Below are 144,179 nucleotides of genomic sequence, written 5' to 3' on the forward strand. Positions count from 1 at the left end.
CCCTAGACTGAGAAATTTATGGTCCAAGCTGGAGTATTGGCTCAAGAATAAACTTAAAATTCACAGAATAGCTCTTTCACTGTTCCAGATCATATTTTGTCTAAAACCTGAAGATGGGCAACAGCCTAATGAGAAACTAGTTAATTTATCTATCCTAGCTACCAGATACTTGATATGTAAGAAATGGAAAATGAGGTTGATACCAACTATTCCTGAAATCAGGGATCATATAAAGAAACAATGTGTCTTAGAACAGAAAAATACCAATATAGATAATGAAATTGATGAAAAGAAATTTTTCGATAAATGGGCGCCATTCATTAAGATTTTTCCTGAAAGAGAAATCGATTATTTGATTTCCCCATTTAAGAATTCGGAGATAATACTATTGGGTATCTGGTGATTTAGAGGAATTTTTAGAGAACCGGGCTCTTCCTTCTCCCTCCATCCTATCCTTTATCCCTTCCTTTTTTTTTTTTTTTTTTTTCTTCCCTTCCCCTCCCCCCTTTCCCCCCCCCCCTTTTTTTTTTTTTCTTTTCTTTCTCTTTTCCCTTTCCTTAAAATATAAATAAAACAATCCAACAATGAGGTAAGAGAAGTTAGACAGATGGTTTAGGATCAACCGCTTGATATATGATGGGTAATATGCAGTTCTTTTTTTTTTTTCATTTTTTTTTTTTTCCTCTCCTGTCTGGGGTTTTTGAATGTTAATGATTAATTATTTCTCTTGATTGTTGTCTATGAATCATAATATTTTGATCCTCTGTTTTCATGGAATTTGTACTCATTGTTGGTAACAAAATAAATGATAAAAAAAATAAAAAAAAATAAAAGTTCTATCTGAATAATGAAAGTTTAATTTATACTAGACTGTCCCTTTAAGTACTACTGAGAGAGAAGTAGGTGGGATATATGTAAAGCTCTGGTAGGGTGTCTTTCCCTCCTGGTGGCCAGGTGATGTAATTCCCAAGTGTGAGGATCGTGGACTCTCTTGCTTGCATTTATCATGTAAGAGTAAATTATGTTTTTTCACCAGTATAAGGTGTTTTTAAGGAAAAGTTGACTTTATACCAAAGGTAGTCTCTTCTGATAACATCAGTCACAAATAGTTTTTCCTTCTGTTTATCCCAATCCTCATAATTCTATAGAAAGGCTTCTACATAATTTAATTGTAGTGCCAGTTTTAAAGTTCAATTTACAGGCTACCAAGGATTTTAAACAATCTAATTTGTTTGTTATTTTCATAGGTCCAGGCTCAGGCGAGAAGGCCACAACAGTTACTTTACAGCTATATTACGAGTTTTACGTTATGAGTCAAATAGCATTGTTATGGCTCATAATGCTTAATTTTCCCTAATGCTGCTATTACAAGTCTTGTCGGTATAGGTGTACCGCACACCTTTTAGCCAGTCACGCAACATCAGTACCGCACTTTTAAAGAAGTCCTTAGTTGCCCACATGGCTACGGTTTCGTGTTGAATCCAGCTATTATAGTAGGTTCTCCATTATATGGAGTCCTGTCCCTGGTAAACTCCGGAGTCCCTGGACTTGGAGTGTTGCACTCTAACCTCTAGGAGCTCTTGGTTTCTGGGGTTGCAAGCGGAGGGTCCAGGGTTCAGATCCACCTACGGGTGCGGATTGCCATCTCGGAGGCCTGTCTAGATGTCTTTCTAGGATCTTGGTCTGAGTCTCTTGCGAGCATCCAATGTCCAAGGACATTAGGGTGTGATATGTACTACCTAGAATGCCCTTCTCCGTGTGAGGCAACTTGGCGTTCCTCAGGATGTACGACCTGTCCCGGGTTTTGGGGGGTCATGTCTCTTGTCTGAGATTTTGGGGTCCGGGTCGCTTCACTCGGCCCTGGGTGGTTCAGTTTCAAACTTTAGGGTTTAGAACGTTCTCTTGTCCCTTCAAGGAGTTGGTTTTTATCTCTCATGAGAGATTTGGTATCTGCCTGAGGGTTAGTTTGCTACCTCTCAGGTGGACCTTCGGTTGTCGCCAGTGGCAACTTTTGCATTTAAGGTGGGCTTGAGGTTGTTTGTCTCAACTGAGCTGGTAGTAATGACCATTGGGTTATTGCTCATGGTATTGTTTTTCCATTCTATTTGGTCTCTTCACCTTGCCTACGGGTGGGGAAGTGGTCTCCTTGGCTTTTGTCCTTTTGGGAGGATTTGGAAGTATACAGTTTCCATGGAGACCCTGTGGGTCCTTATCTTCTCGTTCAAGGATTCTTTCTTCCCTCCTTGCGTGGGGGATGTTAGGGGGGCTGGCTAGTACTAGGGTATCGTGGTAGCTCTGTGCCCTAGCTTCCTTTTTGGGAGTGTTACTTCTTAGAGACGGGAACTGTGTATGGGTTTCGTAACCCGAGCACGTAGAGCCAGCTGTAGTAGCTTGATGTTTAGCTTCGCTACCTAACAGAAGGTTTGCAGTTTGAAACCAGCTGCAGCTAATTGCACTTCGAATGTGTGCTCGCAAGCTTTATATTTTTGTCATGGATTCGTGGTAGCATGCCAGCTGCTAGTAATTGGTCAGAGTGGTCTCCAATGGGTTAGTTTCCTCTTAGGACCTCCGCTCTCTCTTGAGGCGGACGTTACCAGCCCTTTTTTGGGTTGGGTCCGTTTCTTGGAGGGGAGGTCGGGGATCTGTAGATAGTGAAAGAAGAAGAGAAGAAGGCGCCACAATAGTGCTCTATCAATGAGGATAAAACAATCACGCGCAAGATAAATGCACACTTACAGGATCCAGAGCACTTGAGAAGTGCCACAGGTACGATCTGAACTATTTCTATCGGGGATCTGTCTGCTCTCTTGGGTTTGACCGTGTACCTTTTGTTGACCCTGTTATCCTCCCTGGTAGGTGGTTCACGGGTGTTCTTTCCTCTGCTGGTTTCATTGCTGCGGGTGTTGGATGTCTTCTGGGTTCCGGATTTCCTGGTCGGGAGTTAGCTTCAATAATTCGGCACTCTCTGTGGGATGGGGTCCCTTGATGACCTGGGGTCAGCTTTGCTGCCCTGGAGCTGGATCTCGCGAGTTCTGTCAGTTATAGTTCTGTGTTTCACAAAGAGCCTTCTTTTTCTGCTGGGGCAGTTAGTTTTTCCTTCCTGTCAGTGGGCTCTGTGTTTCCTTCGGCTCTGGTATGGTTCCTTACCTATATGTGGCTAGTTTTAGCTGTTGTGTCTGCTAGACTAGGGTTCAGTGGGGAGCTTGTGGCTTCCTTGGAACACCATTAGTTATATAGTGTTGTGTCAGAGGATCTGAGGATGGATTTTGTTCTTCCTCGAGATAGCTCTCTCATAGGTTGGGAGTGTCTCTTTGGGAGCTGGACTTTATAGAGAGTTCTTTTCCCTGGGTGGTTGTCCTGTAACAACCTTCGTTTTGTTTTGTCTTGGGGTTTCTTACCCTATTCTGACGGTCCTTTGGATCTCCTTTTGGGTACTCCGTTCTCCCCTTTGGGGGTAGGTGGAGGTGCTTTTCCTTGGGGTAAGTGCGTGCGATTTGGGAGCCTGCTGGCCTTGGCATTGAGCATTGTGCTCAGTGGAATCTAAGGATTTTGAGTGGTTTTGGTTGTTTAACTTATGGGCAGTTACTTTCGAAGGGGCCACCTTCTGTACCCGCCCTTTTGTTTGCATTCAGTGTCCTCTATAGCTTGGGTATTGTTTTCCCAAAAGTAATGAATGCAGCTGTGGACTCTTCCTGTTTAAGAAGAAAAACTTTTTTTTTTTTTATAATATTTTTTATTGAGGTTGAAAACAGGTTACGACATACATGCCACATTACAAGAAGTATATCAACACAGAGAAAGAACAAAAAGCAAAATAGTATCTGATATACTTTCAGGGATATAGTCATAGCCATTGTATCACATACAAATTTAACCATATAGAATAAATACCTCACATTTTCGGATTTAGGTTTGCTGTAAAACATGCTACGTATATACATGACTAATTTTATAACATAGAGAATTAAGGGGTCCCCCTACCTCTTGAAACATTCTATAAACATATATATAATGAAATAGAGAAGGCGCCACGTAGCATAATTCCGTGTATTAAATCAGATTTTAAGATTGTAGTTTAGAACCACTCACGTGTATAAAAGCACCAAGATGTGGTGCTGGCTAGGCAAACCGGAACCTCAGAGTTGTCCGGTAAACTCTCCTCTTGGGCAAAGACTCCCAAAAGCCAAGAAAGGCATTCACCAAACAGGCTATCAGTCAGGAAGGCACCGTCCCGCTTCCAGCAGAGGTATAAAATGACTCCAAAAGAGTGTCCAAAGAGAAACAAGGTAGCAAGTTGTATATATTAAAAGTGTTTATTACAACACATTAAAAACACAGCAACGCGTTTCTCAGTATCATGTACTGTTTCATCAGGCTGAATAAAACTATACAACATTTGCTACTTAATATACTCTATACTAACCAATAAAGAGCTGTTTAGCATACACGCCCTAATCTCTCTTAATTAGTCATATGACTCACAGGTGTTTGCAAACACATTCATGTCAAAACAGCATATCTTAACATATAACCTATAACAAGACTTTTCTTATAAGCAGTGTCAAACTTGGTTACATCTTGCAACACTCTCTAAGAACATTTATCTGCTAACAATATATGCAGTAAAAGCTAATACAGATTTTAAATCTTGTGGATGGCCTTATACATCGAGGAGGGCTGCCTCACATCTCTATAACTTTAAAGGGATTTTTTTGGACTTTATTTTGGACATTTTCTAATCTTTTGTCTACTTGGACATTCTGTATTACAGTTTGTATGTTATGAGCTAAGTTGTTCTTGTATGTTTATGCACAAGTACTACTATTTCTGGGAATATATGTATTGTGAATATTGAATATATGTGTTTTGAACCTTGTTAATCACATATAATTTTTCCAGCACCACTATATCTAGATAGCGCCCCTATTTTATATAATATTGTGTTATCCTCTATAGGATATACACATATATATATATATACTATAAACATATATAACTTGTGATACAGCATTAATGTATTTAAGGAATACAGCATTAATACTTGTAAAACTTAGGGGAAACAATCTGTAGCCATGCATAACCAGCTTTGCAATAGAAGAAAAAAAATCTAATAGAATCCCTCACATCTACAGAAGAATTTGAGTATAAATAGAAGGAATTTCACATCTTCAAACTGTGTTATACTTTGGACCATTCTTTAGACATATATTACTGGTGTTACAGCATAAATGAAATAGAGGGATGTCACATTAATACTTTCAAATTTAAGGTTGCGGTACAAGTAAGATAGACCGCTTAAGTGGCCCTTCCATACAGGAAGGTACATTATATGAAAAATGGTTCTGGGGGGTGGTCAATCAGGCGTGGAAGATAGTATAAACTAAAAGCTATGGCAATGAAATAATGGGAATGTTAGCACTTAATGCAGCATTGTGTATAATAACATGCAGGTTATTTCAAAAGTCTAAAGGTTAAATAGTCAACTTATAAATAGTAACATTTAAGGAGAGTAGTGTTGTTGATCACAAAAACCCTAAAACCATAAGTGTTATCATTTGGAACATATAAACTAATAAAATCTACTCTAACTGGCTCTCCAAACCAACATAAATAACCTGGGACCATGTGCACACTGATATTAAAATTTAACAGCATTAATATTTAGTGAATGGAGTCTTCAGGGCAGTCTTAAACAAAAGAAAACAAGTACTCTTTTACAGCTACACTGTCCGATTAAGTGAGCCTCCTGTAGCTGCGTATTTCAGTGTCTTTATCCCACTCCGGAAGGCCAGAATATGGAGAGTCTGTCCCCAGGCTCATGGACTTATCTCAAACTTGATCTTAAATGCAATCTAGATATTTGGCCAGGAGAAGAGCGACATGTAGCCCCCATCCGTTGGTATGTTAGGTACAAAGCATAAGCGCTGATCGAGATCAGCCCATATGTAGAACTTTCCCAAACCTTCTGGGCATTGGCTTGGTCAAGGATGTGAACTGGTTGAGGCACTTTTGTGTTGTTTGCTGAAAGCTGCACAGCTGAAGCACCAAGCTCAAACACAATTGTATTCACACGTTCCCCAGTAGCTATCACTGTACTTGTTGCAATGGCACACTCCGATTCCCATTCCTTCCTGGTAGTCATAACATCATTGCCATAGACAGAACCAAGGCTTTCTTTTTTATGCAGCACCAGGTTATACAGTCTATGTGGAATATCGCCCTCATCAAGAGCTGCCACGTGGTTAGTAGCCATCATCACTGGAGGCGCCGCTTCTATACCTGAGGTTGCACAAGGCTTACCGGACTCCCCTATCAAGGGAGCAGTCCCAAAGACCTCTGATAGCGAGTGCTGCAATTTCAAAAAATGAGCCTGCAATAGCTGGGCAACTTCCTCTACCCACATAGCCGGCAGCATGGTGATCGCCCCTTCACAGGGTTAATTTCTATAGCAAACTAGAAATTGTGGATAAAGGAAATCCACAGAAAAGTATGCATATAGCACTCTAATGCCCAGACTTGAAGATTGTGCGGTATTCCATTGATTAAAACATAACTTTTAATTAGTTCTCTAAAAAATATACATACTACAACAAAACATTCATTCGTTTAAAATATTTAAACTCTGTTGTTCAAATAATTTTATTAGAAGAAGAGGGAGTCGGTTAAGTAGTAGTGGCCGTATCCACAGTTAAGGTCTCCACTCTTGTTGGCTTCAATATGTGTTTATTTCTTTCATATTAGCTTAACGTTTGTGTATGTGTATTATGGGGTAGTCTGAAATATGGCCTCTATTAATTCACTTTATCACCAAAAGGCATAATATATGTATGTCCTTATGGTATGATCTAGGTATCCAAACTTCTATATTGTGGTCAAATATCATAGGTATAGAAAAATTCACCTATATATAACACAATATTGGGATATGACACACATGAAGGAGGAAATAGGAGAGGGGGGGTTATTAACCTGTGTTCATAATGTGTGGATAACTAGTATGTCAGATATATCACAAAATCTTAGGTTTAAGGGGACGTGGCTTGATATGTATGCGTTGAAATTTCTAGACACTCCCTATGTTTAGTTCATTAAGGTCCCCCATTAATATTGTTCCATAACCTCAAAGGTGATCATGGACGACCACTAACGTCAATCCAAAAATATTATAGGCTACTGACCACGGTCTATGATCAATATGTTTGATCTATTGATACTACAGGGAGTGCAGAATTATTAGGCAAATTAGTATTTTGACCACATCATCCTCTTTATGCATGTTGTCTTACTCCAAGCTGTATAGGCTCGAAAGCCTACTACCAATTAAGCATATTAGGTGATGTGCATCTCTGTAATGAGAAGGGTTGTGGTCTAATGACATCAACACCCTATATCAGGTGTGCATAATTATTAGGCAACTTCCTTTCCTTTGGCAAAATGGGTCAAAAGAAGGACTTGACAGGCTCAGAAAAGTCAAAAATAGTGAGATATCTTGCAGAGGGATGCAGCACTCTTAAAATTGCAAAGCTTCTGAAGCGTGATCATCGAACAATCAAGCGTTTCATTCAAAATAGTCAACAGGGTCGCAAGAAGCGTGTGGAAAAACCAAGGCGCAAAATAACTGCCCATGAACTGAGAAAAGTCAAGCGTGCAGCTGCCAAGATGCCACTTGCCACCAGTTTGGCCATATTTCAGAGCTGCAACATCACTGGAGTGCCCAAAAGCACAAGGTGTGCAATACTCAGAGACATGGCCAAGGTAAGAAAGGCTGAAAGACGACCACCACTGAACAAGACACACAAGCTGAAATGTCAAGACTGGGCCAAGAAATATCTCAAGACTGATTTTTCTAAGGTTTTATGGACTGATGAAATGAGAGTGAGTCTTGATGGGCCAGATGGATGGGCCCGTGGCTGGATTGGTAAAGGGCAGAGAGCTTCAGTCCGACTCAGACGCCAGCAAGGTGGAGGTGGAGTACTGGTTTGGGCTGGTATCATCAAAGATGAGCTTGTGGGGCCTTTTCGGGTTGAGGATGGAGTCAAGCTCAACTCCCAGTCCTACTGCCAGTTTCTGGAAGACACCTTCTTCAAGCAGTGGTACAGGAAGAAGTCTGCATCCTTCAAGAAAAACATGATTTTCATGCAGGACAATGCTCCATCACACGCGTCCAAGTACTCCACAGCGTGGCTGGCAAGAAAGGGTATAAAAGAAGAAAATCTAATGACATGGCCTCCTTGTTCACCTGATTTGAACCCCATTGAGAACCTGTGGTCCATCATCAAATGTGAGATTTACAAGGAGGGAAAACAGTACACCTCTCTGAACAGTGTCTGGGAGGCTGTGGTTGCTGCTGCACGCAATGTTGATGGTGAACAGATCAAAACACTGACAGAATCCATGGATGGCAGGCTTTTGAGTGTCCTTGCAAAGAAAGGTGGCTATATTGGTCACTGATTTGTTTTTGTTTTGTTTTTGAATGTCAGAAATGTATATTTGTGAATGTTGAGATGTTATATTGGTTTCACTGGTAAAAATAAATAATTGAAATGGGTATATATTTGTTTTTTGTTAAGTTGCCTAATAATTATGCACAGTAATAGTCACCTGCACACACAGATATCCCCCTAAAATAGCTATAACTAAAAACAAACTAAAAACTACTTCCAAAACTATTCAGCTTTGATATTAATGAGTTTTTTGGGTTCATTGAGAACATGGTTGTTGTTCAATAATAAAATTAATCCTCAAAAATACAACTTGCCTAATAATTCTGCACTCCCTGTATTGTGTCAAAGCAAAATATGAATAACAGTACTCAAATTTTATAGACCAGATCAGCATCTGATTAAATTGGGGTATTATCTCTGTGTAAATGCATGGATTGGTTAGATTCTCATAGTATCGTCATGGGTGACCTGATATGGATTAAATAAGAGATTCATTGTGTTGCCTTGGATCAACGGTATGTGTGTAATGTGTTATGCTTATACACATGTTATAGTTCTCGCTGTGTTTCCTCACTAGTACCAAAGCACACTGTATTCATCACCGGTGCTTATCAGATTGTTTGTTATCTGCTAGTTGCATTCATATTACTATTTTTGTATGAATTCTCAATTATGGTATCGTCAGGGTCTGTAGCTCTTGTTTCTTATTACATGACCACTTGTAGATAAGAATCCGTTAGGAGTGAGCTCATATTAATGTAAGGCTATAACTGTTAATTATGATTTCATCAGAGTCTACAGCTATTGATTGCTATTGCATAGCTTTTTATATAAATAAGACTCCATTGAGAGTGAGTTTGAGTTATTGTAAGGCTATGCCCTATGGTGTCTCACACCTTAATAAATAATTGTTCTGTTAGGTATTTACGTTATAGTGGTAAATCAGTTATACCTAGCTCCTATTTGTGTGTTCTCATTAATGCCTCTCATGCTCAGGTGATCATACATGGATTTAATTCTACCGGTTACGTTGTATAATGTAATGCCGTATATACGGGATCAACACAGTTAGTAGTACTTCCCCCAGTATCACATTAAGGTAACCGTGAGCATTACTCGATTACAATTGTAGCCGTTTGCCGTATACATAATAGACCCTTATAAGAACTAGTGCTACTATTGGTTATAGGTCCCCTGATTATCCTAATATACAAGCCATAATTACGGATACATTATCACGTGAACAATTCTAAATTAGTTATGTGAATGGAGTTAGGATAAAGAGCGTCCATACTGTTTCTTAATACTATATCTTTATTGCTAGCTCTTACTCTCACGAGTATGATTGTTGCAGTAACGTTATATATAGTAACAGCATGTGTGCGAGATCACTGCAGTTAGCCTGTATGCCCCCTAACTTCTCTCATATAGTAGCGGTGAGTGATACTAAGTAAGCTCAATGATTAGTTACACTTAAGATCGCTATATAGTTGTCTCATGACTATTATAAATTCGCTGATTCTGGGATGTTAACCCGTTAGATATTCACTTGTATTTGTGTATTGCTCATGCTGTAATTATGTTAATACACATGTTATCTGTTTGCGATACACTAGTGTCGGTTTCGCTATACACAATAAAAGTTTAAATCAGCTAATGCTCCTATTGGCCATAGGCCTTCTGATTCCCCAATCTATGAGCCGTAAACACGGCTAGGTTAACAATTAATTATTATTAAGCTAATATGACAACAGAGTTTTTAAACTAAAAAGCGTCCGTGCTGCTGACGCGTTTCGCCCGTGAGGGCTTTATCAAAGGCAGCGAGCCGCCAAACATCACTCTATTTAAAGCTTCATTGTGCCGGAAGTCCCGCCCTTTCTAAGTTTCTATTGGAATCATTGATGTCACTCATTGTGACATCACTTTTAAGTAGGTATATACCTAATCAAAGTATATTTGTACCATTTAATTAGTTTATTCTGTCCAATGTGGCCCTGTTTAAGAAATATTCAGTGCAATGGCGAGTTATCCTAGTGCGTCACTTCTTGATTCTCTGCGTTGCCACCGAGTACTTGCTGTTTATAGTTTTATATGCATATCGTGGCAGTTCCCCCTGCTTTGTTACTTCATTTTGTGCCGAATAAATACATTGCATCAGCGCTGTGTCCTGATATTGTCAAAAAGCCTGTAGAGCCTCAGGAACCTGCGACCATCTTGCTCTGTTGTTGGCTCCGCCCCCCCCTAAGAAGAAAAACTTAAATTATGCTTACCTAATAATTTTATTTTCTTCTGATGGGAAGAGTTCACAGCTCCCCGCCCGTTTTTATTGATGAGGCTACTGTAATTTAGTTTCTTCTTCTGGCACCTTTTTCTCCTACTGTTCCTTGTTCCCTTGGCAGAATGACTGGGGGATGAGGGAAGTGGTGGAGGTATTTAAGCCTTTGGCTGGGGTGCCTTTACCTCCTCCTGGTGGTCAGGTTCTGAATTTCCAAAAGTAATGAATGAAGGACTCTTCCTGTCAGAAGAAAAGAAAATTATCAGTTAAGCATAATTTAAGTTTTTGGGTGGGGCACCAAGCGGTTGTTCAGTCCTCTTGGTCCTGTTCCTGTTTGTTGGGCTTGGACGAATCTTTGACCTCAGAGCTATTTCCATTTGGACTAGAGGTTTAATTGTCTCCTTACTTGGAGTACCAGGTTGGGGGGGTTATCCCTCGTATGGTATTCCTTTTGGATCTACTCTTTTTTTTGAGATTCTTGACCTCGGTACCACTTCCATAAGGGGTGATGTGTCTTAGACTTCCCTTTTTCCCTTGTCTGAGGATGGTTGGTTGGTCATCGGTTTTGGAAGATCGGCACTTTTGTCCGCCTTTCTTCCTCATACTGCTTCTCGTCTGCTCCGATGTTTTTGGGGACTATAGAGAATGTGTTGATCTCTTTTGTAGTCCTGGAGCTACCGTGTCTTACATCATATCAGTTGATATGTTGTTCTTTGGGATATCGATGTTCATCATCCTGTTGTCCCTTGTTCCTAAGGGTTACCGGGAGGTGGATCCGGATGGACGTTTCTGATTTTTGCAACCTCTGTTGCAGAGGTGTGCTTTTTATTGGCAGCTTCTTAGCTGTTGGTGTGGAGGGTATTGTCCCTCGATTTTTGGAGAAGTATCTTTTCTGTCTCTGGGATGCTTAGTGTACATCCAGTGCCCTAGGGTCTTTGAATGTGCTGTGCTTGCATCTTCTAGGGTTCTCCGTATGAGGTATTCCTGTGGTTCCTCAGGGGTTCCTAGTCTGTGGCCGGCTCCAGTTTCCGGGTGCCCGGTTGTTTGGTCTTAGGCTAGGATATCCGGCTGGACCTCCTAGTTGGATCCTGCGTGATTCAGCCCTTAAGGTTTTGAGTCATCTGCTTGCTCCTTCGGGCAGATATTTGAGAAGGGCTTGATGGCTTGTTATCTGTCTAGCAAGCGGGAGATTGATATCTTATTACAGCCGTTCTACTTTATAGGTGGGCTCGCTGGCTGGCTGGCTGTTTGGCTCCTGGACCGGCTGTTACAGCCGGAGGGTGCCCTTTCATTTGGTTCTGTTTTTGCCGTCTGTTCGAGGACATATGCTCCATACCTGTGGGTGGGTGAGTAGGTGTCTTTTCATTTCCCTCCCCTTAGAGGGAGCGGGACATACCATTATGTACGCCTAATGCTCGGAAAGAGGGGTCCCTCTACCTTGTGGTACAGTCATGTTGGGGCGGATTCTGGTATTGTGTTAGGTTGTGTCAGTGTGTAGTCTACCTTTGTCTGGGAGTTTACCTTCCTGTAGGGACGAAATCTGGGTCTGGATTCTGGAACCCGAGATCGTACTACGTTTTGTTCCGGCTTGGTGGTTTAGCATACCAAGCTTGTTACATATGGTCAGGGTTTGACTACCCTTTGTTACCGTTTAGTCCTCTTTTGAGTTCTGGGTAGTACAGTGCTTTATTTATTCTATCTTCGGACATGCCAGGCATTTTGGTGCTGGGCCTTTGTCTCAATGAAGTATCTCTTGTAACCTAATGGTGGGTTTTTGGGGCTTTGCAACTTGAGTTATTGGTTATAATCCAGCTGTGGTGCTGGTTTTAAATTTTATGACCTGAAGCCTAGGGATCGGTTGAGCTTTGACCGTGTTCTTCTCCAGGACTTGTGTTCTCTCCATAGGTGATGATTAGTGGAGTTTTTTTACTCAGCATGTTTTATCCTGCTTCCCTAATTTTGTAAGGGTGTGAGTTATTGCACTTCCAGAGGGTTCCCTCTGTGGGAATCTCCTGGTGCAGTTTCTAACTTGATAGGTTAGTGTTCGTGATTGATGTCTCCTAGTCTTGTGTGGCAGAGTGGGAGCCGGGAGCTCCATCTGGAACATGATAAGTGCTTATGCTGCTAATTGTTGGCAGTTCTAGGGAATATCTGTTTATTCCGCAATCGCGCTTTCATGAGTGCAGACTGCACTCTGTGTGAGTTATGGGTTCGGCTTTGTCTTCAGGGTTGTCTTTGGATCGATTCTTGGTCTTTTAGACTTTATCCAGATTGGGGTAGGGTTTTTTGCCCTATCTTAATTCTGGTAGGTTGTTGGAGTTTATCTCTAATCTTTTTTTCTTTGTCTTGGTTGCGCTCGATTTTGCTGGGGTCCCCTTTTTTACCCTAATTGCTGAGATTTTGGATCTCTTGTTGAATATTTCTCTTTCCTTTTCCCTTCTGGGAATATGTGGAATTGGTATGGGCTTGGAGCCGGCGGGACTTTTCTCTTCGGGGGCTTTGTGCTCGGTGGAATCTAGTGCCTTTGTGCGTCTCTATCTGGGCCTTGCTGGATTTAACTGTTGGGCAGTTACTTAGTCCTTTCAGTCCTTTTTGTTCTGCTCGGTACAGCAGTTTTTGTTTTTGTTTGGGTATTTTCAGGCAGTGGTGCCCTTCGAATGGGCCGCCTTGTTTCCTTGCTCTTTTTTTGCATTCAGTGTCCTCTATAGCTTGGGTATTGTTATCCCAAAAGTAATGAATGCAGCTGTGGACTCTCCTCGTTTAAGAAGAAAAACATAAATTATGTTGATCTGATCATTTTCTTTTCTTCTGACGGGGAGAGTCCACAGCTCCCCTCCCACGTTCTTTTATGGGGGGCAGCCATGTTTTTTGTTTATTCTTCTGGCACCTTTTTTCACCTGATATTTCTCCTACTATTCCTTGTTCCTATGGCAGAATGACTGGGGGATGAGAGAAGTGGGGGAGGTATTTAAGCCTTTGGCTGGAGTGCCTTTGCCTCCTCTTGGCGGCCAAGTTCTTAATTCCCAAAAGTAATGAATGCAGCTGTGGACTCTCCCCATCAGAAGAAAATTATCAGGTTAGCATCATTTATGTTTCTGCCCAGTGTGCTGTGTTGACATAGTACCCACATTCAACACCGTGGCACATGCTGCAGTCCCCATGTCATGATACAATCATGTGGAGTAGTTGATACCTGGAATGGCTACCCCGCAGATGTGGTATTGTATTCTCAGCCTGGAAAAGGTTAATGTTAATTGCCTTTTTCTGTGTGTGAAACTGCTTTCAGAAAAGCTGTAAGCTGAGACCCCCTCCTCCCCCCCTCCTTAGTAGTGTAACTGTGTGTAGGAATGCAGAACGCTCCTCCCCTTGGAGACTGATAGTGGGAGCTAAGACTTGTTTGCATTGGTTGGACTCGTTGTAAATTATAACCAGGGCGTTGTCTTTGACAAGTCAAAGAAAGTTTGGTTTAAGTATACAACAGAAAGACTTTTTAGTCAGAACTGCCCTGGGGACCAAAGCCATCAACATGATCAGCAGCTCTCCACATATCTAAAGGAATTTGATAATAAGTAAGATATTGTGTTTCTATTATTTTTATGTCCCCTTTTCTTTTTAAAGAATTGTAACTTTGCATTTGTATGTTATTTTGAATGTCTTTATAATTTTGCACTGTGTAACCTGTATTGATATTTTGTTATTAAACACGTAGAAAATCTAATTCTGTCTTTTGGGCTCTAATATCCAAATTCACACTCCTGTTGAGACAAGGTTAAAGGCACGTTACCTAATTGTTAAATAGTGTGAGTTTTTAGGGGTTCCCCAAAACTCCCCTTTAATTTAAAAGTTTTGGTGGTGGCAGCAGGGAAATTGTTAATTAGAGCAGTGTGGACAAAATTTGAGGACTAATGAGGTGTCCGTTTTAAGGTCCTTTTGCAGAGTTGCAAGGTTAAGGGAACCAGAGCTGTGTGCCATTAGCCCCTTCATGCCCACACCCCTCTATTGTGACGTTGAGAAGGTTTGATTCGTCACAAACTGGCTGGCAGCGGTGGGGATATTTAGAGTTTTTTAGTGCTATTTGGATAGTACTAAAAGAAATTGCCTGTTTTTGTGTAATTCCCCAAAGACAGAACTCAGTGCCTAATTAGAGAGACATACAGTGCAAAGAAGCAGTTCTTTTTCCCTTCCTCTTGTTGTTTGTTGCTACGCTCAGTATGGAAGAATATAGGAGAATGCCTGAATGGTCTCTGGAGTTTCTTTGCAAAAAAAAAGAGGAATTACTATTCTTGGCAAAGGGAAAGAACAGCTGATACTGAAATTGCTGGAGGCAGAGGGCCTCGCAACAGAGTTTGAAACATTCACAGAAAGGGTTACTGTGGAAGCTGTAACTCAAGACCTGGTACCCAACACTGTTGACCCTCCTGTAGCCCAAGGACTGTTACCTGGTGCTGTTAACCCTGTAAGTGTCATGGAGTCTGAGCTACAGACAGCACTCAGATACTTGGGGGATGTTGAACCCAAACTAAGAATGGAACTGATCCTCCAGTATCAAGAGGAGAGGAGGAGGAGGAGGAGGAGAAGAAAAGAAGAGAGAGAGGCTGCTGAGAGAAAAAGAGAGAGAGAAACTGCTGAGAGAAAAAGAGAGAGAGAAGCTGCTGAGAGAAAAAGAGATCACGAAATGGCTATAAGGGATACCCAGTGGAGACATGCGCTAGAGGTTTTTAAGTTTACCATAACCGAGGCACCTCTCCTGTACCCAGATTTTTTTAAATATATTTGCCAGACAGTGAGCCCAATGGCCAGAATAGTGCTCCTAGGAATGGAACCTGATTCAGCAGCAGGGGCTACAGGCAGCACTAACAACGAAGCCCCAGTAGCCAAGTGTTCCACTGTGCAAGCTGAATCACCTCACTGGAGGGAGGGAATGTGCCAGCAACTGACAACCGATTCTACAGAAGTACCTTCCCCTGGAACATCTCCCATCAAGGGGGCAGAAGTTTCATTAGGCAAGGGGGATACCCGCCCATGCATTTGGTGCCATGAGTTTTGGCACCTGTAATGGATGTCTTTCTTTTCAGAACTCATGTTTCAGCTACTGTACCTTTAATTCAACTTCACCTTGTGAGCAAGGTTATTTAAACCTGACATGCCTTGTTTTCCCTGCTTTAGTATTTTGTATTTGGTAATCCTAGAAGCTGCATCTCCTGGAATTGTCTACAGTCTCTTCCAACTCTGGAATTGTTTCTACAGTATTTCATTTCAGCTTTAACCCTGAAGAACTTTTCTTGAAGTGTATCATATTTTTCCACAAACATTTCATTGTGAGGATTCAGCTGTGCTGCGAAGCTCCGGTCAGTGTGTAACTGCCTGACTCACAGTGAGTGGTTCCCTGTGTGATCAATCTGCTTTGTCTGCAGTCTGCTGTGCTGTGAATCTCCTAACAGCATGTTCACTCTAACCTCCATGCTGCTCCTGTCATCCTTACTGTGAGTAGTTGCTGAATTACTTCCTTCATCCAGGATTTACTTTCTAAGTCTTGTTAAGGAAATCTCTCACTGTATATATTACTGCACTGAATACCAGTTGTTATCTAAACAAACGCAACTCATCTTTTCTTAAAAAGTCATTTTCCTAACATTCCCAAATGTTATTTCCTATATGAAGCATGGACATTAACTAACTTTGGGAATTCTCAACAGAATATTGCCTACACCCAAGATTTGAGCTATTTCTGTGTCACTGGGAGCTAGCTGGGCTAAGCCTAATATACCTAAATCAGAATTGCAAGTTATGAAGCATGGACATTAACTAACTTTGGGAACTCCTATCAGAACAGAATATTGCCTACACCCAAGATTTGTGTTATTTCTGTGTCACTGGGAGCTAGCTGGGCAAAGCCTAATATACCTAAATCAGAATTGCAAGTTCTGTTCACTTTTTAACCTTTACATTCTTGTTAAGGTGATCTTTGTATATATTATATTATAGCCTAAGTATCAGTTGCTTTGAGTTCAGTCTCTTAGCTTCTCAGTGCTACTACTGGCTAACAAAACCTAATTTACTGAATTTCTGCAGTTGAGTTCCATCTCTCCTATTAATTCATAACAGCACCTGAGTTTTGCCTGCCCCACCAAGGAGAAACCTCAACATGCAGTCTGGGGTGGGAATACAGCAGGGAAACCTGTAGCAGCTTTGTTTGTGGGTGGGTTGGCAGGTAATCTGCAGAGTGTCACAGAGGGAGACTGTGTGACCATGAGACTTCAGGACACTGGGGCTGGATATCGCTTGGTGCGCCCTGAAGTGGCAGAGGATATTATCCCAGGAGAGACTGTGGATAATGAGGAAGTTTGTGAGGAGTGCCCTGTGGCATGTGTGCCGCTGAATTGGGGTGTGGGAAAAGGTTTGCAGGAGGTGGTTATTTCTTCGCATATCCCTGTTGTTTTGCTGGGGAATGATGTGGGCCGGATGCTTTGTCAGTACGCCCCAGAAGACAACACCTGCAACCTGGAAGGGCCAGTAGAGGGCCCTGCAACAACTGAGGTACTGTGTGAAACTTTGGGGGACCCAGAGGGGAGGCTGGTGCTGGAGGTATCCCACCAAGGAATGAAGAATGATTCCCTTGAACATGATTGCTGGGAGGGGGGCTGAGGGTTAATGCAGCTCTGCCTTTGTGTACATCAGTAACGTCTTGCTCTGATGAAGAGGGATGTATTGAAAATGTTTGTGACAATGTTGCTTCTATTGAACCTGGGCACTGGGAGGGAGAGCTTAGGGGGGGGTATGTATTGAAAATGTTTGTAACAATGTTGCTTCTATTGAACCTGGGTGCTGGGAGGGAGAGCCTAGGGTTAATGATGATTTACCTGAACCTGTACCAGTACTGTATTGTGCCAGTGAAAAGGGTTATACTGCCATTGATTGTAACAATGGGATGCCTAATGCAGTGTGTGGGAATGTGAGAGAGCAGAAGGGCAGACTGAGTTTGTATACCCTTCTGTGCTAGAACCAGCATTGCATATGCAAGGAGGAGTGAATGGCATGGCTGGTATAGGGGCCAGAGTACATCCTGCCCTGTTACAGAGAGTAAAACAGGATGGGACGCTGGGTGTGGCTGTGGACCTCCCCTACAGGGATGGCAGATGTGAAGAAGAGGAGGAGGGAGATGTAGCTGCAGTGACTAATGAACCTGATACTCCTACAGAGCATACTGGGGTAGGTGTGAACAGTGGAGTATCTGGCCTAAGCATAGCAAGAATTTCTCTTAGTCCCCTAGTGAGTTACCATGAGGGGGTGCTAGATCCCTTTATGAGTGAGAGCAAGTGTGTGATATCCTGATAGGAAATGTCCTCCACGAGGGAAATTGTCTCAGCTGATACTAACTGTTACAGTGGGCAAATGAATGCAGAGAGTGTGCAGAAAGGGCAGATCTGGTCTTATGAACGAGGAAATGTGAATTGCCTTTTTCTGTGTGTGAAACTGCTTTCAGAAAAGCTTTAAGCTGAGACCCCCCTCCTCCCCCCCTCCTTAGTAGTGTAACTGTGTGTAGGAATGCAGAACGCTCCTCCCCTTGGAGACTGATAGTGGGAGCTAAGACTTGTTTGCATTGGTTGGACTCATTGTAAATTATAACCAGGGCGTTGTCTTTGACAAGACAAAGAAAGTTTGGTTTAAGTATGCACCAGAAAGACTTTTTAGTCAGAACTGCCCTGGGGACCAAAGCCATCAACATGATCAGCAGCTCTCCACATATCTAAAGGAATTTGATAATAAGTAAGATATTGTGTTTCTATTATTTTTATGTCCCCTATTCTTTTTAAAGAATTGTAACTTTGCATTTGTATGTTATTTTGAATGTCTTTATAATTTTGCACTGTGTAACCTGTATTAATATTTTGTTATTAAACACGTAGAAAATCTAATTCTGTCTTTTGGGCTCTAATATCCAAATTCACACTCCTGTTGAGACAAGGTTAAAGGCACGTTACCTAATTGTTAAATAGTGTGAGTTTTTAGGGGTTCCCCAAAACTCTCCTTTAATTTAAAAGTGGTGGCAGCAGGGAAATTGTTAATTAGAGCAGTGTGGACAAGATTTGGGGACTAATGAGGTGTCCCTTTTAAGGTCCTTCTGCAGAGTTACAATCATACAATAGTAATAAAGATATTACTATAATAACCCCTGGCGCTAACGTGTAGCTTAAATTGGTAGTGCAAAAGGTTCTAATTAGTGTATACTATAAACAATAAATCTCCTTAGTGAGGTAGTTCTAATTTGTTCGAAATTCCCTTACATATATGTATAAAACTGGGTAAATTAGTTATAAGTAACAAACCCAATTAGGGATGCACCGAAGGATGAATCAGAGTAGTAGTGCAAGTAAAAAATGAACACATTTTATTACAATCTTAATCATGCAAAAAATACTTTCTAAAACCAAATTTATCAAATAACACTCTGATCAGGCGTTTGACAATGTAGTATCAATAAAATCCCTAAAATCTCAAAATAGATAAAAATAAAATTACATAAAAATAAAATACATATATAATATGATAACAATGAAAATGAAATAATCACTATCACAAATGGTTATTTCAAAGTAAAGAGCAAAGATCCCAATAGGAACCAAGGAAGATCCACGTCAGCTGGAAGTTAGTGATGTTTAACCGGAGCTGTAACGAGATTTGAAATCCAAATGAACAGACAGGACAGGCCCAGACCGGGCTGAAACGCGTTGCCCCGCCCACTCTTCTAACACACAGGTGACTGGAACTAATTGCCAGCGTCTAGACCGCACGGAGACCCAGAGCACTGTTTGGTCTGTCTGGCACGAGTGCTGATACGGATCGTGAAAGACAAGGGATTCCCTTTTCGGTGATCCATCCAGCAGTGATCTAATCCAGGACCGCTATAGAGAGACAGCTGGGACTTCAGAGAGCATTTTCGGTGTAAGTAATAAGTGAACACCTTAAATTTGGCTCTCTTCCTGTCTGTTCATTTGGATTTCAAATCTCGTTACAGCTCCGGTTAAACATCACTAACTTCCAGCTGACGTGGATCTTCCTTGGTTCCTATTGGGATCTTTGCTCTTTACTTTGAAATAACCATTTGTGATAGTGATTATTTAATTTTCATTGTTATCATATTATATATGTATTTTATTTTTATGTAATTTTATTTTTATCTATTTTGAGATTTTAGGGATTTTATTGATACTACATTGTCAAACGCCTGATCAGAGTGTTATTTGATAAATTTGGTTTTAGAAAGTATTTTTTGCATGATTAAGATTGTAATAAAATTTGTTCATTTTTTACTTGCACTACTACTCTGATTCATCCTTAGGTGCATCCCTAATTGGGTTTGTTACTTATAACTAATTTACCCAGTTTTATACATATATGTAAGGGAATTTCGAACAAATTAGAACTACCTCACTAAGGAGATTTATTGTTTATAGTATACACTAATTAGAACCTTTTGCACTACCAATTTAAGCTACACGTTAGCGCCAGGGGTTATTATAGTAATATCTTTATTACTATTGTATGATTGTATTTGTCTTTGTGGAGTTTGAGGATACTCCATTTACCCAGTGGTTTATTGGTAACTTTCCCAGCGCAGATTGAGCACACCCTTTTTTCAGTACCTTCTGCAGAGTTGCAAGATTAAGGGAACCAGAGCTGTGTGTCATTAATCCCTTCATGCCCACACTCCTCTATTGTGACGTTGATAAGGCTTGATTCATCACACCCCACTGTCAGCTTAGACAGTGGAGACAGTACGCCGGGGGGGGGGGGGGGCAGAAGGCTTCTGCCTTCATATAGTAAGAGAACGGTGATTGTGCTTCCCTTACTATATGAAGGCAGGTTGCGGATTGTTAGGATCATCTTTGATGCCAAGTGGGAGGGAAGGAGGGAGGTAGGGGGAATGTTCCAATGGAGGATGGGAATGTAGGTGCGGAGTTCACTAAGCTACAGGGGGAAAAAATTACAGGAGAGAGAGGGGTGGGGCCCTATGCTATGGAGCATACTTGACTGGAGAGGGAACCTATGATACAGAAAAAGGAGATCTGGGAGGGGGCCGCTACACTACAGAAAAAAAAAAATATTTATAGTTAATTTGTTAGTGACAGACAGGAGGGTTACCTACACTACAGAAATAAAAAATGTATATATTTAAAAATAATAATTTAATAACATTTAAACTGCATACTTACAGACTGCCAGTACCTAAAATGGTGTTGACCAGTGTGGGGTAAGGGAAGGGAGACAGCTGTATGGGAGGGATCAGGCTGTGGGAAATGTCAGGTGGGAGGGTAATCTCCACACTTTAGCTAAAACTAACCTTCCAAGCTACCTGATTAGCCCCTTTACTGCAGGGAATTTCAGAATTGTGGTCCACAGCTGCAATAAGCTGCCTTCTAATTGTCAAAAACAATGGCAAAGCCACACATGTCTGCTGTTTCTAAACAAAGGGGACCCCAGAGAAGCTTTAACAACAATTTGTCTTATGACTGTAGTAGTTGTTTGTAAATAATTTCTGTGAAAAACCCAAAAGTTTGCCAAAAAGTTAACAATTTTTTAAATAAAAAATATATATACGTTTAGTCATAGCTGAATCAGAGTATGCCATTGAACAAATGTTATGATTTTTTTTTCTATAGTTAGAAAGCTACACGTTTCTAACTGTAGAAAAAGCCTGTCCTCACGGCATCCAGATTGTTGACCGCCACGTGATCGAGACCTCAGAGTGTATTCCCGGAGACCCTGGGGGTGTTATTGATTATTTGGACTTACCAACTGGTTCCTTTGCGGCTGTCTTGGGGTTTCACCATCCTTTACATCTGGAGGCTTGTTTTTAACTTACACTGAGTACAACAATGTGTGTTGCGTGTCTACTTGTTAAATAAATTACACTTGAGTCGTGCCTTGTGTGCTCTTTTCTTTTTTTCTGTTTGCATATTCTACATATTAAGCCAAGGAAAGGATTACCTGGCTGAAAAAAAGCAGCACCGGAAGAGATACTACTGTCTCCAGGGGACATACACTGGATCCTTAATTTCTCCTGATTTCGGAGATTATAAAGGGAACTGTCCCATTGGTCCAAAGAGAAAGACTAAAGTACTCTGTAACCCTCTCAGTAGGGTCACTATATCCTGCACCTAATTTGAAGGAACTGAATATTGGGACTGAGCTCCATAGTGAGGTGGTTAAAATGTTGTGTTTCACCAGACTTAGCGCAAATATCATCTGTCGTTGCATTGTGAATGTTCTTTTTCAGTTTACTTTGTTTAACCATTTTTTTGACACTAAAGGAGCACAATTTCATATCCCTTTAATTCTAACTCCAATCACCTCCTGCCTCAAATCCAATGCCATTCAGCAACTTTTTCCACAACCCTGATCATGTTAATCAATAAGGATTGTTACTTGTCAGGCTAACTCTCAACATTGACCTTCTGTTTGGAGGAGAGATTAAGGGGATTTGCTGGGGGAGGGGCTATTTGAGGATTTTTTTTAATTTTGCTATAGGAGTAGTAGGGTTAATTCTGGTTGGTAGATCTGGACAGGATCTAGGTGGAACTGGGTAGGTGTGGTTAGAGTTGATACTGGTGAGAGAAGACAGGCAGTTGGGGTTCAGGACAGTAGCAGTAGTGGTTACTGCATTGAGCTTTAAAGGGACATGAAACCCATTTTTTTCTTTTCTTTTATGATTCAGATAGAGCATGGGATTTTAAAGAACTTTCTAATGAACTTCTATTTTCAATTTTTTTAGTTCTCTGTGTATCTTTTGTTAAAAAGCAAGGGTGTATGCTTAGGAGCCAGCCCATTTCTGAAGAACTATATGGCAGCCATTTTGCAAGAATGTTAACTATTTGTAAGGGCACTAGGTATCAGCCCTATTTCCTACCATGTAGTGTTCCAGATGCATACCTATGTATCTCTACAACACGGAATATCACGAGAACAAAGCAAATTTGATAATAGAATTAAATTGAAAACTTGTTTTAAAATGGTATGCTCTGTCTGAATCACGAAAGAACATTTTTGGCTTTCATATCCCTTTAATCACCTACAGGCTTTTAGGTTTTATAAAACAAAAATAGCCTGCAGGAGCAATGAATTGCTGAGCACAATAGTGAGCATCAAAGGAGATATTATGTCATATTTGTTCCCTTTTAAAGTAATAGCTGTCATTATTGAGAGCTGTCATACTGCTTCAGCACCTAATTGAGTGGTTTAAGACCTGCTACTGGCAGTACAATTTCTGCCACAATGTAGTACAACTGTTGCTATAAAATCTAGAATAATTCTGTTCAACCTCAACTGATTATGCACATTAAAAATAAATAAAATTACATAAATGTGCTAAGCCAAGATATGCTACTTCAAAGATGCCAACATAGTGTTTCAAAAGCTCAAGGCTATTGAAACAGAAAAGTTAAAGGGATAATAAAGTCCAAATTAAATTTTCATGATTCAGATATGGCATCTCATTTTAAACATTTCTAATTTACTTTTATCATCAAATTTGCTTTATTCTCTTGGTATTCTTAGTTGAAAGTTAAACCTAGGTAGACTCATATGCTAATTTCTAAGCCCTTAAAGGCCACCTCTTATCTGAATGCATTTGACAGTTTTTCACAGCTAGAGGGCGTTAGCTCATGTGTTTCATCTAAATAACATTGTGCTCACGCAAATGGAGTTATTTAAGAGTCAGCACTAATTGCCTAAAATGCAAGTCTGTCAAAAGATCTTTGATAATGAGGCAGTCTCCAGAAGCTTAGATACAAGGTAATTACAGAGGTAAAAAGTATATTTCTATAACAGTGATGGTTATGCAAAACTGGGGAATGGTAAATAAAGGGATTATCTATCTTTTCAAACAATAACATTTTTGGTGTTTACTATCCCCTTAAATGTTTTATGATGATATTGAATATTGCTAAAGAATTCTCTCAAACCAAGTATGGGGAGAAATTATGCAGCAAGAAATCACCTAACCTCGTTTTCTATTGGATCACAGTGGTTTTAAAATTGACTACAACATAGTATAAAGTTTTAGACAGTACAACATTATAGTGGTTGTGCCAGTATGATGATATACTGTATGTTACGTAGTAGTTGCTCATGATTGCATGGTATTGCTTTATACATAGTGACCAAGCCATGTGATGCAATCTGTCTGAAGCATCAACAACACTAGATACCATTCTAAGTATGTGTATGATCAGTTGAAAAACTTTCCCATGTGAACATTCCTCTCCCAAAGGAATATGTATTAGGAAAGATTGATGGAACTCATGGGACAGTCATTTCTATTACTTTAAGTCAGTGGATAAGGTAGGATTCAACATTCTGGCATTTTCATTTTTGTATTAAAGAGAAATAAAATGCTACAATATGTTAGAACATGATATTATATAATTTGACTATTGCTTGCATATGACCCCTGCAAATAGATTAAACACAAAGTTAAAGTCATCTCATGAGCAGCAATGCACTATTACCAGCTAGCTGTACACATCTTAGTGAACCAATGACAAGAGAGAAATACATGCAACCACTAATCACAAGGTAGATACTTACATACTGAGGATATGTAAGAGAACAAATACAATATGATAATTGAAGTGAATTTATAAGTATCAGTAAATACAGTAGATTTGCATAATCAAAAAATGAATGATAACAAGACAATGTAATAGCACTTAGCCTGAACTTCAAATGAGTAGTAGATTTTTTTTTATGCCAAGTTTCAGATATGTCTATTTCCACTCATACTGTGTCATGTGACAGCTATCAGCCAATCACAAATGCATATACTTACAAAAAAAAAATAGTACAGGACCGCAAAAAAATGTACAACAGGAAGCACTCTTATTCCCTATTGAATTACTAGACCTAGTGAGCAGCAAGTGGCAGATATTCAAAGGAAAAAATATATATTAAAATATAACTTTTATTAGGGCAAATTAATATAATGGACAAAAATATTAAAAACACAAGAATGATGTCTAGACCTAAAAAAGGTTGGAATAAGATGACGTGGTAAAACGGAAGAATCAATTATTTGCAACTTACTAGGGACTCTGGCTTCTACAGTATATATAAAAGTATATCAGTGATTAAAGCTTAAACCACCTAGGATGTCGGTGTTAATCCATAGTCTTTAAAGTGAAGGTCAATTTTAAATAAATGCACAGCACCTATGTAAACCTTATAATCTATCTATTAAAGTCGCTAACATTATTTTTTTTAAAAAGTCCATTATTTATAATAAAATTTGATATATAATACCGCGGTTTCGTATGTTTACTCCTCCCCCGCTCCACTTCCTTCTTTAGGAACTAGTGACGTAGCGAGTGTTTCAACAAGCCCGCGGCGTCACTTCCAAGCTCGTGCACAACACCATTGTCAAAATGCGCATGCGTAGTTTAGCCGCATTCGCGCATGCGTAGCAATTTCAATCAATGTAAAAACATATACATATACATAATATTTACCCATTTCGATGAGTACAACAGGCAATGTTATTTTACTTGCTTTCTTCTCTTCCACACAATAGTACTGACTGAGTCAATGTATGGAATGCAATCATACAGCGGAATACGCATGCGCATATCATGCACGAGCATGAAGTCGGTGACGAGAGCCGCAATTACACGCATGCGGAATAGTTAAAGATGACGTGGATAAAAAGGGGCAGGACGCCCCGGGGGAAGAAAAGGAATTGGCTATCAAAACTGTCAATCAAATGTGGAAAGATATTGGGCGGACAATTGCGGTAAAACGGAGGGTAATTTTAAATTAAAAATTAAAATGACACAAATATTTGTAACGTTTTTGATGAATGAACATCATGCTGATTTTACATGTACTTGATAAAAGTGTAAACGAGTGAGCCGGACTTGACCTTCACTTTAATTGTAAAAATCACCCAATAATATCATATTTAAGGCCAAAGAGTGTTAGTTGCTTGTGTTGGATATAGATTTATTAAGTGTTAGAGTCTCTGGGTGTTTATTGCACGTTGAAACATTCCATACCTAAAAATGATATACAGGTATACCCCGCTCATACAGCGGGTTAGGGACCGGAGCCCCGCTGTAAAGTGAAAACCGCCTTAAAGTGAAACAAGGCAGTTTTAGCTTTCTTTTCACTTGTCAGTGTGTTTAAAGACTTGAAAACATGTTTGAACTAACATATATTAGGGGTGCAATAGTGCTATATTTAGTTTAACACTAGCACAGCACAGTATTCAATTAGTATTCAATAAATACTGTACCTGTAAAATAGGGACAATTACTGTAGTACAATTTTCCAGACTATAAAACTGAGACACAGATTGCACTGTAATGCTGTTATCAGAGTGAACTGCGCATTACAAAATGGTTCCAGTCACTTTTCACGCAATCTCACAATGATTACAGCACTGTTTTAAAATCCTTGGAGGTTGAACTTCAGCTCCACAAAGCGCTGTATTAGCGAAGCACTTTAAAGTGAAGTGCTGTAAAGTGAAGCGCTGTAAAGTGAGGTATACCCTATTATATCTAGATTTCTTCTAATATTGGGCTAGAGTTGAATAGTCCTGGATATTATAATAAGTATCTATACAGCAATAGCTAATATATGTCAACGTTTTTCAATTGGAGATACTTATTGTGTATAGTGAGTTGGCCCAGTTCCTAAGGGAGGTCAATTATAAAGGAACACTTTCTTTCTATGTATCAATAGTGCTAGGCGTTTGTAGAGTACATTGTTGCTATAATAACTGTAACATTAGAGGTAACTTATTATATGTATGTATATATATATATATATATATATTACAATAAAGGATCCAAAGAGAGCACTTACCATAAATTAAAGAATATATTTAATCCAAAGTGATTAAATATATTCTTTAATTTATGACGAGTGCTCTCTTTGGATCCTTTATTTGTATATAATGTGGGATGCACCCCAGCTTTACGGTTTATAGCGAGTGCTGGACTTGCTGGACTTTTTGTACTTATATATAATTCATTCAATTATAGACCAGCACTCTCCAAAAAAATAAGGCAATTATCCAGGGTGCTCCTGAACATTCGTATCCACACTTCAAAAATAGACAGGCACTCTCCGGTATTAAATCCAAAGTTTTTTCTTTTTATTGTGATGTTTCGGGGTATTTAGCCCCTTCCTCAGACAGAAAAATACATATACAACACACATCAAACTTACCCTCCTATATACCCCACAAAGTGCAAATGAGTGAACACAGGTGTGTCGGATCTGCATCCCATTAGCGCTACTGAGCATGTGCAAATGGCCAATTATGGCAACACACCTGGATCAAAACATAAAAGCAAATGCGAAATGCACAAGTCTAATTGTAAAAATTGGCAACATCTAAGCTGTAAGTAATTCTTCAATCAATCTTAGATTAGCAGCTGGCAAACAATCAGAAGACATTCAGAGATAGACATAATTAACTGCGGATGTCAATGACGATATAGAACACCTGGGCTAACATAGATAGTATGGTTATGTGCAGGGGCAAAAAGTAACATGAGTTGTCATTCCTTTAAATACATCATAACATAGTATGCGATTAGGCTCATGATATTATATACGCGGCAAACCACACTATACCCACAGTTAAAACAAAAATATAAAAAATATAACAACCCAAATACAGTAGATAGTAAACGGGGCCAACCTAAAAGGTCATATGTGTGATAAATTAATGACCCATATACATTAATCAGGGTTCAGTTGATACATACACAACAAGTGGGAAGTAATACTCAACGTCAGTGCGCAAATTTCGTAACCTACATATGTTAGGCGCAATGTCTTTGACTATGTGTTTAACCTGAAGTGGCTACCGTATCAAAGTATCAGGCCGCCCAAGCCCATAGATGTATAATTGTTTACACGTGTCACCAATGGAAAGCTAATGGTTTTGTGATATAGAGCGCTGCAATGTCTTTAACTATGTGTTTAACCTGACGTGGCTACCGTATCGAAATACCAGGCCGCCCAAGTCCATTGATGTATAATTGTTTACACGTGTCCCCACTGGAAAACTACTGGTTTTGTGATATAGATCGCTGTAGAGTCACAAGGATTACAGACTGGACACCTAATCCCGCAAATACATATTCCCATATATCAGTATTAGTTATAAATAATTAATAATGTGTTTGTTCAGTCTAACTCACAAATTCATACTCTAATGTGGTAAGGCAATCAGTATCAGACCATTAATATCATACCGGTACGTTTCTGTCTCCCCAAATATGTGGTGGGTATTTACATATGTGCTTAACCTATTCACTGTGGCTGTTTTAGCACGTTACTTTGGTTAAACCCATCAATGACTCACAGCGACCTTATGTTGCAACATAGCTATTAGAATACACATAATGTATAAACAACAGTTTAGAACAAATCTCAGCAGTAATAACTGTGGCTAGGCATCGCATATAGGTGAGCCAGACACCCCGTCAATATGGATAGGTACATAATTATTGAATGTTACACTATTCAGCAAAACAGACAAGTGGAAAACATTATGCAGTGTGTATGCACACTAACAGACTCATATAATAAGTCAGAGGAAACAATGCATATCCATGTTGGTATTAAGTCCTCTCGGCACTAAAGTTTGTAAGTTAAGAATCCATCTGCTCTCTTTCTGTAGCAACAGTTTCGCTCTGTCACCACCCCTATTCAGAGGTGGGACATGATCAATGATCATGTATTTTGACACAACCCTATACTGCAAAGAAACTGACAGGAACTCCCTGCTCAAAGCTGACAGTTGTCACCCCCGGCCCTCAAACGGTCTCAATTGAAAAGGGTGATTAGGAACAACTATGTGATATGAATAAGAAATTCCAGAGCAGGGGATACTACAAGAAGAATCTCCAAACAACATTGAATGAACTTTGAGGTCTTACCCAAGACAAAGCACTGGTAAAGAAAGTAGGTGAGGTTGGGACTGAGAAGAGGCTCACGTTTGTCACTACTTTCACTCCTGACAAATGGGAAACACCTGGGATACTGAGGAAGAATTGGGAAACTATCAAGAGTGATAAATGTCTCCCACTGCATGATTACGAGGCCCCAAGAATTGGATACAAGAGGGGAAAGTCACTACGCGATATTCTGATGCGACCTGACTTTAAAGCAAGTTACAATCCATGTACCTGGTTGGGAACACCAAGAAACGGATGCTACATATGTAGTGGATGCGCTACTTGTAACGGCCTCACCCAAGGTAAATTTCGCCTGACCTGTACCACCACTTTTGTTGTTTACCTGCTACATTGTAGCTGTGGTAAATACTATGTTGGGAAAACGAACGATGACTTGAGGACCTGCATGGCTAATCATCGGTGTGCCATCAGAAGCGCTTTAGCAACAGGTAAGGCAGACCAACCGGTCGCCAAGCATTTTTTATCTGCCAAGCACTCAGTCTCTGAGCTAAAATACATGATCATTGATCATGTCCCACCTCTGAATAGGGGTGGTGACAGAGCGAAACTGCTGCTACAGAAAGAGAGCAGATGGATTCTTAACTTACAAACTTTAGTGCCGAGAGGACTTAATACCAACATGGATATGCATTGTTTCCTCTGACTTATTATATGAGTCTGTTAGTGTGCATACACACTGCATAATGTTTTCCACTTGGCTGTTTTGCTGAATAGTGTAACATTCAATAATTATGTACCTATCCATATTGACGGGTGTCTGGCCCACTGGCTCACCTATATGCGATGCCTAGCCACAGTTATTACTGCTGAGATTTGTTCTAAACTGTTGTTTATACATTATGTGTTCTCGACTAGCTATGAGTCATTGATGGGTTTAACCAAAGTAAAGTGCTAAAACAGGTTAAGCACATAGGTAAATACCCACCACATATTTGGGGAGGCAGAAACGTACCGGTATGATATTAATGGTCTGATACTGATCGCCTTACCACATTAGAGTATGAATTTGTGAGTTAGACTGAACAAACACATTATTAATTATTTATAACTAATACTGATATATGGGAATATGTATTTGCGGGTATTAGGTGTCCAGTCTGTAACTGGAGTCCTTGTGACTCTACAGCGATCTATATCACAAAACCAGTAGTTTTCCAGTGGGGACACGTGTAAACAATTATACATCTATGGGCTTGGGCGGCCTGGTATTTCGATACGGTAGCCACGTCAGGTTAAACACATAGTTAAAGACATTGCAGCGATCTATATCACAAAACCATTAGCTTTCCATTGGTGACACGTGTAAACAATTATACATCTATGGGCTTGGGCGGCCTGATACTTCGATACGGTAGCCACTTCAGGTTAAACACATAGTCAAAGACATTGCGCCAAACATGTGTAGGTTACGAAATTTGCGCACTGACATTGAGTATTACTTCCCACTTGTGTATGTATCAACTGAACCCTGATTAATGTATATGGGTCATTAATTTATCACACATATGACCTTTTAGGTTGGCCCCGTTTACTAGCTACTGTATTTGGGTTGTTATATTTTTTATATTTTTGTTTTAACTGTGGGTATAGTGTGGTTTGCCGCGTATATAATATCATGAGCCTAATCGCATACTATGTTATGCTGTATTTAAAGGAATGACAACTCATGTTACTTTTTGCCCCTGCACATAACCTTACTATCTATATTAGCCCAGGTGTTCTATATCGTCATTGACATCTGCAGTTAATTATGTCTATCTCTGAATGTCTTCTGATTGTTTGCCAGCTGCTAATCTAAGATTGATTGAAGAATTACTTACAGCTTAGATGTTGCCAATTTTTACAATTAGAATTGTGCATTTCGCATTTGCTTTTTTGTTTTGATCCAGGTGTGTTGCCATAATTGGCCATTTGCACATGCTCAGTAGTGCTAATGGGATGCAGATCCGACACACCTGTGTTCACTCATTTGCACTTTGTGGGGTATATAGGAGGGTAAGTTTGATGTGTGTTGTATATGAATTTTTATGTCTGAGGAAGGGGCTAAATACCCCGAAACGTCACAATAAAAAGAAAAAACTAGCATGCCTGTCTATTTTTGAAGTGTGCATATATATATATATATATATATATATATATATATATATATATATATATATATATATATATATACAGTTTACTGGGCTTGATTTTATCTAGACAATTTGCTAGGCTTGTTAATGCAATCCTATTAATATAAATCCCAATAAATTCTATTTCCACTGATACATATTTGTTATGTTTAATAACTTGATTATTGCAGCGGAAAGAATGTATATTATGCTGTATGTTAAATGACGATTTAAATAAACCTATTAGTGATTGGCTGTGTTATCTGCCCTCCTGGACTTACTTCATGTATAGATTTTATATATATGTGATCATATTGATATCGTGCCCTGTAAACGTTATTCCCACTGATATATTTATTATAGCAACAGAAAAAGTATATCTTTCTATATGCCTATAGTGGTTTGAATAAACCCAATAAATATATGTTGCTTTATCTGCACTACTGATATTAATCAAATAAGTAGATACATCGTTCTGTAACCAACAAATATAACTATTGTGCAAACCATGTTAGATTCAACTATATTACTTGGAGATGTATGTAAAAATAATGCTGTACAGACTCTGCTCCAAATATCACTTCTCAATATCTCCCTTTATTCCGGCTAGGGGCATATGTTAATAAGGAGATGTTTCAGGTGCGTAACCACGTTACCTAACGGATGTATATAAAAATAAAAAAGGTTTTCTAATAGTTCTTCTGTCAACCTACAATTACTAACTTAGAAGTAAATGATCCACCATTAGATAAACGATCTTGCTTAAATAATTTTGGCCTGAATGAACGCCATTTAACTAGAATACGCTGGTGATTTTAAGTAAAGTTTTCAAGCTAGATTCCTGCTGCATTAAAATAGAGAGTGAGAGCCCATTAAGTCCCCAACCTCCCCTGACATGTTTCGCCGAATAACTCGGCTTTTTGAAAGGGTTACGGCAATGCCGTTGTGGCGGGTATTTATCCCCTTGTGACTCTGCCTACTGTTGTGACATCATCATTTGACCTCCAATCAAATTAATTGATGTCATTGTTCATCCATTTATAGTAGCCTGAATGAATATGAATATTTTCCTTAAGTATTGTACATATATTTTTTAGTTATTGGCTAGATAAATTATTTTGACTGGTACTTGTACTTACAGTATAGTAAGTTTGCGAGAGTTGAGAATAATTCCCTTACAATATCTGACAAATAAGGGTTACTGCTATAGGGTACAGACGAATTTAAAGACATATGCCTGAATAGCATTTTAGGATATATGTATCTATAACATGTATAAGATATATTAGTGAACCTGAGTTATAAACATTATACTAAATACTTTTTGACAAATTATATTGTAGTTATGATATTTCCACATAAAAGAGTCATAATATTAATCTTGTAATACAAACAAAGGGGGCGCTAAAAAGAAACTGAAATGTTAATGATTAGCAATTAACAATATATCAAGTCTGTTATACAATGTGATATATAATCATAACTATAGTAGTTTTGTACATACAAAATGAAAGTCCAGAAAATAGTCCCAGATTTAGCAATATGCACTTCTAAGGTGTAGGAGAATCCTCTTTGGATATAGGTAAATATAAATGGCTGCCCCCTCCTCACCGACTTATCCGGGTTACAACTGCAGAATATGAAGAAAAATAGAGGGGTGCCTCATGTGCAGGATCATCAAATATATATATGAGTATAATACAAAATGAGCCAAATGGGTACTCGCATATTAGTAGAGCACACCAATGTGCTAGTAGGTGCAGGCTGTAGAATTATCGGGTGTAACAGCTCACCCCCAGCTAGGATTTCCTATCTGCTGCAGTGAATATATAAAGCATAGAGAGAATGCACTATATGTGTAGATCAATCAAAATATGACTATATCAATTTAGAAGATGCCAAATGGGTACTCACATACTGTCCAAGCACACCAATGTGCTGGTAGAAGCAGACTGGCAGCTTTCAAATGGGTGCGTCAGCTCACCTCCAAGAATTTTCCCAAGGAACAGGATCCAGGTGTAGGGGAGGATTGGTAAGTGTTTTCCAAAATCAATGAACACAGGTAGGCAGGTAAGGTATTTCCACTCAAAGTTGTTTTGTATATAATATATATATAATATAATATTAATCTTATATAGATAATCCAATGATCTCAAATGAGAATATAGTTAGATACAAGTCTTAAGTAATATAAAATATCTGTATCAAGGGAAGTATTGGCTGATTCTTTAATCAGATAATTGTTAAACTTATAATTTAAGGGGGGTCATGGAAAACAAGAGAGAGACAAGTGAATCAAACGTAAACTAATAAAAACACGTGATTATAGTGCACATAGTGTTAAGTCACATTCCAAATGGAGTGAAAGTGGAAATATTGAATAAAAGAATTATTGTGTTAAAAATAAATGAAGTTGTGAATACCACTACGGAATGTGTGTAGTGTGAGTGGTTATATAATATGCTTACTGTGGGCATCTAATTGTTTTTTAAGGTGAAATGAATATTGCCTATGACCATCTAAAGGCAATATATAATAATGGTGTTTGATAAAAAAAAACTATATTAAATTAATCATAAACTGTTAATATTCTTTGTAAAAATAAACTAAAGTGCCTGAGAACTAAAACTTGATTGTGAATAGAAAATTACAGTTTACATTTTTTTTTTGGAAAATCCCTAGAACTTATAATCATGCCAATATATATTTCTCTCCTCTCAATTTGCAATTAATAATCTATGTCAAAATAAGTATGTTGTACATAGTATCAATAAATCCTATCAAAGATTATCTCTAGAGAATCCAATTTAACAAGTAATACTGATATTAGTGATATATACTAAAGGTCGCTTCAAAGTAACTTAAAAAGACCTATATTTGTTTGAGTGGGTATATCCTATTGCATTGGTTATAACGGATGATATTTCTACTCTTTATTGAAGAAGTCTTGTCTTATTCATAGGGCCAGTATATCCTAATAATCATGTAGTTAAATATACTCTTGTCTAATTCTTACGATGATATCTCCTTTGCTATTCCTAAACAGTCAGATAGTTTACAGTATATAAATATCATAACTACAATATACTTTGTCAAAAAGTATTTAGTATAATGTCTATAACTCAGGTTCACTAATATATCTTATACATGTTATAGATACATATATCTCAAAATGCTATTCAGGCATATGTCTTTAAATTCGTCTGTACCCTATAGCAGTAACCCTTATTTGTCAGATATTGTAAGAGAATTGCATTAACAAGCCTGGCAAATTGTCTAGATAAAATCAAGCCCAGTGAACCGGAAATATATATATACATATATTAAGTTACCTCTAATGTTACAGTTATTATAGCAACAATGTACTCTACAAATGCCAAGCACTATTGATACATAGAGACAAAGTGTTCCTTTATAATTTACCTCTCTTAGGGACTGGACCAACTCACTATACACAATTTGTATCTCCAATTGAAAAACGTTGACATACTGTATATTAGCTATTTCTGTATAGATACTTATTATAATATCCAGGACTATTCAACTTAGGCCAATATTAGAAGACATCTAGATATAATAGGGATAATACTATATATCCGTTTCAGGTATGGAATGTTTCAACGTGCAATAAACACCCACAGACTCTAACCCTTAATAAATCTATATCCAACAGAAGCAACTAACACTCTTTGGCCTCAAATATACATATGATATTATTGGGATGATCAGGTGATTTTTACAATTAAAGACTATGGATTAACACAGACATCCTAGGTCGTTTAAGCTTTAATCACTGATATACTTTTATATATACTGTAGAAGCCAGAGTCCCTAGTAAGTTGCAAATCATTGATTCTTCCGTTTAACCACATTATCTTATTCCAACCTTTTTTAGGTCTAGACATCATTCCTGTGTTTTTAATATTTTTGTCCATTATTTTAATTTGCCCTAATAAAAGTTATATTTTAATATATATTTTTTCCTTTAAATACCTGCCACTTGCTGCTCACTAGGTCTAGTAATTCATTAGGGAATTAGAATGCTTCCAGTCATACATTTTTTTGTGGTCCTGTACTGCTTTTTTTGTAAATTGTGCCTAGTACACAGCACCTATTGTGATATATTACATAACAGGTTGGAAGGGTAGAATATTATGCTACCTCCTATTGTTAATTGACCGTCACATTCAGTTCCCTTTTACTTTAATAGTAGTGCCATTGGGTTATTTTTGTAAATTTTTCTCAACTGCCTAGCTGATAGTTGTTGTTTTTTTAAAAAAAAACCCTAACTGGAAATTAAACCAGTAAAATGTCTACTAAATTCGAACTAGACAGAGCAACAAGACAACAAAAATGGTTAACAGACCTCCAAGAAGTATTCAATCAATCTCCTTCTCAAGTAAATGAAGTGAATGCTGATACATTAGATAAGTTACTGAGAGATTTACATAAACATCTATATAAACAGGATAATGTATGGTGGAATCACCATTTTTTCGATAAATATCTAGAGAAAAAGCCAATACCATGAGGTCTTAGAATTCAACTGTTTCCTGCATTTGAATTTAGAGACAAGAATCTCAGTAAAGAATGGGAAGAAGCCTTATCAGAATGTTCGAATAAGCTTATGAACATCTTAATAAGACATGATAAGTCTGAATATGATAGATTAGAAGAGATTATTGTTAACCAAAATGAACATTTAAAACAATTTGAAAATCTCAAAGAATTTGAAGCAGCTTACAAAAAATACCAAAAAGAACTAGACAAATACGAAGCTGATATTAAACAAACAAAAATGGGAAAATTCAAGAGAGATTTGGAAGATTTCCAAAGTAAAAGAGTATATAAATGGAAAAGGAGATTTATTCGTAATGGTGAAAAATCTGATTCAGCTAGTGAGGATCCCTCTGGATCCCTTAAGGTAGCAACTGATTCCACCATTGTAGGTACTCGCAAAAGGAAGGTTTTTTTTAGAAGCGGATTGCACAACTAGAGCTACAATTCCCATGTTTTTTGTCTTCAACAACAGATACTATCTTCAAACAAGGGGTACTGCCATGGGCACAGCGTGCGCACCAACCTATGCGGATTTATTCCTAGGTTGGTGGGAACAAAAAATTGTCTTCTCTGATATACATGATGAATATTCTCAGCATATACCTATATGACTGAGATACATTGATGACATCATTCATATGGGAAGGTCCCAAGAATAAGTTGGAAGATTTCTTGAAGGAACTCAATAATAATGAGTGTAACATTAAACTCGTGTATCATACCAGTCAGACAGAGGTACCTTTTTTAGACCTGAGAATCTTCAAAAAGCAGAATGGACAGATTGGAACGTATTTATTTAGAAATACCACAACACATAGCTATACAGCACAAGTGCCCATGCACCAAGTACCATTAAGTCCCTGCCAATAGGGGAATTCTTAAGAACTAAACGCAACTGTTCGGAAGACAATTAATTTAATGTAAGAGCTCAAGAACTGGAGAAAAGATTATTAAAACAGGGATACAGTAAGACATAAAGCCAAAACAAGAACTCGATCAACCCCAAGACAGAAGCTACTGAAACCCAAGTGTCGAAAATCTGATGGTAAAACCAGATTAATATTGACCTACAACTCCTATAGCCAAAAAGTAATTAATGTGATTAATAAGCACTGGAATATCTTACAATCAGATGTGACATTAAAACAGATATTGGGCAACAAAGTAGACATGAGCTACAGAAGATGTAGGAACTTGAAAGATATTGTAAGCCCTAGCCATTTTTCTAACAAGAAAAACAACAACACAAAGTCGGTACAGGGCTCTTATCCATGTAGCACTTATAGCAGCTGCAGACACATGCATAAAACTACAAAAATCCAGGATAGATTTGGGAAAGTACATAATATTAAATCATATATAATTTGCAACACAACCGGTTTGATTTACATGATTCAATGCAGCTGTCCTAAGATCTACATTGGCATGACAACACGTAAATTATGCACACGTTTACAGGAACATCTTCGTAATATCAAGAATGCTGCAAATGATTTACAAAGACAGAAAAATATCACCTCGGTAGCTTACCACTTTCATAAATACCATCAAGGTAAAGTTGGTAATTTATCATGCACTGGTATTCAAAAGATCAATTAAGGCATAAGAGATGGAGATATAACTAAAAATGTTGTTGCAATGTGAAAGCAGATGGATTTTTCTGATGAATTCTGTTCAACCCAATGGATTGAACGAACATAATAATTATTTTTCATATTTATAAGATCATTAAAAATATTATATGAAAAAAAAAATTGTGATAATAGAGGAGAAAATCATACCATCCTGCTGAGAAATAAAAATAACAGGGTTTAAAGGGACACTGAACCCAATTTTTTTCTTTCGTGATTCAGATAGAGCATGACATTTTAAGCAACTTTTTTATTTACTCCTATTATCACATTTTCTTCATTCTCTTGGTATCTTTATTTGAAATGCAAGAGTGTAAGTTTAGATGCCGGCCTATTTTTGGTGGACAACCTGGGTTGTTCTTGCTGATTGGTGGATAAATTCATCCACCAATAAAAAAGTCCTGTCCAGAGTCCTGAACAAAAAAAAAAAAGCTTAGATGCCTTCTTTATCAAATAAAGATAGCAAGAGAACGAAGAAAAATTGATAATAGGAGTAAATTAGAAAGTTGCTTAAAATTTCATGCTCTATCGGAATCACAAAAGAAAAAAAATTGGGTTCAGTGTCCCTTTAACATACTATAAACTATCTGACTGTAGGAATAGCATAGGAGATATCGTAAGAATTTGACAAGAGTATATTTAACTACATGATTATTAGGATATACTGGCCCTATGAATAAGACAAGACTTCTTCAAATACCTAGTATCACTATAAGATTAAGCACAACTCTATAAAGAGTAGAAATATCATCTGTTATAACCAATGTAATAGGATATACCCACTCAAACAAATATAGGTCTCTTTTAAGTTTCTTTGAAGCGACCTTTAGTATGTATCACTAATATCAGTATTACTTGTTAAATCGTATTCTCTAGATATAATCTTTGATAGGATTTATTGATACTATGTACAACATACTTAATTATTTTAACATAGATTATAATCGCAAATTGAGATGAGAGAAATATATATTGTCATGATACAAGCCATTAGGATGATTATAAGTTCTAGGGACTTTCCAAAAAAAAAAAAAAAACTGTAATTTTCTATTTGCAATCAAGTTTTAGTTCTCAGGAACTTTAGTTTATTTTCACAAAGAATATTAACAGCTTATGATTAATTTAATATAGTTTTTTTTTATCAAACACCATTATTAGATATTGCCTTTAGATAGTCGTAGGCAATAGTCATTTCACCTTAAAAAACAATTAGATGCCCACGGTAAGCATATTATATAACCACTCACACTACACACATTCCGTAGTGGTACTCACAAATTTATTTTTAACACAATAATTCTTTTATTCAATAGTTTCACTTTCACTCCATTTGGAATGTGACTTAAAGGGCTACTAAACCCAAAATCTTTCTTTCATGATTCAGATAGAGAATAGAAATTTAAACAACATTACAATTTACTTCCATTATTTATTTTGCTTCATTTTTAAAATAGCCTTAGTTGAAGAAAAAGCAATGCACATGGTGAGCCAATCACACGAGGCTTCTATGTGCAGCAACCAATCAGCAGCTAGTGAGCATATCTAGATATGCTTTTCATCAAAAAATATCAAGAGAATAAAACAAATGAGATAATATAAGTAAATTAGAAAGATGTTTAAAATTGCATTCTCTTTCTAAATCATAAAAGAAAAAATGTGGGTGGCATGTCCCTTTAACACCATGTGCACTATAATCACATGTTTTTATTAGTTTACTTTTGATTCACTTGTCTCTCTCTTGTTTTCCATGACCCCCCTTAAATTATAAGATTAAAAACTCTCTGATTAAAGAATCAGCCAATACTCCCCTTGATACAGATATTTTATATTACTTAAGACTTGTATCTAACTATATTCTCCTTTGAGATTATTGGATTATCTATATAAGATTAATATTATGACCCTTTTATGTGGAAATATCATAACTACAATATACTTTGTCAAAAAGTATTTAGTATAATGTTTATAACTCAGGTTCACTAATAAATCTTATACATGTTATAGATACATATATCTCAAAATGCTATTCAGGCATATGTCTTTAAATTCGTCTGTACCCTATAGCAGTAACCCTTATTCGTCAGATATTGTAAGGGAATTATTCTCATTTCTCGCAAACTTATTATACTGTAAGTACAAGACCAGTCAAAATAATGTATCTAGCCAATAACTAAACAATATATGCACAATACTTAAGGAAAATCTTCATATTCATTCAGGCTACTATAAACAGATGAACAATGACATCAATGAATTTGATTGGAGGTCAAATGATGATGTCACGATAGTAGGCGGAGTCACTTTGAAAAAGCCGAGTTGTTCAGCGAAACATGTCAGGGGAGGTTGGGGAGTTAATGGGCTCTCACTCTCTATTTTAATGCAGCAGGAATCTAGCTTGAAAACTTTTCTTAAAATCACCAGTGTATTCTAGTTAAATGGCGTTCATTCAGGCCAAAATTATTTCAGCAAGATTGTTTATCTAATTGTGGTTCATTTACTTAAAGTTGGTAATTATAGGTTGACGGAAGAACCATTAGAAAACCTAATTCTAATATACATCAGTTAGGTAATGTGGTTACGAGGGAGGGCACCTGAAACATCTCCTCATTAACATATGCCCCTAGACGGAATATAGGGAGATATTGAGAAGTGATATTTGGAGCAGAGTCTGTACAGCATTATTTTTACATACATCTCCAGGTTATATAGTTGAATCTAACATGGTTTGCACAATAAGTAGATACAGAACAATGTATCTACTTATTTGATTAATATCAGGGGTGCAGATAACGTAACGTATATTTATTGGGATTATTCAAACCACTACAGGCATATAGAAAAATATACTTTTTCCGTTGCTATAATCAATATATCAGTGTGAATAACGTTTACAGGGCACATCAATATGATCACATATATATATAAAATCTATACATGAAGTAAGTCCAGGAGGGCAGATAACACAGCCAATCACTAATAGGTTTTTTAAATCGTCATTTAACATACAGCATAATATACATTCTTTCCGCTGCAATAATCAAGTTATTAAATATAACAAATATGTATCAGTGGAAATAGAATTTATTGGGATTTATGTTAATAGGATTGCATTAACAAGCCTGGCAAATTGTCTAGATAAAATCAAGCCCAGTGAACTGGAAATATATATATGTATCTAATGTTACAGTTATTATAGCAACGATGTACTCTACAAATGCCAAGCACTATTGATACATAGAAACAAAGTGTTCCTTTATAATTTACCTCTCTTAGGAACTGGGCCAACTCACTATACACAATATGTATCTCCAATTGAAAAATGTTGACATATATTAGCTATTTCTGTATAGATACTTATTATAATATCCAGGACTATTCAACTCTAGTCCAATATTAGAAGACATCTAGATATAGTAGGGATAATACTATATATCCTTTTCAGGTATAGAATGTTTCAACGTGCAATAAACACCCACAGCCTGTAGCCCTTAATAAATCTATATCCAACAGAAGCAACTAACACTCTTTGGCCTCAAATATACATATGATATTTGTGATGAATCAAACCTTCTCAGCGTCACAATAGAGGGGTGTGGGCATGAAGCGTTAATGACACACAGCTCTGGTTCCCTTATCCTTGCAACTCTGCAAAAGGACCTTAAAAGGGATACCACATTAGACCCCAGATCTTGTCCACACTGCTCTAATTAACAATTTCCCTGCTGCCACCACCAAAACCTTTGAAAGGGGAGTTTTGGGGAACCCCTAAAAACTCACACTATTTAACAATTAGGTAACGTGCCTTTAACCTTGTCTCAACAGGAGTGTGAATTTGGATATTAGAGCCCAAAAGACAGAATTAGATTAGAACTGGTATTCAGAGCAGTAATATATACAGTGAGAGATTTCCTTAACAAGACTTAGAAAGTAAATCCTGGATGAAGTAAGGATGACAGGAGCAGCATGGAGGTTAGAGTGAACACGCTGTTAGGAGATTCACAGCACAGCAGACTGCAGACAAAGCAGATTGATCACACAGGGAACCACTCACTGTGAGTCAGGCAGTTACACACTGACCGGAGCTTCGCAGCACAGCTGAATCCTCACAATGAAATGTTTGTGGAAAGATATGATACACTTCAATAAAAGTTCTTCAGTGTTAAAGCTGAAATGAAATACTGTAGTAACAATTCCAGAGTTGGAAGAGACTGTAGACAATTCCAGGAGATGCAGCTTTTAGGATTACCAAATACAAAATACTAAAGCAGGGAAAACAAGGCATGTCAGGTTTAAATAACCTTGCTCACAAGGTGAAGTTGAATTAAAGGTACAGTAGCTGAAACATGAGTTATGAAAAGAAAGACATCCATTACAGGTGCCAAAACTCATGGCACCAAATGCATGGGCAGGTATCCCCCTTGCCTAATGAAACTTCTGCCCCCTTGATGGGAGATGTTCCAGGGGAAGGTACTTCTGTAGAAGTGTGAATTCGGATATTAGAGCCCAAAAGACAGAATGAGATTTTCTATGGCCTAGATTTAGAGTTTTGTCGGTAACGACCCATGTAGCTAACGCTGGCTTTTTTCTGGCCGCACCTTTTAAATACCTCTGGTATTGAGAGTTCACAGAATGGCTGCGTTAGGCTACAAAAAGGGAGCGTACAGGCATATTTACCGCCACTGAAACTCTCGATACCAGAGTTGCTTACGGACGCGGCCAGCTTCAAAAACGTGCTCGTGCACGATTCCCCCATAGAAAACAATGGGGCTGTTTGAGCTGAAAAAAAACCTAACACCTGCAAAAAAGCCGCGTTCAGCTCCTAACGCAGCCCCATTGTTTTCTATGGGGAAACACTTCCTACGTCTGCACCTAACACCCTAACATGTACCCCGAGTCTAAACACCCCTAGCATTACACTTATTAACCCCTAATCTGCCGCCCCCGCTATCGCTGACCCCTGCATATTATTACTAACCCCGTAAACCGCCGCTACTTACATTATCCCTATGTACCCCTAATCTGCTGCCCCTAACACCGCTGACCCCTATATTATATTAATTAACCCCTAATCTGCCCCCCACAACGTCGCCTCCACCTGCCTACACTTATTAACCCCTAATCTGCCGAGCGGACCGCACCGCTACTATAATAAAGTTATTAACCCCTAATCCGCCTCACTAACCCTATAATAAATAGTATTAACCCCTAATCTGCCCTCCCTAACATCGCTGACACCTAACTTCAAGTATTAACCCCTAATCTGCCGACTGGAGCTCACCGCTATTCTAATAAATGTATTAACCCCTAAAGCTAAGTCTGACCCTAACACTAACACCCCCCTAAGTTAAATATAATTTAAATCTAACGAAATAAATTAACTCTTATTAAATAAATTATTCCTATTTAAATCTAAATACTTACCTGTAACATAAATCCTAATATAGCTACAATATAAATTTTACAGGTAACTTTGTATTTATTTTAACCAGGTACAATAGCTATTAAACAGTTAAGAACTATTTAATAGCTAAAATAGTTAAAATAATTACAAAATTACCTGTAAAATAAATCCTAACCTAAGTTACAATTAAACCTAACACTACACTATCAATAAATTAATTAAATAAAATACCTACAATTACCTAAAATTAAACCTAACACTACACTATCAATACATTAATTAAATACAATATATACAAATAAATACAATGAAATAAACTAACTAAAGTACAAAAAATAAAAAAGAACTAAGTTACAAAAAATAAAAAATATTTACAAACATCAGAAAAATATTACAACAATTTTAAACTAATTACACCTACTCTAAGCCCCCTAATAAAATAACAAAGACCCCCAAAATAAAAAAATGCCCTACCCTATTCTAAATTACAAAAGTTCAAAGCTCTTTTACCTTACCAGCTCTGAACAGGGCCCTTTGCAGGGCATGCCCCAAAGAATTCAGCTCTTTTGCCTGTAAAAAAAAACACATACAATACCCCCCCCAACATTACAACCCACCACCCACATACCCCTAATCTAACCCAAACCCCCCTTAAATAAACCTAACACTAAGCCCCTGAAGATCTTCCTACCTTATCTTCACCATACCAGGTTCACCGATCGATCCAGAAGAGCTCCTCCGATGTCTTGATCCAAGCCCAAGCGGGGGGCTGAAGAGGTCCATGATCCGGCTGAAGTCTTCATCCAAGCGGGAGCTGAAGAGGTCCATGATCCGGCTGAAGTCTTCTATCAACGGCATCTTCAATCTTCTTTCTTCCGGATACCATGTTCATCCCGCCGACGCGGAACATCCATTTTCACCGACGACTTCCCGACGAATGACGGTTCCTTTAAAGGACGTCATCCAAGATGGCGTCCCTCGAATTCCGATTGGCTGATAGGATTCTATCAGCCAATCGGAATTAAGGTAGGAAAATTCTGATTGGCTGATGGAATCAGCCAATCAGAATCAAGTTCAATCCGATTGGCTGATCCGAACAGCCAATAGAATGCGAGCTCAATCTGATTGGCTGATCGAATCAGCCAATAGCATTGAACTTGAATCTGATTGGCTGATTCCATCAGCCAATCAGAATTTTCCTACCTTAATTCCGATTGGCTGATAGAATCCTATCAGCCAATCGGAATTCGAGGGACGCCATCTTGGATGACGTCCCTTAAAGGAACCGTCATTCTTCAGTTGGACGTCGTCGGAAGAAGATTGATCCGCGCTGGAGGTCTTCACGATGGAGCCGGTCCTCATCGGATGAAGATAGAAGATGCCGCTTGGATCAAGATGGTTGCCGGTCTGGATCGCCTCTTCTTCCCGGATAGGATGAAGATTTTGGAGCCTCTTCTGGACCTCTTCAGCCACCGGATGATGGATGTCTAGCCCCGCTTGGGTTGGATGAAGATTTTGGAGCCAGGATCGATCGGTGATACCCGGTGAGGTGAAGATAAGGTAGGAAGATCTTCAGGGGCTTAGTGTTAGGTTTATTTAAGGGGGGTTTGGGTTAGATTAGGGGTATGTGGGTGGTGGGTTGTAATGTTGGGGGGGGTATTGTATGTGTTTGTTTACAGGCAAAAGAGCTGAATTTCTTGGGGCATGCCCCGCAAAGGGCCCTGTTCAGGGCTGGTAAGGTAAAAGAGCTTTGAACTTTTGTAATTTAGAATAGGGTAGGGCATTTTTTTATTTTGGGGGTCTTTGTTATTTTATTAGGGGGCTTAGAGTAGGTGTAATTAGTTTAAAATTGTTGTAATTTTTTTCTAATGTTTGTAAATATTTTTTTATTTTTTGTAACTTAGTTCTTTTTTATTTTTTGTACTTTAGTTAGTTTATTTAATTGTATTTATTTGTAGGAATTGTATTTAATTCATTTATTGATAGTGTAGTGTTAGGTTTAATTGTAGATAATTGTAGGTATTTTATTTAATTCATTTATTGATAGTGTAGTGTTAGGTTTAATTGTAACTTAGGTTAGGATTTATTTTACAGGTAATTTTGTAATTATTTTAACTATTTTAGCTATTAAATAGTTCTTAACTATTTAATAGCTATTGTACCTGGTTAAAATAAATACAAAGTTACCTGTAAAATAAATATAAATCCTAAAATAACTATAATATAATTATAATTTATATTGTAGCTATATTAGGGTTTATTTTACAGGTAAGTATTTAGATTTAAATAGGAATAATTTATTTAATAAGAGTTAATTTATTTCATTAGAATAAAATTATATTTAACTTAGGGGGGTGTTAGGGTTAGGGTTAAAATTAGCTTTAGGGGTTAAAAAATTTATTAGAGTAGCGGTGAGCTCCGATCGGCAGATTAGGGGTTAATACTTGAAGTTAGGTGTCGGCGATGTTAGTGAGGGCAGATTAGGGGTTAATACTATTTATTATAGGGTTATTGAGGCGGGAGTGAGGCGGATTAGGGGTTAATAACTTTATTATAGTAGCGGTGCAGTCCGCTCGGCAGATTAGGGGTTAATAAGTGTAGGCAGGTGGAGGCGACGTTGAGGGGGGCAGATTGGGGTTAATAAATATAATATAGGGGTCGGCGGTGTTAGGGGCAGCAGATTAGGGGTACATAAGGATAACGTAAGTAGCGGCGCTTTGCGGTCGGCAGATTAGGGGTTAATTATTGTAGGTAGCTGGCGGCGACGTTGTGGGGGGCAGGTTAGGGGTTAATTAATATAATATAGGGGTCGGCGGTGTTAGGGGCAGCAGATTAGGGGTACATAAGGATAACGTAGGTGGCGGTCGGCAGATTAGGGGTTAAAAGATGTGGGGGGACCTCGGTTTAGGGGTACATAGGTAGTTTATGGGTGTTAGTGTACTTTAGAGCACAGTAGTTAAGAGCTTTATAAACCGGCGTTAGCCCAGAAAGCTCTACTGACTTTTTTCTGCCGCTGGAGTCTTGTCGTTAGATTTCTAACGCTCACTTCAGACACGACTCTAAATACTGGAGTTAGAAAGATCCCATTGAAAAGATAGGATACGCAAATGACGTAAGGGGATCTGCGGTATGGAAAAGTCGCGGCTGAAAAGTGAGCGTTAGACCCTTTCCTGACTGACTCCAAATACCGATCAGCCAATCAGATTGAGCTTGCATTCTATTGGCTGTTCCGATCAGCCAATAGAATGCAAGCTCAATCTGATTGGCTGATCGGATCAGCCAATCGGATTGAACTTGATTCTGATTGGCTGATTCCATCAGCCAATCAGAATTTTCCTACCTTAATTCCGATTGGCTGATAGAATCCTATTGTACCTGGTTAAAATAAATACAAAGTTACCTGTAAAATAAATATTAATCCTAAAATAGCTACAATATAATTATAATTTATATTGTAGCTATATTAGGGTTTATTTTACAGGTAAGTATTTAGCTTTAAATAGGAATAATTTATTTAATAAGAGTTAATTTATTTAGTTAGATTTAAATTATATTTAATTTAGGGGGGTTTTAGGGTTAGGGTTAGACTTAGCTTTAGGGGTTAATCCATTTATTACAGTAGTGGCGAGATTCGGTCGGCAGATTAGGGGTTAATAATTGAAGTTAGGTGTCGGCGATATTAGGGAGGGCAGATTAGGGGTTAATACTATTTATTATAGGGTTATTGAGGCGGGAGTGAGGCGGATTAGGGGTTAATAACTTTATTATAGTAGCGGTGCGGTCCGCTCGGCAGATTAGGGGTTAATAAGTGTAGGCAGGTGGAGGCGACGTTGAGGGGGGCAGATTAGGGGTTAATAAATATAATATAGGGGTCGGCGGTGTTAGGGGCAGCAGATTAGGGGTACATAAGTATAACGTAGGTGGCGGTCGGCAGATTAGGGGTTAATTATTGTAGGTAGCTGGCGGCGACGTTGTGGGGGGCAGGTTAGGGGTTAATAAATATAATATAGGGGTCGGCGTGTTAGGGGCAGCAGATTAGGGGTACATAAGGATAACGTAGGTGGCGGTCGGCAGATTAGGGGTTAAAAAATTTTAATCGAGTGGCGGCGATGTGGGGGGACCTTGGTTTAGGGGTACATAGGTAGTTTATGGCTGTTAGTGTACTTTAGAGCACAGTAGTTAAGAGCTTTATGAACCGGCGTTAGCCCAGAAAGCTCTTAACTACTGACTTTTTTCTGCGGCTGGAGTTTTGTCGTTAGATTTCTAACGCTCACTTCAGCCACGACTCTAAATACCGGAGTTAGAAAGATCCCATTGAAAAGATAGGATACGCAATTGACGTAAGGGGATCTGCGGTATGGAAAAGAGCCGGCTGAAAAGTGAGCGTTAGACCCTTTCCTGACTGACTCCAAATACCGGCGGTAGCCTAAAGCCAGCGTTAGGAGCCTCTAACGCTGGTTTTCACAGCTACCGCCAAACTCTAAATCTAGGCCTAAATCTAGGCCTATGTGTTTAATACCAAAAATATCAATACAGGTTACACAGTGCAAAATTATAAAGACATTTAAAATAGCATACAATTGCAAAGCTACAGTTCTTTAAAAAGAATAGGGGACATAAAAAATAGAAACACAATATCTTACTTTAGATATGTGGAGAGCTGCCATTCCAGATGTTTAGTGGCTTGAGTCCCAGGCAGTTCTGCCCGCCAAGTCTTTCTGTTCCATATTTAAACCAAATTTTCTTTGTCTTGTCAAAGACAATGCCCGGGTTATAATTTATAATGAGTCCAGCCAATACAAAGAAGTCTTAGCTCCCACTATCAGTCTCCAAAGGGAGGAGTGTTCTGCATTCATACATACAGTTACACTACTAAAGAGGGGGGGGGGGAGTCTCAGCTTACAGCTTTTCTCAAAGCAGTTTTCACACACAGAAAAAGGCAATTCACATTAACATTTTCCAGGCTGAGAACACAATACCACCTCTGCGGGGTACCCAATCCAGGTATCAACTACTCCACATGATTGTATCATGACAGTATTATTGGGATGATCAGGTGATTTTTACAATTAAAGACTATGGAGGATATTTATCAAGCCGTCAACCGCATATATGCCGGAATTCCGCAGTTTAATTGTTGCGAGCTTGATCCAACCTATTTATCAAAGCCTATAGACCAGCAAAAGTTGATGTTTGTGACGTAACGTACGATCCGTCGGTCTCAATCCGACGCAGATCAATGTTTACATCATTACAGATGTTCTTAATACACATTCGGCTCTATTTGACACCTTTTCTCATTTATCAAATTTCTAACAGGTACGCTCGTGGCTATTCCGGCCCATCGTACCTGGTTTTCAATCCGCCACCCTGGAGGCGCGGATGTCATAGAAATCAATGAGAGTCTGAAAGCACCGAAATCTTATGTTCGATGCTGCCAGATATCCCATTGATTTATATGGTTGAAAACAAGTAACGTTTACACCTAACACCCTAACATAAGCCCTGAGTCTAAACACCCCTTATCTGCTGCCCCCGACATCGCCGCCACCTACATAATGTTATTAAACCCTATTCCGCCGCTCCCGGACCACGCCGCAACCTACATAAACTTTATTAACCCCTATCTCGCCGCTCCCGGACCCCGCTGCCATTAAATAAATGTATTAACCCCTAATTCTCTGGCCTCCCACATCACTACCACTAACTAAACCTATTAACTCCTAAACCACCAGCCCTTCACATCGCCATAAACTAAATTAAGATATTAACCCCTAAACCTAACAAGCCGCTAACTTTAAATTAAAATTCCAACATCCCTATCTTAAAATAAATTTAAACTTAGCTGTAGAATTAAAATAAACTATTTTTAAACTGTTAATTAACCTACCCTAACTATTATACTACAATTAAATTAAACTACCAATTAAATTAACTCAATTACATATTAAAAAACCCTAACCCTACTCAAATTATTGAAATCTACTATTAAACATTATTAAAAATGACTAATTTACCAAAAAATTAAAAAAATGCTGTTACAACCTGCCCTAACTATTATACTACAATTAAATTAAACTACCAATTAAATTAACTAAATTACATATTAAAAAACCCTTACCCTACTCAAATTATTGAAATCTACTATTAAACATTATTAAAAAACACTAACGGCTAGATTTGGAGTTTTGTCGGTAACGACCCGAAAAACTAACGCCGGCTTTTTTCTGGCCGCACCATAAAAATAACTCTGGTATTGAGAGTCCACATAAAGGCTGCGTTAGGCTCCAAAAAAGGAGCGTAGAGCATTTTTAACGCAGCTTCAACTCTCAATACCAGAGTTGCTTACGCAAGCGGCCAGCCTCAAAAACGTGCTCGTGCACGATTCCCCCATAGGAAACAATGGGGCTGTTTGAGCTGAAAAAAAAACTAACACCTGCAAAAAAGCCGCGTTCAGCTCTTAACGCAGCCCCATTGTTTGCTATGGGGAAACACTTCCTACGTCTGCACCTAACACTCTAACATGTACCCCGAGTCTAAACACCCCTAACCTTACACTTATTAACCCCTATTCTGCCGCCCCCGCTATCGCTGACCCCTGTATATTATTATTAACCCCTAATCTGCCGCTCCGTAAACCGCCGCTACTTACATTATCCTTATGTATCCCTAATCTGCTGCCCCTAACACCGCCGACCCCTATATTATATTTATTAACCCCTAATCTGCCCCCCTCAACGTCGCCTCCACCTGCCTACACTTATTAACCCCTAATCTGCCGAGCGGACCGCACCGCTATTATAATAAAGTTATTAACCCCTAATCCGCCTCACTAACCCTATAATAAATAGTATTAACCCCTAATCTGCCCTCCCTAACATCGCCGACACCTAACTTCAATTATTAACCCCTAATCTGCCGACCGGAGCTCACTGCTATTCTAATAAATGGATTAACCCCTAAAGCTAAGTCTAACCCTAACACTAACACCCCCCTAAATTAAATATAATTTTAATCTAACGAAATTAATTAACTCTTATTAAATAAATTATTCCTATTTAAAGCTAAATACTTACCTGTAAAATAAACCCTAATATAGCTACAATATAAATTATAATTACATTGTAGCTATTTTAGGATTAATATTTATTTTACAGGCAACTTTGTAATTATTTTAACCAGGTACAATAGCTATTAAATAGTTAAGAACTATTTAATAGTTACCTAGTTAAATTAATTACAAAATTACCTGTAAAATAAATCCTAACCTAAGTTACAATTAAACCTAACACTATACTATCAATAAATTAATTAAATAAACTACCTACAATTACCTACAATTAACCTAACACTACACTATCAATAAATTAATTAAATACAATTCCTACAAATAAATACAATTAAATAAACTAGCTAAAGTACAAAAAATAAAAAAGAACTAAGTTACAAAAAATAAAAAAATATTTACAAACATAAGAAAAATATTACAACAATTTTAAACTAATTACACCTACTCTAAGCCCCCTAATAAAACAACAAAGCCCCCCAAAATAAAAAATGCCCTACCCTATTCTAAATTAATAAAGTTAAAAGCTCATTTACCTTACCAGCCCTGAACAGGGCCCTTTGCGGGGCATGCCCCAAGAAGTTCAGCTCTTTTGCCTGTAAAAAAAAACCCATACAATACCCCCCCCCCAACATTACAACCCACCACCCACATACCCCTAATCTAACCCAAACCCCCCTTAAATAAACCTAACACTAAGCCCCTGAAGATCATCCTACCTTGTCTTCACCTCACCAGGTATCACCGATCCGTCCTGGCTCCAAAATCTTCATCCAACCCAAGCGGGGGTTGGCGATCCATCATCCGGTGGCTGAAGAGGTCCAGAAGAGGCTCCAAAGTCTTCATCCTATCCGGGAAGAAGAGGCGATCCGGACCGGCAACCATCTTGATCCAAGCGGCATCTTCTATCTTCATCCGATGACGACCGGCTCCATCCTGAAGACCTCCACCGTGGACCCATCTTCTTCCGGCGACGTCCAACTGAAGAATGACGGTTCCTTTAAGGGACGTCATCCAAGATGGCGTCCCTCGAATTCCGATTGGCTGATAGGATTCTATCAGCCAATCGGAATTAAGGTAGGAATATTCTGATTGGCTGATGGAATCAGCCAATCAGAATCAAGTTCAATCCGATTGGCTGATCCAATCAGCCAATCAGATTGAGCTCGCATTCTATTGGCTGTTCCGATCAGCCAATAGAATGCGAGCTCAATCTGATTGGCTGATTGGATCCTATCAGCCAATCGGAATTCGAGGGATGCCATCTTGGATGACGTCCCTTAAAGGAACCGTCATTCTTCAGTTGGACGTCGCCGGAAGAAGATGGGTCCGCGGTGGAGGTCTTCAGGATGGAGCCGGTCGTCATCGGATGAAGATAGACGATGCCGCTTGGATCAAGATGGTTGCCGGTCCGGATCGCCTCTTCTTCCCGGATAGGATGAAGACTTTGGAGCCTCTTCTGGACCTCTTCAGCCACCGGATGATGGATCGCCAACCCCCGCTTGGGTTGGATGAAGATTTTGGAGCCAGGACGGATCAGTGATACCTGGTGAGGTGAAGACAAGGTAGGATGATCTTCAGGGGCTTAGTGTTAGGTTTATTTAAGGGGGGTTTGGGTTAGATTAGGGGTATGTGGGTGGTGGGTTGTAATGTTGGGGGGGGGTATTGTATGTTTTTTTTTACAGGCAAAAGAGCTGAGCTTCTTGGGGCATGCCCCGCAAAGGGCCCTGTTCAGGGCTGGTAAGGTAAATGAGCTTTTAACTTTATTAATTTAGAATAGGGTAGGGCATTTTTTATTTTGGGGGGCTTTGTTGTTTTATTAGGGGGCTTAGAGTAGGTGTAATTAGTTTAAAATTGTTGTAATATTTTTCTTATGTTTGTAAATATTTTTTTATTTTTTGTAACTTAGTTCTTTTTTATTTTTTGTACTTTAGCTAGTTTATTTAATTGTATTTATTTGTAGGAATTGTATTTAATTAATTTATTGATAGTGTAGTGTTAGGTTAATTGTAGGTAATTGTAGGTAGTTTATTTAATTAATTTATTGATAGTGTAGTATTAGGTTTAATTGTAACTTAGGTTAGGATTTATTTTACAGGTAATTTTGTAATTATTTTAACTATTTTAGCTATTAAATAGTTCTTAACTATTTAATAGCTATTGTACCTGGTTAAAATAAATACAAAGTTACCTGTAAAATAAATATAAATCCTAAAATAGCTATAATATAATTATAATTTATATTGTAGCTATATTAGGATTTATTTTACAGGTAAGTATTTATCTTTAAATAGGAATAATTTATTTAATAAGAGTTAATTAATTTCGTTAGATGTAAATTATATTTAATTTAGGGGGGTGTTAGTGTTAGGGTTAGACTTAGCTTTAGGGGTTAATACATTTATTAGAGTAGCGGTGAGCTCCAGTCGGCAGATTAGGGGTTAATAATTGAAGTTAGGTGTCGGCGATGTTAGGGAGGGCAGATTAGGGGTTAATACTATTTATTATAGGGTTAGTGAGGTGGATTAGGGGTTAATAACTTTATTATAGTAGCGGTGCGGTCCGCTCGGCAGATTAGGGGTTAATAAGTGTAGGCAGATGGAGGCGACGTTGAGGGGGGCAGATTAGGGGTTAATAAATATAATACAGGGGTCGGCGGTGTTAGGGGGAGCAGATTAGGTGTACATAAGGATAACGTAGGTGGCGGTCGGCAGATTAGGGGTTAAAAAAATTTAATTGAGTGTCGGCGATGTGGGGGGACCTCGGTTTAGGGGTACATAGGTAGTTTATGGGTGTTAGTGTACTTTAGAGTACAGTAGTTAAGAGCTTTATGAACCGGCGTTAGCCCAGAAAGCTCTTAACTACTGACTTTTTTCCTGCGGCTGGAGTTTTGTCGTTAGATGTCTAACGCTCACTTCAGAAACGACTCTAAATACCGGAGTTAGAAAAATCCCATTGAAAAGATAGGATACGCAATTGACGTAAGGGGATCTGCGGTATGGAAAAGTCGCGGCTGAAAAGTGAGCGTTAGACCCTATTTTGAGTGACTCCAAATACCGGCGGTAGCCTAAAACCAGCGTTAGGAGCCTCTAACGCTGGTTTTCACGGCTAACGCCAAACTCCAAATCTAGGTCTAAATTACCACACAAAAAAAACACATTATCAAAAATAAAAAAGAATTACACCTGATCTAGTAGCCCTATCAAAATAAAAAAGCCCCCCCCAAATTGAAAAAACCTAGCCTACAATAAACAATAAAAAATAAAAAAGCCCCCCCCCCCCCAAATTAAAAAAACCTAGCCTACAATAAACTACCAATGGCCATTAAAAGGGCCTTTTGTGGTGCATTGCCCCCAAGAAATCAGCTCTTTTACCTTTAAAAAAAAATACAAACACCCTCCCAACAGTAAAACCCACCACCCAACCAACCAACCCCCCCCAAATAAAAAAACCTATCTGAAAAGGGCAATTTTATGGGCATTGTGTCAGGTTTCAATTCTTGCCCGGGACGTCTTCCGTTTACATGGGTTACCCAAAGAGATAGTGTCGGACCGGGGTAGCCAGTTTGTCTCCAGATTTTGGCATTCCTTTTGTGCTCAAATGGGGATCCAGCTTTCCTTCTCCTCGGCATATCACCCTCAATCCAATGGGGCTGCGGAACGGTCTAATCAAGCTCTGGAACAGTTCCTCCGTTGCTATGTCTCAGATTACCACAATAATTGGTCTGAACTGTTACCTTGGGCAGAGTTTGCTCATAATAGTGCTATCAATGCTTCCTCCAAGTTATCCCCGTTCATGGCGAATTATGGGTTTCAACCATCCTTGTTGCCCAATTCATTCAAGTCTCAGGGTATTCCGGCTTTGGAGGAGCATCTCCGGCAACGCCGTTCCACGTGGGTGCAGATTGAGGATTGCCTTCATCATCCTATGCAGCGCCAAAAGTTCCAGGCTGCTCATAGGCGTCTGCTGGCGCCTTCCTACCAGGTTGGTGAGAGAGTTTGGCTGTCCTCCCGCAACTTGAACCTTTGTGTGCCTTCCAATAAACTGGCTTCCTGTTATGTTGGTCCTTTTCGAATACTCCGACGGGTCAATTCTGTGGCCTACGCTCTTGACCTTCCTCCTGCAATGCGCAACCATTGGTCTGTAATCGGTTTACCACTGTGTTGCCTCGTCCCCATCCTATCTTTGTTGACAACCATGAGGAGTGTGAGGTCAGCAGCATTATTGACTTGGGGCCGTGTACAGTATTTGGTTCACTGGAGGGGCTATGGTCCTTGGGTTTCCTCCTCTGATGTTCATGCTCCCGCCCTCCTCCGTGCCTTCCATGCCCGTTTCCCCAATAAGCCTTTTGTCCTCTCGCGGGGGAGGGGTCGTTGAGGGAGAGAGCATGACTAAGGGGTTCACCCCGAAACGTCGCTTATTTTAATGGGTCTATAATAAAATTTACATTTATTTAAGTATTGCTGTGTACTGTGATATAGAGGGGAGGGTACTGTCAGGGTTTTTTCCCTGTTTTGTTTGCCATTTGCTGCTGGCAGCCATTTTACTCACCTCTCTTGCTGACTAAGGTGCATTGTGGGGGATGCTGCTCATTTCCTGCACTTCCTTTTATGGCCAGACTGGTGTGCATCATCTGTGTGAGACAGGATGCAGTCTCAGAATTGTGATGTCATCACTTATTATTTAAAGGGCCTCTGTTCAGTATGCTTTGCCTTTGCGTTGTCTCAGACCTGTTTGTGAGAGTTCCTGTGTATTTACCTGGCTGTCTGACGTCCTTCCTGGTTCCTGATCCCTGGCTTGTTCCTGACTCTGCTGTTTTCCTTGTTCCTGATTCTGGCTCGTCTGACTATTCGCTTTGGCTCCTGACTCGGCTCGTCTGACTACCAGCTCTGGTTTTGACTTCTGGCTTGTTATTTGACTTGTGGACTTTTTATTATTTGTTTGTTATTAATAAAGGTGTGATTATTTTTGCACTTCTCGTCTCAGTCTGATTCCTGGCACCCTGACACATTGCCCTTAAAAGGGCATTTAGCTCTTTTACATGCCTAGACCCTAATCTAAAAATAAAACCCACCCTAAAAAACCTTAAATGAACCTTAATACTAACCCCCGACGATCAACTTACAGTTATTGAAGTCCCGCTTGAAGGATCCATCCAGCCGGCAAGAAGTCTTCATCCGGGCAGCCTCTTCCATCTTCATCCAGGCGGCGAAGTCCTCATCCAGGCGGCAAGAAGTCTTCATCCAGATGGCATCTTCTATCTTCATCCATCCGGCACTGAGCGGGTCCATCCTGAAGACATCCGGCGCGGAGCTCCTCTTCATACGGTCGCCGCCGTAAACTGGAACTTCAATGCAAGTGACGTCAACCAAGATGGCATCATTTACATTCCTATTGGCTGAAAGGTTCCAATCAGCCAATAGGATTAGAGCTGCTAAAATCCTATTGGCTGTTCCAATCAGCCAATAGGATTTGAGCAGCTCTCATCCTAGTGGCTGTTCCAATCAGCCAAAATGATGAGGGCTCAATCCTATTGGCTGATTAGAAAAGCCAATAGGATTTTAGCAGCTCTAATCCTATTGGCTGATTGGAACCTTTCAGCCAATAGGAATGCAAGGGACGCCATCTTGGATGATGTCACTTGCATTGAAGTTCCAGTTTACAGCGGCGACCATATGAAGAGGAGCTCTGCGCTGGATGTCTTCAGGGTGGACCCGCTCCGAGCCGGATGGATGAAGATAGAAGATGCCGTCTGGATGAAGACTTCTTGCTGCCTGGATGAGGACTTCGCCGGCTGGATAAAGATGGAAGAGGCCGCCCGGATGAAGACTTCTTGCTGGCTGGATAGATCCATCAAGCGGAACTTCAATAACTGTAAGTGGATCGTCAGGGGTTAGTGTTAGGTTTATTTAAGGTTTTTTTTGGTGGGTTTTATTTTTAGATTTGGGTCTGGGCATGTAAAAGAGCTAAATGCCCTTTTAAGAGCAATGCCCATACAAATGCCCTTTTCAGAGCAATGGGGAGCTTAGGTTTTTTTATTTGGGGGGGTTGGTTGGTTAGGTGATGGGTTTTACTGTTGGGGGGTGTTTGCATTTTTTTTACAGGTAAAAAAGCTGGTTTCTTTGGGGCAATGCCCCATAAAAGGCCTTTTTAAGGGCCATTGATAGTTTATTGTAGGCTAGGGTTTTTTATTATGGGGGGCTTTTTTATTTTGATAATGTGTTTTTTTTTCTTTCGCAATTTAGTGTTTTTTATTTTTTTGTAACTTAGCGTTTATTTTTTTTTGGTAATTTAGTCATTTTTAATAATGTTTAATAGTAGATTTAAATAATTTGAGTAGGGTTAGGGTTTTTTAATATGTAATTTAGTTAATTTAATTGGTAGTTTAATTTAATTGTAGTATAATAGTTAGGGTAGGTTAATTAATAGTTTAAAAATAGTTTATTTTAATTCTACAGGTAAGTTTAAATTTTATGTTGTAATTTAAATTTAAAGTTAGCGGCTTGTTAGGTTTAGGGGTTAATAGCTTAATTTAGTTTATGGCGATGTGGGGGGGCTGGCGGTTTAGGGGTTAATAGGTTTAGTTAGTGGTAGTGATGTGGGAGGCCAGAGGTTTAGGGATTTATACATTTATTTAGGTTGGGATGGGGTCCTGGAGCGGCGGGATAGGGGTTAATAACTTTATTTAGGTTGAGGCGGGGTCCGGGAGCGGCGGGATAGGGGTTAATAACTTTATTTCGGTTGCGGTGGGGTCCGGGTGCGGCAGGATAGGGGTTAAACATTTTAGTATAGTGGTGGCGTTTAGTGACGGTATAAATAAAGTTGGTAAAAAGCCTAATAGAAGCGAGATCGATGACTGTTAGTTAACAACAGTCCGATGCTCATCGCCCCGCACTTGGTGCGCGTCTTTTTGCCGGCTTTTTTTTATAAATATGGAGATCGTATTCAGGTCCGCAGCCGCGATGTTAGGCGATGTTTGGCGAGCGTATTGGTTCCCGGCAAATGCAGCATAGTTGAGGCTTTGATAAATATTCCCCTATGGATTAACACTGACATCCTAGGTCGTTTAAGCTTTAATCACTGATATACTTTTATATATACTGTAGAAGCCAGAGTCCCTAGTTAATTGCAAATCATTGATTCTTCCGTTTTACCACGTCATCTTATTCCAACCTTTTTTAAGTCTAGACATCATTCCTGTGTTTTTAATATTTTTGTCCATTATTTTAATTTGTCCTAATAAAAGTTATATTTTAATATATATTTTTTACCTTTGAATATCTGCCACTTTCTGCTCACTAGGTCTAGTAATTAATTAGGGAATTAGAGTGCTTCCTGTTGTAAAAATTTTTGCGGTCCTGTACTGCTTTTTTTGTAACTTGTGCCTAGTACACAGCACCTATTGTGATATATTACATAACAGGTTGGAGGGGTAGAATATTGTGCTACTTCCTATTGTTATTTGACCGTCACATTCAGTTCCCTTTTACTATAATAGTAGTGCCATTGGGTTATTTTTGTAAATTTTTTTACAAATGCATATACGTTTATTCTGTGACTTCTTGCACATTTTTAGTAGGAGCTGATGACTCAAAAAGTGTACATATAAAAATACTGTGCACATTTTGTTAATGGAAGTAAATTGGAAAGTTGTTTAAAATAGCATGTTCTATCTGAATCATGAAAGTTTAATTTTGACTTTCTGATCCCTGTACTTAGTACCACGGAAAAAAATTACATTTTTATTATCTCGCTGTCACACCCCTCCATCTGGGAGCTTGAGGTTTTTTTTTTCTAAATGTTGTTTACACAGATCTTATATAACCAGTAATTAAAGGGACAATGTATAACAGAATTTTTTTTTTTTTTAAAAGATAGATAATCCCTTTATTACCCATTCCCCAGTTTTGCATGACCAACACTGTTATTTTAATATACTTTTTACCTCTGTAATAACCTTATATCTAAGCCGCTGCACACTGCCCCCTAATATAAGTTCTTTTGACAGACTTGCATTTAAGCCAATCCGTGCTGACTCCTAGGTATCTCCACCGGCATGAGCACAATGTTAGCATGTACACGTGAACTAACGCCCTCTAGCTGTGCAAAACTGTCAAATGTATTGAAATAAGATTATTATTTTTTTGGAGATGGTTTTAAGGTGGAGGCGGCAAGAATTGTCCAAAGACCCCCTTGAGGGGGTTAAAGAAAAGTTAAACCTAGGTAGGCTTATATGCTAAGAATACCCAAATAACAAAGCAAATTTGATGATAAAAGGGAATTAAAAAGTTCTTTTAAATAACATGCCCTATCTAAATCATGAAAGTTTAATTTTGACTAGACTTTCCCTTTAAGTATTGAAAAGTACAACAGACAAATCTGCTATTTCAAACAACAAAATAAATGTAAAGTAAGTATTTAAAAACAATTTAATATACTCCAGCAGGTAAAATGAACCACTAAGACAGGGATAACAAATATCATTGTTTAATCCATTTGAACAGAGACATTATGGGTCTTGGGGTCACACTTGACTCAGATCTCTTTCACTCCCCACATTGTCTTTGGCCAGTTCTTGCCGTTTCCACCTTAAAAATTTTTTTTCAAAATTCGCTACTTCCTCACACAAGACACAACTAAGGGGCCGATTAATCAAAGCTTCAACTGTGAATGCGCTGGAAGTTCACGTCAAATTAGACGCAAAGTTTATCCGCCATAGTTAACTCAGTGTCAATGTTAAAATGTTCTACATAATATATGCTCCTGCGAGATCAATTCGACACATATCGTTGCTTGCATTATTCGAGCGTAATACAGATCATCCGCCTTCACATTCGACTCTATTCAAACATATTACTGATGATCCGCCTTCACATTCAACTCTATTTGACCCTCTCACCAATTTATCAAACATTCAACAGGTATGCTTGCGTCTATTCCAAAGGTTTTGTTCTATGCTTTTTGTCAACGCAGACAGTTAACAATGAACATGCAGATTTTTTTTAAATGTGTGATACTTTTATGACGCGGAAGGAGGATATTAATGAACCATCTGAATCATGAAGTATAATAAAAATGTTTCATGTCCCTTTAACCTTTTGTGATAACAAAATATATTAAGATCTGCCCTTATTACTAAATAAAATCAAGTAGGGAGATGTTACCCTACTTATGGGTTATGTTTCATCTCTCTGTGGTAGAGATCATTACAAAGCAAGGGGAAAAATATTTATACAGGAATGAAAGAAAGGAACACAGTGACTGACCTTACAGACGCAGAAGGAGGAGATTAATAAACCAGCAACAGGCTTCACAAGTAGATGTGCGTCAACAAATGCATTGATAATGACAGGTAATGCCTGTCTGGCAGCAGCACTAGTAGATATAGGGATAAAAATGAAATAAATACATTACATAATATAGCTAACTACTTTTTTTGATAAATCTATTTGCACCATGTTTAACACATGTAATACAAGTCCCACTCTCCACTTCGCACCAAATTTGACGTAATACTTCACACCAAATTGGAAGCAATACTTTGCACCAAATTTGACGCAATACTCAAACTCCTAAACAACCCACAAACTAGTCAAATTTTCCACCACTTTTTATTGGGAAATGCATAATAACGTGATTCATGAAATCAGCCAATCTGATTTAAATATACATTTTATACTATCACTAATGAATCAAATTGCTCTATACTTGTGTCATTCATCACTCATCAGAACTTGTAAGTGCCATTTGTTATATTGTGTATTATACTTTGAAAGTATGTATATGTGAAATTAGTATTAAAGATTAACATTGTTGATGACATTAGGCCACACAGTGTATTATTTTTGACAATGATTTTAAGAATCAAATGATGTTTGATTCAATATAATCTTAAGCTGATAGCTCAAAGAGATAGTCTACCTAACAATGAACAGTCATCCTATTTTCTTCCTTCTCATGAATTTCATTTTCATTAAGAAACGTCATCTTAAATGACAGCCCATTTTTTAACACATGTGTAGAAGTGGTGTTTAAAACTAGAACTTCAATTAGGAAGTAATACACAGGTGCAGAAAGAAAACTGTACCAGCTCTTAAAATATCCATTGTTTGCAAATAAATACATATGATACCCTGATTACATGTTGTATTCACATTTATTCTTGCTCATAATAATAATATGTTTACAATATATACATATAGTGATATAAATGAACACAGATATGAAAGACAACATTGTTTAGAACAAAAAAATTGGGGACATGTAAATATGTTTGCTAAAGATTTCTGACATAACACACACACACATATATATATATATATATATATATATATATATACACAAGTATGTGCAAATGTATATGTACAAATTCTAACAATAATCATATAAAAAAAGGAAAAAAAAGAACATGAGATAAGCATATCATGATTTCTAGAAATACAAATACACATTAATTTATGTGAAAATATCATATATCAGATTTTTTGTATAAAAAATAAATGGAAAAGTAACTTTTTTATGAGATATTATTGTTTGTTCAGGTATAAATCTAGCTATTTCTTGGACATTAACAGATGAAAAATAAAAGATTAGCTTTAGAAAAATGTGCTTGTTCATTGACAGTAATGAAATGGTATAAAGTTGTAAAAAACAGAAAAAACTGTCTTCATTTGATGGACATTCAAGGTAGATCATTTGAAAAATAAGGATTTCCGCTACATCGATGACTCTTATTTAACAACAGTCCGATGCTAATCGCGCTGGAATTGACGTGCCTGTTTTTGACAGACTTGTTGATAAATAAGGCCGTTGAATGTAGATTCACACGATGTATGGCGAGCGTATAGCCCATCACAAATGCGTCTGCTCATGACCTCCTCTTCTCTTGTTACATTCTCACATTCCCGTCCAGACTGGCCCCTATTTTGTGAAACTCTCTGCCTTGCTCTACACAACTCTCCCCTAGTTTTCCAACATTCAAGCGCTCCTTATAGACTCTACTGTTCAGGGATGTATATAATATACACTAACATTTTCCTACCTTAGTTACTCTCCTTCTTTAGCTATTGCCTTGAACCCCCTTAGCATGTAAGCGGGGAACCTGTTGGCGCTCTACAAAGCAGAATTACCCAAGCAGAATTTAAAAGGGGTTAACTGTAAATAATAAAATCCACTTGCTTAAAGGGACACTATACCCAAACATTTTCTTTCATGATTAAGGTAGAGAATATAATTTTAAACAACATTCCAATTTACTTCTATTACCTAATTTGCTTCATTCTTTAGATATACTTTAATGAAGAAATAGCAATGCACACGGTGAACCAATCACAGGAGGCATCTATGTGCAGCTACCAATCAGCAGCTACTAAGCATATCTAGATATGCTTTTCAGCAAAGAATATCAAGAGAATGAAGCAAATTAGATAATAGAAGTAAATTAGAAAGTTGTTTATAATTGTATGCTCTTTCTAAATCATGAAAGAAAAAAAAAAAATTGTTTTCATGTCCCTTTAACTGGAAACTGCTCTGTACAGTTTGAAAGCACTGAAGGATCTTTCTAATGTCTTCCAAATTTATGACTGAATTGGAACCAAACAGGTTACAAGTATACATAATAAGCAATGAAGAAGTTTGCAGGCATGATTTTTTTTTCTGTTTTTGAGCATAACCTTTTAAATTATGCTTAGGTAATATATGTACCTTAACCCCTTAATGACAACTGACGTACCAGATACGTCATGCATTAACAAGCAGTTAATAACAATGGACATACCTGGTACGTCAGTTGTCTAACAGAGTGCTGGAAGCGATTGCGATCGCTTCCAGCAGCTCTGAGGGTATTGCAGTGATGCCTTGATATGGAGGCATCCTGCAATACCCCTTTACAAGCCTCCGATGCAGAGAAAGACCACTCTGTGGCCCTCTCTGCACCGGAGCGTCGTTGGTGGGTGGGAGCGAAGCAGAGAGGTGGGTGGGCAGCCTGCAATGGGCCTGTGATCATGTGGAGGGGGGCAGGATCAAAGGCGGCAGTGCCAGGGGGCACGCACGGACGCGTGCACGGGGGGGGCGGGAGCGGGTGGGAACCGCTACACTACAGAGACATTAAATAATAAATTGGGAGAAAAGGGGGGGATTTTAATTTATGAAGCAATCGAAGGGTTCTGGGAGGGGGTGTGGGGTGTGTGGGGGGGTAGCTACACTACAGAAAAGGCAAAAAATTAAAGCATCATTTTTTTTTACTAAACTGGGTACTGGCAGACAGCTGCCAGTACCCAAGATGGCGCCCATTAGGCTAGAGGGGGAGGGTTAGAGAACTGTTTGATGGGGGATCCGTGAGATTGGGGGCTAAGAGGGGATTCTACACAGCAACATATGTAAATATGCTAAAAAAAACAAACAAAAAAACAAATATACCTTTTATTTTAGTACTGGCAGACTTTCTGCCAGTACTTAAGATGGCGGGAACAATTGTGGGGTGGGGGAGGGAAGAGAGCTGTTTGGGAGGGATCAGGGGTCTGATGTTTCAGGTGGGAGGCTGATCTCTACACTAAAGCTAAAATTAACCCTGCAAACTCCCTACAAGCTACCTAATTAACCCCTTTACTGCTAGCCATAATACACGTGTGATGCGCAGCAGGCAGCATTTCGTGTGATGCGCAGCAGGCAGTATTTAGTGGCCTTCTAATTATCAAAAAGCAACACCAAAGCCATATATGTCTGCTATTTCTGAACAAAGGGGATCCTAGAGAGGCATTTACAACCATTTGTGCCATAATTGCACAAGCTGTTTGTAAATAATTTCAGTGAGAAACCTAAAGTTTGTGAAAAAGGAAACAATTTATTTTTATTTGATCGCATTTGGCGGTGAAATGGTGGCATGAAATATACCAAAATGTGCCTAGATCAATACTTTGGGATGTCTTCTAAAAAAAATATATACATGTCAATGGATATTCAGGGATTCCTGAAAGATATCAGTGTCCCAATGTAACTAGCGCTAATTTTGAAAAAAAGTGGTTTGGAAATAGCAAAGTGCTACTTGTATTTATTTCCCTATAACTTGCACAAAATGCAAAGAACATGTAAACATTGGGTATTTCTAAACTCAGGACAAAATTTAGAAACTATTTAGCATGGGAGTTTTTTGGTGGTTGCAGATGTGTAACAGATTTTGGGGCTAAAAGTTAGAAAAAGTTTTTTTTTTCATTTTTTCCTCATATTTTATAAAAAAAATTTTTTAGTAGATTATAAGATATGATGAAAATAATGGTATCTTTAGAAAGTCCATTTAATGGCGAGAAAAAATGGTATATAATATGTGTGGGTACAGTAAATGAGTAAGAGGAAAATTACAGCTAAACCCAAACACTGCAAAAATGTAAAAATAGCTTTTGTCCCAAACGGACAGAAAATGGAAAAGTACTGTTGTTATTAAGGGGTTAAAGGGACATGAAAGCCACATTTTTTATTTCATGATTTAGAAAGAGCCTGCGATTTTAAACAACTTTTCAATTTACTTCTATTATCTAATGTGCTTCATTCTCTTGATATCCTTTGTTGAAAAGCATATCTAAATAGGTATGGTAGCTGCTGATTGGTGGCTGCACTTAGATGCCTTGTGTGATTGGCTTATCCATGTGCATTGCTATTTCTTTAACAAAGGATATCAGAAGAATGAAGCAGATTACATAAAGAAGTAAATTGTATTTGCTATCTGAATCATAAAATAAATAATTTTGGTTTCATGTCCCTTTAATGTAATGTTTTTTGGCTGCCAGGTGCACATTCCCCAGTTTTCATTGGTTTCTAGGGGGACCTATCCCCAGGAGGTGTCAATCAACCAGATCATATGGGATCGGGCGGATTGCTTCTTAGCTCCTGTTTCCGGTGAGCCTGAAGGCTCGGGCGGAAACATATATATTTACCCCGATTCGGGCCATGGTAAATCGACCCCATAGTCTGAGGCATATTTATCAAAGTGCGAGCGGACATGATACGATGTAGCGTATCATGTCCGTTGCACATCGATAAATGCCGACAACATACGCTGTCTGCATTTATCATTGCACCAGCAGTTTACCAGAACTGCTTTTGCAATACCACCCCCCTACAGATTCACAGCCACTAGCAGGGGGTATCAATCAACCCAATCGTATCCGATCGGGTTGATTTCTGTCAGCTGCCTCAGAGCAGACGGACAAGTTATGGAGCAGCAGTTATGTAAAAGGATCACCGGAAACAAGGGGCATCAAGCTCCATTCGGAGCTTGATAATTCGGCCCCTTTATTTTTAAGTGTTTTCAATTAACTTAAAAAGGCACATAAGTAGTGTCCTCAATAGTGTTTTACCATTGCATGTTATGTTACCATATAATGGGAAATATTACGAGTGGATAGTAATTTAGCACTCCAGCTCGAGTGTAAACTTTGCTAGATGGAGGATTTTTGTGTGCTAAGGGTAGTGCGAGTATTATAAGTTGAAAGTAAAAAGTTTTTGCACTAGCGAAACTCGACGTGTGCTTATTGTGACCGCGTCAACGTCTTCTCCCCATAGAGTGCAAACTGTTAAAAACCTAACACCTTTACTCAAGCGCTAACCAGACAGGAGTTATGAAAATGCCACATTCTAATGTTCTTCACATGCAGAACAATGTACTATGTATTGTAAAATATATATTTAATAATAAAAATTACATTATTTATATGTAAAAAACATAGGAATGTAAAATATTGATAACACGCATCAGGGTTTGCAACTTAGGAGTAACACTGTTGGGTTAGTGCAAATTAAGAATTGCTATCTTCAATGTGTGTTATTGAGATATATGTATTTAATAATAATCCTATAAGTGAAGAACATTGAAATGTGAAATATGTACAGTAAAACACATATATACTTAAATATATATGTACACACATATAAACATATATATATATATATATATATATAGACACTCACCCACCACTTTATTAGGTACACCTTGCTAGTAGCGGGTTGGAACCCCTTTTGCCTTCAGAACTGCCTTAATTCTTCGTGACATAGAGTCAATAAGATGTTGGAAACATTCCTCAGAGATTTTGGTCCATATTGAGATGATAGCATCACGCAGTTGCTGCAGATTTGTCGGTTGCGCATCCATGATGCAAATCTCCCATCCAACCACATCCCAAAGGTGCTCTTTTAGATTGAGATCTGGTTACTGTGGAGGCCATTGGAGTACAATGAACTCATTGGCCTCTAGTTATCAAGCCGTCAACCTCAAATACGCTATAATTCCGCAGCGTATTTGTGGCGAGGCTGACTCGCCTAAGTTATCAAGCCCTGCTGCCCGGCAAAAGTAGAATATAGTGACGTAAGCTTCGATCCGCCGGACTCAGTCCGACACAGATCGATTCTTACGTCACTCCAGATGTTCTGAACGCAAGTTCGGCACAATCTGACTACTTTTGGTAGTTATCAAATGACTAGCAGGTACGCTCGGCACTTTTCCGGCCCAGCGTACCTGGTTTTCAATCCGCCGCCCTGGAGGCGGCGGATCCCATAGGAATCAATGGGAGTCTGACCATAGCGAAAGCTCATGTTCACTGCTGCCCGACATCCCATTGATTCCTATGGGAAGTGTGTACACCTAACACCCTAACATGTACCCGAGTCTAAACACCCCTAATCTGCCCCCCCTACACCGCCGCAACTAAATAAATGTATTACCCCCTAAACTGCCGCTCCCGGAGCCCACCGCCACTCTAACAAACATATTAACCCCTAAACCGCCGCTCCCGGAGCCCACCGCCACTCTAATAGACTTATTAACCCCTAAACCGCCACTCAAGGACCCCGCCGCCACCTACATAATACCTATTTACCCCTATCCTGCCCCCCCTATACCACCGCCACCTATAATAAATTTATTAACCCCTATCCTGCCGATCCCGTACCCCGCCGCAACTAAATAAATTGTTTAACCCATAAACCGCCACTCCCGGACCCCGCCGCAACCTATATTAAACTTATTAACCCCTAATCTGCCCCCCCTACACAGTCGCCACCTACAATAAATTTATTAACCCCTATCCTGCCCTCCCTATACCGCCGCCATCTATATTAAACTAATTAACCTTCAAACTCTTCAAAGCAGCCGACGCGGAGCCATCTTCATCCATCGACGCCTACTCGCCGAATGAATATTCCTTTAAGTGACGTCATCCAAGATGGCGTCCCTCGAATTCCGATTGGCTGATAGGATTCTATCAGCCAATCTGAATTAAGGTAGGAAAAATCTGATTGGCTGATCCAATCAGATTGGGCTCACATTCTATTGGCTGATCGGAACAGCCAATAGAATGCAAGCTCATTCTGATTGGCTGATTGGATCAGCCAATCGGATTGAACTTGAATCTGATTGGCTGATCCAATCAGCCAATCAGATTTTTCCTACCTTAATTCCGATTGGCTGATAGAATCCTATCAGCCAATCGGAATTCGAGGGACGCCATCTTGGATGACGTCACTTAAAGGAATATTCATTCGGCGAGTAGGCGTTGGTGGATGAAGATGGATCCGCTCTGCTCCGGATGGATGAAGATTGAAGACGCCGCCTGGATGAAGACTTCTATCGGATGGAAGATCTCTTCAGCGCCCCTTGGATGAAGACTTCGGCCGCTGTAACTTAGTTTTTTTTATTTGTTGTACTTTAGTTAGTTTATTTAATTGTATTTAATTGTAGGTATTTGTAGATAATTAATTTAATTTATTTAATGATAGTGTAGTGTTAGGTTTAATTGTAACTTAGGTTAGGATTTATTTTACAGGTAATTTTGTATTTATTTTAGCTAGGTGGTTATTAAATAGTTAATAACTATTTAATAACTATTCTACCTAGTTAAAATAAATACAAAGTTACCTGTAAAATATATATAAATCCTAAAATAGCTACAATGTAATTATTAATTACATTGTAGCTATCTTAGGGTTTATTTTACAGGTAAGTATTTAGTTTTAAATAGAAATAATTTATTTCATGATAGTGTTGTGTTAGGTGTAATTGTAACGTAGGTTAGTTTTTATTTTACAGGTAAATGTGTCTTTATTTTAGCGGCGGTTTAGGGGTTAATAAATTTAGTTGCCGGGGGCTCCGGGGGCGCCAGTATAGGGGGTAGAACAGTGTAGTTTAGTGTGGATGCTTAGTGACAGCTTATCAATAAAGCTGGGAAAAAGCCGCAGAGCAGCGAGATCGGATGAGTGATAACTATCACAGTCCGCTGCTCATCGCCCCGTACTTGGTGCGCAGCTTTTTGACAGCTTTTTTGATAACTTTGGCGAGCTTATTCAGGTCCGCGGCGGCGATGGTAGGCGAGCTTAGGCGGACGTATTGGGGCCGGCGAAGGCAGGTAAGTAGACACGTTGATAACTAGAGGCCATTGTCATGTTCAAGAAACCAGTTTGAGATGATTTGAGCTTTGTGACATGGTGCATTATCCTGCTGGAAGTAGCCATCAGAAGATGGGTACACTGTAGTCATAAAGGGATGGACATGATCAGCAACAATACTCAGGTAGGCCGTGGCATTTAAACAATGCTCAATTGGTACTAAGTGTGCCAAGAAAATATCCCCCACACCATTACACCACCAGCCTGAACCGTTGATACAAGGCAGGATGGATCCTTGCTTTCATGTTGTTTACGCCAAATTCTGACCCTAGCATCTGAATGTCGCAGCTGAAATCGAGACTCATTAGACCAGGCAACATTTTTCAATCTTCTATTGTCCAATTTTGGTGAGCCTGTGCAAATTGTAGCATCAGTTTCCTGTCTTTAACTGACAGGAGTGGCACCCGGTGTGGCCTTCTGCTGCTTTAGCCCATCTGCTTCAAGGTTCAACGTGTATTGCGTTCTGAGATGTATTCTGCATACCTTGGTTGTAATGAGTGTAGAAAAGTCAGAAATTGCCCAAGCACCAAGGGTGTATCAAAACTTGTTTGCAGGTGTGCCAACTATTGGACCTGCACCAAGGTCCCAAGAAAACAGTCCAAAAATAATAGTATAGCTGCACCACCAATTGTATTAAAACATCATGTTTTTATTTAGCCACTTAAAACAGACAACGTTTCGGACCCATGTCCTTATTCATATCTAACATTCAACTCTAAAAAACATAATTTATGCTTACCTGATAAATTCCTTTCTCCTGTAGTGTAGTCAGTCCACGGGTCATCCATTACTTATGGAATATATCTCTTCCTAACAGGAAACTGCAAGAGAATTACCCAGCAGAGCTGCTATATAGCTCCTCCCCTCACATATCATACTCAGTCATTTGACCAAAGCAGACGAGAAAGGAGGAACCATAGGGTACAGTGGTGACTGGAGTTTAATTAAAATTTAGACCTGACGTAAAAACAGGCCGGGCCGTGGACTGACTACACTACAGGAGAAAGGAATTTATCAGGTAAGCATAAATTATGTTTTCTCCTGTTAAGTGTAGTCAGTCCACGGGTCATCCATTACTTATGGAATACCAATACCAAAGCTAAAGTACACGGATGAAGGGAGGGACAAGGCAGGAACATTAAACAGAAGGAACCACTGCCTGAAGTACCTTTCTCCCAAAAATAGCCTCCGACGAAGCAAAAGTGTCAAATTTGTAAAATTTTGAAAAAGTGTGAAGCGAAGACCAAGTTGCAGCCTTGCAAATCTGTTCAACAGAGGCCTCATTCTTAAAGGCCCAGGTGGAAGCCACAGCTCTAGTAGAATGAGCTGTAATCCTTTCAGGAGGCTGCTGTCCAGCAGTCTCATAGGCTAAGCGTATTATGCTACGAAGCCAAAAAGAGAGAGAGGTAGCCGAAGCCTTTTGACCTCTCCTCTGTCCAGAGTAAACGACAAACAGGGAAGAAGTTTGACGAAAATCCTTAGTTGCCTGCAAATAGAATTTCAGGGCACGGACTACGTCCAGATTATGCAAAAGTCGTTCCTTCTTTGAAGAAGGGTTAGGACACAGAGATGGAACAACAATCTCTTGATTGATATTCCTGTTAGTAACTACCTTAGGTAAGAACCCAGGTTTAGTACGCAGGACTACCTTGTCTGAATGAAAAATCAGATAAGGAGAATCACAATGTAAGGCAGATAACTCAGAGACTCTTCGAGCCGAGGAAATAGCCATCAAAAACAGAACTTTCCAAGATAACAGCTTGATATCAATGGAATGAAGGGGTTCAAATGGAACGCCTTGAAGAACATTAAGAACTAAGTTTAAGCTCCACGGCGGAGCAACAGACTTAAACACAGGCTTAATCCTAGTTAAAGCCTGACAGAAAGCCTGAACGTCTGGAACTTCAGCCAGACGTTTGTGTAGAAGAATAGACAGAGCAGAAATCTGTCCCTTTAACGAACTAGTAGATAAGCCCTTTTCTAAACCCTCTTGTAGAAAGGACAATATCCTAGGAATCCTAACCTTACTCCATGAGTAACTCTTGGATTCGCACCAATGTAAATATTTACGCCATATCTTATGGTAAATTTTTCTGGTAACAGGCTTCCTATCCTGTATTAAGGTATCAATAACCGACTCCAAGAAGCCACGCTTTGATAGAATCAAGCGTTCAATCTCCATGCAGTCAGCCTCAGAGAAATTAGATTTGGATGTTTGAAAGGACCCTGAATTAGAAGGTCCTGTCTCAGAGGCAGAGACCACGGTGGACAGGACGACATGTCCACTAGGTCTGCATACCAGGTCCTGCGTGGCCACGCAGGCGCTATCAGAATCACCGAATCTCTTTCCTGTTTGATCTTGGCAATCAAACGAGGAAGCACAGGGAATGGTGGAAACACATAAGCCATGTTGAAGACCCAAGAGGCTGTCAGAGCATCTATCAGCACCGCTCCCGGGTCCCTGGACCTGGATCCGTAACAAGGAAGCTTGGCGTTCTGACGAGACGCCATGAGATCCAGATCTGGTTTGCCCCAACGACGAATCAGTTGAGCAAAGACCTCCGGATGAAGCTCCCACTCCCCCGGATGAAAAGTCTGGCGACTTAGAAAATCCGCCTCCCAGTTCTCCACGCCTGGGATGTAGATCGCTGACAGGTGGCAAGAGTGAGACTCTGCCCAGCGAATTATCTTTGAGACTTCCAACATCGCTAGGGAACTTCTGGTTCCCCCTTGATGGTTGATGTAAGCCACAGTCGTGATGTTGTCCGACTGAAATCTGATGAACCTCAGAGTTGCTAACTGAGGCCAAGCTAGGAGAGCATTGAATATTGCTCTTAATTCCAGAATATTTATTGGGAGGAGTTTCTCCTCCTGAGTCCATAATCCCTGAGCTTTCAGGGAATTCCAGACTGCTCCCCAGCCTAGAAGGCTGGCGTCTGTTGTTACAATCGTCCAATCTGGCCTGCGAAAGGTCATCCCCTTGGACAGATGTGGCCGAGAAAGCCACCATAGAAGAGAATCTCTGGTCTCTTGATCCAGATTTAGTAGGGGGGACAAATCTGAGTAATCCCCGTTCCACTGATTTAGCATGCACAATTGCAGCGGTCTGAGATGCAGGCGCGCAAATGGTACTATGTCCATTGCCGCTACCATTAAGCCGATTACTTCCATGCACTGAGCTACTGACGGGTGTGGAATGGAGTGAAGGACACGGCAAGCATTTAGAAGTTTTAATAACCTGGCCTCTGTCAGGTAAATTTTCATCTCTACAGAATCTATAAGAGTCCCTAGAAAGGGAACTCTTGTAAGTGGTAATAGAGAACTCTTTTCCACGTTCACCTTCCACCCATGCGACCTCAGAAATGCCAGAACTATCTCTGTATGAGACTTGGCAGTTTGAAAACTTGACGCTTGTATCAGAATGTCGTCTAGGTACGGAGTCACCGCTATGCCTCGCGGTCTTAGTACCGCTAGAAGTGATCCTAGAATTTTTGTAAAGATTCTTGGAGCCGTAGCTAAACCGAAGGGAAGAGCTACAAACTGGTAATGCCTGTCTAGGAAGGCAAATCTCAGATACCGGTAATGGTCCTTGTGAATCGGTATGTGAAGGTAGGCATCCTTTAGATCCACTGTGGTCATGTACTGACCCTCTTGGATCATGGGAAGGATGGTTCGAATAGTTTCCATTTTGAATGATGGAACTCTTAGAAATTTGTTTAGGATTTTTAAGTCCAAGATTGGCCTGAAGGTTCCCTCTTTCTTGGGAACCACAAATAGGTTTGAATAGAATCCCTGCCCGTGTTCCGTCCGCGGAACTGGGTGGATTACCCCCATTAGTAAGAGGTCTTGTACACAGCGTAGAAACGCCTCTTTCTTTATTTGGTTTGCTGATAACCTTGAAAGATGAAATCTCCCCCGTGGAGGAGAAGTTTTGAAGTCCAGGAGATATCCCTGAGATATGATCTCCAATGCCCAGGGATCCTGGACATCTCTTGCCCAAGCCTGGGCGAAGAGAGAAAGTCTGCCCCCCACTAGATCCGTTTCCGGATAGGGGGCCCTCTCTTCATGCTGTTTTAGGGGCAGCAGCAGGCTTCTTGGCCTGCTTGCCCCTGTTCCAGGACTGGTTAACTTTCCAGCCCTGTCTGTAACGAGCAACAGCTCCTTCCTGTTTTGGAGCGGAGGAAGTTGATGCTGCTCCTGCCTTGAAATTACGAAAGGCACGAAAATTAGACTGTTTGGCCTTTGATTTGGCCCTGTCCTGAGGTAGAGCATGGCCCTTACCTCCCGTAATGTCAGCAATAATTTCTTTCAAGCCGGGCCCGAATAAGGTCTGCCCTTTGAAAGGAATATTAAGCAATTTAGATTTAGAAGTCACGTCAGCTGACCAGGATTTAAGCCATAGCGCTCTGCGCGCTTGGATGGCGAATCCGGAGTTCTTAGCCGTAAGTTTGGTTAAATGCACAACGGCATCAGAAACAAATGCGTTAGCTAGCTTAAGTGTCTTAAGCTTGTTGATTATTTCATCCAATGGAGCTGAGCGAATGGCCTCTTCCAGAGACTCAAACCAGAATGCTGCCGCAGCAGTGACAGGCGCAATGCATGCGAAGGGCTGTAAAATAAAACCTTGTTGAACAAACATTTTCTTAAGGTAACCCTCTAATTTTTTATCCATTGGATCTGAAAAGGCACAACTATCCTCCACCGGGATAGTGGTACGCTTAGCTAAAGTAGAAACTGCTCCCTCCATCTTAGGGACCGTCTGCCATAAGTCTCGTGTGGTGGCGTCAATAGGAAACATTTTCCTAAATATGGGAGGAGGGGTAAAAGGCACACCCGGTCTATCCCACTCCTTGCTAATAATCTCTGTAAGCCTTTTTGGTATAGGAAATACGTCAGTACACACCGGTACCGCATAGTATCTATCCAACCTACATAATTTCTCTGGAATTGCAACCGCGTTACAATCATTCAGAGCCGCTAATACCTCCCCTAGCAATGTGCGGAGGTTCTCTAGCTTAAATTTAAAATTGGAAATCTCTGAATCCAGTCTCCCTGGATCAGATCCGTCACCCACAGAATGAAGCTCTCCGTCCTCACGTTCTGCAAACTGTGACGCAGTATCTGACATGGCTCTCATCTCATCCGCGCGCTCTATCCTTAACCCAGAGCTATCGCGCTTGCCTCTTAATTCTGGCAACTTAGATAATACTTCTGTCATAACAGTAGCCATGTCTTGCAAAGTGATTTGTAAGGGCCTCCCTGATGTACTTGGCGCCACAAAATCACGCACCTCCTGAGCGGGAGGCGAAGGTACTGACACGTGAGGAGAGTTAGTCGGCATAACTTCCCCCTCGTCGTCTGGTGATAATTTCTTTACATGTAAAGATTGACTTTTATTTAAAGTAGCATCAATGCAATTAGTACACAAATTTCTATTGGGCTCCACATTGGCCTTTAAACATAGTGAACAAAGAGATTCATCTGAGTCAGACATGTTTAAACAAACTAGCAATGAGACTAGCAAACTTGGAAATACTTTTCAAAATTAATTTACAAGCAATATAAAAAACGTTACTGTGCCTTTAAGAAGCACAGAAAAACTGACACAGTTGAAATAACAATGACCAAAATAGTTATAGCAACCAAATTTTCACAGTAAATGTATTAAGTTAGCAAAGGATTGCACCCACCAGCAAATGGATGATTAACCCCTTAGTACCCAAAAACGGATAACAATTATATAATTAACGTTTTTCTCACAGTCAAATACACTGTCACAGGACTGCTGTGCCTGATTACCTCCCTCAAAATGGATTTTGAAGACCCCTGAGCTCTCTAGAGACGATCTGGATCATGGAGGATGAAGTAGACAGATTGGCCCCTCCCACTCATATTACAACAGTGGTGAAGCTCAGAAACTGTTTCTATGCAGAAAACAAAAATGGCCATGTGGTAAAAATCATGCCCTAATAAGTTTTATCACCAAGTACCTCACAAAAACGATTAACAAGCCAGTAAACGTTTTAAACATACATTTGAAAGTTATGTATTATTATTAATAAGCCTGCTACCAGTCGTTTTTACTGCAGTTAAGGCTCATACATTATTTCAGTATTAACAGTATTTTCAGAGTCAATTCCATTCCTTAGAAAAATACATTCAGTGTACACACACTCATCAGCCTAATACCAGTCGCTATCACTGCATTTAAGGCTGAACTTACTTTACAATGGTATCAGCAGTATTTTCTCAGTCAATTCCATTCCTCAGAAAATAAATTACTGCACATACCTCATTTGCAGGGGGGCCCTGCATGCTATTCCCCTTCTCTGAAGTTACCTCACTCCTCAGATGAGAAACAGCCACTGGATCTTAGTTACGTCTGCTAAGATCATAGAAAAAAACCCAGGCAGATTCTTCTTCTAATGCTGCCTGAGAATAAACAGCACACTCCGGTGCCATTTAAAATAACAAACTTTTGATTGTAGAAATAAACTAAGTTAAAAAACACCACAGATCTCTCACAGCTTCCTTTTTAGTTAGGCTGCAAGAGAATGACTGAGTATGATATGTGAGGGGAGGAGCTATATAGCAGCTCTGCTGGGTAATTCTCTTGCAGTTTCCTGTTAGGAAGAGATATATTCCATAAGTAATGGATGACCCGTGGACTGACTACACTTAACAGGAGAAACAAACCTTATAAAGGCTGTAGCACCACCCACCACACCTATTTTCACCTGTGTTCACTTAATACAAAATACATTTTACTTTTGTGTTACTTAATGCCATCTAGTGGCCATCATTAACATCTCTTGTTGCATTATCATACTTTTTTCAACAAAGGACATAAAGAGACCAAAAACTTTTTCCATCATTGTTAATTATACATCAGGTTAATATACTCAGTATAGAAAAAGAATAAATATAAACTTATTATCTTTATTCATTGTATTGCAATGTATCTTTTTCATAAAAAAACATAAAAAAGAGATTTTTGCTTTTTCTTAACTCCCTTTGGACATTGCTAATTCAAATATCTTTTGACAAAAGGCCAATCTTCATTATTTCCCTTCCAATTAGATCATATTAAATGATCATCTTAAAAAGAGAATAATTCTTGGAGTTGATAAACAATTCTCAAACACGTCCTTCAACAAAGGATATAAAAACAAAAAGGTCAACCCAAAAATAATTCTCGCCTTTATAAAAATTCAAGTTTCCAAAACCCTCCACATAATCAGCATTGGATTAGGGAAAATATTGACTATATGAATTAAAATTCAAAAATATGAAAAAAACGAAAAAAAACCTTTCAACAAAAGATACCCAAAGAACAGAGTAAATACAACCATCCGTATCCCTGAAGTTTTAAACCCAAGGCATTTTATGAAAAAACTTGTCAGTAAAACTGCTATCAAGAACCTAATCATCCATACTTACTGACACACACTCCAATCCATTTCCCTATTCATTCCATTGGGTGTCATAGTCCCCAGTTCATGAATCCAGTACAATTCTCTATACTTTAACAGATTAACCCTATTACCACCCCTCCTAGGAAGCTCTATATGTTGCAATATCTGGAATCTCAACTGATTGATCTGATGCCCAGCAGTAATGAAGTGGTGAGATACAGGGGCATCCAATTTACCTGTTCTAATATTACTTTTGTGTTGGTTAATGCGCTCCCGAACCTTCTTGGTGGTCTCGCCAACATACCCCAGACCACATGGGCATTTAATCAGATACACCACAAACCTAGAGTTACAAGTATAGTAATCTCTAAGTTTATACTTCTTACCCGACGAGGGGTGTGTAAAAAAGGGGCCCCTAATGATACTATTGCAATTTTGACAATTAAGGCATGGGAAACATCCCAAGTTTTTATGCCCAATGTGCCCCTGGGTAATCCTACTCCTTGGGCCCACATCAGCTTTGACCAATGTATCTTTAAGGTTCTTACCCCTTTTGAAGGCAAGCCATAGGGGGACTAGAGAATTCTTCAACATTGGGATTAGAAATTTGTAAAATGTGCCAATGTTTTTTTAGTACTTTTTGTATTTGGTTACTCCAAGGCGAATAATCATTAACAAAGATCATTCTTTTATCTTTCTTATTTCTCATCCTGTCCTTAAGTAATTCTGTCCTAGGGATCTGCAATACATCTTCAATCCCCTGTTCAATTAGGTTGCTTGGGTATCCCCTCTGTTTAAAATAAATGAGAATTATTCTCTTTTTAAGAGGATCATTTAATATGATCTAATTGGAAGGGAAATAATGGAGATTGGCCATTTGTCAAAAGATATTTCAATTAGCAATGTCCAAAGGGAGTTAAGAAAAAGCAAAAATCTCTTTTTTATGTTTTTTTATGAAAAAGATACATTGCAATACAATGAATAAAGATAATAAGTTTATATTTATTCTTTTTCTATACTGAGTATATTAACCTGATGTATAATTAACAATGATGGAAAAAGTTTTTGTTCTCTTTATGTCCTTTGTTGAAAAAAGTATGATAATGCAACAAGAGATGTTAATGATGGCCACTAGATGGCATTAAGTAACACAAAAGTAAAATGTATTTTGTATTAAGTGAACACAGGTGAAAATAGGTGTGGTGGGTGGTGCTACAGCCTTTATAAGGTTTGTTTTTAGAGTTGAATGTTTTGTTGTAATGAGTGGTTATTTGAGTTACTGTGGCCTTTCTATCATCTCGTACCAGTCTGCCCATTCTCCTCTGACATTAACAAGGCATTTTCATCCACACAACTACCACTCACTGGATATTTTCTCTTTTTCGGGCCATTCTCTGTAAACCCTAGAGATGGTTGTGCGTGAAAAGCCTAGTAAATCAGCAGTTTTTGAAATACTCAGACCAGCCCGTCTGGCACCAATACTTAAATCCCCTTTCTTCCACATTCTGATGCCCGGTTTTAACTTCAGCAAGTAGTCTTCACCAGGTCTAGATGCCTAAATGCATTGGGTTGCTGCCATGTGAATGACTGATTAGCAATTTGTGTTACCAAGCATTTGAACAGGTGTACCTAATAAAGTGGCCGGTGAATGTATATATACATAATATACATATTTACACACGTATATGTATGTATCTCTATGTTAAAGCCCTTTGCAGTGTATTTTTTCTAACACCTGAGACCTCATATCTTTCAGCCCTTGTAACTTTTTATGCCATTTTTAAAAAATTTTTTTTATCAGAAAGTGTTATTATAAGTGTAACTGTACTGTTAAATTTATTGTATTTTTAAACTTTATTTTTCAATGGCATTCAGACATCCACATATCTGCCTTCTTTGACAAAAACATAATGTTGTGATAAAGACACCAAGTACAGTCATTACTTACAAGGCTAATTTGTGTTACAAAATTTAGGCCTATGTGATCCCTGAATTCCAGTTTTCTAAACAAAATATCAATACAATTAACTAAATATAACTAAACATTAGTGCAATAACAATAGTAGCAGCTGTTACGATTAAGCCACTTAAGTTAAGGTGAGGACCAGTCTTGACAATATATTAATCCGAGTGGTAAGTCCATAAACATCATGTGTGGTTGTGAGGTCCTTATAAGAGATAGATTAAGCTGCTTCGTTTGGTTCAGGTTCACAGTATACCAGTGGTTGACATTGTGAACCATATAGTGAGAGAAGAAGCAAGATAAAGTTACCTTTTTCCAGACTTTGTTGGGTGTCCGCTTCCATCTGCGCCCCATAAGCGGTTTCCCGTTAGAGGTTGTGTTGTGCAAATTATTGGGAGGTAGTACACTATCTACCCTGTAGGTTTCCTGTGAGCATGAACATTTAATTTTTAAATGGTTGTAGGATTATGTTTCTTAGGTTTGTCAGTATATAGAGTAAGAAAGGTTCCCATTTGTTTATAAACAACTCTATCCTTGCGTTTAGATATGAGGTAAAAAGGCCGGGAGATAGGGGGCCAGAAGTTCCCTTTCCACAGCTGGGCAAAAATAATTTGAGTCTATTAACCAGCCTATGACTAGCTTGATCAGTGATGCCCAAAAGTACCACTGTATGTTAGGCAGTTTTAAACCTCCCAAAGAAGTTGGCATAGCTAAACATGTTTTGTTGATTCTATGTTTCTTTTTCTGCCAGATGAAGACACCAAACAGTTTTGAAATGTGTTTCAAGTCCTTTGCCATCAGCAGTATGGGGAGCATCTGGAGAGGATATAATAGTTTTGGGAGTATGATCATTTTGAGGAGCTGGATTCTCCCTGAAAGGGATAGGGTGAGTTTTTGCCAATTATGGTGGTATTTTGTATGTTAACAATAGTAGTACTAATGTTCAATGAGTATAACTGTCTGGGGTCAATGTGCAAATAAATCCCTAAATATTTGAATGATTTAAAGGTTGTTGTAAGACTGGTATCATGGAGTGAGGCGTTGCTTTTGTTTTGGAGCCATATGACCTCTGATTTGTCCGAATTTATTTGTAACCTGTAAAATTGCAGAATTGTGTCAGGATGTTGAGAAGTTTCGGGAATGGTCTGAGCCGTGTCATTTATTTATACGAGCAAGTCATCTGCATATAATGATAAGTGTGCAGTGTGCGTGTTTATTTTTAGGCCTTCAGTATATTGCCTAATGTAGCAGGCTAAGGGTTCGATTGCTAAATTGAATAGCAGGGGGGACAAAGGGCAACTCTGTCTGGTACTGCATTCTAGAGTAAAGCTGGGTGACACTCCGCCATTAATGAGAAGAGATGCCAAAGGGGTTTTGTATATTTAATTGCATTTAGGAAGTTACCGGTTTTCAAGAAATTAATTAATGACGTGTAAAGGTGGTCCCATTCTTTGCGGTCAAACTCTTAGCATCAACTAAGAGCAAGCAGGCTTCTGGGAGTGGGGGGCTTGCATTATTGTGTCTGTTCTGCCAATAATGAGAGATTACTGCAAGGGTTTTTCTAATATTTATTACCGAAGAGCGATTTTTAACAAATCCGGTTTGGTCTGGGTGAATTAGGGATGAAAGAACTAGGGCCAGTCTATCTGCTAGAATTTTAGTGAATATTTTATAATCGCTATTGAGGAGCAATATCGGTCTGTAGGAAGAGGCTAATGTCGGGTCTCTGTCTGGCTTAGGTAACACACAAATTAGGGCATCTGAGAAATGGGGGTCTGGTTCTAGTCGCCCCAATAGGTATTGTGTAAAAAGAGAGGTTAAAGTAGACGCTATCTTGACGCTGAGGATTTTGTAATACTCTATAGGAAGAGAGTCAGGGCCTGCTGACTTACCTCCTTTGGAGTTCTTAATTACTTTGACTACCTCCTCAATCTGAACTGGGGCATTTAGGGTGGCTTGCTGTTCAATTGAAAGTTGTGGGAGTTGGACTTTGTCCCAGAAGTGCATTTTTTCATGGATGTTTATATCTTCCTTGGCATAGAGTGTTTTGTAGTATGCTGCAAATGATTTAATAATCTCTGGGGTGCTGGTTTGAAGCTGTGTGCCTGTTTTAATTGCCGTTATGAAGGATTTTGGGGTGGTGATGTGCACCATATTTGCTAGCAGTTTCCCCGCCTTATTACCATGTCGGTAAAATTTACCCTGTCTATGTCGGGCAAATGCTTGATCTTGTAGTTGGAGGAAGGGATCCCTTTCTGCCTTTAGGTTATAGTATGATTGTCTGTTTTGAGGTATCGAAACAGCTAGATATTGGTTATACATGCTGGTGAGACTAGTCAATATTTGTGCTGTTGCTTTCTTCTGTGACAGATGATAGTGAGCTGTGTATGCAGTGATTCTGCCTCTTAGCACTGCCTTAGATGCGTGCCAGTATAAGTCAGTGCTATCATTGTGTTGCGCATTATCATTTGTGAATTCTATCCAGTATGATTTAAGTTTTTGCTGAAAGTCAGTTTTTTCTTAGAGGTAAGTGGGGAATCTCCATGGTTTGTGGTGCGGATCGGTAGGGTGTGTATAGCCCTGAAGGTTAGGGTGTCTTGCCCTCCATAAATCAAGAAGGCATAGTCCATTTTTTAACCTTTTTATGGTTTGTACTTCTCTTTTATAGAAAGAGGGGCGTAGTGTAGTTGTGTTGGATTGTGTCTGGTCTACAAATCTATCTAGCGGGCAATTTTGGGCTAGGTTAAAATCTCCGCCCCCTATTAGGGGCAAGTCACTGTGAAGTGTGAGGAGCGCTTGTAGCGATGTCCAGAAGTCCAGGTCAGGGTGGTTTGGCCCGTACACATTACAAAGGCAGTATGCTTTCTGTGATGATTAATCTCCCTTTCGGGTCTATTTGTGAATTTACAAAACTTATTGAAAGGCCTTTTTGTGTTAAGATTGCCACTCCTCTCTTCTTGCCCTCTGTTGGGGTATATAAAATGTTTCCCACCCATCTTATCTTTAGCTTTTCATGCTCCTCTTTGGTGAGGTGTGTCTCTTGAAATAGGGCTATGTCAGTGCGGATTGTTTGTAGGTAGTAAAGGATTTTGCTTCTCGTAGTTGGTGAGGTGAAACCCCCTACGTTCTATGAAATTATGTTTAGTCCTGTGAACATATCGGAAGTGTGAATGCTATGCCTAAGAGGTTAAGTGGACACTCTTCCCCAGTGATTCTGACAGTCTTAGTGTGAGTAAATACTGGTGTGTAAGGACGGATTGCCTGTGGGCGATGTAGGATTTGAGTGCAACTTGCAGCAAGTGTGGTGCATGAGGTTGGGTAAAGCGTATGGTAGTTGTACTTACATAACAGCTGGGGAGAGGTTGGAGCATGTTGTACGGGTACTAGTGAGGCGCAGACGGGGTTGAGAGCATGACACCCATGATGCTGAGTCTGGTATATATCCTGAAACAATTAATAACAAAAAAATATATCAACTGTTGAACATAACAATACTTGGATATACATTTAGAGTCAAGACATCGAAGAGTGGATAAGCAACCAAAGTGCAGAGTGTAAAAATGGAATGCTTCTAAATAGGAAACAAGGTTGTTCCGGGTAACCTGGTTACCTGGACCAGTGATGCTAATTAAAACTAAAACAATACATGAAACTGTTTGTGCCCTCTGCAGGGCAAAAGCAATGTGTAATTCTTGGCTACTTGCCACGTTGCATGGTCCGTCAGTTCTTATTATACACCATACATTGAGTCCAATTGACAGTAGCAATACACAGGACGGAAGAAGAATGAAAGTTAGCAAAAATAAGGAATACAAAATTATGAACACAAAAAAATAATAATAACATTCTAATAAAAAATAACATTAAAGCATGCAATAATTTCATTACTGATTCTAGTTTATTCTCCAGAAAGAGATTAAACATACAGGTAAAGTCCTGCAAGAATTGCAGCTCCCAAACAGAACACAGCAGGTGAGCCAATCAGGAATAGCAGTTACATGGAGTCACCAATCACCAGTGGCATTAAGCTTAAGAGCTGCAATGCTTGATGTTTCTGAGCAGGACTATACGTGTCTGTTTAAGCAAAAATAATTCACTTATAGGTCATGTTTACATATTTGTCATTAATAAATTATCATCCACTGTAAATTGATAATTTTTCCGCTTAATGACCCTCAGCAGTTTATATTGACCCGATTTTCTCGATTTTTGCTTCCTAACATTTACATCTCCCATTGGAATCAATAGGAATTGCTAAATTAGAATTAGAAACGCGTTTACAGTATACAAAGTATTGTTTTACCCCTGCTGAACATTGACCAAATCTTATGGCTCACAAAAGGAGACGTTAAGACACAAAGTGCAGGCAATACAGTGTAAAAGTATACCTGTCATGAAAACCTCAAGATTTAGATGCTAAGGGGTTAACTTCTCTTTGTGCTAGTGCTATTCTGAGACGTTGTATGTCCCTGTGTATTTTCCTTAAAGGGATAGTAAACCCAAATATTTTCTTTCATGGTTCTGATAGAGCATGCAATTTTTAGCAACCTTCTAATTTACACCTATTATCAATTTTTCTTTGTTCTCTTGATATCTTTATTTGAAACAGCAGGAATGAAAGCTTTGGAGTCGGACTATTTTTGGTTCAGTACCCTGGATAGGGCTTGCTGATTGGTGGCTATATTTAGCCATCCAATCAGCAAGAGCAACCTAGGTTCTTAACCTAAAATGGGCCGGCTCCAAAGCTTTTATTCCTGCTTTTTCAAATAAAGATACCAAGAGAACGAAGAAAAATTTATAATAGGAGTAAATTAGAAAGTTGCTTAAAATTACATGCTCTATCAGAATCGTGAAAGAAAAACTTTGGGTTTAGTATCCCTTTAACTAAACAGGCCTTCCTGTCATAAATCGCTTCTAAGTTCCACTTGACCAAATGTTTTTTCTTATGTATTGATGCATCAAGTAAGTAAAAATGTCAGCACAAGAGACAAAAAGCAGTGGCCTCTACCCAAAGCTAGATAAGGTCAATCAGAGGACATTAGTACAACTTGAGACATCCTTTTAACCATATTATGACACTAGATAATGATAATATGACAACCATGTCATATTTGGAACCAAACTTATTCTCATGATGTCACTGTGAAATTGCTGATATGGGCGTATGCACTGAATATGTAAAACAGAAGTTATAAGATGTTATATCATTTCAGCCAAAGATTCTGAGCTTTATGACATGTCAAAAAAAGAGAGGGGTGGATATTTTCCAAGGGCCCTCTAGAAAGAGGTTTGGTCAAGCAATTTGATATCAGAGGAACAGGTATAACATTTTGTGCCTAACAATACAAGCTGTTCATTCTACATGGGAGGCTATTACAGCGTGAGTGACATCTAAAGCTAGTAAATTATTAGGTCTGTTATTTCTCCTTTTTATTTTTAAAACTGTTTGCTTGTGTATAATTCTATTTGTTAACATATTTTTTATTAATTATGCACTGTGCCTCGTTGTTTGCATTATAAATAATTCCTTTATTAAGTCTTTGCCTTTGTCTAATATGTGAACCACATTACTGAAAGAGACTGGTAGTATTATTACTATGATTTTAGATTATTTTTTGTATTCTGGGATTTAATTTGTTAGTCTGGGTTTTCTTTAAGAATTCCAATATAATAAATCTTAAGTGGTGGCAGCTTAGAGATAGTTTAGTGTGGGTGGCATTAAAGAGGAGTTTGGGCATTTTTTGTAAAGGACAGACTAGAGAGTGTTGTTAACCCTTGTACCCACTGAACTAAGTCATAGGCCCCTAGTTATGAAGGTCTGTCGGACCTGGTCCGATAGCAATACGCTCGCCGTTTTCAGCATTGCACAAGAGCTGCTGGTGCAACGCCGCCCCCTGCAGACTCGCGGCCAATAGGCCGCCAGCAAGGGGGTGTCAATCAACCCGATCGTACTCGATTGGGTAAATTTCCAGCGATGTGTGTCCGCCTGCTCAGAGCAGGCGGACAGGTTATGGAGCAGCGGTCTTTGTGACCGCTGTTTCATAACTGCTGTTTCATTAACATTAATTTGAGTTAGTTTGTTACCACTCCCATTTGGGGAGTGGTTAACAGGTATATAAGGTGTACTCCTTGTACACCTGACACAGTCTATGACTACGGCCACACTGGGCCGAAACCGGTCAGACTTTTCTACTTGTCTCTCTTGCTGAGAGTTTTATCTGCATGTTTTATCCTTGAATTACTTCAATAAAGTTTTGCCTTTTACATATGGAACTGGAACTCAATTGACTTTTTCTCCCACACTTGGATGTACTTTGGATACTGCTTTGTTTTTTATTTACTGTGGAGTACAGGGACTCCACTTCCGCCTGCACATCCATACCGACACGGATCACAGCTGATTTGGATGATTCCAGCTGACCAGAGAGGGCGTGCTGCATAGAGAGAGGCTGAGTAGTGTTGTAAGTGTGTTTGAACTGAACTGCCGAAAACTGAACTGCTGCAGGGAACCAGATGACAACGGAGCACCTTACTGTGAGTATGCCTTTTTGGGCTTATTTGTGATTTATGGACTGATCTATTAAGACCCGGTTCTTAACTACGGAGGTATACAGTCCATAGGTGAGCACAGCACAGAGGTTTGGGTGCACAGGAGACCAAGGGCACTGCCACAGCCCTCTAACAATCTGCAAATAGCACACACAAAGTAGAACTCCAGCACTCCAAAAGTAGAAAAGGCAATTTATTTATTCAATAAGCAACGTTTCGGGGTCACAGCCCCTTCCTCATGCTTTATGATAAAGCATGAGGAAGGGGCTGTGACCCCGAAACGTTGCTTATTGAATAAATAAATTGCCTTTTCTACTTTTGGAGTGCTGGAGTTCTACTTTGTGTGTGCTAACTACGGAGGTATGATAGTGTGTTGAACGTAAGCCTGATTAACGCTACTGATGTACTCGAGCTGACAGGCTACTACCATTATTACCACATCATTCTCTCCTATAACTTAATAACGGGCCATTTGGTGAGCGTATTGTTTGCCTGTGCTGAGCCCCCCCTCTTCTGGAATATCGGCCGGCATTTAAAAGTAACTGCTCAGAGACATTACGATTATACAGCCCTATCAATACTCTCAGGAAAGTCACATGACCTGCTTGCTCTGATTGAGATTTGTTGTAAGCTAAGTGAACAAGTTGTACCGCTACCTGGTTTACCCGCACACTTAACACTACATGTCGCGAGGGTGACAGCCTCTCTCAGCATACAATATTATCCTGAACTTTGCTTGGAGCAACATGGTTGCTCTTTCTGTTTGATTTTCACCCTGTCTAAATGCTCAGGACTTTATTTACTTTCTAAGGCAGCGAATTTCTACCTATACAGTTATTATATATACACTGTTGAATACCGTGCTGTGTTTGTGTGGGATTTCATTTGGTTTCTAGAAATAAAAAAGGACTTATGATATATTAGTACTGCGGTATAAACAGGCAAAGTAGCTGCATAGCACTTTTGGATAAAGATATATATTTTGAATATGGATAACATGTCACAGCCAGACTCTTTTTTCTCTCTTAATGAGATGGATGAAGAAAATTGGGATGCATTGGAATTAACAGATGTGTTTGAAAGTGATACACCTAACACATTATTAGGAGATTATTTTTATGATCTGGAGAATTTAAAGAAGAAGGAGCAAAAGCTAAAATATATTAGTATGAAGATGATTCCCTGGGGTCTAAGGATTAATAAATTTCCCACCTATGATGTAAAGGACCCTGGGTTCATTGAAAGATGGAATCAGGCTCTAACGGATTGCTCACTTAAGCTTATAGCCCTTTTAATTGAATATAAGGACATACTGTTGATAGAAGTTAAAGATAAGATAACCACTTTACAGAGTGATATGAATAAGTATAAATTGTGTAATGTCTATCCTGAATATGACGCCATACTTAAGAACGTTATTGAGGAGTCTAAGAAATTAATCATCCAAATTAAACACTCTAAATATATACGTGACCAGAAAGATTATAGCAACGGTACAGTGTATATTTGGCGAAAGAAACAAAGGGGTAGAGTATGGTCTCAGACACATAATAACAGATCTAGAGTTCAACATACAGGTCAGGATATTGCACCAGGTAAATCTGGAAAAGAAGAAAGAAATAAGCCAATCAGAGTGTCTGGAGTGAAACAGGTAGCTTTCTCTGACTCTGAGCCTGAGCAGACAGATGAGGACAGATTTGCCTCTAGTTTTGAGGATGAGGGCTGCTCTGGCTCAGAGGGAGAGATAACTGAATTATTGGAGAATACAGAATTTAATTCTATGCCAAGAAGTATTCTAAAGGATCCCAAGGGAGTAGCGATGGGAGCTGTACCAAAGAGGGGTGGAAGGGGTCGTCGCAGAAGGGGACGGTCCCTCTATTCCCAGTCTGGCATTAATAGAGAAACAGCTACTAATGATGTGGGATCCAATATGCAGGTTTTTCAGTGGGCTCCAAAACAACCGAGAGGGGGAGGGAGGGGCTACACACAAAGGAAAGAGGATACATCCAACCAGTCTCAGAGGTACCCAGTGAGGGAAAGCAGGAGCACCACGGGGCACAGATACCAGTAGGTGATTTCTCAGTGGTTAACTTATCCACCCACCAACTTACTGATGTTGAGAGAAAAGTCCTGGGGTATGGTCTGAATTTTGTCCCATCTAGGGATTTTGATTTATTCCAGACCATACTGGATGTAAACAAGATGATAAGGGATCTTACCTTAAGGAAATTTTTCTCCACATCTCCTGATAGTAGGCCCAATGAAGTACATACCCAGGGGAGGGGGAGGGATTTTCCTGACATGCCATTTAATGATGCCTGTGCCTTAACAGATCTAGAAGACCTGAGTGGTACACAGGAGGCTAGCTCAGAAGTCTCACTAATGAGCCCAAAACAACACAATTTGAAATCGCGGTCTAAGTTTTACCCACTACAAGTTAGGGGTAAAAGTCTTGAGGTTTTTCATAAGAGAGTAATTGAAGACCTTACTAGGTTAGATGAATCCAGAAAACATGACTATTACTCCAATCTGTCTAGGTTGGAAAAAGAGGCCATTGCCACACTACAAAACAACAAGGAAGTGGTAATACGCCAATCAGATAAAGGGGGAAGTGTTGTCCTACTTGATACAGATGCCTATATCCAAGAGGCACTAAGGCAACTAGAGGACCCTGAAGCATACATGGAATTGTCTTGGGATCCTACACCAGAGTACAAGGCTACCCTAAGGGACCTTTTGGATGATGGGGTGGAGATTGGCATTATTGATGAACAGACATATGATTGTCTACTTGTAGATAGTCCGGTAATGCCCATCTTTCACCACCTCCCTAAGGTCCATAAGAGCCTGGTGGATGTACAGGGTAGGCCAATAGTGGCGGGAATTGGTTCCCTCTTGGAACCTTTGTCCAGGTGGGTGGACCAATTCCTACAACCACTAGTTCGTAAATTACCCAGCTTCGTGAAGGACACCACCCATGTGCTCTACAGACTTGAGGATGTCGTCTGGGAGGAGGAGTACAGTTGGGCAACCATTGATGTTGTGTCCCTGTACTCCTCCATACCACACGAACATGGTTTGCAGGCTGTTTCTTTCTTTTTGAAAAGAGAAACTGACCTTTCTCCTGAACATGGAGAGTATGTGCTGAGAGTGGTTAATTTTCTACTCCGGCATAATTTCTTCATGTTTAGGAAAAGATTTTACCTCCAGAGGCGTGGAACTGCTATGGGGGCAAAGTTTGCCCCCTCCTACGCCAATCTGTTTATGGGATGGTGGGAGCGGTTCCACGTCCTTAGGGGTAACAGAAACTACACTCAATATATCATTAAATACCTACGCTATATTGATGACCTGCTGGTCATCTGGTCAGGCAGTAAAGACCAACTAGATACTTTGGTTGATACGCTCAATCTCAATAGTGTTGGTCTACGTTTCACCTTTGAGTGGAATCAGACTAGCATAAACTACCTGGATGTTACCCTCAGATTTGATGGTGATACTGGGGGGGTATCCTCGTCTCTCTACAGGAAACCTATCTCCGGGAATACGCTGTTACATGCCAGGAGTAGTCATCCTAGGCATGTTTTCAAAGGAATAGCTAAAGGCCAATTTATGCGGATAAAAAGGAATTGTTCCCGGAGAGAGGATTTCCTGAGAGAGAGCGAGGATTTGAAAGTGAGATTGAGAGAAAGAGGTTATTCCAAATATTTGGTTAATAAGACCTTTATGGAAGTATCTGCAATGGACATGAGATGTAACCAAGGGAGGACAAGAGATAACAGATTGGGGAATGACATTCCAAATGGAATTAAACCCACCCTGGTCACAGCTTTCTCCAACCAATTTGATAAGGTCTGTAAAGTTATTGAAAGGAACTTGCCTATACTTCGAGGCGACACAGTACTGAGACAGATTATGGAGGATGGATGTAATTTCATCTATAAACGTAACTTGACCCTGGGTAACATTTTGTCTCCCAGTATGTTGCCCCAACAGGATAGTGGCAGTTCATGGTTAAAAGTCAAGGGAACATACAAATGTGGTAAAAAAACATGTAAGTCATGTGACCACATGGTTGTTTCAAAGACCTCTTCGACCAAAACGCTGGAGGTTTTTGACACTAGGGGTTGCATCAAATGTGGCAGTAGATATGTCATTTACTTGATTGAATGCACCCTGTGTAAAAAAATAGTATGTAGGCAGAACCACCAGGCCTGTGGGTAAGAGGATCAGGGAGCATCTCTCCTATGTCTCCCAAGAAAGGGCTGTTTCTGCCCTATCCAACCATTTCTTGGAGGTACACATGGGAGATGTTGGAACCCTCAGATGGCGGGTCAGTATCCAAACCACAAAGGGGAGGTGATTTATTTTATATCCTCTCCAGGCAAGAGATTTACTGGATACATAGGCTCGGTAGCCTGATACCTGAGGGTTTCAATTCGGAATTTGACATTATAAATTACTGGCACAGATAGTTTCATTCTGGAATTGGCTAAGATATACTAACATAGTCTTTTCGATATCCACCACTCTATGGGCTTTATGGCATCCCTTTAGGTAAATAAACTATTTAACTATTTAACTATTTGTTCATTTATTCTATTAACATATATTTCCATTTTTATATTATGTATTTCAGGCTAGTGTATGAAATAATAAGAGTAATATTTGACTTCATGGTTCTTTAGATCTTACTCCACTACTAATAATAATAAATATTTTAAATGGTTCTTTGGTATGTTGGTATTTATGAACATGAGTTTGTATCTTATTAATTAGGAATTTACTATTTATCATTGATGCTTTTTGCTGTCTGTTTTTTACATTTGTTGATACTTTTACTTATAAATTGGTCACATATACCTGGAAGTCTAAAGTTTATGCCCAGAGTTATCTTATCTATGTACTTTCCTTACGCTATTATATCATATTATGTATTCTCTCCATCTGCATATTATATATTTTGTATATATGTATATATATTTACTGCTTTCCCAATACAGTCAAGAGTTACAAGGTGTTTTTAATCTAATTAATTTGAGTTAGTTTGTTACCACTCCCATTTGGGGAGTGGTTGACAGGTATATAAGGTGTACTCCTTGTACACCTGACACAGTCTATGACTACGGCCACACTGGGCCGAAACCGGTCAGACTTTTCTACTTGTCTCTCTTGCTGAGAGTTTTATCTGCATGTTTTATCCTTGAATTACTTCAATAAAGTTTTGCCTTTTACATATGGAACTGGAACTCAATTGACTTTTTCTCCCACACTTGGATGTACTTTGGATACTGCTTTGTTTTTTAAATACAAAAGTACCTGTAAAATAAACCCTAACCTAAGTTACAATTACACCTAACACTACTCTATAATTAAATTAATTACCTAAACTACCTACAATTAAATTCAATTAAATTAAATAAACTAAATTACGGAAAAAAACAACACTAAATTACAGAAAAAAAAGAAGAAATTACAATATTTTAAACTAATTAAACCTAATCTAATCCCCCTAATAAAATAAAAAAGCCCCCCAAAATAATAAAATTCCCTACCCTACACTAAATTACAAATAGCCCTTAAAAGGGCCTTTTGCGGGGCATTGCCCCAAAGTAATCGGCTCTTTTACCAGCCTTTAAAAGGGCTTTTTGCGGGGCATTGCCCCAAAGTAATCAGCTCTTTTACCAGCCCTTAAAAGGGCCTTTTGCGGGGCATTGCCCCAAAGTAATCAGCTCTTTTACCAGCCCTTAAAAGGGCTTTTTGCGGGGCATTGCCCCAAAGTAATCAGATCATTTACCTGTAAAAAAAGAAATACAATCCCCCCCAACATTACAACCCACCACCCACACACCCCTACTCTAAACCCCCCCCCCCGATCCCCCCTTACAAAAACCTAACACTACCCCATTGAAGATCACCCTACCTTGAGCCGTCTTCACCCAGCCGGGTGAAGAGCTCTTGAAGTAAGGGAAAAAAAAAAAACTTACCCCCTACAAAAGTAGCTCTTTCAAGGCCAAAGCATGCTAATCCAACACTCAAAAAAGAAAATAACGCACCAGGAGACCCGACATCCAGATGCACTAAGTAAAGAGAGTGTGTGTGCAACCCAAACAAGATAAGGGGAAAGAAGCACCAAAACTAACTGGCTTGCAAAAAAAACAACACAAAAAGCCTACGTACGATATAACGACATGCTGACGTGCGTTATGCATGCAAAAACCCAATTTAAATAAAAAAAATAAAAATTAAATATATCTATCCCTAGGCCAAAACCAGTGCTAAAATATAACTGCAGACAACACCTGTTGAAGGCTTGTGACTAATTCCCAACAAGTAAAAAATATGTCACTACCCATACTCCAAATATATTCCTACAACAAACACTGCACTCTATCTATCTATCTATCTATCTATCTATCTATCTATCTATTGGGTACTTATAGAGCGCAAACTAATCACCCGTGAGGGTCTCAAGACGCTATACTCTGAGAGGAAATTGACCTCAACTCAGTCAGAGGACCCCTTTAATTGAAGAATAACTTCACATCTTTATTATTCACCTTCCACTTGAGGAGGCAAAGACAAAACTAGTTTCCATTAAGGTGGGAGGGGTTTAATAGAGCTCTTGGGGTTTTGGAATCTTTTTCAGTCCTAGAGGTAGCGCATAAAGCACGGACTGCTTATATGTTATAATTGTAACAATAGATAGAATATTGACAAAAATGTTTTTATTTTATAGCAAAAATAAAACAGATATATTCATTAATAAGGGACGTCTCCCTGTAGCAATTTAAAAAAAATGATATAGACAACTTTTGAGTGTATACTTTGTCTAAAAACAAATATTTTCACATGTGTGTGTAAAAAAACATATCAGCAGCCTAAATTATGGGTGAACCAACTGGCAAGTGTCCACCGAACAACAAAGCACCATCAATGAGCAGGGATTTTAATAGGTAGTCAATGCGTCTCAGATATTTCATGGTTATATTAACCGTTGATACAATGTACCTTGCACCTCAGACAGAGGCGTATATGTGGATGTTGCAGTTTAGCTGCTCTTGGCGGTCCTGTCCGAGTCTAGAAGGAGAAGTGAGCTGCGGCCCGTGTCGGTCCGGTCACTTGACTCCTAATATGTCACAGTATCGTAGTGTCGTAATTCATTGCTCTAAACTTTGCGAGCAATAGTAGAGTAGATCACTGTAGCGCTACAGATATAGGAATAATTGGGGTAACATTTTCTATTCAGGGAGCGAGTGTGACTTTATGTTATCTCAAAGCACTTGTAATCACCTTCCCTCTTTCTCGGTGGGTATTTCCGCAGATATTTCGGCAGGTCTTTATCTTGATTTGAGCTGTGTCAAATGGGTTCTTGGTCAGTGTAAAAGGTCAGAAAGTCTACGCGTTTCGCCCCAGACTGGGCTTTATCAAGCTTGATCTTTGCCAAGGCAGAAAAAAGTAATTCCCAGGAGTAAGGGATTGTGGACTCTCACCACCTGTGTAAAAGAAATATATTTAAAAAGCACTAAACAATAATATAAAGCAATGCAGCCACAGCAAAAATGTAACACTTTGCTCTGTTAAGAGTATGTGAGAATACCTGTGCCCCAGTACAAAGAGGCGGAGCTTCAACATTGGGCAACTTTTCAGGGGTTACAATAAGAAAATGGATTTAAAGAGAGCTGCATAGTGAATAGTAAAATTCTAGAGTAGTTGTGCCCAGCAGTTTAATGTCCCTTTAAACAAGCAAGACTTAGCACCCTAAAAATAAAACAGATATATTCATTAATAAGGGACGTCTCCCTGTAGCAATTTAAAAAAAATGATATAGACAACATTTGAGTGTATACTTTGTCTAAAAACAAATATTTTCACATGTGTGTGTAAAAAAACATATCAGCAGCCTAAATTATGGGTGAAACAACTGGCAAGTGTCCACCGAACAACAAAGCACCATCAATGAGCAGGGATTTTAATAGGTAGTCAATGCGTCTCAGATATTTCATGGTTATATTAACCGTTGATACAATGTACCTTGCACCTCAGACAGAGGCGTATATGTGGATGTTGCAGTTTAGCTGCTCTTGGCGGTCCTGTCCGAGTCTAGAAGGAGAAGTGAGCTGCGGCCCGTGTCGGTCCGGTCACTTGACTCCTAATATGTCACAGTATCGTAGTGTCGTAATTCATCGCTCTAAACTTTGCGAGCAATAGTAGAGTAGATCACTGTAGAGCTACAGATATAGTAATAATTGGGGTAACATTTTCTATTCAGGGAGCGAGTGTGACTTTATGTTATCTCAAAGCACTTGTAATCACCTTCCCTCTTTCTCGGTGGGTATTTCCGCAGATATTTCGGCAGGTCTTTATCTTGATTTGAGCTGTGTCAAATGGGTTCTTGGTCAGTGTAAAAGGTCAGAAAGGCTACGCGTTTCGCCCCAGACTGGGCTTTATCAAGCTTGATCTTTGCCAAGGCAGAAAAAAGTAATTCCCAGGAGTAAGGGATTGTGGACTCTCACCACCTGTGTAAAAGAAATATATTTAAAAAGCACTAAACAATAATATAAAGCAATGCAGCCACAGCAAAAATGTAACACTTTGCTCTGTTAAGAGTATGTGAGAATACCTGTGCCCCAGTACAAAGAGGCGGAGCTTCAACATTGGGCAACTTTTCAGGGGTTACAATAAGAAAATGGATTTAAAGAGAGCTGCATAGTGAATAGTAAAATTCTAGAGTAGTTGTGCCCAGCAGTTTAATGTCCCTTTAAACAAGCAAGACTTAGCACCCTAAAATTGGGGAATCAATGTACCATGAAAACTTATCCCCAACCAGCATTCAGGGTCGCAAAAGAAAAATGCTATAAAAGATATCTATTGAAATAGCACATTAATCTAACTAATCGTCCAAAGGACTATAAGGAAAATATATATAAATACTACAAAATCCATTTTAACATTTCTATAAAAATCACCATATTGAAACATCACTAATCACTGTATATGCATTGCATTGGACAGACTTTCCCTACAAGTGTTTACTTTATGATGGCATAAATTCCCAAACAATAGGGACAAAAAAGTGGGCTTAACAGTATTGATGTGTCATGGAGTTATATTCAAATTAATCTAAACCCTAATTACAAATAATATAAATGGATTAGGCCTAATGCGTGTTTCGCCACCAGAAGCTTTCAAAAGCCTGTTCCTGCCGGTGCTACTGCCTGACCTTTATTTTAAATGATTCTTCTAGATTCTGATTTGGTGCCTCTGCAGACTGATTGTATGTTTAATTGAACTGTTTATTTTCTGCAGGGCTAGATATGGATTAAATAATAATATTATATATGACAATATAGGGTGATTAATAATAATAATAATATATAATTAAACTTGCATTATTCAGATAGATCATGTAATTTTAAGTCACTCTTAAATTCACTTCTATTTTTCAAATAGGCATCCATTGCTTGAAAACGAATATGTACATATCCTACACCAGGGTTCTTCAAACTTTTTTTTCCCAGGGCCCAGTGTCATGACATATCTTTATGATCCTATTTTTATGCTTGGTCTGAAAATTTTTGAAGTAATATACAAGATAGCTGCAATTTTTGGCAAAGTGACTAAAATGTGTGCGTACTTTAACACTTTTGGAGTGTTGTAAAAGGTAATAGCACACACTCATACAGCACAAACACACCACAGTCTCATACAACACACAAACCACACACTCTCATACAACAGACACTCTCCTAAAACACACACACAAGTCGTGACCCAGTTAACATGGTGTTGCGACCCAGTAATGGGTCCTGACCTGTGGTTTGAAGAACACTACTGGAAGCTAGCTGGTAATTGATGGCTACACATATTTTTCTCTAGTCATTTGCTCACCATATCGGCTTAGCTAGCTAGAGTAGTGGAGACAGCTTTAACTATGGGCTGGATTACAAGTGGTGCAGTAATTTTTTATTTCTTTCATGTAATTAGCAAGAGTCCATGAGCTAGTGACGTATGGGATATACATTCCTACCAAGAGGGGCAAAGTTTCCCAAACCTCAAAATGCCTATAAATACACCCCTCACCACACCCACAAATCAGTTTTACAAACTTTGCCTCCTATGGAGGTGGTGAAGTAAGTTTGTGCTAGATTCTACGTTGATATGCTCTCCGCAGCAGGTTGGAGCCCAGTTTTCCTCTCAGCGTGCAGTGAATGTCAGAGGGATGTGAGGAGAGTATTGCCTATTTGAATTCAATGATCTCCTTCTACGGGGTCTATTTCATAGGTTCTCTGTTATCGGTCGTAGAGATTCATCTCTTACCTCCCTTTTCAGATCGACGATATACTCTTATATATACCATTACCTCTACTGATTCTCGTTTCAGTACTGGTTTGGCTTTCTACTACATGTAGATGAGTGTCCTGGGGTAAGTAAGTCTTATTTTCTGTGACACTCTAAGCTATGGTTGGGCACTTTTATATAAAGTTCTAAATATATGTATTCAAACATTTATTTGCCTTGACTCAGGATGTTCAACGTTCCTTATTGCAGACAGTCAGTTTCATATTTGGGATAATGCATATGAATAAATCAATTTTTTTCTTACCTTAAAAATTTGACTTTTTTCCCTGTGGGCTGTTAGGCTCGCGGGGGCTGAAAATGCTTCATTTTATTGCGTCATTCTTGGCGCAGACTTTTTTGGAGCAAAAAAATTATTTTCTGTTTCCGGCGTCATACGTGTCGCCGGAAGTTGCGGCATTTTTTTTACGTTTTTTTGCGCCAAAAGTGTCGGCGTTCCGGATGTGGCGTCATTTTTGGCGCCAAAAGCATTTAGGCGCCAAATAATGTGGGCGTCTTTTTTGGAGCTAAAAAATATGGGCGTCACTTTTGTCTCCACATTATTTAAGTCTCATTATTTATTGCTTCTGGTTGCTAGAAGCTTGTTCACTGGCATTTTTTCCATTCCTGAAACTGTCATTTAAGGAATTTGATCAATTTTGCTTTATATGTCGTTTTTTCTATTACATATTGCAAGATGTCCCAGATTGACCCTGAGTCAGAAGATACTTCTGGAAAGTCGCTGCCTGGTGCTGGATCTACCAAAGTTAAGTGTATCTGCTGTAAACTTGTGGTATCTGTTCCTCCAGCTGTTGTTTGTAATGAATGTCATGACAAACTTGTTAATGCAGATAATATTTCCTTTAGTAATGTTACATTACCTGTTGCTGTTCCATCAACTTCTAATACTCAGAGTGTTCCTGTTAACATAAGAGATTTTGTTTCTAAATCCATTAAGAATGCTATGTCTGTTATTCCTCCTTCTAGTAAACGTAAAAGGTCTTTTAAAACTTCTCATTTTTCAGATGAATTTTTAAATGAACATCATTATTCTGATTCTGATAAAGATTCCTCTGGTTCAGATGATTCTGTTTCAGAGATTGATACTGATAAATCTTCATATTTATTAAAAATGCAATTTATTCGTTCTTTACTTAAAGAAGTCTTAATTGCATTAGAAATAGAGGATTCTGGTCCTCTTGATACTAAATCTAAACGTTTAAATAAGGTTTTTAAATCTCCTGTAGTTATTCCAGAAGTTTTTCCTGTCCCTGATGCTATTTCTGAAGTAATCTCCAGGGAATGGAATAATTTGGGTAATTCATTTACTCCTTCTAAACGTTTTAAGCAATTATATCCTGTGCCATCTGACAGATTAGAGTTTTGGGACAAAATCCCTAAGGTTGATGGGGCTATCTCCACTCTTGCTAAACGTACTACTATTCCTACGGCAGATAGTACTTCCTTTAAGGATCCTTTAGATAGGAAAATTGAATCCTTTCTAAGAAAAGCTTACTTATGTTCAGGTAATCTTCTTAGACCTGCTATATCTTTAGCGGATGTTGCTGCAGCTTCAACTTTTTGGTTAGAAGCTTTAGCGCAACAAGTAACCGATCATAATTCTCATAGCATTGTTAATCTTCTTCAACATGCTAATAACTTTATTTGTGATGCCATCTTTGATATCATTAGAGTTGATGTCAGGTATATGTCTCTAGCTATTTTAGCTAGAAGAGCTTTATGGCTTAAAACTTGGAATGCTGATATGTCTTCTAAGTCAACTTTGCTTTCCCTTTCTTTCCAGGGTAATAAATTATTTGGTTCTCAGTTGGATTCTATTATCTCAACTGTTACTGGAGGGAAAGGAACTTTTTTACCACAGGATAAAAAATCTAGAGGTAAATTTAGGTCTAATAATCGTTTTCGTTCCTTTCGTCACAACAAGGAACAAAAGCCTGATCCTTCACCCACAGGAGCGGTATCAGTTTGGAAACCATCTCCAGTCTGGAATAAATCCAAGCCTTTTAGAAAACCAAAGCCAGCTCCCAAGTCCACATGAAGGTGCGGCCCTCATTCCAGTCCAGCTGGTAGGGGGCAGATTACGATTTTTCAAAGAAATTTGGATCAATTCAATTCACAATCTTTGGATTCAGAACATTGTTTCAGAAGGGTACAGAATTGGCTTCAAGATAAGGCCTCCTGCAAAGAGATTTTTTCTTTCCCGTGTCCCAGTAAATCCAGCGAAGGCTCAAGCATTTCTGAAATGTGTTTCAGATCTAGAGTTGGCTGGAGTAATTATGCCAGTTCCAGTTCTGGAACAGGGGCTGGGGTTTTATTCAAATCTCTTCATTGTACCAAAGAAGGAGAATTCCTTCAGACCAGTTCTGGATCTAAAAATATTGAATCGTTATGTAAGGACACCAACATTCAAAATGGTAACTATAAGGACTATCCTGCCTTTTGTTCAGCAAGGGCATTATATGTCCACAATAGATTTACAGGATGCATATCTGCATATTCCGATTCATCCAGATCACTATCAGTTTCTGAGATTCTCTTTCCTAGACAAGCATTACCAGTTTGTGGCTCTGCCATTTGGCCTAGCAACAGCTCCAAGAATTTTTACAAAGGTTCTCGGTGCCCTTCTGTCTGTAATCAGAGAACAGGGTATTGTGGTATTTCCTTATTTGGACGATATCTTGGTACTTGCTCAGTCTTCACATTTAGCAGAATCTCATACGAATCGACTTGTGTTGTTTCTTCGAGATCATGGTTGGAGGATCAATTTACAGAAAAGTTCATTGATTCCTCAGACAAGGGTAACCTTTTTAGGTTTCCAGATAGATTCAGTGTCCATGACTCTGTCTCTGACAGACAAGAGACGTCTAAAATTGATCTCAGCTTGTCGAAACCTTCAGTCTCAATCATTCCCTTCGGTAGCCTTATGCATGGAAATTCTAGGTCTTATGACTGCTGCATCGGACGCGATCCCCTTTGCTCGTTTTCACATGCGACCTCTTCAGCTCTGTATGCTGAACCAGTGGTGCAGGGATTACACAAAGATATCTCAATTAATATCTTTAAAACCGATTGTACGACACTCTCTGACGTGGTGGACAGATCACCATCGTTTAATTCAGGGGGCTTCTTTTGTTCTTCCGACCTGGACTGTAATTTCAACAGATGCAAGTCTGACAGGTTGGGGAGCTGTTTGGGGGTCTCTGACAGCACAAGGGGTTTGGGAATCTCAGGAGGTGAGGTTACCAATCAATATTTTGGAACTCCGTGCAATTTTCAGAGCTCTTCAGTCATGGCCTCTTCTAAAGAGAGAATCGTTCATTTGTTTTCAGACAGACAATGTCACAACTGTGGCATATATCAATCATCAAGGAGGGACTCACAGTCCTCTGGCTATGAAAGAAGTATCTCGAATACTGGTATGGGCGGAATCCAGCTCCTGTCTAATTTCTGCGGTTCATATCCCAGGTATAGACAATTGGGAAGCGGATTATTTCAGTCGCCAAACGTTACATCCGGGCGAATGGTCTCTTCACCCAGAGGTATTTCTTCAGATTGTTCAAATGTGGGGACTTCCAGAAATAGATCTGATGGCTTCTCATCTAAACAAGAAACTTCCCAGGTATCTATCCAGATCCAGGGATCCTCAGGCGGAAGCAGTGGATGCATTGTCACTTCCTTGGAAGTATCATCCTGCCTATATCTTTCCGCCTCTAGTTCTTCTTCCAAGAGTAATCTCCAAGATTCTGAAGGAATGCTCGTTTGTTCTGCTGGTGGCTCCAGCATGGCCTCACAGGTTTTGGTATGCGGATCTTGTCCGGATGGCTTCTTGCCAACCATGGACTCTTCCGTTAAGACCAGACCTTTTGTCGCAAGGTCCTTTTTACCATCAGGATCTCAAATCCTTAAATTTAAAGGTATGGAGATTGAATGCTTGATTCTTAGTCAAAGAGGTTTCTCTGACTCTGTGATTAATACTATGTTACAGGCTCGTAAATCTGTATCTAGGAAGATATATTATCGAGTCTGGAAGACTTATATTTCTTGGTGTCTTTCTCATCATTTTTCCTGGCATTCTTTTAGAATTCCGATAATTTTACAGTTTCTTCAGGATGGTTTGGATAAAGGTTTGTCTGCAAGTTCCTTGAAAGGACAAATCTCTGCTCTTTCTGTTCTTTTTCACAGAAAGATTGCGAATCTTCCTGATATTCATTGTTTTGTACAAGCTTTGGTTCGTATAAAACCTGTTATTAAGTCAATTTCTCCTCCTTGGAGTTTGAATTTGGTTCTGGGGGCTCTTCAAGCTCCTCCGTTTGAACCTATGCATTCATTGGACATTAAATTACTTTCTTGGAAAGTTTTGTTTCTTTTGGCCATCTCTTCTGCTAGAAGAGTTTTTGAATTATCTGCTCTTTCTTGTGAGTCTCCTTTTCTGATTTTTCATCAGGATAAGGCGGTGTTGCGAACTTCTTTTAAATTTTTACCTAAGGTTGTGAATTCTAACAACATTAGCAGAGAAATTGTGGTTCCTTCATTATGTCCTAATCCTAAGAATTCTAAGGAGAGATCATTGCATTCTTTGGATGTAGTTAGAGCTTTGAAATATTATGTTGAGGCTACTAAGAATTTCCAAAAGACTTCTAGTCTATTTGTTATCTTTTCCGGTTCTAGGAAAGGTCAGAAGGCCTCTGCCATTTCTTTGGCATCTTGGTTGAAATCTTTAATTCATCATGCTTATGTCGAGTCGGGTAAAACTCCGCCTCAAAGGATTACAGCTCATTCTACTAGGTCAGTTTCTACTTCCTGGGCGTTTAGGAATGAAGCTTCGGTTGATCAGATTTGCAAAGCAGCAACTTGATCTTCTTTGCATACTTTTACTAAATTCTACCATTTTGATGTGTTTTCTTCTTCTGAAGCAGTTTTTGGTAGAAAAGTACTTCAGGCAGCTGTTTCAGTTTGATTCTTCTGCTTATAATTTCAGTTTTTTTCATTATAAGATTTAAACTTTATTTTGGGTGTGGATTATTTTCAGCGGAATTGGCTGTCTTTATTTTATCCCTCCCTCTCTAGTGACTCTTGCGTGGAAGATCCACATCTTGGGTAGTCATTATCCCATACGTCACTAGCTCATGGACTCTTGCTAATTACATGAAAGAAAACATAATTTATGTAAGAACTTACCTGATAAATTCATTTCTTTCATATTAGCAAGAGTCCATGAGGCCCACCCTTTTTGTGGTGGTTATGATTTTTTGTATAAAGCACAATTATTCCAATTCCTTATTTTTTATGCTTTCGCACTTTTGTCTTATCACCCCACTTCTTGGCTATGCGTTAAACTGATTTGTGGGTGTGGTGAGGGGTGTATTTATAGGCATTTTGAGGTTTGGGAAACTTTGCCCCTCCTGGTAGGAATGTATATCCCATACGTCACTAGCTCATGGACTCTTGCTAATATGAAAGAAATGAATTTATCAGGTAAGTTCTTACATAAATTATGTTTTTTGCGTAAGCGTAAACTCTGCTAGAATTTTACATTTTTGGGCTTGTCCGGTTGCATTCCTATTACACGTTCCAAAAAAACGTATTTTGTGCTAGTGTTAACCCGAATAGCGCGTTCGCGTGCATGCATTCCCCATAGAAGTCAATAAAAAAAAAAAAAAGTGTTGAAAAAAACCCTCAAACAGCAATCGCACAAACAACAGCATATTTGCATTAGCAAATGTCAAATATTTTACAGTAAATACATAGTTAAAATCTTTATTAAATATGCATATTGCATAAATATGTTTTATCATGTTTTTATCTGCTTAAAGGGACAGTCTACTCCAAAAATTTTTTTTTTTTTTTTTTTAAATAGATAATCCCTTTATTACCTATTCCCCAGTTTTGCATAACCAACACGGTTATATTAATATACTTTTTACCTCTGTGATTACCTTGTATATAAGCCTCTGCAGGCTGTCCCCTTATTTTAGTTCTTTTGACAGGCTTGCAGTTTAGCCAATCAGTGCTTATTCCTAGGTAACTCCATGTGCATGAGCACAATGTTATCTATATGACACACATGAACTGAAGCCCTCTATCTGTGAAAAACAGTCAAATGTATTTAGATAAGAGGCTGCCTTCAAGAGCTTAGAAATTAGCATATGAGCCTACCTAGGTTTAGCTTTCAACAAAGAATACCACAATAATAAAGCAAATTTAATGATAAAAGTAAATTGGAAAGTTGTTTAACATTGCATGCCCTATCTGAATTATTAAAGTTTAATTTTGACTAGACTCTGTCCCTTTAATGGCAAAGGGCTATATGGCACTTATATATATGTTTATATATGTGTACTGTACATATATATTAATGTTTTTATATGCGTATATATGTCTGTAAATACATACATGTATAAATACATTAATATATATGTACACATATAAAGTGGATATAAAAAGTCTACACACCCCTGTTAAAATGTCAGGTTTATGTAATGTAAATAAATGAAACAAAGATAAATCATTTCAGAACCTTTTCCACTTTTAATGTGACCTATAAACTGTACAACTCAATTGAAAAACAAACTAAAATATTTTAGGAGGAAGTAAGTAAACAAAAAAAAACTAAAATAATGTGGTTATAACTGAAGATGTAGCTGTGTTCCGAATTAAGCAATCACATTCAAAATCATGTTAAATAGGAGTCAGTACACACCTGCCATCATTTAAAGTGCCTCTGATTAACCCCAAATAAAGTTCAGCTGCTCTAGTAGGTCTTTCCTGACATTTTCTTAGTTGAATCCTACAGCAAAAGCCATGGTCCGCAGAGATCTCCCAAAGCATCAGAGGGATCTCATTGTTAAAAGGTATCAGTCAGGAGAAGGGTACAAAAGAATTTCCAAGAATTTCCAAGGCAAAATTGATGAAAAGATGAGAAGAAAACTGATCTGGGAGGCTGCCAAGAGGTCTACAGCAATATTAAAGGAGCTGCAGGAATATCTGGCAAGTACCGGCTGTGTGGTACATGTGACAACAATATCCCGTATTCTTCATATGTCTGGGCTATGGGGTAGAGTGGCAAGACGGAAGCCTTTTCTTACCAAGAAAAACATCCAAGCCTGGCTAAATTTTGCAAAAACACATCTGAAGTCTCCCAAAAGCATGTGAGAAAAGGTGTTATTGTCTGATGAAACCAAGGTTGAACTTTTTGGCCATATTTCAAAAAGATATGTTTGGCGCAAAAACAACACTGCACATCACCAAAAGAACACCATACCCAAAGTGAAGCATGGTGGTGGCAGCATCATGCTTTGGGGTTGTTTTTTGTCAGCTGGAACTGGGGCCTTAGTCAAGGTAGAGGGAATTATGAACAGTTCCAAATAGCAGTCAATATTGGCACAAAACCTTCAGGCTACTGCTAGAAAGCTGAACATGAAGAGGAACATCATCTTTCAGCATGACAACGACCCAAAGAATACATCCAAGTCAACAAAGGAATGGCTTCACCTGAAGAAGATTAAAGTTTTGGAATGGCCCAGCCAGAGCCCAGACCTGAATCCAATTCAAAATCTGTGGGGTGATCTGAAGAGGGCTGTGCACAGGAGATGCCCTCACAATCTGACAGATTTGGAGTGTTTTTGCAAAGAAAAGTGGACAAATCTTGCCAAGTCAAGATGTGCCATGCTGATAGACTCATACCCAAAAAGACTGAGTGCTGTAATAAAATCAAAAGATGCTTCAACAAAGTCTTAGTTTACGGGTGTGCACACTTATGCAACCATATTATTTTATTTTTTTATTTTTACTTCCCTCCACCTAAAAGATTTCAGTTTGTTTTTAAATTGAGTTGTACAGTTTATAGGTCACATTAAACGTGGAAAAAGTTCTGAAATGATTTATCTTTGTCTCATTTTTTTACATCACAGAAACCTGACATTTTAACAGGGGTGTATAGACTTTTTATATCCACTGTATATATACATACAAATACATCTTTAGCAGTGTATACTGTATGGGGCTGAATTATCAAGCTCCTAATGGAGCTTGATGCCCCTGTTTCCACGCGAGTCTTCAGGCTCGCCAGAAACAGCAGTTATGAAGCAGTGGTCCTATACGATCAGGCTGATTGACACCCCCTGCTAGTGGCCAATTGGCCGCGAATCTGCAGGAGGCGGCATTGCACAATCAGTTCACAAGGACTGCTTGTGCAATGATAAATGCTGACAGCGTATGCTGTCAGCATTTATCGATGTGCGGCGGACATGATACGCTACATCGTATCATGTCCACTCGCACTTTCATAGATCGGCCCCTATGGGGGATATTTATCAAAGCGTCAATTTCGGTGCATTCGCCAGACATTGCTGACGCAGATCCACATATGATGCCCTTATTTATTAAAAAAAACATCAAAAGCATGCTAGTCAAGTACGGCACGATGAGCATCAGACTGTTGTTAACTAACTGTCATCAATGTCGCGGTTATTCGGATTTTTGCCAAATTTATTTATACCATTTCATTACAGTCCATGAACAAGCACATTTCTCTAAAGCTAATCTTTTATTTTTGATCTGTTAATGTCCAAGAAATAGCTAGATTTATACCTGAACAAACAATATCTCATAGAAAGTTATTTTTATATGTATTTGTTATACAAATAAAATCTGTTATATGATACTTGCACATAAATTAATGTGTATTTGTATTTCTAGAAGTCATGATATGCTTTTATCTCATGTTTTTTTTTATAAATGATTATTAATGCTAGAATTTGTACATATATCTTTGCACATACTTGCATATATATATATATTGTTCTAAACAATGTTTTCTGTCATATCTCTGTATTTATACCACTATATGTATATAGTGTAAATGTATTATTATTCTGAGCAGGAATAATTGTGAATATAACATGTAATCAGGGTATCATATGTATTTATTTGCAATCAATGGTCCAGTTTTCTCTCTGTATCTGTATAACCCTTCCTGATTGCAATCTAGTTTGAAAAAACACTCCTACACAAGTGTTATAAAAGGGGCTGGCATATAAAATGACATTTTTTACTGAAAAAGAAATTCAAGAGAAGGAAGAAAAACACTGAAAATATCATGACAGTAAAGAGGTGTTTTTAATTTCTGCTGTATCTGAGGGGGGAGAGGGTGGAGATGGTATGGGGTGAGGATAGAGAGGGGGAATAGGGGAGAGTTATGGACTGCCACGGGTGGAGGTGGTAGAAGCCTTGTGTTAGGGTAGATGTCTCTGCGGTAGTGGTGAGCGAAGTAGTCTGGGTGGGGGGGGTATGATCAAGGTGGAGTGCCTTTCCACGTTAAGGACATGTATTCATGTAGATCAGGCCTCCCTATCTTGGTGTAGTGGTATCTTTCAAGTTGTAGATGTGCAGTGACTAGGCTTTCCCATTCTAGTATGGAGGGTATTGTCTGTGTCTTCCATTTCTTGGGTATCAGAGCTTTAGCTCCATTGAGCATTGTAATAAATAGGGACCTGTTGTGTTGGTGGTTGAATTTCGGGAGGTCTAGATAGAGCAGGGTTGAGGCTGTTGGTTGGATAGAAAGTTGGAGTTTTCTGTTGATTTCAGCAAACACCTCATTCCAAAAGTCTCTTATTTTGGGGCAGCCCCACCATATGTGTAACATGGTGCCTTCTGCCCTACAACTTCTCCAGCATTTTCCTGTTGTATTGGGGTATATCTTTTTAATTCTATAGGGGGTTAAGTACCATCTACTTAGAAATTTGTATTGGACTTCTTGAGTTCTGGCCGATATTGAGCATTTTTTTGTTATATCAAAGGCTCTATGCCATGTTTTGGGGTCATATTCCTGTCCCAACTCCCTGTGCAATCCTAGGCCTATATTTGGAGTTTGGCGGTAGCCGTGAAAACCAGCGTTAGAGGCTCCTAACGCTGGTTTTAGGCTACCTCCGGTATTTGGAGTCACTCAAAAAAGGGTCTAACGCTCACTTTTCAGCCGCGACTTTTCCATACCGCAGATCCCCTTACGTCAATTGCGTATCCTATCTTTTCAATGGGATTTTTATAACTCCGGTATTTAGAGTCGTGGCTGAAGTGAGCGTTAGAAATCTAACGACAAAACTCCAGCCGCAGAAAAAAGTCAGTAGTTAAGAGCTTTCTGGGCTAACGCCGGTTCATAAAGCTCTTAACTACTGTGCTCTAAAGTACACTAACACCCATAAACTACCTATGTACCCCTAAACCGAGGCCCCCCCACATCGCCGCCACTCGATTTAATTTTTTTAACCCCTAATCTGCCGACCGCCACCTACGTTATACTTATGTACCCCTAATCTGCTGCCCCTAACACCGCCGACCCCTATATTATATTTATTAACCCCTAACCTGCCCCCCACAACGTCGCAGCCAGCTACCTACAATAATTAACCCCTAATCTGCCGACCGCAAAGCGCCGCCACCTACATTATAGCTATGTACCCCTAATCTGCTGCCCCTAACACCGCCGACCCCTATATTATATTTATTAACCCCTAATCTGCCCCCCTCAATGTCGCCTCCACCTGCCTACACTTATTAACCCCTAATCTGCCGAGCGGACCGCACCGCTATTATTATAAAGTTATTAACCCCTAATCCGCCTCACTCCCGCCTCAATAACCCTATAATAAATAGTATTAACCCCTAATCTGCCCTCCCTAACATCGCCGACACCTAACTTCAATTATTAACCCCTAATCTGCCGACTGGAGCTCACCGCTATTCTAATAAATGTATTAACCCCTAAAGCTAAGTCTAACCCTAACACTAACACCCCCCTAAATTAAATATAACTTTAATCTAACGAAATTAATTAACTCTTATTAAATAAATTATTCCTATTTAAAGCTAAATACTTACCTGTAAAATAAATCCTAATATAGCTACAATATAAATTATAATTATATTATAGCTATTTTAGGATTAATATTTATTTTACAGGTAACTTTGTATTTATTTTAACCAGGTACAATAGCTATTAAATAGTTAAGAACTATTTAATAGCTAAAATAGTTAAAATAATTACAAATTTACCTGTAAAATAAATCCTAACCTAAGTTACAATTAAACCTAACACTACACTATCAATAAATTAATTAAATACAATACCTACAAATAACTACAATGAAATAAACTAACTAAAGTACAAAAAATAAAAAAGAACTAAGTTACAAAAAATAAAAAAATATTTACAAACATAAGAAAAATATTACAACAATTTTAAACTAATTACACCTACTCTAAGCCCCCTAATAAAATAACAAAGCCCCCCAAAATAAAAAAATGCCCTACCCTATTCTAGATTACTAAAGTTCAAAGCTCTTTTACCTTACCAGCCCTGAACAGGGCCCTTTGCGGGGCATGCCCCAAGAAGTTCAGCTCTTTTGCCTGTAAAAAAAACCATACAATACCCCCCCCCAACATTACAACCCACCACCCACATACCCCTAATCTAACCCAAACCCCCCTTAAATAAACCTAACACTAAGCCCCTGAAGATCTCCCTACCTTGTCTTTACCTCACTGGGTTCAGCAATCGGTCCAGAAGAGGGTCCGAAGTCTTGATCCAAGCGGAGCAAGAAGAGGTCCCCCATCCGGTAGAAGTCTTCATCCAAGCGGGGCAGAAGAGGTCTTCCATCCGATTGAAGTCTTCATCCAAGCGGGATCTTCTATCGTCATCCATCCGGAGCGGAGCGGCAGGATCCTGAAGACCTCCGACGCGGAACATCCATCCTGGCCGACGACTGAACGACGAATGACGGTTCCTTTAAATGACGTCATCCAAGATGGCGTCCCTCGAATTCCGATTGGCTGATAGGATTCTATCAGCCAATCGGAATTAAGGTAGGAATATTCTGATTGGCTGATGGAATCAGCCAATCAGAATCAAGTTCAATCCGATTGGCTGATCCAATCTTAATTTGTAATTATTTTAACTATTTTAGCTATTAAATAGTTCTTAACTATTTAATAGCTATTGTACCTGGTTAAAATAAATACAAAGTTACCTGTAAAATAAATATTAATCCTAAAATAGCTATAATATAATTATAATTTATATTGTAGCTATATTAGGATTTATTTTACAGGTAAGTATTTAGCTTTAAATAGGAATAATTTATTTAATAAGAGTTAATTAATTTCGTTAGATTAAAATTATATTTAACTTAGGGGGGTGTTAGTGTTAGGGTTAGACTTAGCTTTAGGGGTTAATACATTTATTAGAATAGCGGTGAGCTCCAGTCGGCAGATTAGGGGTTAATAATTGAAGTTAGGTGACGGCGATGTTAGGGAGGGCAGATTAGGGGTTAATACTATTTATTATAGGGTTAGTGAGGCGGATTAAGGGTTAATAACTTTATAATAATAGCGGTGCGGTCCGCTCGGCAGATTAGGGGTTAATAAGTGTAGGCAGGTGGAGGCGACGTTGTGGGGGGCAGATTAGGGGTTAATAAATATAATATAGGGGTTGGCGATGTTAGGGCAGCAGATTAGGGGTACATAGGGATAATGTAAGTAGCGGCGGTTTACGGAGCGGCAGATTAGGGGTTAATAATAATATGCAGGTGTCAGCGATAGCGGGGGCGGCAGATTAGGGGTTAATAAGTGTAAGGTTAGTGGTGTTTAGACTCGGGGTACATGTTAGAGTGTTAGGTGCAGACGTAGGAAGTGTTTCCCCATAGCAAACAATGGGGCTGCGTTAGGAGCTGAACGCGGCTTTTTTGCAGGTGTTAGGTTTTTTTTCAGCTCAAACAGCCCCATTGTTTCCTATGGGGGAATCGTGCACGAGCACGTTTTTGAGGCTGGCCGCTTGCGTAAGCAACTCTGGTATCGAGAGTTGAAGTTGCGTTAAATATGCTCTACGCTCCTTTTTTGGAGCCTAACGCAGCCTTTATGTGGACTCTCAATACCAGAGTTATTTTTATGGTGCGGCCAGAAAAAAGCCAGCGTTAGCTTTTCGTGTCGTTACCGACAAAACTCTAAATCTAGCCGCTAGGGAGGTCATGTAGACCTCCGCATTGCAGTGTTTCATAAAGTTGTGAGATCAGGTTTTTAGGTGGGGTGGACAAAGTGCAGAGGTTCTCGAAGGGTGTGAGTGTTCTGAATAGTGATGTTTTATGCCTGTGTGTTGCTATGTAGTGCGAGAGTTGTGCGCAATGGAACCAAGATGCAAAAAGGTCAGGGTCCCAATCTCTGAGGTCCTGTTGTGTTTTGATTTTATTATTGGAAAGAGCATTATTTATTGACAATTTGTTTAGAGGTGGGTTATTCCCAACTTGTCTCGCAAAGGCTTGGATGTTTGTGGCTGGGTTACCTCTAACCGGGGTAAGGGGGGATGTCGGGGATGAAATGTGGGCTTGGGTGGCTGCTATTTTGTCCCATGCCATCATGGTCTCTTTAAGAAGTGGGTATAGTTGTAGGTGCGAGGGACGGTGTTTCTGCGGGATCCACGCCAGGGATCCTACATTAGAACATTGGAGAATATCTGAGTCTAACCTTATCCACGCTTTGTGGGCGAGATTCTGACTCCACTCTACTATATGTTGTAATGAGATAGCTTGGCTGTAAGTGTTTAAGTTGGGGAGACCCGTCCCTCCCTTTGATCGGGGTCTGTATAAGGTATTTATATTTACTCTGGGCTTGATACCTTGCCATACAAAATCCTCCATTGCTTTTTGAATGTTATGGATGTGTGGGGTGGTTGGTGTCAGTGGAATGGTTTGAAGGATATATAGAATGCGGGGTAAGACATTCATTTTTACAATGTTAATTCTACCTATCCATGAGAAGGATTTTTTCCGCCACCCGGAGAGATCTGCAATTATTTCCTCTTTAATTTTTTTGTAATTAGCTTCTATGGTTTCGGGCAGAGTCGGTCTGATAATAATCCCCAGATACTGGAGTTCCTTACGTACTATTCTAAGAGGACTGGCACTAGCTATGCGGTTGAAGTTTTCACTTGGCTCGTTGATGTTAAGGAGTTCGGATTTATTGAGATTTAGATGGAAATTGGAAACAGTGCCGTACTGCTCCATCTCCCTCAATACTTAAGGTAATGAGTCTAATGTGTTTGTAAGTGTAAGTAGGATGTCATCCGCGTACATAGCTAATTTGTACTCCGTGTTATGTACCATAATACCTGTGATAGAGGGGTTCATCCTTATTTTGCTGGCTAGGGGCTCTATTGAGATAGCAAACAGGACAGGGGATAGTGGACATCCCTGCCTGGTTCCATTCGAGATTGGGAATGAGTCTGATAGCTGAATGAGTTCGCATATACCTTGGCGTTTGGGTTGGAGTGTAACACTTCTATTTTCCAGGAACGGCAGTCACTACAGCCGAGGTCCAAGCTTTGACCGCAAGATTCCCTTTCCTCGGTAACACCCTCCAAGTACCCTCTTGACTCACGGTACAGTACATTGTATCTGTTTGTGGCACCAATTTGTTACAAATTCTAGCCGTAATGCTACAATATTGATGCTCATTTGCACACGGCCATCTGCACTGTGATTATATTTCTGGACTTGGTGCTTGTTTTTATTAATAATCCTTTCTTTTGTGATTATGATTAGTGTTATGCCATACATTTAAGATTATGATTGTTTTTTAACATTTATTTACATCCTATTAATTGTTAGCTGCTATTTGCAAATATTTGCACGGACTACTGATTTTTTATCCAAGGGAGACGTCCCTACCGCTAACTTCTATATATGTTTTTATGTAATTTGTCTATTTCATTTAATAAATTTAAATATCTTTTAATGTGGTGTGTATACTTTTAGCTTGATAGCGCACTTTCTCTATCTTGAGGCTTAGGCTTCAATATTGGTCATTTCCTTGTGTCTGATACAAGCAGAGATTGTATCTTTAGAGTAAGTGTTTAGCAATACCATCCTTCGCGCGCACCAATCCACTTTTTTAATTTATCTTTTAATAGTTTGTAAGACTTCAGTAATATTGAAAGGTTTGTCTAGTGAGGCCTTATCATCTGAAAGAGACGGCAGCACCACCTTTGATAGGTAGTCCCGTATCTGGGGTGAGTTCTCTTTACCACTCTGTGGGTCTGTCGAACTAACAACGTTCGGGTGTATATTATAGAGTGTCTCATAATATTCCCTGAATGTGCTTGCTATGTTTTTCGCATCGTAATGGGTGACATTGTTGGAGTCTCTGATCTCATGGATGTATGTTTTTAGTTTTTTGCGTGCTAGGGCTCTAGCTAGCAGTTTGCTGTTTAAAACAGATTTTTATCATTTTAATATTCAGCATTATACTTAAAAGGACAGGTTACTTGAACATCCTTATTGTTTAAAAATATAGATAATCCCCTGTCTCTAAGACCCTTGCAGACTATCCCTTATCTTGGTGCTTTTTACAAACTTGTATTTTAGCCAATCAGTGCTGGTTCTTGCATAACCATTATCATTATCCACAGGAGTGAGCATAATCTTATCTATATGGCACACATGAACAAGCACTGTCTAGATGTGCAAGATTTAAAAAGCACTAAGGTAAGGGTCAGCCTGCTGGGGCTTAAAATAGGCAAACTTAGAGGCTATAAAATATATTGAAATAACAATATTGGTTTTGCAAATCTGGGGAATGGGTAGTAAAGGCGTTATCTATCTTTTTAAACAATAAAAAAAATCAAATAGGCTGTCCCTTAAACAGCCATACTGTTAAAGATCTACACTTCTCCAGGTTGAAGGTCATATATTAACGACATATAAGGTAATTATCTTCTTGGATATCCAATATACTGTTGACCCTTGCAAAGTTCCAAAGTTGGACCTGCACCTGAAGTGACTCTAATATACAATCCCTTCTCCCATGCCTCAATCTAATACCTGGGTCACATACTGCCTATCCACAATAAATGCTGACCTTATATATTGATTGCAGTGCATTAATTGAGCTACTTCTATGTATGGTTTATAAATAGCTACACTCTGGAGACTGCAACTTTTAACGTTACTTTTGCATTAATTGGAGCTTTGCTAAATACAGTTCCAAGTGATTGGTTGAAGCTGTTTTTACATAAGATTGATCTAACCTATTATACAACAAAAATTTCCAATGCGTAACTTTCATGTAAAATATCTATATGTAGGTCAGAATGATCCTTGAGAAATGGTTGATCTATAGGATTATTACTACTGAAGCTATAGAATTGTAGTGCTTGTTCTATGGCAAACTGTAATAGTTTCAAACTATTTATTGTGGCATTTTATTCCTATTTGTTTTTGAGTGGGCATATATATCCTATGGGACAGATTACGAGTGGTGTGGTATCGTTAGCGTGGGGAGCTCCCCATATTTTCTATGGGTAGCGTTGAGCGGTAGGGTGCGCTTAAACGTTTTACCTGAACTTTCAGAGTTTGGCCAGCAGAAAAAGTTGCACTAAACTTCACTATTAACCCATAAACTGCCACATAGCCCACCGCAAAGTACCCTTCTACTCTATTAAAATTAAAATTCCACACACCCACATCGCAAAGTAACAGATAAACTATTAACCCTAAAACTGTTGCACCCCCACATCGCAAAGTACCCTTCTACATTATTAGCTTCTTACCAGCCGTAACCCCATCGCAAATAACCCTCTAACCTCTAAACGCCCTAACATCCCTAACCTAATACCCCCTAAGTTACCAAAAAAAACTAACATTACATTAAAAAAAACTAACATTACATTAAAAAAAACTAACATTACATAAAAAAACAACCTAACATTACATAAAACAAAATTACATTATAGAAAATAAAAAAACTAACATTAAAAAAAATAAAAAAGGGGGCGGAGCAAGCCACAGCACAGAGAGGACGTGTGCATACTGAGCTCCTGATATGAATGTTTTTCAAACTATTTATATCCTTGAAATATAAACTTTAATTTGCTTCCAAAGTACAGTCCTATGAAAACTATCACTGCAAATATAAGTTAACTTATTTTGGAAGCTGCACGGAAGATTTGTGATCTTTATTCCCACCAGCAGCGAGTTGATGATCCATCTTACCGGAGGCGGGAAATAACTTTTATACTTATACTCTAGATCTAGATACCAGTATCTTGTTCAGATATCTCCCTGCCTATAACCACCGTTTGGGTAGATTCTCAAGATTACCCCACACATCTGAAAGGTACCGGGAATACTACTAACTGAGAAGGACCAACGCATACCTCCACTCTCAGAGCTACTAATTGTTCCCGGGAAACTGGGACCGGTGAGATATACCTACCTTCTTACATCTACTGATCCCTGCTGTCACTTCACGCTTGCAGTGCTCCGGAGGACGGGGACCCGCTCCGGAGCACTCACTTTGCTTGCGGCTGCCAACGAGAAGTCCCGATCTTGCGAGTGCGCTATAGCACAGCCAGGGGAAGTCCCAGACACTCACATCGGCTGCAGCTACACGTCTCCGTTTGCCCACACAGCTCCGGAGGGTCGGGGATCCGCTCCGGAGCTCCCATACAGAGGCCTGGCATAATCCCAAGGTGAGGCCCCCGGAAGATCCTAAGGTCCGAGGACTCAATCCGGCTCCCCAAGGTGAGTGAGTGTGCTATAAAGGAAAGGGTATCAGGCTCAGCTAGAACATGGAAATAGCGAGAGTATAGTACACCGGTGACTGTTCAGACTCAGAGGTTGGCAGTGGGGCCTACTTGCCTTCAACAGCGCTAGAAAGGCGCAAATCTACGCCATTTTGGGAATAACACATCTCTCCCATATATACACTCTGCACTGTATACCAGCACCCTAAAGTGAGCCCTTTAAAGACAAAACATATTTTAGAGCATAAAATACAGAGCTGTGTGAGGGTGTCATCCTAACTGACATAATACAGTGACTTTGCAAAGATAGGGGATACAGTCAGTCAATCAGGAGATCTGCAAAAACTCTCACAGAACTGAGCTTATAGCTGCACAGCCCTTCCTACACTATATCCATATCTATGTCATGGTGCATTTTCTACTTGTTGCCTGAGTGTTCTAACGCATGGACATCTGCAGCTTTCAACAAAAAGTAATCTCAATATAAGCACTTGTACAAGATATGAGGACACTAATCTTTAGAGTCACAAAGTTAAGATAAATAGGTTGCTGCGTCAATCTTATAATCCTCAGGCTTGCGACCTGAGCTGGAGTGTAATTTCATACAGTGTGCTGTTATTATATCTTTTGTTTCCACAGGATTACAGAAGTCTATTCTGCTGCTCATACATTGAATCTAAATTATAGTGGGCTTAACAAAGGTTACTAGCTAATTCTTTATTGGATTGGTATTTACCGTTTATCATAATTCAAACTGAATGCTTTTATACTGTAATATGTGTTAGCTGTAGGCTCTCTTTTTTGATATTTTCTCACAGGTACATTTTTTCCCATACCTACTGCTGCATAGTGAACAATTTAAGGACTTAATAGCAAGGTATCTTATCCACCCCTGCTCAATATCCCGCTGAGTTACACTGTCTGCTAATTCTCTCTGGCACCTCTCCCTTTCCGGTCCAGCCAGTCTGGGCTGGTCACTTCCCCTCTCCTTTTTCCCTTCTGTATAGTCGTATCCCACCACTCCCTGGGGTGCCAGTGACTCACATACCTGCATTTATATGTTGAAATCGAAGGGTTCAATTACTATCTATTATTTGATGCTGTAACAAAATGTCATAAATATAGAAAATGTTATTGACCCCTGCTCCGCAGTCTAGCAATACATATCAGACCTAGTAAACTTTACTGTACGGTGCTTTATACTTTTCAGATTGTTTTCAGAGCGCTCTATAAGAGAAGGTTGGTGTTAATCTTTAACCTACAGGCATACCTAACAGTCTTAACACAATGCCCCACGGGCCCAGGCGTCAGGGGAAACCCTCCACTACCACTCAGAAGACTGTTTATGATCACTTTACTCAATCAGGAAAGGATTCTAACCCTGTCACCAACGAGGAGATGAGCGACCCTGAGTCGATCGATGCTGAATCTCATTCTAGTGTGCGCTCAGAAGCGCCATCACATCATTACATTACTAAGGCTACCCTACAGCATATGTTGGCCAGTCAAACGCGCTCTATTACCCAGGAAATTCAACGGTCTTCTGCGGAACTGAAAAAGGAAATCTCAGAGATTGGAGAAAGAGTTGAAGCACTAGAGCGGAAACAGGATGATCTAGCAGTAGACCAATCAAACCTGCTCACTTACTCTGAAACCCTAGCAGATCAGATGACTCAACTTGAATTTAAAATGGCAGACATCGAAGACAGATCTCGCAGAAATAATATCCGGTTTCGGGGTATCCCAGAAACCGTAGAAAATACTCATCTCCAACCCTACCTAAAGGAACTGTTTGCAGTACTAGTGGGCACCCCAGATGGTCACACTGATACAATGGAGAGAGCCCATAGAGCTTTAAGATCACGACTTACTCCAGCCGACAAACCAAGAGATGTAATTGTCTGCTTTCACAGCTACATATATAAAGACAAACTTATGCAAGCAGCTTTCAAAAGACCGCCTATGCCAGAAAAATTTAAGGATGTTCAACTCTTGCCTGATCTTTCAACTCATACCCTACAGTACCGTAAAACCTTTCAACAAATTACCCTGACGCTCAGGAAGGCCAATATTAAATACAGGTGGGGCCACCCTACAAACCTAGTGGTCACCAGAAACAACCAGAGCCATACAATTAACTCCATACCTCAGGGTATGGCTCTCCTGACCACATGGGGCCTACACCAGGAACAGCCTCCACCGTTACAGCCAACCCACCCAAAGCTGAGAGCTTCGGCTCCCGAATGGACTATCAAAGAGCAGAGAGCCAAGAAACCTAAAACTAACCCACCGTAAAAACACGCCTGGTAACCTTTAACGGAACTTACCTAGACTTTATTTCACCTGGAAGTTTGACCTGTCTCCAACAGATCATAACTGAGACTGAGTTAAAGCTTGAAAAGTTTACTATTAGATAGTACATTTAAGTTATGTGTTAGATTGTTGTTTAAGGTTGTTGTCTTAATTTAAGTATTGCACATATGTAATAGCAAGTTAATTTACAATGGTTACTGCGGAGCAGGGTCCATTCCAAAGACCCCTGTTTCTGTTAGCTTCTCGCCCCCCATCACAGGCAGCCCACACTAGGGCTCCACCATAGCGAACTATTTTCGCTAACTCTTCTTCACACTATCTGTTGCCTATTTCCCTCCCCCTATCCTCCCCACTCACACTAACTCTCAGTATTAAAAGATCTGACCTACTCTCCATACCTCTCTATGCCACCCCTTAAAATACTAACCCACAATGTACGAGGCCTGAACTCCCCACATAAGCGTAGCCTTTTGGCTAGATCACTCAAATTCCATAACCCTGACGTAGCATTCCTTCAGGAAACACACTGGTCGTCAGACAATCCTCCCTACACAATATCTAAAGACTACACTGTCCTCGAATATACCTCTTTTTCGAAAAAAGCTAGAGGTACGGCAATTTTAATCCATAACAGAATAGCTTATGAACCAATCCAAGTCCTAAAAGACCCCCAATCTAGATTTCTCATTCTAACATGTAAGCTAGACCATACTGATCATACCTTAGTTTCTATCTATCTACCTAACTCACATCAGCCTAGATACCTCAAACGGATCCTACACACAGTTGACCGGATAAAAATAGGCAGAGTTTTACTAGCAGGGGACTTCAACATGACTTGGGACCCAGCACTAGACAGAAAGAGAACTGCCCGGACAAAACACATTACCCCTCCTGCTCAACTTTCCCAAAAGTTCAGACAAATAATTACCCACTTCTGTTACTTCGATGTATGGCGTTCACTACATGCTAGAGATAGAGACTACACTCACTTCTCATTCCCTCATAAAACATACTCCAGACTCGATTATGTTTTTTGTTCAGCAGAAACCCTTGACCTAGTCAAACATTCTAACATCTCCCTATGCCCATGGTCTGATCATGACCTAGTCTCAGTAACTCTCCGCTTAGCGGAGCGACATACTGTGAAACCTTCTTGGCGCCTTCCGCATGACATCCTACAGGATGCTGCATTTAAGGAAACCTTGAGAAAAGACATAACCTTCTACTGCCAAACTAACGACAATAATCAGGTCAGAGACGACACATTATGGGGGGCGGCAAAGGCCACCTTTAGAGGTCTCATAATTAAAAAACAAGCTCATCTTAAAAAACTATCTGGCCTTCCCCTTTCCAAGTCTCATATTGAATTGCGCCGACTAGAACTCCTAAATAGGAGTACACCCTCAGATGATACCACAGCTCAAATTATACAAATCAAAAACCATATTAACCAACTAGAGCTAAAACGCACTCAGGCTAACTTATTTAAACTGAAACAGATTACTTACCATAAGAGTAACAAAGCAGATACACTACTAGCAAATAAACTCAAAAACAGAGCGAGTACCTCAAGAATTCACCAGATCCACTTTGAGAACCAGACACACCGCAAACCCTCAGACATCGGTACTTGTTTTGAGAAATTCTACTCAAACCTGTACAATCTAGAAAAAAATGCAAGCGACAAACTAACTCCTGGTGACAAAATACGCTCCTACCTTCACAGCCTAAATCTCCCCTCTTTGTCACCTGACGACCAAGAAACACTCTTATCCCCCTTCACCTCTAAGGAAATTAAACATGTAATAAAGTATCTAAAACCCTTTAAAACTCCGGGTCCAGATGGCTACTCAGCAGTCTTCTACAAAACATACATAAACGAACTAACCCCACTACTCTTAAGATTTTTTAATCACGCTAGAGAACAGGGTAGGTTTAGTCAGGAATTTTTGGAAGCAACGGTGATTACTATTCCTAAACCCCAAAAAGACCCATCCTTATGCTCCAATTACAGGCCAATCTCCTTGATTAATTTAGACATTAAAATTTATGCTAAACTATTTGCTACACGTATCTCTAAATTACTCCCGAATCTTATAAACTTAGACCAAGTAGGATTTATCCCTCACCGCGAGGGGCCAGACAATACTAGACGTCTCCTAAACATCTGCACCGAATCCACCAGACTAAATAGGCCATTCTCTGTTATCTCATTGGATGCAGAGAAGGCTTTTGACCGTGTTAGATGGTCCTACTTATGGGAAACTCTTAAAATTTTTGGTTTCCCAGATCAAATTATCAAAGCGATTCAGGCTCTTTATTCCACTCCCACAGCAGTAGTTAGAGGCCTAGGCTTTGCTTCACCCCCCTTCCCAATATCTAATGGCACCAGACAAGGGTGTCCACTCTCACCCCTACTCTTTGCCCTGGCAATCGAGCCACTAGCAGAACAAATCAGACAAGATAAAAAAATTGATGGCATTCGCCTACATGGCACAATTCACAAGATTGCACTCTTTGCAGACGACATTACTATATTCTCGTCAGACCCCCTATCTTCATTCCCGAGACTAATAGAAATCTTAAACTCCTTTGGAGACATGTCACTCTACAAATTAAATCTAGATAAAACAGAAATCTACACCTGGGGAATCCCACAGAACACAGTTGACACCATCAAGGTCCAATACAGAGTACACTGCGTCAATAACTTCATCTCCCACTTAGGTGTTAAGATATCGAACAATATCCCTCAGATGATCAAAGACAACTACCTGCCTCTCTTAACCGAACTGCGTACTTTGAAAGACAAATGGGACTATACTCACATTTCATGGATAGGTAGATTAACAGCCCTTAAGATGTCCTTTCTACCTAAAATTACTTATTTATTTAGATGTCTCCCTCTCCGTATCCCGGGATATCTCCTTCACCAATTTCAGAGTGAATTTACAAAATATATAAGGCAGCACAAACCCCCCAGAGTGGCGCACAAAATCCTTCAAAGCCCCCTTAGTAGAGGAGGTATAGCCTCCCCATCAATAACTAGGTATTATGAAGGAGCCATGCTCACCCATATCTCACAATGGGGTGCTAAGGACTCCCCTAGTAAATGGAAAACCATAGAACAAGCCTCCCTCCCAAATCATATATTTCTGCCCGACTTAATTTGGATTCCGGCCCACCTAAGGCGTGCCACAGACATTAGCAATAACATAATACGAGAATGCCTTGCCATGTGGGACAAGCTTAGACACTATCCACACATTGCCCCACATCCTTCGCCTATTACTCCCTTGACAGGTCTCCTAAGATGCTTACCTGACTCTCATCCTTATGGCTGGACTAGACTTGGAATACAAACTGTAGCTGACCTTTGGGTTACTTCACCAACCCCGCGCTTCATGACACTCTCAGAAATAAAGGCAGATTCCAACTTACCCAGGTACATGACATACAAATACACAAGACTAAAGAGCTTTCTTACTAGCTGGGGATTCCAACCTGAGCTACACCGACCCCGTACACTCTGGGAAACGACTTGGCAACAAGGTAACAAATTACACAGACCTATATCAATGCATTACACTTTAATAGGAAGCACAGACCCTGAGAACAAACTTCCTCACTTACTCACTTGGGAATCAGTCCTGAACCTGAATCTGAACCCACAAGTATGGCAACACGTAATTTCCCTCACTAAAAAAGCACTGCACTGTGTTACACTCTTTGAAACATATTATAAACTCTTAACGAACTGGTACCTTACCCCTGCGAGACTTAATAAAATGTTTGTCTCTGCCTCTCCCCTATGCTGGCGCAATTGTGGAAAAAAAGGAGACTCCCTACACATATGGTGGGAATGCCCCAAGTTAAAACCCTTATGGAGTACATGCTTCCGTACGCTAGGGAGATTAGGCATAACACTTCCTATAACCCCTTCTAATGCCCTCTTGCACATAGGCATCACTAAATTACCTAAGCACCAAGCATATCTAGCAATTTATTTGCTAACAGCTACTAAAGCGACAATAGCCAAGGCATGGAAAACTGTGACGCCCCCAAAATGGTCATGCATTCTAAACTATATGGCATATATCTACAATATGGAGAAACCTATCTTTTCCTCTATAAATAATTCAGACCTATTTGAATTAGTGTGGGCAGATTGGCAATCTAACCACACCACTACTTGGGCCCCGAACACTAGAGTAAACACACACTAGGCAACCCTCCCCAAGTACCATCCGCATATGAACCAAATCCTTGCCTCTAGCAATTACCCTCCCGTTCCTCTTTCCCTAATATCTCCCCCCCACCCTAATTAACCCACCCCACCTGACTTGAGCTATATTCCGTTCACTTTTTCATTTCAGGAACGCATTCTAACTTGACATATTTTTGAATGTTCCAATTTTTCTGTTCATACTGTCTGTAGGAGCCTACGTGCTCCAAGTTATTTAATATGTCACTGTTGTATCTGAGAAATCTTTACTAATAAAAACTTGAAATTTAAAAAAAAAAAATAAAAAAAAAAATACTAAAAATAAAAAACTGACACTAAAATAAACTATAGCATTAGCCCTTAGAAGGGCTTTTTGTAGGGCATTGCCCATAAGTGATTAAGCTCTTTTTCATCCCAAAAAATACTACCCCATTCTACAATACAAGTAACCCCCACCCCCACAAAAAATCTTAGAAGGGCATTTGGTAGTACAGTCCCCTAAAGCTCTTTTGCAGCCCAAAAAAAAACAAAAAACCCTATTCTAAAAATGAGCCCAACCAAAAAAAGGCCTACTGCGAGTAAACACTTACCAATTTCAGAGCAATTTACACTTCCTACCTGGTTACACTACAGGGGAGTTCAGAAACTGGCAGCAGAGAAATCTTACCAGGATTAGTCAACTTCTTAACCCACTGACTTTAGAAATTCTCTCGTTTCAGGAATTGCAAAATGTATATGATCTCCCAAATACACACAGGTTTGCCTATTTTTAATGTAGGCATTACATTGCCAAACTAGTGTCCGATGGTCTACTTGTAAAAGACATTACTAATATTGATAGATTGTGTACACTAGCGAGGCAGGGGTCCTATAAAATCTGAAATACATATGAACTTATTTTCAAATACCTTGAAAACCCTACTTTGCAGAGAATCTTACTGAAGTGGCTTAATTTTAGCGATCTAGATATAGATGAAGAGCTTATCGGTGCTAGTTTCAGAAAGGCACACGCAGTTACTATATCTGCAAATTTGAAAGAATCTCATGTAAAAATATTACAACAAGCCTATATTACTCCAAGACATAGATGCAAGTGGGTACCTGGAGCTAGAGATGTTTGCATGAAATGCAGTTATAATTTGCCATATTAGATTAATCTATTGTGGGACTGTCCTAAATTGAAAAGGTTTTGGAACAAAATCTCATACTGGATGAAAAAACTGGCTAAAGAGCAGGTGTGTCGCTCTGCTCAGCAAGTAATATTTCTCCTATCAAAGGACAGAGAAGCTAAATATGACAATTTTATAACTGTGGTCCTATTGCTTGCAAGACAACTAATCTAATCTAACAGGCTGGGTGGACTATAAAACTCTTCCCTTCCAACAACTGCTTAGAAGCATACACACCCAGATGTTAATAGAACAGGCAGACACAAAGGGAGACCTTGACAAACGGTTTCTCCATAAATGGGAAGCTTACCTATTGTACTTACAGGTAAATGTTAAGGATAGAGTCCTTTACCCATTTAGGAATAGCTTATACATTTTAACTGAGAATCTTAGAGGCAATTGGTGCTGTTCAGAACAACCAACATAACCATGGCCTACTCTGAGGTTGCTTATCTCTTGTGCTAAGCCCCCTTAAACAGCTTATCTGTGGTTGGTGATCTGAAGGCGCTCTGGGTAAGTTAAGTTTTGTTTGTTTTTATTTTTTTAGTTTATAAGTTAAATACCAAGAAGGTCTTGAGCACAACATGTTGGCCATCCGATCTTTAGACTCGTAATTGCCTTGATGTCAGCATGCTTCATGTTGTTACATGGAATTGTCCTTATCTTTGATACCATCTTGACAGAGTTTGTAAACTTAGATTTTCTTATGTCTATACCTTTTTATCCAAGACTGCTTTAAGCTTTCAAGGTCCTTTTCAATAAAAAGGTTTTTTTTTAAAAAAAAGCCTACCATTAAACCCCAAAGATGGTACTTACCAAACTTGAATCCGGCTCCTACAGGATTGCCAACTGTAGTGCTCCTCTTTTTTTTTTTATGAAAGTTTTTTTTATTGACTTTTGAATGTTATTACATACAGCATCTTAAATAACAGTTAGAAACATAAAAACAAAAAATACAAATACAATAACATTACAGCCTTCAAGTGATTGAATATGTGAGTTTTCCACACAAGACAAGAGTAATTTTGGTTTATCGACCTTTCAGTAACATTCCAAAATATAATGGTGTGTTAATTCCGCTTTCCATCTAGCCTGACTCAATCTCAATCATGATCAAATCCCTATTTCCTCCCCCCCTCATCTCTACCCATTCATCTTGCTCCTGAAGACTCAATTATCTCACTCATTGAGGCACTCTAACCGGATTGTTTCCTACTGATCTTGTTGGTTTGCTAGGATTCTAGCTCTATTTTCTTTTTCAGTATACATAATATATGGTTCCCGTAGTGCTCCTCTTTTATCCTGGCGGCGGTGGTCTTCTATCTTAATCACAGTGACGGTGGTCTTCTATCTTCATCCCGGTGGTGGTCTTCAATCTCCATCCCGACGGTTATAGTCTTCTATCTTCATCCAACTTCATCCATCTTCTTTTCTTGTTATCTTCTGAAGTCTATAGGGGAGTACGTTAACGTAGTCGTGATATTCTAACTTCGGTTTTCTGTGTGTGTCGGGTTAGCGCACAAGCAAAAATGTTTTACTTTCAACTTGGAATATGCGCAAAGTCAAAACGTAGTTAGCGCGAGAGCTGGAGTGATAAATAGTGATCCACTCATAATCTAGCCCTATATCCTTTTTCACCTTTGATATATTACCTTTGCTATCAATTTCGAAGAGACAGAGTACTTTACACTGCCATTTAGAATAATCATGTTGTCTACATAATGTGATTGCACTCACAGGGAACCTTAGCTTTAAATGTAAAGATGAACACTCTGAGAGTTTTACTAGAACTGTACACATAATTTCTGGATCATTTATAATGTGTTGCATGTTCCACAATGTTGATTAAGCTTCTCACTGCCTTAATGGTCTTTGTACGGCCCTATCTATTCCTTCCGAAATTTCAGTAACCACAGAAATGGTATATTTTAATCCAACATCTCCTCCTATCTGCTGTACACATTTTGGGGCAAATTAAGAGTTGATCGCTAACAGTTACATGCAAGCAAAAAGGGGTTTATCGCGGATGTTTGCACACATCCGGGTTTTTGCTTTTATTACAAGTTGAAAGTAAGCGCAATTGAAGTTAATGCTCGTCAGGATACAAAAAAGTGCCCCAAAACACATCAAATATACATTACAAAGTACAGTTACACTCATAATAACACAATGTAATAAAAGCTTGAGGTTTCAAGTGTTAGAAGAAAAAAAAAGGCAGACAAAGGGCTTTAAAATTGATATACATACATATACTGTACCTGTACAAAATTGCATGCTCTGGGGCATATTTATCAAGCTCCGAATGGAGCTTGATGCCCCGTGTTTCTAGCGAGCCTGCAGGCTCACCAGAAACAGCAGTTATGAAGCAGCGGTCACAAAGACTGCTGCTCCATAACCTGTCCGCCTGCTCTGAGGAGGCGGACAGACATTGCCGGAAATCAACTCAATCGAGTTGATTGACACCCCCCTGCTGGAGGCCTATTGGCCACGAGTCTGCAGGGGGCGGCGTTGCACCAGCAGCTCTTGTGAGCTACTGGTGCAATGCTGAATACGGCGAGCGTATTGCTCGCCGTATTCAGCGAAGTCTGTCGGACCGGATCCGCACTGTCGGATCAGGTCCGACAGACCTTGATAAATATGGGCCTCTATCTGAATCATGAAAGAAAAAATTGGGTTTAGTGTCCCTTTAAGTAGATGAAATTATGTAAAACATATTAATGTAATATTCACTTTTAAGAAAGTGTTATACTGTGTATTTACTGTAAATATTTCACATTCCAATGTTCAGCACATAATAGAATATGTTCTAAGTATTTGTAAATAGATATTCCTATATATTATGTATACAGGTATAATATATATTTGGGCAAAAAAAATAATATATTCATATTTTCATGTCAGGTTAGCGCACTTGAGAATATTCAATCGTGTTTTCATGTGAGTAGGATTTTTTCCCACTTTTTATGATCCATTGACTTCTATTATCATGCTCGCTATATTTTAAGTCCGGCCTTTTACGCTGGCTGGGTTAGCGCTCGTGCGAAAACAGTTAACTGTTTACAGTTTACTGTGCGCAGAAAGCATGTTTCTAGCGGAGTTAGCGCTCAAGCAGTAACATTAAATAACGTTCCACTTGTAATCTGGCCCACTTGTAATCTGGCCCTTTATGTGGATAGACCTCCAAAAGTTCCTCTGATACAACTTGCTCCAAGACCATCTTCTCTTTAACCATTCTGTTGTGGTTCTAGTACTTGCTGGCTAGTGGTACAGTGAAGAACATGCTGTTAAACTCCAGCCACTGTGCCCTCTTCCCACTGTCAGATCTTCCTTTTTCTCCTCACCATGGGGTCAATTTAACAAATGTCTGGCGGACATGATTCGCTATAGCGAACTATGTCCATCCAACTTCACTAAATGCCCACAGCATACGCTGTCGGCATTTAATATTGCACAAGCATTTCTGGCGAAATGCTTGTGCAATGCCGCCCTACCTGGATTGTTGGTAGGGAACTGTGAGCTGAAGCATAACAAAAACATCTAAAGCTTACAAGTTGCGTTCCTTACATGGAACCAGTCACTACAATCAGATTATTTGTACACATTACACCATTACTGTTTTACTATGTATCAAGTTCCTAAAATAGAGACTACAAAATGTCACTAAATCTGATTAACCTTTTCACCTACCAAAGACGAGATTTGTACATAAAAACAAGGAGAAATAAATAACTGAATAGGTTCATGTCAGAGTTTCAAGTTCTCAGTGAAAAAATGACATTGATGGCTGATTTAGGGGTCAATTTATCAAACTCCGTATGGAGCTTGATGCCCCTTGTTTCCGACAAGTGGAAACAGAAGTTATGAAGCAGCGGTCTAAATACCGCTGCTCTATAACTCGACCGCCTGCTCTGAGGCGGCGGACAGAAATCAACCCGATCGAATACGATCAGGTTGATTGACACCCCCTGCTAGCAACCGCAAATCTGCAGGGGATGGCATTGCACCAGCAGTTTATAAGAACTGCCAGTGCAATGATAAATGCCGACAGCGTATGCTGTTGGCATTTATCGATGTGCGGCAGACATGATACGCTACATTGTATCATGTCCGCTCACACATTAATAAATTGACCCCATGGTGTCTATTTTTAAAGAGATTAAAACATCTCTTGCATTGTGTAAAGATTGTGTTTATCCCACACTCTTTAAAAAGGACACAAAGCAAATGCTGTAAACTTTTCTTTAACCCTTTGAGTGCTAATGACGGCTCTGAGCCGTCACAGAGTTTCCCACTCTGGTGCTAATGATGGCTCAGAGCCGTCACTAGCACTCTCCCACCTTGAGGGAGATCTGGGAGCTCCCACCCGCTCCTACCCCTGCGATCGTGCCTGTAGAGTGACAGGCATCGCTGGGGCTTCCCGTTTTGCGTGGTGACGTCACACGCAATAATGTGATGACGTCACCACGCAACTTTATTTATACTTAACAATGTTAAGTATAGGAGCAGGGGGCATGCTGCTTAGAAGCCTGTATCTCAGGCATCTAAGCAGCTACAGACCCCCAAGAATTTGGAAAGATAATCGCCTAACCTTTCCAACAGTGTAAGTCTTGGGGGTCTGAAAAAAATAAAAAAAAAGTTTTAAAAAAAATCATTAAAAAATCTTAGCACCCAGGTGGAAAAGTGCTTAGCACTCAAAGGGTTAAAATGCTTCAAATCAGTTCTTCCAGGATAAGCTTCTACGTGGCTTGATTCATGTGTCCCTCACAAAGATAAATCTAAATTATTTCAACTTTACTGAAGCACCTCAGATTATCACAGATCCTCCACCAAATTTCACATTGGGTGTGAGACACTGTGGATTGTAGGCCTCTTCAGATCTCTGTCTAACCATTAGACAACCAGGTGTTGGACAAAGTTGAAAATTGGACTCATCAGAGAAGATGATCTGGAATCAGGCAGATTTATCATTGTGAAGGACGCATGAATCAAGCCACATATAAGGTTATCCTGGAAGAAAACTTGATTCCTTCTTCTCTGACAATGTTCCTCAACTCTGAGGATTGTTTTTTTTTCCAGCAGGACAGTGCTCCATGCCACACAGCCAGGTCATTCAAGGTGTGGATGGAGGACTACCAGATCAAGCCCAAGCTCCAGACCTGAACCCCTTTGAAAAAAATTCTGTAATGTGATTGAGGAAGATGGATGGTCACAAGCCATCAAACAAAGCAGAGCTGCTTTAATTGTTTTTGCACCAGGAGTGGCATATAGTCATCCAACAGAAATGTAATAGACTAGTAGAGAGCATGCCAAGACGAATGAAAGCTGTGATTGAAAATTTAGGGTTATCCCACAAAATATTGATTTCTGATCTCTTGCTAAATTAAAACGTTAGTATTGTGCTGTTTGAAAATGAACTTGTATTCTTTGTATTATTCGAGGTCTGAAAGCACTGCATCTTTTTGATATTTTGATCAGTTGTTATTTTCTGCAAATAAATGCTCTAAATGACAATATTTTTTATTTGTAAATTGGGAGAAGTGTTGCAAATAGTTTGCGGAATAAAAATGTTCATTTTTATAAATAGTAAAACCAGAGAAACTGATACATTTGGAGTGGTCTCTTAATTTTTTCCAGAGTTGGCTTTGCTCAAGCGCTAATATTTTCCCTTTTATTATGGTAGTAAAAATGGAAGCACATTAACAATGTTTGTGCACTATAGCTCTACAGTTTTTATGCTCCACTTGTAATTTAGGCCTTAGTGTTTAATATCCCTTTATTATTAAAATATTTCAGCTGCAATATTTTTCTGAGGTTCTGATGATAAAAGGTATCTGAGAGACAGGATTAGAGAACACTTATGTATCTTTAAGAAAGTGGACCTAGACACCCACCTGCATAAACACTTCTGGGGGGAAAAATGATCATATTAAAGATCTGAAATACTGGGGTGTATGTAAGGTCCCACCAAGCTAGAGAGGGGGAGACTCTGAAAAAAGCATCTATATAAGGAAGCAGAATTAATATATAAAATTGATACCCTATTTCCAAAAGGACTCAATTTTGAATTGGATATGTCACTATTTTTAGCTGACTAGATTAATCAAAACTAATGTGTTTTAATGTCTTGATAACAAATTGTCTTCTATCGCTTATTTATGACTTGGTATAAAAATCATATATTAAGAACATGTCAGTGTGTTTGTAAGATATCAATTTACCTTTTTTAACTATACCAGCTTCATTTATAAAAAAAAATCCAAAACTTTTGCAGGACCAATAAGAAAGTAGAAAGGATTAATTAACCCATTTAAGTACTGCTGTTTGCCATCTCAACAAAGCCCTGGAAGAGGGCGAAATGTGTAGATAACAATAGTGACTTAATTTCTGTAAATTAAGTGTCAAAGTTTTAATACACATTGAAATGACTGCAGTAATGCAAAAGTAATCCTGCGTATTATTTTTGTACTAAAGGGCAGCTGATGGCATACCATGACGTCATATCACGTAAAAAATAAGTGCAGCTTCAGAACAAATAGACGCAGTAAACAACTGGAAAATACAATACAAATTATAGTGCAAAGCCAGCAGTCGCTTAGCTATGCAACAAAAGGGTTAATTCATTTATAAAATTAAAGTGGGGATGTGAGTGTGAGAGTGTGTGTGCGGTGAGTAAAAATGGTTGTTGGTTGATACAATGGTGTTACTGCATGAGTAACACCACATTGTGCTAATTCAACAGACAAGTATGTGTGATTTTTAAAATTAGTGTGTAATTATGTATGTATGTGACTGTACTGTGTTATTTTGTTCTTTGTTTTAACGATTTGTATCAAAAAAGCAAGAGAGAAAATCAGCTCCTCAGTTTGCTTCATTTAAGCAAGGTGTTAACAGAGATTGGGTAATCTATCTGGAATGCTCTCTGCATCATTTTCAGAGCAAGCCATAAAATATTCTGTCATTTGTTAAATTTGTATATTTATTAGATTCACGGGCAGCTGAGCTCTGTATTCGTCTACAAGCAAGCAGCTTTATTGTCATATTCAGGGCACATTGTCATAGTATATAATATATTCATGAATGATATTTGACCTGATGAGCACTCTGCCCTTATTATTATACAATCATTAAGCTTGTGTGTGTCAGGATACTATCAATATATAATACATGTGTGTGTGTATATACTGTATATAATATATATTTATATATATATATATATATATATATATATATATATATATATAACAATTACTATTTTATCCCCCTAGGGAGTATTGGTAGTTTTCATTTGTTCACACAATCTTCTAGGACCTTTTCACTACTATATACTCATATCGGTTGATATAGAGGGCTCCATTTATCATCCATGGGCGAATAGGGGTGTACATATGTACATGTACATATTCGCCTCTGTCCACCTGACTTCTCTGGCGAGCAGCAATTCACTGCCCAAATTTACAATTGCACACAAGCGCCCCCTGCCCTGGCACAGCCAATCACGCACGGGCAGGAGCTGTCAATCTCCCCGGTCGGACAAGACAGGGGAGATTGAAATTCACCACCTATGAGGTGGAGAACAGGACAGGGAAGCAGCGGTCTGATGACCACTGCACGAGAAGTCCTATCTACTTATGCAAACCTGTAGTCAAAGGGGGGAGAAGGGCTTGCTAAATTGAGCCCATAGTAATCTATGCTGTAGATTTAATAAACTATTTGATAAGTGCCAGTGAGCTGGACTGAGGGAATTAAAAAGCTCAGTTTACAGATACCCAGGAGTATGTAAGTTATGACCTTGAGTGCAGCGGAAGCTGTGGTCACTGGTGTTTTCTTTTGAGACTGTGATACTGATAATCATAATTTTTCTAACAGAGAGTCCAGTATAGGTCCATAGCTCACACTGATACATATGGCGTATGAATTAGCAGGATTAAAGGGACATGAAACCCAAAAATTGCTTTCATGATTTAGGTAGAACATACAATTTGAAACAACTTTCCAGTTTACTTCTATTATCAGATTTGGGTCATTCTCTTGGTATCAGTTGTTGAAGGAGCAGCGATGCACTACTGGTTTCTAACTGAACACATATTTATATGTAGCCACCAATCAGCAGCTAAAACCTAGGTTCTTAGCTGCTCCTGTTACCTAGATAAACCTTTCAGCAAAGGATAACAAGAGAAGGAAGCAAATTAAATAATAGAAGTAAATCGGAAAGTTGTTTAAAATTGTATGTTCTGTCTACATCATGAATGTCTTATTATGACTTTACTGTCCCTTTAAGGTAAGAGCTCGAGAGTTGCGGTCACTAATACAGTCTTCTGGGTTTGATTCATTCATATGGAACTTTATATTGATGTATCTCTATGAGCCATGGAACTATTATGACACACTATTTAGTGATGCCGTCAATGTATTTGTTTTTTGTTTCTTGTAATATTTTTTAGAGCCTATATTTTAGTGTGGTACCACTTTTAGGTTATATAGGTTATATGTGACACTGGATGAAATTTTGCTAATAAAGCTATTTTCTAAATTGATCTGATGTGTGCGAAGTCCCCTCTCTTTATGATGGCTATTATTATGTATCCCTTATTCTCTCTAAACTGTATTCAAAGTATGTTTAAAGGGATACTAAACCCAATATTTTTCTTTCATGGTTCAGACAGAGCAGGCAATTTTAAGCAGCTTTCTAATTTACTCCTATTATCAATTTTTCTTTGTTCTCTTGCTATCTTTATTTAAATAGCAGAAATGTAAAGCTTAGGAGCCGGCCCATTTTAGGTTCAGCACCCTGGATATTGCTTGCTTATTGGTGGCTACATTTAGTCAACAATAAGCAAGCGTAACCCAGGTTCTGAACCAAAAATTGTCCAGCTGCTAAGCTTAAAAGGGACACTGAACCCAATTTTTTTTCTTTTGTGATTCAGATAGAGCATGCAATTTTAATAAACTTTCTAATTTACTCCTATGGTCAATTGTTCTTTTTTCTCTTGCTATCTTTATTTGAAAAAGAAGGCATCTAAGCTTTTTTATTAGTTCAAAACTCTGGACAGCACTTTTTAATTGGTGGATGAATTTATCCACCAATCGGCAAGAACAACCCAGGTTGTTCACCAAAAATGGGCCGGCATCTAAACTCCCATTCTTGCATTTCAAATAAAGATACCAAGAGAATGAAGAACATTTGATAATAGGAGTCAATTAGAAAGCTGCTTAAAATGTCATGCTCTATCTGAATCATGAAAGAAAAAATTTGGGTTTAGTGTCCCTTTAAGCATCATAGAATGTGCGTTCACTAAAACAAAAAATGGTTTCTGTGTAGTAACACTTCAAATAATACATATGTAAATACATTTTCAGTGCATTCAGTAGATTTCTTACAAGTGAAAAGTTGTCAAGACTGATATGGCTGAAATGGTGCATCTAAGATGGAGGACAATCCTTTTATAATTAGAAAATGTCAGCAATGTTTCCCCCGTTAATATACAGGGTACTCGGGGTGGAGCTAACCGTCATGCAGAGTGGACGTGCAGACACGGAGCTCCAGACTCAAGTCTTTCAAAAAGTTAAAGTTAGCCTTCTATTTTGGGCACTTATCCCACAAGGAGATCCTAACGTTATCTGTAACGGACTGTCAGATCATCCACACCGCAGATCGCAAACTTACTACTACTCCTGCAGGACCGCTGTCCACCAGGCTCCGGAGGGTCGGGATCCACTCCGGAGCAGCTGAGAGTGGAGGAAGGTGTGCAGCGGCCCGGAGTATCTGCGGACACCGGAGGCAGAAGATCCGACAAAGCAGAGACGGCTTGGAGCCCATTTCCATAAGACTGTTACTTACCTGGTCCAGATTGAGCCCTGAGTGGCTCCTCAGACAAGTGCCAAGCTCTGGGAGGAGGGCGGAGGAGCAGTGGGAGAGACCGAGGGGGCCCTGAGGGTATAGAATTCAAGAGAAGGTACCGGAGCCTCCCTGTTCCCGATTTGGCGCGAATAGCAACCATCTTGCGGCCCCTTGACAGAGACGCCACAATCAAAGCCCACAAGGTCATCACTGGGACCAGACGAACAGCCTAGCAGACCGCTGCCACCCTGGCATGTGGCTCTCTGGGACTTCAGCTACCTAAGCTACCGAAGAATTTGGTGCAGTGACAGAGTAGGAACCTTTGGTGAGACTAATATTTCCCGTCTGTTAAATGTGCTATTTACTCATTAGTGGCCTCCTGCACATAGGTCCAGAGCCCCCTCTCCCCATACACATTACCTAGAGGCTCCCTTTGGGCTGCATATTAGGGACGCTGACTGAGGGCTCATTTTGAGATACATCATCCCACTATTACCCATACGTGCGCTGCCTTTGCCCTGGCTATAGTAAACTACAAGACTGCTACATTTTGTGAGGCTACTTGGGACTTACATTCACTTAATAGCCTACACAGTATAAGCTTTCTTATGTGACTTTACCCATCCTTTTCACAGAGCTCTGCCTGGATCTTAGGCAGCTTGCAATACCACCCCACAGATAGGGGGGTTTCAGAACACTGCTTTTTCCTAACCTGGCCCTGCCTTAACGCTATTGGTGCTATCAGGGTGGACTCCACTTACATCATCTCTACCCCCTTACCCTTAGTGGAGATACTAGAACGGCTGCTCAACTTATTGATCTCATATGTCATGGTCTCATTGTGCTAGCTGCTGCGTCAGCTTAATTGTCTTTGAGGCCCTAGCCCAAAGTGGAGTGTTTTTTTTTATTTTACTGTCTCATTTAATTATATTCTGTTTCCTTTGAGGCTTTCTCAACAAAGTAATTTGTATATTTGTTTGCTAGAGGGCCCCCTTGAGACTCTCCCTTTCCGGCTCAGCTTGTCTGAGCTGGTCACTTCCCTTTCCCCTTCCTTTGGGTCGTATCCCCAATTCCCTGAGCCGAGAGGGGACCTATTGGAGCTTACTGAGTGGTAATCTTTGATGCGCTGATAAGTGGCTGGAGGACTAAGCTCTAGACTCAATAACCCAATTGACACTGTATTGGCCCACTCATTAAGACTGCTTCTGCCAACACTTCATAGTGCAATAAGGTTAACACTTACTCCATTACTGCACTGATTGTTATTACTTTGTGATCTTGTCTGTGGCTTCTCCCAGGCCTTTGCCCCTTTTGTTGCAGTTCTCCCTAGCAAATACTGAGTCTAGGAGAGTGTAGGTCTGAAAAACGACTGCCTTAATGAGAGGGTAGTGGTCAGGAGAAGCCGCCCGGTCCTGCTCCAAGTATTAATGTGCATTATTATATGAACCTACTGTTATTTTGTCAACCAGGGGAGCAATCATACTTGACCTATAGATATATTTTTTGCGTGAACAGGCTTGTTCCTATTATTTATCCATTGTACTTGACAATGCCTCATACTTCCAGACGACACCCGAAAACTCCAGGGACTGTCAAAAAACAGTCCTTGACCACTTTAGCCAGCCGCCTAAAGGGCCAGAAGATTAATCAAATGACGGTCTCAGTGACTCGGAGTCAGTGGGAGATGGCTCTCAGCCTGATACTTCACTATCTGCCCAATCACAACACTTTATCACGGAAGCAACCCTTAAAAAAATGTTTGCACGTCAAACTAGTTCCATTACGAAGGAAATTCATAGAAACCATGCCGAACTCCGCAAGGATATCTCAAAAATAGGCAACAGAGTGGACTCTCTTGAGAGGAAGCAAGATGATAATGCCACAGACCAGACAAATCTCCTGGCATATTCAGAAGCCTTATCTGAGCAACTAAACCAACTTGAATTTAAGCTCGCTAATGTTGAGGATCGAGCTTGCAGAAACAATGTTCGGTTTAGAGGGATCCCAGAGGATGAGGAACCTGCTGATCTGCAGAAATACTTAACGGAACTTTTCAATGACCTGCTGGGTCCTGTGGAGGGTATGACCTCCACCATGGAAAGGGCTCATAGGGCTCTACGCCCGAGATCAGTTTCACAGTTTCCTCTATAAAGATAAACTTATGCAGGCTGCTTTCCGAAAACCGCAGATGTCAGAAAGATTCAAGGATATCCAGCTCCTACCTGATTTATCAGTGCATACTTTGCAGCACAGACGATACTTTCAGTCGGTAACACTAGCACTCAGGAGAGCGGGTATCAAATACAGATGGGGCTACCCAACCAAGTTAATAATCACCAAAGATAACCAGACACATACAGTGACCACCTTATCCCAAGGGAATACTCTTCTCACACAGTGGGGATTCATGGCGGATGCCACACTGGATCCCCCACCTGCACAGTCGAAACTACGGGGCACTGCTCCTGAATCGTCAGTCAAAGACCAAAGGCCAAAGAGAATGAGAACCCAACAGCTGCAGGACACTTCTAGACTCCACGCACTACCCCCTTGAATCTAAGTGATAACTAAGAGCTTTCTTTGTTTCCCTCCATTGAGGTTCAGATGATTCTGAGTCAGAGGCATTTGGCGTACTGGCCATCAGGATGATGCTTAAACATACAAGCTAAGTAAATATGGTTTTATCTTTACAATGTTGCTGTTATGTTTGACAAATTACGGAGCAGGGCTGGTATTTCATAAGTTATGTTAAATAATTATTTTAATGGAGGGAAATTGTTGTTATTTATGTTTACTGCTACTTTTGACGTTGTTCCTGAAAAGATGTTACTGTTATTCAGAATTGTTACCATTAGTTGACTGATTTTGCAATTTATCTCCATGACTTGAGCTCTTTAATTACGGAGTGGGGCTGAGAATTTCAGCTCTTACGCACTTCGTTTTACTTTTAGCTCCCCCCCCACAAAGGCTAGCCCACACCAGGGTTCCACCCAGGTGGACTATTTCCACCTCAAACTGTCGATACATTACTCAAATCTACGACCTTGACTTATCCCCTTGCCATTTTCCTCCCTCCATCCTCCTTCTATCCCTATTTCACCACAATTCCTGACTAGACATGGTACCAGCTAGATCCCCCCCCTCTCCAACTTGAAACACCAGAACAGCATATGAGAAAGAGTCGGCTAAGAATCCTTACCCATAACACTAAGGGCCTCACCTCCCCCTTCAAGTGAAGCCTGTTAGCCCGCACTATCAAGTTCCACAATCCAGATTTGGTGTTTCTCCAGGAGACCCACTGGCAGTCAAAAGTACCACACAGATTCCATTCATGTACCTACACGACCATAGAAGACTCCCCATTTATTAAGAAGGCTAGAGGAACTGCCATACTGATACATAATAGTGTAGCCTTTCAAACAGATTCAAGTGATTAAAGACCCCCAAGCCAGGTATACTATCCTGGTTTGCAAACTTCATCATGTCCTACATACTCTAGTTTCCCTATACTTGCCTAACTTCCGCCAGCCTGCATACCTTAGAAAAATCCTACAATTAGCAGATCGGTACAAACAGGGCAGAGTTCTTCTTGCGGGGGACTTTTTACATGACTTGGGACACTAAAATGGACCACAAAACAATGACCCCAGATAGGAAAAAACTCTCATCCTAGCCTTCTTTCTACACACTTTAGGCCCATCATGTCACAATACGGATACTTTGACATTTGGAGATCCTTGCACACAAAAGATAGGGATTACACTCACTATTCTCATTCACACAAAACTTATTCCAGACTAGATCATATATTTTGCCTAGCGGAGACTCTAGACTCGGTGTCCCTCACTAATATTTCCCTTTGCTCCTGGTCCGACCACGACTTAGTTCTAGTTGAGTTAAGAGCTACAGCTGACCCACCGACTAAATCCTCATGGTGTTTACCACGTCATATCCTATCAGATATTCCCTTTAGGGAGGAACTGAGACATGACATAATTGAACTCATTAAACAAAACGATACTGCACAGACCACAGATGACATCCTTTGGGGAGCTATTAAAGCAGTAATAAGGGGTTACATTATTCGTAAGAAGGCCCGCTTAAGAAAGCTTGCTGGACTTACTCTTGCTCAGGCACACAATCAACTTAGAACTTTAGAGACTGGTAATCGTGCCGACATTACAGACGAAACATCCGCTCAAATTTCCTTCATTGGAGCACACATTTCCCAGCTAGAATTGCGTCAAACTCAACATAATCTTACAAAACTTAAGCAAATATTCTATCAGAAAGACAACAAGGCTGACACTATCGCCTAGATTACGAGTTTTGTCGGTAAGGCTGTGCGGTGCTAACGCGCAGTTTTCCCTCACCGCGCACCACAGACAACGCTGGTATTACGGGTTTTAAGAAACCCGGCGTTAGCCGCAAAAAAGTGAGCGTAGAGCAAAATTTAACTCCACATCTCACCTCAATACCAGCGCTGCTTACATTAGCGGTAAGCAGGTAAAACGTGCTTGTGCACGATTTCCCCATAGGAATCAATGGGGCAGAGCCGGCTGAAAAAAAACCTAACACCTTCAAAAAAGCAGCTTAAAGCTCCTAACGCAGCCCCATTGATTCCTATGGAGAAACACATTTTATATCTACACCTAACACCCTAATATGAACCCCGAGTCTAAACACCCCTAATATTACACTTATTAACCCCTAATCTGCCGCCCCTGACATCGCCGACACCTGCATAACATTATTAACCAATAATCTGACGCTCCGGACACCCCCCGCCACCTACATTATACTTATGAACCCCTAATCTGCTGCCCCCAACATTTCCGAACCCTACATTATATTTATTAACCCCTAATCTGCCAGCCCCAATGTCGCTGCAACCTACCTTACACTTATTAACCCCTAATCTGCCGCCCACAAAGTCGCCGCCACTATATTAAAGTTATTAACCCCTAAACCTAAGTCTAACCCTAACTAACTACCTAGGTAAAATAAATACAAATTTACCTGTAAAATAAATCCTAACCTAAGTTACAATTATACCTAACACTACACTATAATTCAATTAATTACCTAAACTAAAAACAATTAATTACAATTAAATTTTTTTTATCTAAAGTATGAAAACAAACAAACACTAAATTACAGAAAATAATAAAATAATTACACCTAATCTAATCCCCCTAATAAAATAAAAAAGCCCCCCAAAATAATAAAAAGCCCTACCCTATATTAAATTACAAATAGCCCTTAAAAGGGCCTTTTGTGGGGCATTGCCACAAAGTAATCAGCTCTATTACCTGTAAAAAAAAAAGTACAATACCCCCCCAACATTAAAACCCACCACCCACACACCCAACCCTACTCTAAAACCCACCCAATCCTCCCTTAATAAAACCTAACACTAACCCCTTGAAGATCACACTACCATGAGAAGTCTTCACCCAGTCGGCCGAAGTCCTCAACGAAGCCGGGCGAAGTGGTCCTCCAGGCAGGCAGAAGTCTTCATCGAAGCCGGCCAGAAGAGGTCCTCCAGATGGGCAGAAGTCTTCATCCAGGCAGCATCTTCTATCTTCATCCATCCGGCACGGAGCGGTTCTATCTTCAAGACAATCGACGCGGAGCATCCTCTTCCAACGAAGTCCAACTGAAGAATGAAGGTTCCTTTAAATGATGTCATCCAAGTTGGCATCCCTTCAATTCCGATTGGCTGATAGAATTATATCAGCCAATCGGAATTAAGGTAGAAAAAATCCTATTGGCTGATACAATCAGCCAATAGGATTGAGCTTGCATTCTATTGGCTGATCCAATCAGCCAATAGAATACCAGCTCAATCCTATTGACTGATTGGATCAGCCAATAGGATTGAACTTCAATCCTATTGGTTGATTGCATCAGCCAATCAGATTTTTTTCTACCTTAATTCCGATTGGCTGATAGAATTCTATCAGCCAATCAGAATTGAAGGGACGCCATCTTGGATGACGTCATTTAACGGAACCTTCATTCTTCAGTTGGACTTTGTTGGAAGAGGATGCTCCGCGTCGGATATCTTGAAGATGGAGCCGCTCCGCACCGGATGGATGAAGATAGAAGATGCCGTCTGGATGAAGACTTCTGCCCGTCTGGAGGACCTCTTCTGGCTGGCTTCGATGAAGACTTCTGCCTGTCTGTAGGACCACTTCGCCCGGCTTCGTTGAGGACTTCGCCCGGCTGGGTGAAGACTTCTCAAGGTTGGGTGATCTTCAAGGGGTTAGTGTTAGGTTTTATTAAGGGGGGATTGGGTGGGTTTTAGAGTAGGGTTGGGTGTGTGAGTGGTGGGTTTTAATGTTGGGGGGGTATTGCACTTTTTTTTACAGGTAATAGAGGTGATTACTTTGGGGCAATGTCCCGCCAAAGGCCCTTTTAAGGGCTATTTGTAATTTAGTATAGGGTAGGGCTTTTTATTATTTTGGGGGGCTTTTTTATTTTATTAGGGGGATTAGATTAGGTGTAATTAGTTTAAAAAACTTGCAATTATTTTATTATTTTCTGTAATTTAGTGGGGGTTTTTCCGTACTTTAGATAATTTTTTTAAATTGTATTTAATTGTATTTAGTTTAGGTAATTAATTTAATTATAGTGTAGTGTTAGAAGTAATTGTAACTTAGGTTAGGATTTATTTTACAGGTAAATTTGTATTTATTTTAGCTAGGTAGTTATTAAATAGTTAATAACTATTTAATAACTATTGTACCTAGTTAAAATAAATACAAAGTTGCCTGTAAAATAAAAATAAATCCTAAGCTAGTTACAATGTAACTATTAGTTATATTGTAGCTAGCTTAGGGTTTATTTTACAGGTAAGTATTTAGTTTGAAATAGGAATAATTTAATTAATGTTAGTTATTTTATTTAGATTTATTTAAATTATATTTGTTAGGGGGTGTTAGGGTTAGGGTTAGACTTAGGTTTAGGGGTTAATACCTTTAATATAGTGGCGGCGACGTTGGGGACGGCAGATTAGGGGTTAATAAGTGTAAGGTAGGTGTCGACGATGTTAGGGACGGCATATTAGGGTTTAATAAAATGTAAGTAGTGTTTGCGACGCGGGAGGGCGGCGGTTTAGGGGTTAATATATTTTTTATAGTGGTGGCGATGTCCGGTCCAGCAGATTAGGGGTTAATTTTTTTAATTATTGTTTGCGATGTGGGCAGGGCCTTGGTTTAGGGGCTAATAGGTAGTTTATGGGTGTTAGTGTACTTTTCAGCACTTTAGTTAAGAGTTTTATGCTACGGCGTTAGTCCATAAAACTCTTAACTACTGACTTTTAAATGCGGTACCAGTCTTGACAGGAGAGGCTGTTCCGCTCACTTTTGGTCAGACTCGTAATACTGGCGTTAGGCAAATCCCATTGAAAATATAGCATACGCAATTTACGTAAGTGGATTTGCGGTATTACCGAGTCTGGCCAAAAAAGTGAGCGGTACACCTGTCATTTCAAGACTCATAATACCAGCGTTAGGAAAAAAGCAGCGTTGGGACCTCTCAACGCTGCTTTTTAAGGCTAACGCAAGACTCTTAATCTCGCCGTATGTTAGATAACACAAACAGGAGCAAGCTGGAGAAGGTAGCTGACGGAATTCTCATAAAACTTTGGGGCTTGGTTAGGAGTCTGAAAATCATAGCAATGTTACTTAAAAATAAGCAAAACTATACATTTTTTTTTTAAAAAACTACTTTATAGGCTATATAAATAGATCATCTACAAAACATTTATGCAAAGAAAAAATGAGTGTATAATGTCCCTTTAACTCACTGAATCTCCCGACACTCACGCCTGAACAACAGGACTCACTCACTGCTCCCTTCACTTTATTGGAACTGAAACAGACCATCAAGCATTTAAAACCCTTTAAGGCCCCTGCACAATTTTATAAGACCTATACCCAGGAATTGTCCCCCCTGTTTCTCAGGTTCCTTTGCCTTGCCAGACAGGAGTGGAGCTTTTGAAAAGAGTTCTTGGAAGCTACTATTGTCACAATCCCTAAACCGAATAAGCACCCTTCCCTATGTTGCAACTATAGGCCAATTTCCTTGATTAATATAGATGTCAAAATCTACTCCAAACTTCTGGATAACCGTATGTGTAAACTCCTACCTAGTTTAATTAATCCAGATCAGGTTGGGTTTATTTACAACCGAGAGGGACCGGACAATACTAGGCGACTTATTAATATCACACGTGAATCAAGGAGAATGAATAAGCCCTTCTTGGTCATCTCTCTGGATGCTGAGAAGGCCTTTGACCGTGTCAGATGGGCTTACTTTTGGGAAACCCTCAGGACTTTTAAATTTCCTTCCACAATTTGTCATGCTATTCAAGCGCTTTACTCCACAACGACAGCTAAGGTCAGGGGACTGGGTTTTCAAACCCCCCATTTCAGATCTCAAATGGCACCAGGCAGGGGTGCCCTCTGTCTTTACTGCTGTTTGCTTTAGCAGTTGAACCCCTGGCGGAATGGATTTGTTTGGATGTGGGAATGGAGGGGAATCACGCTATCGGGAACAAGGCATAAAATTGCATTGTTTGCCGATGATATTATCATATTCTCAGCGGATTTTTGGTCCACGATCCACCAAGATGGTTTTATTGAGCTAGACCAACTAGATCCACTCACAACCTTTCCTTTGTTCCTCTATGTCACGGATACCAGGCTGCAAGGGTTAAACCCCAACCCCCTATAACCTCACCCCTGTTGTTATCTAGTCTAGGTGTGAAGTGTCTTTCTGTTATTGTGTGAGTCATCCATTGTCCTTTTATAAGTCAGAATGTGATTAGAATCTTGTTTAACTAACCATTGTCTGATGTTTGTCTCATTGTATAATATTTGTTTCTATTTGTGTAGTAACTACCCCCATTTGTTGGAAATGTATAAAAGCTGTGTTTTCTGTGCAATAAAGCAGTTATTTTTTTTCACCTGAATGCTAGTCTGTCTAGTCATTTAGGTGGGCTCCTGCTAGAATCACTTTCCTGGTCTACATAGCAGTTTGTTCCAGACAGCGGAAGGACCCATTTGGCGGAGCTACAGAGCCGGGGTAGCCGGGGATTTGTCACACTCTACTTTGAAATTATTAGAATAAAAAGCTTCCTCACAAGTTGGGGATTTCGCCCTTATCTTTCCTGTCCACTTACCCCATGTGAGTCCATCTGGAACAGGGGTCACAGACTATTCAGACCGTTGTCAATACATTATAATTTATTAGAAGGATCCATAGCTCCTGACCCTGCACCACATCTAATTAGGTGGGTCATCCTCCTGCACATTTACATCCCTGTAAATACTTGACAAAGAGCTCTCACACGTGGCTAAGAAAATGTTGCACTGCATAACAATGCTTAAAACATTCTACAAAGTCATATCCCATTGGTATCTGGGTCCCTATCCAAAATGTTCCCGGGAACTTCCCCCTATGTTGGAGGGACTGTGGTTTTCCTGGTAAACATGCTCCATACATGGTGGGAATGTCCAAAAAACATAATTTATGCTTTACCTGATAAATTTATTTCTCTTGTAGTGTATCCAGTCCACGGATCATCCATTACTTGTGGGATATATTCTCCTTCCCAACAGGAAGCTGCAAGAGTCCACCCACAGCAAAGCTGCTATATAGCTCCTCCCCTAACTGCCATATTCAGTCATTCGACCGAAAACATGCAGAGAAAGGAAAAACCAGTAGGGGGGTGCAGTGGTGACTGTAGTTCAAATGAAAAAATTACCTGCCTTAAAGTGACAGGGCGGGGCCGTGGACTGGATACACTACAAGAGAAATAAATTTATCAGGTAAGCATAAATTATGTTTTCCTTCTTGTTAAGTGTATCCAGTCCACGGATCATCCATTACTTATGGAATACCAATACCAAAGCTAAAGTACACGGATGATGGGAGGGACAAGGCAGGTACTTAAACGGAAGTTACCACTGCCTGTAAAAAACCCTTTCTCCCAAAAATAGCCTCCGAAGAAGCAAGGTATCAAATTTGTTAAATTTGAAAAGTATGAAGCGCAGACCAAGACTCCGTCTTGTAAATCTGTTCAACAGAAGCCACATTTAAAAAAAGGCCCAAGTGAAAACCACAGCTCTAGTAGAATGAGCTGTAATCCCTTCAGGAGGCTGCTGTCCAGCAGTCTCATAAGCTAAATGAATTATGCTTTTTAACCAAAAAGACAGAGAGGCTGCTGAAGTCTTTTGACCTCTCCTCTGTCCAGAATAGACAACAAACAAGGTGAACGTTTGATGAAAATTGTAGTAGCTTGTAAGTAAAACTTTAAAGCACAAACCACGTCCAATATTGTGTAATAGACGTTCCTTCTTTGAGGAAGGATTAGGATACAAGCATGGAACAACTATCTCTTGAGTGATGTACTTGTTAGATACCACCTTAGGAAAAAAACCCAGGTTGGTACGCAGGACTACCTTATCTGTACGAAGGACCAGATAAGGAGAATCACATTGTAACACAGATAACTTGGAGACTCTACGAGTCGAGGAATTAGCTACCCAAAAGGAACTTTCCAAGATAAAGATTGATATCTATGGAACAAAAAAGGTTCAAACGGAACTTCTTGAAGAACCTTAAGAATCAGGTTTAAGCTCCATGGCGGAGCAAACAGTTTTAAACACAGGCTTGGATCTAACCAAAGCCTGACCAAATGCCCTGAACGTCTAGAATACCTGCCAGACGCTTGTGCAAAAAAATAGACAGAGTAAAAATCTGTCCCCTTTTAAGGAATTAGCTGACAACCCTTTTCTCAAAAACATCTTGGAGAAAAGATAATATCCTGGGAATCCAGACTTTACTCCATGAGTAACCCTTGGATTCATAACAATCAGATATTTACACCATATCTATGTTCAATTTTCCTAGAGACAGGCTTTCATGTCTGTATTAAGGGTATCAATGACTGACTCGGAGAAGCCATGCTTTGATAACATCAAGCGTTCAGTCCTCCAGGCAGTCCATCTCAGATTGATTCTATTTAGATGGTTGAAAGGACCCTGAGGTAGAGGGACCTGTCTCAGAAGCAGAGACTGTGATGGAAAGGATGACATGTCCACCAGATCTGCATACCAGGTCCTGCGTGGCTACGCAGGCGCTGTCAAAAACACCAAAGCCCTCTCCTGCTTGGTCTTGACCTCCGGAGGAAATCCCACTCCCCCGGAAGAAAAGTCTGACGACTTAGAAAATCCACCTCCCAGTTCTCAACACCTGGGATATGGATAGCTGATAGACAAGAGTGAGTCTCTGTCCAGTGAATTATTGTAAGGACTTCTAACATCGCTAGGGAACTTCTGTTCCCCCTTGATGGCTGATGTAAGCCACAGTCGTGTATATTGTCCCGACTGAGTATGATGTACCTCAGAGTTGCTAACTGAGGCCAAGTCTGAAGAGCATGGAATATCACTCCCAGTTCCAGAATATTTATTAGAAGGAGGGTCTCCTAAGTCCACTATCCCTGAGCCTTCAGGGAGTTCCAGACTGCATCCCAACCTAAAAGGCTGGCATCTATTGTAACAATTGTCCCATCTGACCTGCGGAAGGTCATACCCTTGGACAGATGGACCCGACATAGTCACCAGAGAAGAGAATCTCTGGTCTCTTGGTCCAGGTTTAACAGGGGGACAAATCTGTGTAATCCCCGTTCCTCTGACTGAGCATGCATAGTTGCAGCGGTCTGAAATGTCGACGTGCAAACGGTACTATGTCCCTTGCCGCTACCATTAAGCCGATTTCATTCATGTACTGAGCCACCGAAGGGCGCGGATGGGGTGAAAAAAAAAAAAACACGGCAGAAATTTAGAAACTTTGACAACCTGGACTCCGTCAGGTAAATTTTAATTTCTACAGAATCTATCAGAGTCCCTAGGAGGGAAACCCTTGAGATTGGGGATAGAGAAACTCTTTCCTTGTTCACTTTCCACCCATGTGATCTCAGAAATGCCAGTACTACGTCCGTATGAGACTGGGCAATTTGGATGTTTGACGCCTGTATCAGGATGTCGTCTAAATAAGGGGCCACTTCTATGCCCCGACGGCCAAAGCGACCCCAGAACCTCCATAAAGATTCTTGGGGGCTGTAGATATCCCAAAGGAAAGAACTACAAACTGGTAATGCCTGTCTAGAAAGGCAAACCTGAAAAACGATGGTGATCTTTATGCATCACAATGTGAGGATAAGCATCCTTCAAATCCATTGTAGTCCTCTATTGACTCTCCTGGATCATAGTTAAGATGGTACGAATAGTTTCCATCTTAAATGACGGAATTCTGAGGAATTTGTTTAAGATCTTTAGATCCAAAATAGGTCTGAAGGTTCCCTCTCCTTGGGAACCACAAACAGATTTGAGTAAAAAACTCTGTCCCTGTTCCTCTCTTGGAACTGGATGGATCTCGTACACTATGTAAGAATGCCTCCTTCTTTATCTGGTTTGCAGATAATTGTGAAAGGCGAAATCTCCCCTTTTTTTGGGGGGGAATCTTTGAAATCCAGAAGATATCTCTGGGATAAAAATTCCAATGCCTAGGGATCCTGGGCATCTCTTGCCCACGCCTGGGCGAAGAATGAAAGTCTGCCCCCTATAGGATCCGTTACCCGGATAGGGGTCCGTTCCTTCATGCTGCCTTAGAGGCAGCAGCAGGCTCCTTGGCCTGCTTATCTTTGTTCCAGGTCCGATTGTCTCCAGACCGCCTTGGACTGAGCAAAAATTCCCTCTTGTTTTGCCTTAGAGGAAGAGGATGCCACACCTGCCCTGAAGTTTTTAAAAGGCACGAAAATTAGACCTTTTTTTTTTTTTTTTTTTTTTTTTTTGGCCCTTGATTTGGACCTATCCTGAGGAAGGGCATGACCTTTTCCTCCAGTGATATAAGCAATAAGTAATGGATGATCCGTGGACTGGATACACTTAACAAGAGAAATTAAACCCTTATGGAACTTGTGCTTCAGTACCCTATCCGCATTTGAGATTAAAATACCTAGTAATCCGGCCACAGCTCTTCTGCATCTGGATCTACATGCTCTTCCTAAACAGTCTGATATGCATATATCTCTTGTCCTCTATCAAAACTAATATCGTTAGGTCCTGGAAAAAAGTGCTCCCCCCAAGGTAGACTGAGATTTTAAACACTATGGCTTATCTGTACACCATGGAAAAAGATATATATCATTCACTTAACAAATCTAATCTATTTGAAATGGCCTGGGCGGACTGGAAAGACAAACATGATACACTGTGGCAGCCATCGGTTACGAGACAAGACGCTTTACCCAACACCTTATAAGATAGTTGACTGTTTCTGCCTCTCTGACCCCTAATCTAGGAATTTACTGAAGGGAACTGCATTTCCCCCCCACCACCTACCCCTCTTCCTCTTCTCCCCCCCCCTCCACGACTCTCGAGACTATGTTGTAATGTATTGTTTATTAATTTGCTTTCATATACTAAAATGGTTTATTTAATGTTTCCTTTTCTCTTTATAGAAGGACTTCTTTACATATCAATATCCTGATAGTAATTGCAACTGGACGTGTGTGTCCAAATTTTTAGTTTGTTTTTCTATGTGTAAGGGGCTCTGCGTGGTCCCAATTGTTACTTGCTACTTTTCAAATTTAAATAAACATTAATTTACAAAATAAAATATATACAGGGTACTCTAATGGAACACCCATGAAACTCCCAAGGAACGCCTATATATATTCATTGGGGTAGATTTAACAAGCAGTGGATGCTGCAATCTACCCCCGAAGTTTCAGGTCCGCCTGAAACATAAGTTAAGAAGCAGCGTTCGCAAGACCGCTGCTCCTTAACGCATTTGCCAGATCCGATACGATCGGGATGATTGACAACTCCTGCTATTAGCCGATTGGCTGGGAATGTGCAGGAGGAGGCATCACACAAGCATTTCACCAGAAATGCTTGTGCAATGATAAATGCCAACAGCGTATGCCGACAGCGTACGACAGTTGATAAATCTACCCCATTATGTCTGTGATCTAACTTCTTAAAGGGATAGGAAAGTCAAAATTAAACTTGCATTATTCAGATAGAGAATGTCATTTTAAGACACATCTGTTTTCAAATGTGTTTCGTTCTCTTGGTGTCCCTTGTTGAAAATGAATACACACATATCCTACACTAGTGGGAGCTACTGCTGATTGTTGCCTGCACACATTTGTCTGTTGTGATTGGCTAACTAGATGTGTTCAGCTAGCTGCCAGTTGTGCAATGCTGATCCTTCAGCAAAGTATAACAAGATAATGAAACAAATTTGATAATAGAAGTAAATTGGAAAGTTGTTTAAAATTATATGTTCTATCCAAAAAATGAAAGAAAATTTTGGGGTTTCATGTCCCTTTAATAAAGACCAAAAAAAGGAATTGACAAGTTTATTCTATTTTTATTTAATTCTATTTTTTTCCTCACTGTCTAGAAAGCGGTGTAGAAAAAAAATAAATGGTATTTTATTCTATATGGTAAGGTAATATTGATTAAAAGGGTAATGAGTGCCATCTAGTGGTTATACTGTGCACTTCACAGGAAAGTGACGGTCTTAAAGGGACATAAAACCCAACATTTTTCTTTCATGTTTAAGATAGAACATACAATTTTAACCCCTTAACGACCGAGGACGTGCAGGGTACGTCCTCAAAAAAAAAGGCAGTTAACGCCTGAGGACGTACCCTGCACGTCCTCGGTGTTGAAAGCAGCTGGAAGCGATCCTGCTCGCTTGCCAGCTGCTTTCCGGTTATTGGCAGTGATGCCTCGATATGGAGGCATCCTGCAATAACCTTAAATGGCCATCCGATGCAGAGAGAGCCACTCTGTGGCCCTCTCTGCACCGGACATCGGTGGCCGGTATCGTTGGTGGGTGGGAGCAGACTTGGGAGGCGGGTGGGCGGGCCATCGATGCGCCGTGTAATGTGCAGGGGGGGCGGGATTGGGGGCAGGAGCGATGGGGGGCGCGCATGTGAGGTGCCGCGCGTGCACGGGGGGCGGCGGGCGGGCGCGTGCACGGGCCTGGGAGCGGGAGGGAACCGCTACACTACAGAAAAAAAAAATCTGAAAATAGCTATAATAAAAAATGTTCCATAAAGTTTCTAAGTGATCTGCAACTGGTGGGAGGGTGGGGGGGTGGGGGGGGGGGGCGGGTGGGACAGCTACACTACAGAAAAGGGGATTTTTTAAAAAAAAGATTCCTTTTTTTACTAAACTGGGTACTGGCAGACAGCTGCCAGTACCCAAGATGGCGCCGCTAAGGCAGAGGGGGAGGTTAGAGAGCTGTTTGGTGTGGGATCAGTGAGGTTGGGGGCTAAGGGGGATACTACAAAGCAGCATATGTAATTATGCTAAAAAAAAAAACCTAAAAACCCCCCACAAATATACCTTTATTTTAGTACTGGCAGAGTTTCTGCCAGTACTTAAGATGGCGGGGGACAATTGTGGGGTGGGGGAGGGAAGAGAGCTGTTGGGAGGGATCAGGGGGGTCTGATGTTTCAGGTGGGATGCTGAGCTCTACACTAAAGCTAAAATTAACCCTGCAAGCTCCCTACAAGCTACATAATTAACCCCTTCACTGCTAGCCATAATACACGTGTGATGTGCATCGGCATTAGTGGCCTTCTAATTAACAAAAAGCAACGCCAAAGCCATATATGTCTGCTATTTCTGAACAAAGGGGATCCCAGAGAAGCATTTACAACCTTTTGTGCCATAAATGCACAAGCTGTTTGTAAATGAATTTCAGTGAGAAACCTAAAATTGTGAAAAATTTAACGTTTTTTTTTTATTTGATCGCATCTGGCGGTGAAATGGTGGCA

Source organism: Bombina bombina, chromosome 6 (genome assembly GCF_027579735.1).
Source record: "Bombina bombina isolate aBomBom1 chromosome 6, aBomBom1.pri, whole genome shotgun sequence".
Lineage (NCBI taxonomy): Eukaryota > Metazoa > Chordata > Amphibia > Anura > Bombinatoridae > Bombina > Bombina bombina.